Source organism: Aythya ferina (assembly GCF_964211825.1).
Source record: "Aythya ferina genome assembly, chromosome: 7".
Lineage (NCBI taxonomy): Eukaryota > Metazoa > Chordata > Aves > Anseriformes > Anatidae > Aythya > Aythya ferina.
Window position 1 is genome coordinate 18,122,228 of NC_140302.1, and position 129,385 is coordinate 18,251,612.

Consider the following 129,385-nt stretch of genomic DNA (forward strand, 5'->3'; position numbering starts at 1 on the left):
TTATTCTTTTGGATCCAGAACTGGGGAGGGAGTTCGGCAGGACCCACTGAGGAAAGAAGGGGGAAGGCAAACAGGTCCAAACGGGGACACACATGTTCAGACTGGGCCTGGAAGTTAATGTCTTCACACATGCTGACAGAGCTGGAAGGAGCCAGTCAGGGTATTTGCAAGCAAGGTGTAACTGGAGGCTTTGGATGGGCAGTGCCAGGGGAATAAACACCCCTCCTGTCTGGAAGTCCCTGTCTCTCAGGCCTCAGAGATGACCACCAGACATGTTGGCCAACCCAAGTGGAAGTCCTTGCTTCTCCATTTCTCTTCCAGCCACCAAAGATCCAAGACAAGTGGTGCCAGATGGATTAACCAGACAAAAAAGCACAGCGAGAAGAGTTGCGCTAAATTCAGGGGGTCTTGGGCCATGACTAACACCAGCAGTTTTTGATCTACTCTGGTGTTCATAACACACTTATTGCTGCACTATCTGAATGGCTCTGTTCTACCTGGTCTCTGTCAGACACAGTAATCGCCGGGAGCAGATTCTTTTCCACAGTGTGCCTCTTCCACAATAACGTAAATATGCTCCAACTGGGAGTGGTGTCGCTTGAGAAAATTCCTTGGAGCTTTGCTGAACCAGCAGGATGTTCTTGCAAGATCATTCAAATGTCCTGGTTTTATGGCTCTGCTCATAGTCCAGATGCCACTGAGAGATACAGCTAAACCCGCACTTTGTCAGTAGAATGAAATTGAAAACTTTTATCAATCTCCATAGACTAAAAGACATGCTGAATTCTCCTATCATTTGGACCATTAGTGAGTGAAGGTGCAGATGGCTTGCTATTCATCCCACTGGTTCTCTGCAGAGATGCTTTCACTCCGACACAGGTGTGGGAAGTTTGTCTATAGACTCCAGCCACAGAAAGCAGTTTGGATCCCCTCTATGTCTGGACTTCTCTTACTCAACTTGAATTACCAGCATTTGACCAACTGCACCAGAACACATTTTAAACTACCTTTAGAGCAATAAGGGTGATAGCAGGTCCAAAGCTTGCAAGGCATGAAGACACTCCAGCACACTGGGAGGACTAATCTGAAACTTGTCTCATTTGAAGATCACCACCCAATTACTGCAGAATATGAGCATCTCCCAGTCTCCAAAGGACTAACTCCCCATAGTTCCCTGTGAGATGCAGCGATGCTCTTATCTCCAGCATACAAACAAATAACTGAGTGATTTACCCATGGCCACCTGAAAGGTGATGGCAGAACAAAGAGCTGAACCAGAGGCTTTCTGATCTTCTAAAGCATCCTTCCTTCCTGTCAGCCCAGTCACACAAGGGAATATTTCTGTCAGATACATCTTCAGCCATTGCTCCACATGCATATCACACACTTACCCATCTACCTGACCACACAACTGTACTCTACTCAGGTCTGCCCACCCAATTCCCACAATGCTTTGAAAACCCAGCCCTCTGCCCTTCCACATGGCTCCTCTGTTCTGCACTTGATAGGATTTTCGGAAGAAAACCAATAATTTTATTTTAATTTTTATTGAGATCTTTCAAAAAAGTGGATTTTTCTCCTGTGAATTAGTAATTCCTCAAAATCTTATTTTTTTTTGCTTTGTGGGTGTGGATTTTTTTTATACAATAACAATAATTTTATACAGAAGACAATAAGTTTTATGGCATTGTCACAAGGAAGTATTGCTTCCGTCATATTTCTCACGGTTACGTCCACTGTTCCCTGGTCAAAATGGCTGGTTGGACTTAACTGGCTACAACCAACAGTGCCTACTTGATTCAACTGGTTAGATAGTGGGGAGATTTCTGGCTAGATAGTGTTCTGCAGGAAAAGACCATTTCTGCAAAATTTAGAGGCAGAAAAAGAAAAAAGAAAAAAAAAAAAAAGTCTTCTATCTTACCCAGTAGAAAATAGATATGTAAGGTTACCTCCTTCAAATTTCCACAGGTTTCTTCTCAGAACAGACCAAATTTTTCCATGTGAAACAGCTTTCAAAAAAGAAAGGCTCCTCTTCAATTTTCTCTTATTGTTTTATCAGTCTTTCTGATTTATTTATTTATTTATTTATTTACTTTAAATTGGTATTAGAAACATTGAAAAAATATTTAATTCCCAAACAGGTTTGTGAGAAGGCAGGAGATGCTATCCCTGACTCACTCTCAATGCTGACTGTGCTGCTAAAAACGCTGTCTTTCTTCAATTGTTGCTTACTTTTAAACTTTTCATATTTCTTTTAGTCATACTGCAAACAGTCAGAACGTGAGGGAGTTGGAACAAGCAGAGTAATAGGGACTTTTTCTTCCTCCTGTTATTCCCATACTTCTCTGAAGCCTTTCTTCCTTTCTCTGAAAAGGAAAAAAATTTAACTGCTGACTATACACGCTTTTCACCTAGCAGGTAAAAAAAAGAAAAAAAAAAAAAAAAAAAAAGGGAGAGAAAGAGAAAAAAATGGATGCAAAAGCTCATGGGTTTGTAAATATCTCAGCACAGAAAATGTGGACATGGATAAAAGAAAGATTGTGCCTAGAAATCAATGTACACTGCTAGCAATGGTTTAAATATCATCTTTTAACTTCTTTAATCTGCTTAAAAACCCCTGTGGCTAAATCAGTATAACCCCCTCAGACAGTTATACAGCTCCATGTGTACCTAATACCGGTGTAGCTTAATTTCATGCCTACAAGAGAACAAAGTTATGTTGGTATAAAGCCTATTTATATCAGTGTAAGTGCTGGAGGGAAATGTTCTGTGCCTATCCTGCTGTTACAGTTAAAACTTCTTGCATAGATAAAGCTGAAATGGGAATCCTGCCCACCCACTCTTTTGGGACAGGGACTGTGCAGCTCTGACAAAAATCCTGGAAGGTTTTCACTCAGCTCTTTACAGCTGTCCAAGGAAACTGCTTTAACAACACACAGCACAGGTCAGGGACATAGTAGCTGGGCTCAAAGAAAGAGGCTCTGCCAAAGTCATCCATGAAGATGCTGGCATAGTTGAGGCATCCCACCTGCCATGTCCTATGTCCTTCATGTGAAGGAAGGAAGTCATGGAGAGCCAAGAAATAACCTGCTAGAATGACAGAAGTAATGGAAGTTGTGTTGATGCAGAAGACTCTGAAGCCTTTAATGCCTTAAGTTGGATGTGAGAGGCATCCTTTATCAAACATAGATACAAATCCACCCAAGATGCTTCTCAGATCTGGGCATCTGACTAGACCAGAAGCTTTCAGGACAAATTCACCACTAGAGCAACTTTGTTGACTTCAGGGCTGCTAGACCACAGAGGGATCTGGCCTGATGCTTTTAATGATAGTCACAGACTCAGCTGCAGCCTGATGAGCAGAAAATAAGATGTTATCACATCCATGCAGTCCTCTATTCCACAGAAAGGAAAACATGCAGGAGCAAGAGCCTTAGTTAGACTGATCCCAAGGCCATATTGTTTGGGAGACAAAGAATCTGGAGCCTGTACTCTGTTTGCAGGAGCATCAGGTCTATAGTACTGTGACACCCAGGATTAGTTCAGCATCAGGTGATTTGCTCATTAATTCCATCTATAAATCATGTTCCTGGTTTCAAAATGGCAAGGACAATAAAAATCACAGTAAAAGGTATGAAAGACACACACACACATATGCTGAGGGAAAATGTTTGCAAAGACAATGTTATAGGAAGAAAATAAAGATAATCTCCGAAACTATATGGAAGACATGTAACAGCCTCCAGGGGAGGGTTGTCAAGAAGGTATCATTAGTACAGCCATGCAAACTTCATGAGCTCAGAGACTTTACTAGAGGATGGCAAAATGCAGTAAAGGACCACCCAATCCACCACCAAAACACAGTCATTCCTGGGAAGGATTTCAGCATCTTGCTAATGGTCCTCAGCAACTGAGGGTCCTCCTCAAGTTCCCAGCACCTGCACATGTGCTGAACTACTGGCACATGGTTAAAACTTTCTCTGTTCAAAAATGGTTGAGCCCATGACTGATGAAGCAAAAAGGATCATTTACAAATGTACTGTCATTCTATGGAAAGTTGGAGTTAAATATGCAGCTCTCCAAGTGGTGTCTTTCAATATTTAAATGCAAAAGAAACCAAAACATTATCACTGAAGAAATTTTGGCAGTGATAAGGATCTGTATAGCTCTTATTTCCATGTTAGGATTTGCAAAAGGTGAGAAAAGCTGAGCTGGATCTGATGAACAAAATAACAAAAATCTTATTACAATTTGCAGAACACAAACATAAACATGTACCTACTGGTATATCTGTAATACGCAGTACCTGGTTTATAAAACATTTATTGCCAAACTGAATGCTACCTAATAAGTTCAGTTGACAGAAACACAAAGAGCAGCCTTGCTGGCACCCAAAGGAAGGCAGCATTTCCAGCAGGACCCTTGCTCACCACCCACCAGATGTCTGGGGAAATCAGTCAGGTAGGATACATGGAAATCACTGGAACATTTTGAAAGTGTTGCTATTCATATCCTGGTGGGATCTGGTGAGGGATTTCTACTTTTTATTTTCAGGGAATACATCAGAGTTGAACTCAGTTGTGAGTGCTTAGCCCTTGGACATTTCTTTTGCTTTCTAAGAACTCAGCAGAGGAGAAAATGGGTTTCTAGGTGGTGTGTGGAGGGCGGGAGAGAGGAGAGAGGCAAACTGGCTGCTCTAGATGCATGCTGTGGTGCTGTGTTGTGGTGTGAGACCAGGGACCAGAGGAAAGGAGCACGTGGCGACAACCAATTGTGGGGAGCAGCAGGGTTGGAGAAGACCTCCTCTGGAATGGTCCAGTGTGGCCTCATTTCACAAAGCATCCTTCAGCCTCAGGGCCAGGGCATCAGGACATGGCACAAAGCCTGCCCTCAGTCAGCAGGACACAAGGAATTGCAGACGCTTAGCTGAGGATGCACATCTAGGGCCAGCAGGGGGGCTCGCTTCTCCCATCCTGTCACTCCCCTTTAGATTTTCCTGAGTATGCCTCCCTTGGGAGGACGCCTTCCTCCTCCTCCAGCCCTGGCAGTCCCTGCTAGCTGTGCTTCTTTGCCAGCTGGCAGGGGCAGCCGATGGGCAGAGGCAGCTGCCACGCTCCTGAGATGCAATGCTTACAGGTGTCACCACTGCAGGCACTGAAGGATGTCTTTCCAGGTGTTTTCCCTGGCCAGAAGAAGTGGGAAGATGCTGCCCTTTTGGTTATAGCTGCCCAACAGTGAGAGGAGACCCTGCAGATGGCAGAGCATAGAAGGATGCAGATGGACACAAGCTCTATTTTGTAGCTTTAGGATCTGGAATAAATCAGATTATGGATGATTTACCTATTGGTCCTACTTGAGAAGCTGGTTTGGGGCTCTTCACATGAGAGAAGGCTGTGTTTTAGAGTGCTGGGATGAATTTTGCACCTTTGTATGGCAACATTTCTTTAAGACAGGAACACAGATCTAATGCTTTGCAGGTGCTGCTTGCAAGGACTGAAATTACAGAAATTGGCCTAGGAAGATACATTCAGTTTGAGATTTGAAATTCCAGGGCTTCCTGGAGCCCTGCCTCCAAACCAGGATACCCTGGTTCTTCCATGGACAGAAATGCTCCATCACAAACTTTTCCCTAGGAAAGTCTTTTAAATGAAACTGTCAGCTTCTTGTTCAACATGGGTCCCACAAGCTGGGACTGTAACCTGATGGTTTCATTCAGTGGCCTTAACTGGTACTGCCCATTCCTGCAGGGTTACCTATGGACATCTGCCCTAAACATAGCTGCAGTGCAGCACTCCTGCATCTCCAAAGGCAAATACACACTTCTGTGTATAGAAAGGAACCCAGATGTGAAGCGTCTTTTATCCCAAAAGGGGAGGATAAACTCCCAGGTGCCTGATGTTGGTCTGTCCTGGTCAAGATGCCGAAATCAGCCAGAGAACTTGTATTGCCTCTCAGTATAAGTTCTGGACCCTCTTACATTGAGCTGAGATCACCCTTGGAAAAGGAACAGCACCTTATTCACAGGCATGGGGAGAGATGTTGGAGGGGCCCCCACATGTGTGGGGCAGGGATTTGCATCACAACTAATGAAAATCCCATGCCCTGGTCTTCTATGCCTTCAACATAAGCTGCTAAAAATCAGGCTTCTCTTTCAGCCCAGTGGACAGAAATTTAAAAAAACAGACAACAAAACCAACCATCTCCCTGTGCCTGTGCTGCCACCTCCCTCTTTCTCCTCTGCTTGCGACAGGCAGCTCGGGCTGCGAAGACCCGGCGCTGAGGTGAGTGTGTGTGTGTATTTGTGTGCATGCGGGTGTGTGCGAACGCGCACGCCTCTCGGTGCAATTCCTCCTTCCTTGCCAAAACATCTCCTGCTGTTTATTTATTTATTTCTCTCTGATAACGGAGGGGATCGTGTTTCCGGAAGAGTGCCAGCAGATGATACGAGCCCAGGACTGATACTGCCAGCAAACCCATGCCAGCCCTTTCTGCCGGAAAAATTTCATTTTTTCCAGAAGGAAGCCATGAGTGTGAAGCAGAATCCAAATCCGATTTCTCGGCATTTTTTGTTATCGCTCAGCAGCCCACCAGGTGGGGCAATGGAGGGAGCTCACTCAGCTGCAACTCAGTGCCTTAATCCAATTTACAGCTTCTCTTGGAGAGATAATTACAGCCCTGAAACCAGTTAGCACTGTACAAAGAGGCTCTCGAACCAAAGCCCCGATCCTGTCTTTCAAATATTCACCTAGAGTGTCAGGGATGCTTTGGAGAGGGAGGGGGGCACTCCAGCTAAGCTGCTGTGAAGGGAGAAGTGTGTACATACAGCCCCTCCTGGGGACACGTGTGCCTCCCTCGCACGCTCACACAAGTTTCCCAAAGGCCCACAGGGAGTGACGGTGTGAGATTTTCACCCCCCAGTTCTTCAGGCAGTGGGAGAACAGCACCAGTGGTGGGCTGAGGTATAGACACATTTAAGATGTCCTGTTGTACTACCATCTGCCTGGTGACACTTGACAATGGACATACTGGACTCAGTATGCAAATTATCAGAGATGAACCTTGAGGCTTCTGCAGGTTTCCTTAAACCACATCCAGCTAAGTTGTTAGCTGTAAATTAACCTCCTTGGGCTTAAAGATCCTGATCTTCCTCACTCTGATGTGACTCTGGGAGATCTTTCTTGCAGACAATCCTCACTCTGACTTAGTCCAGAGAAGAGCCCAGCACTTCATATTTAAGCATTGAAAAGGAACAGAAAATACATAAATGCATATTCTTGGTGGTAGGAATAACAGCTGGTGTAGGAGCAATTGGAGACCAAAACACGCAGAGTATACATAATCCACTGAGGAGTACATACCCATCTTTGTGACTGCATCTGCCATGGAGCACCAGCTCAAAGGCCAAGGGGAGCTTTCCTAGCCTGCCTCAGACAGAAGGGAAGGAGTCAGGCTGGCTCCCTGGCAGAATACCCTCTTCCAACAGGCCAGAAAGGCCATGGCAAGTCTGCAGTGACAGAGCTTTCCCTGGGAAAAAAATAAATGGTTGTGTTGTTGAAACACTCAGTCACAAGCGGATAGCGTACTTGGTTGGGATCCAGGTTCAAGCCCTTACTCTTCCACTCCTTTTCTCTGTGTCCTTGGCCAAGTCCCTGCACTCAGCAGCAACAACTGACAGCAGGCACTGTCTCTCCCGGGGTGTGCCCTTGCTGGCAGGTACAGTCAGAGCCGAGCTCTGAAGCATGGCGCTATGCAGGAGGGGTCAGCGTTGGCTAGATGCAAGAGGCACGGCTTATTTGTTCACATGCAGCCCTGGAGGAATGTGCCTAGACATAGGAAGCTGGCACAGGGTGATTTTCCCTCCTTGCAGGTTTATGGTTGGGCTGTTTTGCATGACAGACATGCCCCATATACCTGAATGGACTGCACAATGGATGTTACTTTGGTTGGAACCTTCCAGCTCTTGCCTGGACTTTGTGGGAGTTTGTGTTTGCTCTACAAGGAAAGGGAGTAGCAGAAATCAGATCTCAAGTCTAAAAACATTCCATTTTGAAAGTCCTTGGTATCTGAAGCACATGTAGGGACATCTCTTTCTTGTAACACAAGCCCATCTCTAGGCCTCAAAATGCATATCTGCTCTGTGTTGGATACTACACGCTGGGCAGGTTTATGGGCAGGTATCCTGGGAGGTCCTCACTCGGGCTGTAGTTGCAATGTGAAGGACATAAATATATTCCATGAGAGCAGCTGCTTATATTTCCTAGCAGTGTATTAGCATCTAATCCTCTTAGCTTCTTCATCCCTTTTGCATAATATTATTGTCCAGTAATATCAAACATAGAAGGTCTATTTCAAGCCACAGTGTTTCCCTCCTTTGATTCAGGTCCTCTGAATCGATGCTCTAGCCGTGGATCTTGGCTTTTCCATTGACTGCTTCTGTGGTATTTCTGACCTGCTAGGAATGTGGCTAAAGTGCAGCTGGAGCTTTCCTTCCTATGAGTCTAGGGCAAAGTGTGGTTCATCTGAAACCTTGCCTACTGCTCACGGGGATGTTACCCCTTGTGCACGTGATATCCATTTGGTATTCATGAGCACAACTCTGTCAGAATCTGCCATCCTCCAAGGGTGTAACAATCTTACACAGTTGATCTGTTTGTGTAGATGCTAGCGAGCACCTGGAATTTCTTGTATTTAGGATGTCATTTCATCTGCCTCTCTAATGCAGCCACCTCTAATGTGGGACACAACCATCCCATTAACAGGCTATTATAGGGTTCCTTGGGAGGTCTGGAGAGAAATTAAGTATATCAGTCTCAACAGTCAACTGAGTCAAAATCAGTGGATTCCTTCACTTGCATCTATTTGGCATCTGGGACATAATATTCAACTGTGAGCAGTGGAGACATCCAGGCACACAAAAAACACCACAGTGATTTTGCTAGGGCTAGAGACCCACCTACAGCAAATCAGAGCACTGGACCGATGCTGACCCAAAGGGGAGAGAGTGGCATTCGCACTCGATTTGTTACCCCTCTGCAAGCTCCACAAGGGATGCTGTACCCACTTTCCCTATCACAACACTAATTACACCCCAAGCTAGTCTGTACTGGGAAAGCCCAGGAGACACTGCAGTCCCACATTATACCATGCCTTGGGAACAGCTCTGACCAATGATACTTGCTGCTCTGGAAGACAGAATATGGGCTCTTCACCTCAAGCACAGACATTTTTCAATATATCGGCAAAATCCATAGCCATTAAAGGACTGCTGGCAAAGTCATTAGCATTAAAGTGAATGGCTGTGCTTGAGCTTGCGGGTGATTTGTTGTTGGTTTTGATTTTAGTTTTTAACACCTTTGATTTTAGTTTTTACACCCCTAAAGAAGCTGGGGCACAAGAGGGGCTGGATCCCTGCTAGGTGGAGGGACGTGTCCTGTGGCAGTATTTTGGGAAGCTGACCTTAACCAGGACCATTTACAAATAACTGCATCTTTTAAAGACTTTTGTACACAAAGCCTCAAACTGGGAACCTGATCCCTTTTGGAAATCTCACCTTTCACTTCTCTTCTATCTTTGCCTAGACTCAGGAAGCAACTGCATGTATAAATGGGAGAAAAGCTCACCTGGAGTAAACTGGTAAAGATCCCCTAATTCCCAGCAGCCAAGTAGCAGACTTTATCTCCCCTTGTAAAAATTACTACTTCTGACACCTAGAAGTGGGATGAAGTGGTGCTGTTGCACTTTTCTTGTCACCACATGACACCTTCAAAATGCATTTGTCAGAAGACGTGGGCTGCCCCAAGAGCATGCCACACAATGTTACCACAGTCTCCTGCTCTCTCCTGCACAGTGCATGCCAGGTAACTCCTTGCACAGGGGAAGATGATCAAGGGAGGGACAGCATGACCCTGTCTCACATCTCCTTCAGCTCGTGTAAATGACAGCATAAGGCAGATGGGGATTTTCCCCCTTTCTCTCATTGTAATCTAAATCAGGGATATTGCACCCAGGACGATGGAGCTGGGTAAAACAGAGCTCTGTAGCCAGAGCAGTGGCCATTGGTGAGACTTTGTCGAGAAGCAGGGATCTGGGCTAGGACCCAACAGGTCTCTGTGGGGTCTCGATCCCTTCCACCGGGTATGGGGTTCCTCTGGCAGCAGCACAGCCCCCCCCCCCTCCCCCCTTAGGCCTGCTGCTGCCACTGAACTGCACGGCTGGAGGGGATGGCACATTGAAGCAATTTGCCAGGCTGTGTGACAATTACTGACACAGATGCTCCTGTGTCAATATGGGCTCTTCTCTCTATGCTGGTTACAGCGATGGGTGTGCCTGGCGGGGACTCCTCTCGGCACAGGCCAGTAGGATTATGGGGTTGGGAAGGGGCCATGTCTGCCTGGGCTTGCAAGGCTAGAGGCAGCCTCAGAGGTTGTCCCTGCTTCTGCCACTCCTCTAGACTGCTTGTCAGGATCTCCAGATGACCACCACCCCTGTCCTCATGCATTTCCCTCCATCTCCCTGCCATGCAAAACTGTTGGTCTGTAGCTAGAGGAAAAGGGGCAGTGCTCAACTCACTTCTCATGCCAAAGGTTCTGTGTGCCTCATGCCCCCTCCTCCTTTCAGCTTCCTCTCCTCTGCCCCTGCCCCTTCCTCTTCTCTGCTCTGTTCCCCTTTTAACTGTGATACCAGTCATTGCCCAAGTGCCAATACATTAAAACTCTCCACAGGCACATCAGAGACGGGAGACAGGACAGTTTTTTAGGAAGGTCAGAGCAGGCTTAAGGAATTACAGACAAACCCCTTCACCTTTGGAGCAGTTTTGGGATCCATTTTTCCCTGCCAGTTTTTGACTGGCATCAAAGTTAATATGGTTTTGCCTGCCAAAGCCTGAAATGTAGGGAAACTGCTCAAATCCAGTATTCAAATGTCACCAAACCCCATCCAAACAAAGAAATGTCATCAAGTCAATGCAAGGACCTCAGCCAGATTCAGTTAATGGTACATATATAGTCATGATCCAGCATATCCCTTTGTCCTCCTGCAAGTCTGGGATGACTCCTGGATCCCCAGGGATGTGGAGCACCTGCTGAGAAGTCTGTATGAACACCAGGGTCCCTACCCTAGCTGCAGGTTTAGCACCAGATGGAAAGATGAGCAGTCTCAGGCCATTTGCTGTCCAGAGCTGCCTGACCCTGTCTGCAGAGGAGGCCCAGAGCGGCTGCGTTCAGGTGTGCTGAGCCTGTGCCCCATGGCTGCACCTTCACCAGTTGCTACTGCTGCTGCCAGGGCTTTACCCAACAGGATGCATATTCCTCAGCCCCAAAATAGCTTCTCTCCTATCTCTCCTCTTCTGAAAAAAAAAAAAAAAAAAAAAAAAAAGGCTGTACTGCTCCTTTAAATGTGGTGCATGTTTAAAAAAATAAAAAAATAAAAAAAATTGACAAGCTCCCTCACTCTCAAAAGAGTGAGAAATTTTCATTGATTGATTTCTTCATGGCTTCTTAAACAGATAATTAATTCACCGTGAACCTGCGGACACACCGTCGTGAGTCGTTAATATTGTAAATTCACATATACTTCAATAATCGCCTGACCCCCCCGTCACCCCGAAAAACAGATAGCTGTGCAGCGAGGAGGAGGGGAATAGGGGAGAATCGATTTTCGAAGACATGAAGGGATCACCCAGCAAAGGGAAGCTATTGATTCTCTTTTATAAGACACCGCTATAATATTTATTCTTTTGTAAACAGAATTAACCCAGCATCATGGGTCATTCCTATCGAACAACTTTCCTCTCATGTGCACAGCAATGCTGATTGTATCAGATGAGGTAGAAATATCCAAACTGCGCCACCCACCCTGGCCTGCACCTCCGCATCCACTCTGCTCCTGCTTTCTGGGTCTCACCACCATGGCACAAACCCAGCTGGCGCTGGGGCCGCTCGGTAGCTGGCCATGGCAGGGCTGGGGACACACAGGTATTAGCAGCCTGGGAAGCAGCCATGCTTTTGTGACCAAGAGCTGCTGGCACCGAGGTGGTCCCTGGGCTGCCTCAGGCTGGGAGTAATGCCTGCGGCTGGAGCTGCAGATACTCGCTCATGGAGGACAGCTAAACTGAGGCTCCGTGCTGCCAGCAGCTGCTGATAGAGGAAAGCAGAGCAAAGACTGCAATACAAAGAGGAACTTCTGTCCATCCTGTTACTGTCTCCCACCGCAGACCCCTCATGGTCACACAGAAACCCACCCAGCAGCATATGGGACAGTTGACACGAGTACTTCATGACACTCAATTGCCTCTCTGTCTACCTGTGGCATGATGCCCACTCTGTGGGGTGCAGACAGAAGGGTCCATGTGAGGCATCATGACCCAGAGCCCTGAGTGTCCCATCATCTTGGTGTCCCATCACACAGGGACAGTTTGGGAAGATGAGCAACAGGGCTGCCTGAGGCTGAGGCATGAGCTGTTGTTTCTGGAGGAAACAACACTGCATTTCACGCAAATGAAACATCACTCCAGAAGGAAATCAGAGCCTGGGTGACAAAAGCAACAAGCAAAAGCCAAGGGCAGGCTTCTAGGTCAGGTATCCCAAGGAGGAGCAAACAAAATTTAGTCAGGGAATGATGTACAAATCCTGGCTAAAGCTGCTTTCCTTCTGTGTGTTTATCTGCATGAACATAGCACCTCACGTCTCCATAAAAGATTAGTCATATGCAGTCACTCAAGCCTCTTTCACTTCAAGTTCTTGAAAACTTGAATTTGTGGGACACCTGTGTGCAACAGTAAACTGTGCTTTATCTAGAAAAAGATGCAAATATTTGCCTTAGGTACAGATATACCTGAGGTTCAGAGAAGTCTGGAGGAGGTGGCTGTGAAACTCCTGGTTGAACTGCCATCGACTACCAACATGTTAGTCCAAAGCAAAGACAGAAAATAGCAACGAGTGCTTCCTGTAATATGCCTCCCAAACGTGAAGCAGTTTTCCATCAACATTTTCCCAAGATCATCTAATTGCAGGAGCTGCTTTTCACAAATCACCAAAACATCACAAGAGGTATGATTTAGATTTAAGAAGAAAAAATAAAAGCACAAGATCATATCTGTGTTTCGTGGACCAAACCCAGATCTAACTGCCCCAGAGCCCCTTGGGTTGAGAGGAGGCTTGGGGAGTTTCCAGCTGTGAGCATCCTCCTGGGTTGAATCCTTACAGATGCTCCAAGGCCCCTGCCCCACAGTGCAGAGTACAGCCATGCGCCAGGCAGGATGTGTTCGCTTTGTGCCGTGCTGGCAGCAGCAGGACAGCCCCGTGCCTGCCCCTGCAGCACAGCCCCGGACGTGCCAGGCTTATGGTGCTCCGGCTGGCTTCCCCTTGCCTTTCACCCATCCCGGCTGGGAGCCAAGGCAATCGAGAGAGGCCCTAAATTGTGTCAAAGAATTTAAAAGCGGTGGGGGGAAGCTGAGGGGGGCCGGGCAGCAGTGGAGGGGCAGGCGCAGGCAGCGGAAGCCCTAATTAAAAGTGGGGCCGCGGGCGGGCAGGGCTGCCATTCAGCAGGCTGACAAAGGGAGGGTCTGTGGAGCAGAACTAGGAGGCAGTGAAAGGAGAAGGCCCCATGGTGCCCCTCGCCCGCCAGCACAGCGCCCTGGCCCACAGTGCCCGGCTGACCTGGGCCTCTCCTGCCGCCGTTCTCTGTCCCCTACGTCCCAGCCTCCTCTTGCCCCTGCACTGGGGCACAAGGGCTGGGAAGCCACAGCGTGATGTGGCTGCTGAGGGGAAGCCTGGACAGTGGTGGTGGGGAGGAGGAGAGCAGGGGCCAGCCCACCAGGTTGTCCCTCAGCTCCCCGCCACCAGACAAGCGCCTTTCCACTCCATCAGCGGCCCTGAATGCATTAATTAGCCCCTGATCTTGGTGCTGGGGAATGCCACATCAGTCATATGACAGCCATGAGTGAGTGGCCTGGCCCTACCCACAGCCCTGGGTGGGACATGGCAAAGGGAAAGCTGGGACCTACAGGTCCCAAGGGGTGACAGGAGCGGGGCGGAGGGGGTCTGCCCAGCCCTGCTCCTTCTGGGGTCAGTGCTATGAAAGGCTGGGGGGAAAAACAAGAGACCCTGCGCTTGTTGAAGGGCAGCCTGAACATCACAATTAATTTGGGGCTCTTTCCAAAACAAAGGCTCTTTACAGCTTTCAACATGTTTTCACAATAGCGCAGAGAAAGAGCAGGGAAGTGTCATCTGGAGGGCCCTCTCCTTATCTCCTGCCTCTTTGCTTTCTCTCTGCACCACTCAGCATGTCCGGTCACCTTTTGTTTCATCCTCAGCATTGTCTCCCTCTGTTCATACTCTTTCTTGCTCCAAATTCACATTTTTTTCCCCCCTGCCACATTAGCTTTGCTTTCTAGGAACTTCCCAAGTCTTTACTGTGAGGCATCCACAGCTGAGACAGCCCCATACATGTCCAGATGGAGCATTTACCGCGGGGAAGCTCAGGGCTACAGGAGACGCAGCACGGCAGCCACGGATTAAGAAGCTACTGCTGGTGAAGGGAAGAATCCTCTGTAGCTCTGGCCTCTTCTCTCTCATTTTGAGCAACATCAGACTCAAGCCTTAGCAGAGATCACCCTATTACAGGTCAGAAAGTGGTATTACAAAAAGGGGGCAAAAGGGGACCATATCCTTCAGGTCAAACAGGAATCCCCAGGTTAAATTAGTGGGCACACCAGGGCTGCATGGTCTTTTGCATACAAAGAGCATGGCAGATCAGAGACTTTGCTTGGCTAGCAAAGGCACAGAGAGAGATACCAACAAGCTATATGAGACCTCAGGGATAGTGATGGGATCAGCGAAAGAGCCAGGGGAGAGAACCATGGACAAGGAAGGTCACACATGAACACCAGGGCAGGCTGTTGGGTCAGGACTTCCTCCCTGATATTTTTTGCTTTGCAAACAGAAAGGCCAGAGACCTCATGTCCCTGTAGCAAGCACACACCAATCTCGTTCAGCTAGTGCATATCAGTTAAACCAGACCTTTTGTCCCTGGGGCAATATAGAAAAACCACATCACTTGATTTATCTGGCTATGTTATCAAGCTTAAGGATTTCTCAGCCCCCAGGCCCTCTGTAATGTTGCTTGCAGACCTCCCAGTAGCATAATGCCCCTTGCTGGCTCTTAGAGCACTCCAAAAACCTGGAAGGAAGTTCTGACATCCTGAAGGGGAAAGAGCAGCATGGTATGGAGAAGTAAACAGCAGGCAGCAAGCTAGTGCCATCAATTAACCATCTCCCCTTCGATTTTCCTCCTCCCCACCCCACTCCCCCATCTTCTCTACTCAGCTTCCAATGGCTTCCAGCTGGGGCCTCTTCCTCACCTGTACATCTCAGGACCCTGAACACTACTGCAAATAGCCAGGAGGCTTCCCAGGGAAACTCAACAGCCCTAGCAAGAATGTAATTGCCTTCAAAGCTAGTAGTGCCAGCATGAGAGACTGCTTTCAGTAAGAACAGCCTTTCCACCATCACACGCCTCACCCAGGTGCACAACATCTTTTTCAAAGGCCCAAGGGAGTGAAACAGCTCTGAAAGGCCTTAGGAGAAAGGAAATTGCTATCAGAGACTCCTGTTGACTCCATAGCCCACCAAGGAGGCTGCTGGCTTCTACAGGCCGTCCCCCATCTGTTGGAATAGCAGGAAGTTTTACGTTAGCAATAAAAAATAAAAAATGCTGGAGTCCAACTGGTGACTTAAGCCTGGTGCCAGGCTCCGCTGCAGAGACATCACAGCTGCTTACAGTGCCTGCTCTGAAAGAGGTACTCATTAAACACTTGCCTTGGGTTTATTTTCCCTATTTGCTAAACGCAAGCATCCACAAGAAAAATCTATAAGGGAAGGCTGCAAATCAAAAGTTTGATTTCATTAAAACAAATACAGACAGCCATCTGACTTTGAGCTTTTCTTCCTTTGTCCTCTGTTTTTATATTTAGTCTTCAGGGCTTACTTTGAAAAGCTCATGGCCACATGAGCTAGAAGTGACTTTTATTATCTAATTGATAAAGCTCAGATTCTCAGATAATCACATGACTAAGAGACCAGAATCTTTGGTAAGATCCCAAGTAGTCAATACTCTCCTCAGAGTTGGCAACACCCTTTTCAAGTCAATAAATTACCTCAAGATGTAGAAAGAATTTTTTTCTAAGTTGTATATTTTTGGTGGAGTTCTTCCCTTTCTGCCCAGCTATCAAGACACTTTCAATAACTGCAAACATCTTTCATGCATGAGCCCTGAACAGTGACAGATCGAAGCTGAGGAGTTGGTCTGAACTCTCAAAATCCTGAACACACTTTGCTGCCAGGCTGCTCAGAGGAAAGCTCTTGCCTGCAGGATGAAGACAGTAATGCTGTGAGCAGAATTCAGAAATACTAACATCTGGAGGTTAACAACACATCAGGTCTTCAAGAAGAGTGGGAGGCCTGTGGCCTGTAAGCTAGACAGTGCCCACAGCTTTGTGTCATAAGGCTCAACAGCACATGGGCTTTTTCCACACTAGGTGCCACTGAGCTGCACCTGAAGGTGTTTGAAAAGTTTATTTAGCAGGCTCCCCACCTTGCCCTGAAGTCTGGGAAGTCCTGTCTGGTTGCAAGCCCAACCATACCAAGGGCTGAGCATACCAGGGGCTGTCTCCCACTGCCACCTGCTTAGGACACCAGTGCTCCCCAGGCACTACTGATTTTCTTACACCCCACACCAGAGCACCACCATGCAGTAGCATCCCTGGGCACCCACCATCTCCCACCTGCAGCTGTCCCAGCGGTGACCCCGCACCCAGTGGTCCAGCTGTCCCCATATCCCCCCTTCTCGGCATGGTCAGAACCAAGTCTGTTTCCTCTGGCTCCCTGGGCACCTGGGGGAAAGCTGGCCTCGTTGTGGAGCCATGCTGTGAGGCACTGACACGAATCGATCCACAAGCCGCCCCGATGTTCTCCACTTCTGATTGCTACATTTTTTGTGACAAATTGATAAACTGCATCTCCACTCAGTTAAAGATTTGATCTCGCTCTCTTAATCCGCTATCAATAAGATATTAATCGTGCACCCGACCCGTTCTGTTCCTCGTCTGCCTGCAAATCCAATAATCATTTCAGAATTCACAGCCGAGTGGGGCACTCCCTTCAAACAATTAATTTCAGGGGAGTCTCATTTATTTTCCCTGTAACCCTCTCCCCTCAAACCCTCTGCTGCTTGCCTGGCTGTCCCCTTCTCTCTCTCTCCCTCCCCCCCCCCTCCTTCCCCAATTTACACACTTCCTAGCTGAAACTCCTGCTCAGCACAGACAGGAGGTGGGAGTGCAACTTACACTGGGAGCCTGAGAGATCCTGCTCAACTCCCTTCCATTTGCTGCTCCACAGAGCCGATTAAACACCCCCTTACCCATCCCCCAGACATCTCTAAAGGTGAGAGCCAAATTCACCCCTTAGCTAACATCCTGTGCTTGAAGACAGTGTGAGGAAGGGAGCCACAGCCCAGTCTGCATGGGAAGGTGGTGAATCGGTATACAACTACCTCGCTGGGGACTGGGGCTCCAGGCATGAGCAGTGTGCACTCATCAGCCACAGCCACAAGCAGGATGCAGGGGTAAGCCTCCAGCTGCACCCCAGGCTGTTTTCCTTCTCCCATTCCAACAGCTTCTGCACAAATATGCTGCCACAGTGAACAGAGCCCATGGCCACACTGACCCAGGCACAGGGTCAGTGGCAGTGCCCATGCATCATTGGTGCTCACCAACCCAACAGCAACTGGAGGGAAAAAGAGACCCTAAAATGGGATAATCGCCAGCACTGCATAGCTCCTCTACCACCTCCCTGGGCTTTGCTCTACCAGCGGCACCATATTTGATGCCCAGGCAGGCAGGGTTTGTCCATGCCCAGAATCAAGTTGTTTCAGGGCAGCCTAGGTAAAGGCCAGTTGGGTGAAAAGTCTCTGTGTGGGCCATGAGGACAGATGAACTGATGACAACCGAGTTTTATCCACGTCCTTAACATCTTCTCCTAATAGACCACACTCCTATCTGTGTGCTTCTTGATTTGACTTTAGAGCATTTATCTTCTCCCTGCTGTCTGCAGGAGAACCAGACTAGGAATCCAGGACACCAGCTGTGCTCTGAGGCAGGCTCTTATTGCACTGTCCCTTCCTCGTTCAGCCCCTGCTGGCATTGCATCTCAACAGCCAGCACATTTCAGGTGGTGCTGGTAGGTGAATGAATCTGTGCAATATTTATAGCCGTGACTTGTGTGAAGGCCAGATACGTAAATTAGCACAGTTTGTGCCCCAAACTTGCTACCATAAGTGCTTGAGACCAAACGGAGGTAAAAGGTTGTAGAGAGCATGACAGAACATGCAAAGTCTTTAATTATCCATGCAACAAATACTAGGGAAAAGCCCAAGTAAGTTTCTTTGACTGTCTAAGATGTGTATCTTTTGCTTCACTCTATTCCTCATCTCCCCCCTTTACCTCAAAACCCGCAGGAGGCAGAAGCACCGTGAGCAGAGACAGGAAGGACTGGGACAGCGGAGCAGTCGCTGGCAATATCCACTGTCAGCATCGGCAGGAAGGCCGGAGGAAAGAGCGTCTCTGCTCCTGTGCTGGGACAAGAGCAGGGCTCTGACAAGCTCTTTAAGCTCCCTAGGCTCCAGAAAATGCTGCGCAAAGTGTTTTAGCAACAAAAGTCTTGAGAAGAACAAACACTCTAATCCCTTAATGAGCCTGCTGATCCCCCATCTTGGCTCTGGCTTCTCTAAAGAGCCACACGCTCCCCCCCTCCTCGGCCCCAGCCCCTCCGGAGCAGCCCGCCGCGGCCGCCTCAGAACTGATTCAAGGTGCTCTTCGGGTCCAATCCAATTACCCTGCGTCCTGCTGGGCGGCCCCACAGGCCGACGGCTCTTTCAGGGCTGAGTCTTATGGCCTGTTAATCCTCCCCTCATTAAGAGACCTTGTTCCTCCCTCCTCAGAGATGGAAAAAAAATAAATCACTACAAAACCCACGCTGGGAAAAGTTTATATAACAGAGCCCCAAAGCAGAGCATGAAAGCTGGTCCACAAGCTCTGGGGGTGTCTCTGCCTTCTCCTGTCCCCAAATGCAGAGCCCCCCATGGGACCTGGCTCACGGGTGAGAAAGACAGGCAGGCAGCAAGCCCTCATGCTGTTGTTGCACCGTGGCTTTATTGGCTTCCCTTTAATGGGCCTGTCATTAAGCCAAGAGGAAGCTGGGTGGGAGGGTTCCCATAAAATGAAGGCCTCACATCTAATGAATGCAGCACCCAGGGGGAAAGGACACAGAAGCAGCAGTTGTAGTTGGTCACGCAGGACTGAGCTGGCCTTCCACAGCCTGGCAAGGACAGGGTCCCTCCTTGCTGGGAGAGGAAATGTCGGAGCAGCCCCCTCTGCCATCCACCACTCTGGTCCCACACATGCGGGAGTGATCGAGGTCCCCAACCCAGAGGGTGGCTGTTTGCACCACTGGCAAACCCTCCTCAACACTTAGCTGGAGGGATGAGCTGGAGCTCAGTCAGCTGCAACCACCTCACAACACACATGCTATGCTGCCTTCCTTGGGGTGATGCTGTTTCTGTCTCTTTTGCTTCCTCCTGTCCTGAGGGTGCAATCACAAAACACATTATTTTCCCTCCAGTTACTCATGCTATCTAAAGTCTGACCAGATCAGGTTTGAATCCACCAGTCCTACTGTAGCCACTGCTACAATTGCCACTGCTTATCAGCCCATCATTAGGGTGTAGTAGAAAACAGAACCACTCCTCTTCCACAGGAGGAGCCATGTATGTGCAAGCCAGTCACTCCCTGCAGCAGGTGTCTTCAACTCACCCTGTTCTGCAGAGCACTGAGGAAATATGGTAATGCCAAGAAAATACTTAACCACCAGCATTTTCCAAAATAAATTGTAATTCTGATCATCACTGTCTGGTAAGCTGGTTTACATCCCCAACAGCACATCAGAAAGCAGAATTTCAGTCCCAAGTCCAAGGGGATTAAAAACATTGGTGAGGACAGAGACAGTCCTGGGATGTTTATATATGTAGGTAGAAGACAATAAAAAAGAGTTAGGATACCAGCAGAGAGCTCTCTCTAAAGATAAGGAGATAGAAATCAAGTAGAATGAAATTAAGGGATAAACTTCCTGGCAGCAAGATCCACTAGGAATCTTCACTATTTAAAGCTTTTGAAGATTGCACTGAGGATAAAAAAGGCTATAGGGAATATTTTGGTGCCAGAAGAGCCTGAGCAGATGTTGTAGCACAATAGGTAGCACAGGGCTTGGGGAACCACAGTTTTGTTCTTAGTCCTGATGGCAGCTCACAGTACAGCCTCACTGCATCCCTCCTACTGTCTATACATGGAAGTCTTTCACTACATTTTGCCCAGCTAGCCAGGAACTCACTTAGAGGTAACCTAAGCATCATGACTTCTGTCCCCAGGTGAATGATAGTTCCTCGAATTCTTCTCAGAAGAAACCATGAGGTTTTCTCAAGGTTTTGTCATGGTGGGAAATTGGAGCATGGACTTACTGAGCATTTTCACAGTTGGTATCTCAATTTTTTTCTTGTAAGACAGTCAGCAGGGAGTGAACATATTTAGCTGGAAACTGCATTTTTCAGCAGAGTTTTGTTTTGATTTTGGGGGGCAGAAGGAAAGTTTTTAATTTTTTTTTCCCCTCCCTGGCAGAAAAATTCCTTACCAGTCTGTCACAGGCCCCAGGGAGGTGAACTGCATGATCTAATTGGGCATTATCTCAGTCTTCTCCAATTTCTCTCCTGTCACACAGTCTGCTTTTTGACCTATGCCAAGAGAAACAACGTTGGCATGCATCCTTTTTGGCTTTGACAGAGCCTGTTTCTGCTCAGCTCTCTTCCACAAATTCTTTCTAGTTATGCCATCTCATCCATTCACTTTGCACTTGCACATTTAACACCATAATTACAACAGACAAGATTAGAAATCAAACTCACCTTTTCCCATCTAGTGCTGTTTGTTTCTTGCTCATTGTACTTCCTTCAATAGGGCCAGTGAAACTCAGCCAGTCCAGGTCACTTTTTGTTAACAGTCAGGTTCATTTTTCATCCTTTCTTACTGAACCCGGCCATCTGCAGACAACTACTTTGCTCAGGAACTTGGTCTATCTCTGCCCAACGTTTGTCTGCCATCAGCTGATAATTCCCCTCCATCTATTGTTTGAAATTGTTTGCTAAATCAATTCTGTGAATTATTCAAACTATCCTGGTCAGCCTTGTCTAGATTTAAAGGTCACACACTCCATTTCTTTCCTTCTGGGTCTTCAGTCACTTTTAAAGTCAGGTATTGGGTGAGAATCCTGGAGTTATTGAAATAAAATTATTTTCAAATAGTTCCCACTAAATTTTACTTAAAAGTACCTTGGTCACAAATACACTGACTAGTAAACTCCTGTGCTAGAGCACTATTGGAAAACACACATCTAAGAGAGAAATACTGGGAAAATTTGTTAAAGTTTTTTTCTTGGATAGTTACATTCATGGGAAATGCTTTCTGTGTGATGATTGAAATCATTATAGGCTGAGTTCAGTAATGCTACTGCAAACGCAGACCTGGTCCTTTGACACCACGCAGAATGATGAGAGCTCTGGACTTGATCCAGCAACATATTTAAGCACATGAGCAGCTTAAGAAATGAAGTGCATGTTTAAATATCTAGCTAGATCAAGGCCAAAACATTTGGCATCTCACAGGAGTGCTCCATAAAAATGCTTTTCATTAAAAAAAAAAAAAAAAAAAAGTATATTTTTCATCAAAAAAAAAAAAAAGATTAGAAATTACCAACTTCCTTTTTATATGCCATTTAACATGGTTGTCTAACTTGTTATCAAGCCTTTAACTCTTCTCTCCACGGGCAGTTTTTTAGAGGAAGGCTTCTTCTCACACATCGTCACTCAGTTACACCACAAAGCTCATTTCTTGCTGAGGTCTTAGCCCAGGAGCCCCCATGGTTCTGACCAGTCTCATCAGGTTCCTAGAATGAAGGGAAGGTGATATGGAAGACACAAATAGGAAAATACTTGTAATTTACAAGAGGTATTCTCCCAAACATTGTCTGTAGCAGAACATCAAGGGCTGGAAAAGATTTGTTTTCTATTTTTGCTCATGTTTAAGCCAGACTTGCTCTCTCTCTTTGTCAAGCAATTACTTGCACTGTGGTTAGCACAGGAGACTGTGAGATAGAGATCAGAGCCCTCTGTGCTAGCTACCAGCATGAATGCAGAGTTACTGTCCCACAGGCCTTCTGTCTAAATAATGTCCCACAGCAAACATTGTAAGGGTAAAATGAGTCTCTCCATCGGGCAGAGTGAACAGTTCTCCTGTCTCTCTGTCTAGAAGCAGTTACTTAGTACAGGACTGGGAAGATCCCTTCCTTCTCCATTAAAACAACACCCACGGGTTTAATGGAGTTGACATGAGGGCTACCTTCACCAGCCTAGTCCAGTACCTAGCCACTGGGGACACTGGGAGTCCATGGGGGCAGGGAGGTACACCAGTATCTCCCAGAATGGATAGATCAAGAGGAAGTCAAGTCAAGCTCGATGGCCTTTTACTGAATCCTCCCTCTCGGGGCCATAAATAGCTCTTTCTGTGGCGACCCTTCGCCTCCCACAGCCCTTCCCCACCTCCACCCCCTCCCCAGCACAGGCTGCTCCTTGCCCTCTGCAGATCATTGTCTCCCAGCTAATTGCCCTGTCTAAGAGGAACAGGTCAGCAGCTTCAGGTGAGAGCCAAAGAGAGCTGTTAATAAGTAAATGATAAAAAAGAAAAAGGAAAAAAAAAAAAAAAAAAAAAAAAAAAAGGTTACAGAATGAGCTTGTTTCTTGCCAGGATTTGACTTGAAATTTGGCATCAGGAGAGTCCTGTTGCAAAAGGGCTAGAGCTCTTTGTCTCCCCTTGACCCAAAACTCTAACAGTAACATGGAACTCAAACCTGGGCCCCCAACTCCAAAAAGTGTGCGTGTGTGCATGCACGTGTGTGTTCTGTGTCTTGCCAGTTCGGAGTCAGCTTGGAGCCCTTGGAGCCACTCTGCGGGGCTGTGTCTATGTTACGAAATAAAACAAAACCTGGAAACAATGTGCCCCCAGATCATCCATGCTGTTTAATTAACTACAGGCTCCCTGGATTGGAAATACGTCAGTGTGAGGCAGTACCTGGTCCTGGCCTGAGGAACAGTGTGTGCCACGAGCCAGTCCCCCTAGATGGTATGGACAAAACCTCCGGCCCCACACCAGCATGCCCCACATCCCTGGGCATTGCCACGGGCCACATCACAGGGCGTGCAACACACGTACTATTTGTGCCACAAAACACCACTCTGGTGACTGCTGTACACTTTTCTTGCTATTTCAGTCTTTTCTGGACTGATATAAAAACTCCACATGAGAAGTAATAACTCTGCTGCAATACCAAAGAGGAGGCCTAGGGCTGGCTGGTGCGTGGTCTGTGTATGGCCAGACAGCGCTGTTTGGTCTGTGAGCTGGGGAACAACTGCCTGTTACATTTATCCATGGACTGTGATTACCAAACACTTTTCTGACAGCTGGGCCTGGTGTGGATCCCATCATACTCTGGAGAGGATGTTTCCCAGGACATGTTGGAGAAGTGCAGGAGGATACCTCTGACACAGGGAGACCCTTGAGCAGACTCATTCCCAGCCCCAGCAGCAGCCATCAGCCAGATGGCTCAAATTCTCCTTAGACCACCACCTTGGGCTCTCATCCTGCTCGTAGGAGATGCTGTGGCTCCTGTCCCTCTCTGGGGCATAGTCCCTCCTGGTCCTGCCCCATCCCAGGAGGAGGAGCTGCGGGGTGATGGCCAGACTCCTCCACTCCCACCTTTGTGAGCCTAACCCTGTGGGGTCTCGTATGCCTTTGAAACCCGAGTTGTGTTGATGGATATATTTGCTGGGTGCCTCCCGTCTCTCCCAGGCTCAGCCTGCCCTGTCTGGAGGTTCTGTGAGGGAGAGGGGTCTGGAGTTTAAGAGCGTTATTGTTACCGGAGGAAGGAATTTTCGGTCCTATAAATCAGAGGCAGGCAGCAGTAGGGCCAGCATACTTGGACTGTGTGAACAAACTTCATTTCCTGGGAGACTGGCCTTCAATCACCCTCTGTCATACTCCACTGATCAGAGGTGGACATGAGAGGAGTTCATTAAGGTGGAAGAAAAATAATATAATAGGTCCTCCCCATGCATGCACTATTCCCGACCCCTGGGGGTGGCAAGACACCCCTTTGCTGTGCTGAGATCCAAAACACACACGCACACAAGGAGCCACTCACCCTGAATCTGCTGGTATTCCTCTCCCTAAGCAAATTTCCTTCTAAAAATGGACACCTTGAGCATACCTCGAGGTTTTTTTTTCTGGCTACTTTTCAGATGAACTCAGTTCCACCGTCTGTTGACTCGCTTTGTAATTCTTGGCTGCACTCTGCCGGAGAAGGATCGGGCCCAGCGCTCGGTGCAAAAGGAATTGACAATTTGCCGAGCAAAACAGAAAGCTCAAAGCTCTCCTTGTTGATTTTGTTTCCTGGCTTTATAAGTGGATGGGTCAACACTTTATTTTTTAATTTTTGAAGGGGTATGTCCACTCCTGTTTCTCTTCACCTTCCTGCAGCCCTATTGATTTTGAAAATGACCATAATTAGGAATAGGGGAGAGAATGAGAATAAGTGAAAGTTTAAAAATCAAATACAATGAATGGAAACAGAAAATACTTTAAACAAAGGATATGGAAAACAATTTCCAAAGGAGACAATTGTTTAGGAAATATTTTTTATTTTCAGGAACAAATAGTGGGACAACATTCTGTATGCTCTTTCTTAAGAAAAGAGCTCTGCAGAGGCCCAACATGCTGAGCTGCTGCCTGCTATGCACTGGTGCAGAGGTGACAGCAAGCAGAACAAAAACTCTGCAGATTTCTGAGCTCAGGTGGGCTGGTGGCATCCCAGTTGTATGCTTTTTACAAAAAACACAAATGAAAAAAAAAAAAAAAAAAAAAAAAAAGAGAGAAAACTGGTTTTTTTTGATGACTTTGAAAAGCCTTTTCTTAGCAGTTCTTATGTTGTGGTTGCAGCCAGGCAGGTGAGGGAGCAGAAGCAGAAGTTTCAGCAACTGCCACTTTTATATCCAGTGCTCTGATTCCCGTGGACATCTAGAAGCACCAAATCTACCCAGAAGGAAACAAGAGAAGGGTTTGGCATGACCTTATCTTGAACAGACAATCCCAGAAAGCACAAGGCTGGGGAGCACACTGTGGAGCAGGAGCCTCTGCTCGTGTCTGACTTCACATGGCAGCACCTCACCTTCCTTGTGTTTGTGCACATCAGCAGTGGCGGCTATCCATGGCAGAAGGATTCCTTCAGCCTCTGGGGTCCAGGGAAAGCAGAAAGGTGGTAAGCCTGCAGTGCAACGATTCAGTGCATCCTCTCTGAAGATTGTACCAAGGAAACTCCTTTCCTTGTGATCTCTCTTGAGAGACGCGGTCACCAAGTAGTATTTAATCATCCCAGAAAATGTTGTAGGATATTCTCAGTGGGTTTTTGAGTAACTTCTGAGTTAGTAGGGACACTTACTGCATAGAAAACAGGACTGCCTTGTTACCAAAGTCTTCTCCAGAGAGCTTGATCAGACATTTCAGTGGCACTTAATGAATATTCAATGAAGGATTTTGCATGCCTCCCAGATGAAAGAGGTTGCTGGAAAACAGAACTATGGGAAGACTTTTCCACCCTCGCTGTTCATCACCAGACAGGCTCTTTGCAAACCTATCTTTTTATTTTGCAAAATCTTTCTGACCAAATTTTTACACTAATACCTAAAATGCCAGCTGTGCTGTTGTTAATGGATGTACATCTCTGTTGGCTTCAATGCTGTTTAGCATATTAAAATAAAATTAAAGAAAATTTCACTGAGTTATTGAGAAATCCCAGAGAACAAGGATGAAGGAAATCCAAGCTTCGCTGGACTGAAAAGCAAAAGAAATAGAAAACTGAGCTACAAAGCTAAGGCAATTGCTGCAGCAGAGGGGCAAGGAGCGTGCAATACTGGTGATGCATGGGGGTACACCAGCTGGGGTGAAGGGAATATGACTAGAGATGTCCAAGGATGCTGTCAGAAGAAAGACACTATACGAATGAGGTGTACCCTATACCCAAACATAGCTATATGCCCTAGCCCACTCCCACTACATCAGGGCTCTGTTTGGGTCATTAGTGCTTGTTTTAATTTATTTAGCCAATTTTATCGCTGGAAACACACGGTGATTTACAACCTTTCCTGAGTGCACAGATTAATAAGCCTTCTCCTCACTTCCCCTAGAGACAATTAGCACGTAGCCATGATGGGAAATGACTATGAGGAACATGCTGGCAATATGCTGAGAGAGCGAGACATCAGGCTGAATTCTGCCTACCGACAAGGTCACTTAATAGCCACCAACCGTGCTCAAACCCTCACCTGGAGAGAAGAGGCTTCCCCATCGTGGGGCTGGGCACAAAACACACAACAAAACAGACTGAAGATCTCTCTAGGCACATCTGGCTGCAGGACACAGAGCTTGGATGCATAGTCTAGCCAGGGAGCTGTCATCTACTGTCCAGAAAGAGCTGGAGGCCCCAGCCTCCTGCCTGTTATGTTATAGTTTTTGTGTGTGCCCACGAAACCCCTTCTGCCTGCATAGGCTGCTCCCGCTCTCTGAGAGATGAGTGGTTCTGTACCGTGTCCTGCCAGCATATGGGCTGTGTGGATGGACAAGGCAAGCACGCAGTGTGGGGCTTAAATCCCTGAACATCGAGGTAGGCAGGGGGAAGAGGAGGGTTGAAGGGCCCTTTCTGAAGGCCACCAAATCAAAATCAAAAATAAATTTGTCTGTGTGCCTATGACACCTGGTCCACCAGCTCCTCTTGCACTGCGAGGCAGCTCCCTCTTTGCAAGCACTCTTAAAGACCTGGATTTTAAAACTGGCACCAAGTATTCAAATTCACTCTTTCAAAATGTAAGGGAAGAGAGGTAGCAAGAATATGCTGGCAGCTTCCTCACATTTCCACCTGTGTATTTTTTTTTAGCTTTCTCAAACTTTTTTTTTCCCCAGTTCTGAGAAGTCAAAAATACTTTTGTTCTTTAAAACAGAATAAAATCCAGATTTTGAGGGAGAAAAATTTAGAAAATATTATTCAGAATTTTAGTAAACTCTCTGTCCTTTTTTTCCCCACACATATTTTTAAAATTGCCCTTGACAGATACTTTCCAAAAGAAGGTGAAAATGATAACTCCCACTTTACAAGCAGGGAAACCGAGTCACATACAGCCATGTGCCCTCTGCCTTCCTGCCAGCTGCAGCTCACAGGTCATTGTGCAATGGTATAGTCTCCTGAATAACACTACTGTGGTTCTCCTGTCCCATTCAGGTCCCAGGGACCTCCTGGCAGGTTGTCCATGGCTCTCCATGGAGCTTACTGCTATGGCAAGGCCCACGTGGACGCCTGCACGGACTGTTTCTGGGAGTTACTTCAAGACATCCTTAAGTAAACCAACTTCTCTTCACACAGGGAGTCTGTGCATTCCTGGCAGCATCTCGTCGTAGCCTACAGCTCTTCTTTCTCATTGCTCAGACCGCCCAGGCTGCTTCCATCCCTGTTCTCCATGGATTTCCCTCTCCCTTCCTGGAGAAGCATTGAGGTCTGAGGTGGCAGCAGGATTTCAGCCTGTTTCTTGAGCAGGTGATGGGTTGGAGAGGCCGAGAGGAGCGGCTTTTGTGGTATAACCATGCTGGCTGAGTTGTCTCTCCCTCCCCTCTGAACCCAGCCCCGCTGATAGACATTAGCGGGTGGGAGGCTGGCTCACTCCAGAGAGCCTTTGACATAAAGGGAGTTTTCACCCCACCTCTCCATCAATCAAAACTTAAACTTATTTGTGCTTATACACTACTTCTTAAGTAGAGAAAATAAAAACTGGGTTTAGGAGAGTGCAAATATTTAACAATAAAAAAAAAAAAAAAAAACACATTAATTTACCCTTTTTCATTTCTACAGAAGGAACCTTAATGGAGTCACATGACTCTTATTCTAAGTGATAAACCACAGGTCATAAAGCACCACTTTATCACTCTGCACAAGCAGTATAAATAACAGCTATTACCCAACCTCACTCCATCTGATAAGCTCAGAGATTTTCTAATATACATTTCTGATTTTTTAAATAATATTCATGATCATTTCCTCTTGAGCGTTATGAGTCTCTGGCTATGTGGCCCTTGAAACCAGGGCCTGCAAGCCCTTGTACCATCTCCCTGATTTATGGCCACGTTGGTTGGGACTGACGCCCTAATGAAATCTGTGACACTGCATTAATGGGGCTGTTTGTTACCACCGGAGTTCAGCGGCTGGCCGTGGTCTCAGAGCTGTGCTCAGGAAGGCACACGCAGAGTCTATAAAACCCACCCGGTGGGCAGCAAGCCTGCCCTACCTACACATGCTGGGGCACGGCTCCACGCAGAGGCTGTCCAGCGAGGGCTGAAAATAAACCACCGAGGGTGCTAATAGCAGGTCACAGCTCCACACCACAGCTGCGTGAACACTGGGAGCAGGCGACAAGCTCGGGGTCTTCCCCGGCACCGCAGCTACACACACAGACACACGTCTCTCAAGCGTGTAATTAATACCCAGCCCCCTGTGTGCAGTCATTCAGTTGCACAAGCCACAGCGAATGTGCACCATCAGATTATCCACTAACAAGCACGTGCGTACGCAGTGTAACCGACACACATCCCTTTCACAGGCTGGAGCTCTGCAGCCTAAACAGGACGTGCGGGAGAGCAGCGGTCACCCCGCACGTCTCCGCCATCCTGCTGGGGGCTGCTTGCTCTCTGCCTCTAGACCAGAGCAACAGGACAGTGTGCAAAATGTGCCTGCAGTGCTGCTCCTGTCGGCAGAGACATCGGCATCAAATAGGCACTCGGTTCCCAAGCAAAGAAATGGCAGCTAGGAGGGCAGCTCAAGTCCTCAGTTCAGAAAATCCCAGCCAGTACGCACGCAACAAAGATCTCATGCGCCCATCGCACAATAAAACATATCTGCAAGAGGGTTATTTTAATATCAATATGCCCTATTTAGACACATTATCACGAGCTCAGTCTCAAATCTACCATGGCAAACAGAGAGACCACCAGCTGTAAGAAGGGCAGGTCAGTACCGCTCCTTGGGCTAGGTAATGGCACAGAATATTTTAACGTATGTACATGCTTGAAGATCTGGACCTATCCTCAGCTGGCTGTGGCCATCCATTCTCTTTTTTGCTCTCAGCGCCCACCACCACACACCTCCTCTTGAGTATTAGTTGTTCCTGTCTGTCTTTGTTTCATTTTTCCTCTTTTAAAACAGCATAGGAAATCAAATGCAAAAATTCATGTTCATGAAATGAGGACTTCTATGCAAAAGGCAAAACAAAAAAAAAATAAAAATAAAAGAAAGCTAAAAGTCAGTATTTGACCTGAATTCAGCCCTAGGGTAAGGTACCCTAACACTGCAACCTGTCATAGCAATGTATTACCTATTAAATAGTGCAACACAGCATTTGGCTTATTCTACCTTAGGTATATACAGAGAGGAATCTTCATTTCTGTGCACTTCGTCTTACAACTTCTAAGGCAGGCCTAAAATTTATATTCAAAATGCATATTCATTAAACCAAATGCCTTATTCAGGAATGTTTTGGTGTGGAAAGTGGCAATATTACTGAGTATATTGTTGTGCATATAAAATTCTGTGCCTTTTCTCAGGATTGCTTTCCTAGCATTTTCAATAGCCAAAATGGCTTACCAAAAAAATCAGTGGCCGGACAAATTCACATCTGCTGGAATTATTAAATAATTAAAAATAATAAAGCATTCAGCTTAAAAAATGACAATTTAAAATCAGTAATATTGATATGGCTGAGTTTCATCTATCCTGAAAGGGAAACAGCTTTGACAAGACCATATTTTTAAATAAAATGAGTGTGGTATTATTCTATCAGGTCTCTTTAATTCCAGCATCATAAAAATGTGGTATATCTTTATTGATAGACTTTAGCTGGTGAATTCTCTTCTCTACGGCATATATATGTTAATGATTTTCTCAGCACTGACATACAATATGTTTAACCAGATGATTTTTCCTTTCATTCAAAGTTACTTCTCTGAGCAGTAATTTAGTGGGCACTTCTCAAATGACATCTCTGAGAAATACACACATGGTGCTTTGTTAAGAGTGTATTTTAATGATGTCTTGCTTGACCATGTTTCTTTTTTGTAGAATTGTAAATAATTCGTACTCTTCACATGATCTGCAGCTGGAGGGATACAAGACTGCAGAACACCGGCTATGCCATCAAACCCACTGTGTGTGCAATCACAGGTGCCTTTGCAACAGGTTTTGAGTCCAAGAGAAACCAGAAAATCCTTCCCTATGTGCCACACCACAAAATATTTTCCAGAATCCTGAACCAAACCAACTCGTCCTCAATAGAGCAAACAAAACCCAAAGAAATATAATAATAATAATTATTATTAATAATAATAATAATAATAATAATAATAAAAACACCTTAAAACAGTAATAGCATATCACAGGAAAAAGGCAGAAGGTACCTGGAGCCAGAGCATCACCCACCCCCTGCTGAGAACTGCACGGGCATGGAGGTGCAGTGAGCAAACAGTCACAGCTGATCTCAGCACACTGCAAATATAACTCCAGTCAGGCAGCGGATGTGCTCTCCTTAATGATATTACTGAACAGATTACATAAATGAGTGAGAATTTATGTACAGAATTTGCATGTGTTTGCAACTGATCTGAAACTTATAAATACATTTCTGTATTTATACGCACAAGTAAATTAATATTGATTTCCAACCAGCAGCACCACCAAAATGGCATTCAAGTGCATGTTTGCAGGTGCAAAGTATTTAGCCAGAGAGCAAAGCAAGTGAATTTGCAATGAGAACAGTAAAACTACGGATGCAGCTCTGGAAAGAATGATTTGCATTGTTTGTCTGGCAGCAGAGCTGGGAGGCTGCAGAGCCGTCGGTCTCTCCCTTGCAAGGCACTGCTGAAGAGTTTGTCCCAGCACCCGCCAGCGAAACAAGTGCCTCAGCAGAGCAGCACCGGTCTAACTCCCAAGTGGGTGCTCATTCCCTGCCCCAAAGAGCTTTATTATACTGGGTGCACAGCTCAACTAAATGGGTAGGCCATTAAAGATTTACAAGCCATTGACACTAGCTAGCTCAGGGACATTGCGGCTACTGCAAGTGCCTTGCCTGCTCCTGCACTGCTTCATTTTCAGCCCCTGCACCTCATTACCTCCCTGAATAGCTGCTATCTGCACACACTCAGCACCCCTGCGCCCCCCTCGTTGCACTCCCAGCCCCACCATACCCATGCATGTCCCGAGGAGGACCTTCTCTCCAGCTTCCCACCTGCCTCAGCCTGTATCTGCTCCTTCCCTCTTACCTGTCCCAGATCCAGCTGCTGCCTTGGGCAGAGATGCTGGGGTCCCAGCACCTTCACTCACTGTTCTCCTGCAGCATCCCCAGCCCAGCAGTGAGCATTTTGGGACTGGTGAGGGCAGGGGCAGAGGAACTGTTGGGGCTGGAGCTGTGTGACTCACATCTAAACCCCTCTCCTCATCACTGGGGAATGCAACTACTTTACCAGGGCTTTAGTTTTTAACCAAGGTTTTACAATCACATCTCTCTAGATTTGCCTTTTATTTTTTTTTTTTTTCTTTCTTTTATTTTTTTTCCCTCTCCTTGCAACTTGTCCTGATGTTTGGTGCATTTTTCTTGGGTATGCTTTGTTGTTTTAGGGTTGTTTTGTTGTTATTGTTGCTTGCAGCCACTGGAGAGTTCCCCTTCCTCTGGTTAATGGCCCATTACCCAGCTCTCACCATGCAGGGGTAGGGCCTGGGAATTGCTGAGTTCTGGAAAATCCTCATGAGCAGGGAGCGAACTGCCAACAACAAAATCCTCTCTTTTCAGAGAGGGCTCTACAAAACGGGGTGGCGAGGGGGGACAATCCCCTTGCAGGAGGGATGGCGACAGAGCCCAAATGACTGTGGGGAGAGGGTGGGAGGGAGCCTGAGCCACTGCTGCTTCTTGAAAACAGGCATTGGCTGTGGGGAATAGGGGGGTGAGGAGACAGAGCCGGATTGTTAAAGGATTCAATGAGCTGTGCCCAATGTATTCGAAAGGTGCTTAAGACAGGCAAAGCTCCTCACCAAACACACTCTGCTGCGAAACAGCACGGTGCACAACCCTGAGCGGAGGGCAGGCACCGAGCCCACTGGTTTGGGGACAGCCCCACAACCCCAAACACATCACCCCAGGAAACAGTCGATGTCCCTGTACCAGGTCAAGCACAGCATGGCCAAGGCAGCACTGCTCCAACCCACAGCACAGGCATGTAGACCCCTGACCACTAAGCTGGGCTTACTGAGCTTAAATTTATAAAAAGGGGGCAGTTTCAGTCTCAGCAGTGTCAAAATGTATCCTGATCTGCATCTGGGGACAGCTTGGGCTTGTGATCATCCACTCACCATGGCTCAGTCAGGTACCTCCCATCAGCTAGGCTGCAGAAATTACTCTTTTTGGGGGTCTTGTGGACCAGATCCACTGCAGAGACGGCTTGGTGGCAGAGACACCCAGGTCCCTTAAATTACAAACCCGTGTGCAGGGACTGGGTTATCACACAGACATTATTCACAGTGTGATGCCTGCACTGGTCTTGGTAGTAGCTTCTGTAAGGCCAGCTTTAGACCCCGGGGCAGTCCAGGATTCAAGTGTGGCAGGGCGAGAAGGAGACCTTCCCTGACAAGATTTCGACTCAGAGAAAGACCTGAAAAAAAGTTCAGCTGGAGGTCCTGGTGAAAAGGATGTCTGCAGGCCCACCCGCACAGTGCTCCAGTTGCTCCCAAACAATGAATTCATGTGGCAGAAGTTCTGGGGAAAGTGAAAAAAAAATACATACATGGAGACAGAAACTAGCCCCACCAACCGCTTGCACCGTTTGACATTAAAAAGTGCTGACAGCGGGGCGGGAGGAGAGGAATGGAAGAAGGGCCACTTTCATCTCATGACAGTCTCCTGCCAGCCCCAGCCACCGCGTCTCCCTCTTGGCCCCCCTCCTGGCCCCTTGCTTTCCTAGGCATTTTATTAAAAAGGGTCACAGCCCGCATTAGGGTCCCTCCCACAGCCCCGGCCAAAGGAAAACACCCGCCTGTCCCTGTGACCCCCACCTGCCCAGACCTCCGGCTCCATCACTGCTTCCTCCCCTCAAGAAGTGCCATCTCCACCCCACGGCAACCTCCACGTTTCACAGCGAAACATCAAGGCAAAGGGCTCCACGCAGGGGGAAGGTCTCCCCCCCATTTCTTTTTCTCTTACATTAATTATCTCATTTAGTTGAAAGAAAAGTTCAAAAATGAAGCTTTCCCTTGGCAATTTATGATGCTGGCGCAGTAATTTATGGCTCAATACAACTTTATTTTGCTCGTTCTTTACACACACACACACATACACACACACAGAGATACACTTAAGGAGACACTAACCTGAATTTATCACACTAAGTACCTGCCTGCTGAAAGTAAAGAGCTAAACATAATTTACAAGGCAGGACAGGGAGGGGCTCGCATGTGGGGGGAAACATTTAGAAGAGTTAATGTTTGAAAGTCAGTCTTTGAAGGTAGGAGGCTCCTCTGGATAGAAAGAGAAAACCTAACTAATTAAAACTGATGTATCAGTTTCAGAAGAAGAATGTGGTAATGAAACTGCCTGGGCAAAAACAACAGGCAGCGGGGTTAGCCACCACGGCTGAGACACCCTCCGGGGAGAAGGTCCCAATTCCAGCCTCAAACCAATGGGGTCTGCGATTTAACTTCCTGGGGCAGTAGCCAAAACCTCCGTCAAAGCGGCTGGTCCCATGTGGAACGCATGACTGGGGGCAGAAACAAATGTGGGTCATCTGTAGGACCTGAGTCATGGCCATGGCATGCTAGCAATGTGACCCACTGCAGTTCCCATCAGAGGAGGAGGGAGGGAACTAGCTGTGGATGTGTGCTGGTCATTTCAGGAGCAGCTAGGCACAGTGGATGGTCAAAGGAGAGAATATGCTTGCCCCAAAACGCTGACTGATGGGGCAGGCAACAGCAGGGAAAGAGCAGAGGCCACTTGCTTGGGTGATTCAGTGGCTCTGTACCATGGCTGGTACTGTGGAATTAAGGTGTTTGCTGGGCATCACAAATCAAGTGTAAGAGGTTTTCAAGCACACCTGTCTTGACAGTGTGTGCATATGTGAATTGGAGGGTGCCCAACTATAAATAAAAGCCCACCTTCCCCAGATCCTTGCTCTGGCTGAAGCTTTCCATGTTGCCACACTCACATCTTTCCAGGCTCTGCCACCTCCAGGAGATACAGGAAAGGGAAATCAAATGGAAACATCCTGGTTTCATCTCTGCATTTTCCCCTAGAGCCTCACCCAGCCAGCCCCCTTCTCCAAAGCTCCATGACTTTGATGTCCAGGTGAGAGGTCCTTCCACACACTGCATCCAGGAAGATGAAGGCAATAAATACTGAACAAGAAAGCATGCTGAGACAAGAAACATGTGCAAAACATCTCAACTGCTAGCTGCTTTTCTTTTGAGCACCTGAACTTCCCAACTTCACAAGGCATCTCTATCTTCCAGCTAGGAAACTGAGCCGTCCAGTGACTCAGACCTGGGTCAAGTAGCAAGCAAATGCCATTAAATTGATGTCAGCTGAGTGCTAGGTGAGCCCCCTGCAGCCAGACAATTCTTCCGCTCCGGGGGACCAGCAGTCTATTTGATGGGGCACTGACTTTAACCCCATCCCACTCTCTTTGTACAGGACCAAGTGCACAGATTCCTCTGTATCACAGACTTCTTTTGCCTTTATACACCCAAAGAACTGAAAACCACCAGGATAGGAGGTAAGCATGGGTTTGGAGGAAGGAAGCAAAAGATGACCTTTTGTTAAAAAAATAATAATAATAACAATAATAATAAAGAATTGTTTTTAAAGTGATAAGAGAAATGCTCATTACCCAAACGTAGATTCATTCAAAATGTGCCTTTCTGAAAAACAGTCAAGCTGACAGTGTCCCTTTAAAGCAATGTGGCTCTGCTTTGGGCAAAAGTACACAAGACAATAGCCCGCGCTTGTCAATCTACCCAGCAAATTTCTCGAGCTCAACAACAAAACCCCCAGAAGGTGATCTGTATGTAAACATAAAACACCCGCTCAGTTTGGTAGGAAAGGTGTTATTTTTCTTACTGCTTTCTCCGTAGACATCAGCTTGTTCACAAATCTTACAGCAACCCGCAGCTGTGGCATTAAACAGGTGAGGAGAATAAGGGTTTTTCTTATTGATTTAGGGATGGTTTCATTTGTAAGCAAAAGGGCAGCTGTCAATAGACAGCGTGATCTAGGGCACCAACCTAGAGAAATCGTAAGCACGTGAGCACTCCAGAGCAAGCTGGGGACTCAGGGCTGTTGAATTGGGGCCAGCAGCCTAAACCAGGCTTTATTTCACATTGCATCATAACTCTATTGTGTGAATGAGAGGGAACAACTATTAAATAGGAGGATGGAGGGGGGGGGGAGAAGAAAACATGTCTGTTTCTTGTCTGGTAATGTTAACAATGTATTTATTAAAACGAAACAAGACTAATCTTCATTCTTCTGTGCTTCTCAGGTAGCCCTGTCTACATTGTCTGTTTTGTTTAGGTTTCACAGTCTTCACCACAGAGGTTATCTGTATTTTGTGTCTTGCAGAAAACTGGATGCTTTTATGTCATAGCAATAATATATAAAGTACACAAATAAAAAGGTGCAAGCAGTGATGCTGCAGAATTGTTTTTGCCTGAAAATAACAGCAAAAATCCAGTTTAAAATAGCTGTGTTTATTTTGATAATAAAATGTCTGTGCGTCCACATGCAGGTGCATATGTATGTATTTATGTATATATGTGCATACAGTAGGGAAAGAGAGGCAAGGAGAGAATAAGCCCATCACATCGCTAAGTGTGCGGCACCTCCGCATCACACAGCACCCTGGCTGCAGCCAGAGCCCTCTGATGCTCCGAGGGAGGCAGTGGAAGCGTGCGAGATATGAGGAGTGACAGCCCATCAGGGCAGCAGGATCGGAAGGAAAACTGAAGCAGGGTGTCAGCTCCAATTGTCCTTATCCCGTTCAGGGAACAGGGCTGGGCAATGCAAAGCAGAGGCAGGAAGAAAGGAGGCCGGGACATCTGGGGACTAATCCCCCATCCCCCAGGGATGCTGCACCCATTCAGGATCCAGGGCTGACCCCTGCATCGCTCCTGGCCCTGCTTTTTTTTTTTTATCTTGCACCCAGGGGTGACAATTTGCCCTGGATTTCAGGGTGCTCGGAGGGGAGGGCCAGGGGGCAGGTGTGCCAGGGGAGGCTGTGGGGTGGCGGGAGGGTTGTGCTGCTTGCTGGGTCCAGGCAGCACCAGGGCGGAGGGGAGACTGGGAGGGCAAGGCCTATAATCCCCTTGGTAAATCCACGCCTGAACTATAAAAGGATAATCCATGTGCAACCCTGGCCCCACTTATAGGATTTAGCTCTTAGTGTGGAATACTAATATTTGGCTGTTTGTTTACCCCTGTGAACTAATTTGGCAGATTCTTATGATTCTCACAGGGAGAATTTATTTCGATTTTGATATTACTCAAAGCCTTGGGTCCTGGAGTCATAGGATTATATGCAAAGCTCTGAGCAGACTTTTTTAATCCTTTTTCTTAAGAAATAACTATTTGTTGTAGATGCGGCAAAAAGCTTGAAAGCTGGCCTGCTGTTCCACAGCACAATGGCATCAGAAAAGAAGCCACTTGCTAATTCCCTTTTTCTTTTTTTTTTTTTTTTTTTTTTTTTTTAACATGGTGATTTTTAAGCCAGTTTTGCAACTGTGAGAGGTGAATGGGGATCAAGCCCATGATTTTGAAGAGCCAGCACGGCCAAGCCAGGCTCTGTTTGTAGATTCCCACTGTTTGGTGGCTCCCGGTGCCTGGCTGCCAGCTCCTAACCCAGTGGCATTGCTTGGGACAGCAGTTTCACAGGCAGATGCAGTGTCCTTCCTGCTAAAACAGTGTGCAGACTTTGGAGAGAAAGAGGCTCGGGAAGAAAAAAGTCACTTGTCAGGACCAGGAATTCAGCTTTCAATTAAAAAGTAACTTTCTAACCTTGGACAAAGCAGAGGATGACTTGAAAATGCCACATATGCAGCCCCTTAAAACAGAAAGCCAGTACAAGAATCCTAACTATGTTATTTTTATAATCTTGCTGGTTTGAGGGCTTGCTCTTTGATTATTAAGTGTTAAAGTTGAAAATACCAGGAAAGATGTGTTGTTTTTGTAATGCATTCATTGCAAAGTGTGAAGAAATAGAATGGAAACCACAGTTCTCTATAAATGTATTTGTGAGTGTTCCTCTCCCAGCATCCTAAAATAAAGTTTGCAAAAATAATCACAATTAGAAACAGGGCAAGTTGAGATATTTTCTAAAGATTCAGCTCTCAATTTGGGAAAACATTAAATTTTAATTCTGAGCCTAAGACCGTTTCTTCTAAGAAGATTTAAGTGCATGCCTAAAGTTGAATAACTGCAGAAGGGCTCCACCAATTCAGGGCCTTGAAGACAAAGCTGGCAATAAAATAACAAAATTTATCACGATTAAAAAAAATTCTCCCTTAGTAAAAACTGAGGCAATTCCTAAAAAACAAACCTTCATAAATCAGGCAAACAAGACAGGCAGATGAGAATCATATCAGACAGTGGAAATGAGGCAAAAATAATTTAAATTATTTACACATTTTGAAACTTCACAGGGCTGATAACAGAGGGTAAAAATCTTGCTGAATAAATCAGGGACACAACCAAAATTTGTGAACAGCAGTTTAAACTGGAAGCACCAGGTACAAATCCTAAGAGTCCAGCCGCAGAAAGTTTTTAGAGGACACACGTGCAGCGCAGGTACCTGTTTTATTTTCCTCGTCTTCAGATCTTCCTGTGAGAGCTTCTCTCGGACGGTTTCAGCCCCTCAGACTGCTCCATTTCCAGAGCCGGCTGGACAGGGAGCTCCCATTAGGGCTCACTTGCTTTCCACACTAGCTGGGCGTCTGTGCCGGAGCAGCGCAGCAGAGCAGCGGGCGAGCATGCAAGGATGCTCGGGCACTCTGAAACGCTTCCTTTCATTCTCACCAATACCCTGCAAATGTGCGTGTGGCTAAATACATGCATCGGCTGTCATTTTTACCCCTCGCTCAAATGCTGACAGCCGGTTCTGTCTCTGCTAATAGCTGTTAATAATTAATCTGAAATGATACAAAGATTTGGAAAATATCTTTTACACCATGGATGTTTTCCCAAATTTGTTACAAAGACAATGGGAAGGGAGACAATGTATTCATACAGACAAAGGGGAGGGAGTGTGTGGCTGTCTGATTTTCCAGGGGTTTTAACTTGTTTCTGTTTCCTGCTCTTTTCTTCTAAGCTTGTTTTCCAGTGGCAGGGTTGAAGAGCCCTTAACATTAACCAAAACTGGGGGAAAAACATATTACACTGAAGATTTGAAGGGAATCTTTTGCTTAGTTTATTAAAAAGATCAAGAGGTGACTTGCTTCCTGCATATACTTTTCTTCCAGGGGAAGAAATATCTGGTACTAAAAAACTCCTTAATCTGCCAGAGAAAGCCATAACAAGAACCGATGGATAAATACTGAAGCCAGACAAGTACCAATTAAAAATGAAGTAGGAGACTATTCTTATTTTGTTTTATTTGTACGAGGAAGTCGGGGCGATGAACCATTCAAGCTGGCTATTATGGGAAGTGCCAGAGTCTCCCTTTCTCAACATCTCTGGATCAAGACATGTTCCTCCTGGAAGTGCAGCTTTACTCTCACAAGTTATTGTACACAACAGAGAGGTAGCGGGGTGACAATCTCTGGCCTGTGTTGCAGGCAGTCCAATAAATCATCTGGAAGTGTTTTGTGAGCTTAAACCATATAAACAACTTTTATCCTCTGCCTATTTTAAACAGGGAGCTTACTTAAAAAAAAATAAAATCAGGAAAGTGAGAATAAAAATCTCCAACAACTGAACAATTGTTCTTATTAAGGAAAAAGAAAAATAAAGGGGGGCAGGAGGGAAATGCACAGTGGCCACGATGGATGTGAAGCGACAAGGCTGCCAGGTGGCGGGACGGCGTGGTTGGGGTGGCGGGGCTGTCCCCCAGCGCCGCCGGCCTTCGGGGAAGGAGCTGCTCAGGCTCCATGGAGAATCCTGCCTCGCTGGTTTCCAGCTGAGCAGCTTTCCACACTCAATGGCCGTCCCTGCTGCTTTCATGCAGGGATGTACTCTAGCTCGGAAGAGAGCGGTTCTGTTTAGATAGCCCCCAATCCTAGCTTTACCTCATCCCTTCCAGCAGAGTCACTGTAATTAAGATTTGTTAAGGTTTGGAAGAAATCTCATTAATCAGATAAGATCTGAACTTTATTTTCTTTTTAAAGACCCAATTTGATCTCTCTTGCTTGTGATAATTGCTCTCCTCTTCTGACATGGAAATTCATTTTCCAGGCACATAAAACACAATAGATTTCCATTGTCAACAGCAGCAACCTCAGGAGAGTTAAAAATATTCCTCCAAAGGCTAAAAAGAGCATTGGGAGCAAATCCAAAAACAGACAGGGAGAGGGAGCACAAGAAGGGGTGCTGTTGAAGGGAAGTGGGCTGGGAGAAATGGGGTTTGTGTGGTTCCCAAAGGAGAAAAGGGAACCCCAGGGGAAGCGAGGGCAGCAGGACCCCACTGTGGCCCTGGGTGCAAGGGGCTGAGCTGCCTGATCCTGTCATGGGGATAAAAGTTGCTGCCACCCCTGGCCCTTAATGTGGGGGGAAAGGGCATCCTTCTCCTGACTTTATCAGGAACCAGTGCTTCAAAGAGCGATCAGAAAAGCTCCTGGACGGCTGATATTTCGCATGAGGCAGCACCAGGATAAATGACACAGTGTGAAATATACTCCACCGCATCAAATCCTATCAATCAGCAGGATTCCTGGTTTCTAAATGTCAGGTGTGGAATATGAACTCCTTGGGAACATCTGAATCAGAGGAGGCTCCCACTGCCTTCCCGTCTGCAGCACAGAGCCCAGCTGGCCCGGTGCAGGCCCTGGGGCTAGCAGTGGGCACGGGTCAGGCCAGCAGCCCCATGATGGGCCTGGGCTGGGGCTGGCTGCAGGCAGGGGGGCTCAATCAGCACAACAGGGCACCTCCAGCCCCAGGGCCTGCTGTCCCCAGGAGGGTCAGGGCAGTAGCACATGGCGTCCCCCTGCAAGCCCTCAGCTTCAGCCCAGCTGGCCTTCATCACATTGCGCCAGCCTGGCAGGTGGCACCATGGCAGGAGCTGGGCCCACCACCTTCCCACTGCTCCACACACCACCATGTCCGACTTGGAGTCCTCTGCACTGTGAGGCCCATGGCTACAAGCATCCTCAGCTGTCCTGAACTATCACGGGGATTATAAAGCCAAGTTGCAGTTTTCTAGCACTTCTGCAGGGCCACATGCTCCTGTGGTGGCACAAGTCTCCATCACAGCTCAGCCCAGCCACCTTCTGGAGATGCTGAAGCTTGGGAGAAGCAGGCAGAGACAGAAACCACTGCCAGGCATTTGCGGCCTCCCAGGGACATGCTCTCCCTGGGGTGGCCAGCATGGCTGGCTGTGGGCAAGCAGGGTGGCAAAGCTGGGTGAGCCCCCACTCCACTGGCTGTGGGCATGGCTGGTGCACAGAGGTGCTAATAAAGACCTAGGGCGAGTGTCCCAGCCCTGCCTGCCTCTCTCCCTCTCTTTGCAGAGAGAATCTGCAAACATATTAATCTCATCTCACACACAAACCCTCCGTCCTGATCCCAGAATCCATATATTAGGAGATTTACATAAATTACCAGCTATCAATAGGGCACATGAGGTGCAGGGGCTGAAAGCCAGCACCCTTGCCAAGAAAATGGTACAAGAGGATTGGAAAAGAGGGAGAGGGAGGGGGCTGCAAGCACAGCCCTGGAGAGCAGAGGTCTGTGATGGCAGTGGCTGGCTGCAGTTTCAGGGGTGCCATGTCACTCTCTGGGGCCACTGTACCCTGCTTTGTGGAGGCAAAAGCCTCCTCTTCCTCTTCTTACTCCTCCTCCTCAGCATGGCCTGTGCCATGGCACCTTCCCTCCACATCTCCTCCATGAAGGAAGGGCAAGCGCCATCCCTAACCTCTGCTGCTCACCCCCCCATGGGTGCCAGGATGACCCACTGGGCCCAAGCCCATGTTCTGGTTGTGGTAATGGGTGCACAACTAGCAGGGAGGATGGAATAAGCTCTTCACAACATTGCATTGCATTATCTGTGGCTTTGCATTTGCAGTCCAGGTCAGAGCTCACCTTCATCTCTGGCTTCTTCAAGCCACAGGGAACCTAGGGAACCAGAACTATGTGCTCCACCAGGGAGTTCAACATCTCCTCGCCTCCCAAGGGGTTTCACCTCTGCTGGGAAAGCATGGAAGAGCAAGCTCAGCCATAGTAGGCACCACCTGGCTGGAGGCAGGGTGCTTTCTGTCTTGAGTGCACTGAAAAGGGCATTCAATCCTCTGAGCCACAAGGAACACAGGTGATGCTTGACGAGGGTTGTGAGAACCAAGTACAGAGGCCTGTCATGCAAATGCTGAGAAAAATGCCAAAACAGATCCCCTTCCACTGTGTTTTCCCAGTCAGACCCGCTCTGTGAGGGGGCTGATGACCAAGCAGAAGGCAGTCCCAGAAATACTCCAGTGCAGGTCCAGCCAAGGACTCCCCATGAGGCTGTTTTGCCAGCTCCATCCCCTGGGCATCAGGGGCAGAGAGGGGATGGGGACAGGGCCTCCAGAGGTGACCGGTGTGCCCGACCTCTCCTGCAGTATCTTCTGGGCCTCCCAGGCAGCAGCTCCGCAGAACACCTCTGCTTGGGAAGAGCCCTGTTTGGGGTCCCTTTTGTCACCAGCCTGTGGCCACCCCAGCAGAGCCCGCTCCTCCCGCAGTGTGTTGCTGCCCTCTTGGGCCCAGCGCACGCATTGCAGTGTGGAGCTGGGAAAAGGGGTCATGAACAAGCCCCCTACAACAGAAAGTGCTTTGCAAGGTGCATCACAGGCCATCCCTCTGTCCTTCCTCCTTTCCTCTGGACAGACGGCCACCACAGCTGAGGCTGATGTATCTGTGGGCTGTGCTGGCTGCCTGATGCATGAACAGAGCAGAGCACACGATTACTTCAACTGGATTACGTGGGTATGGGACAATATATGTGACCCCTGAAAATATGATGTACAGCATATGCTTGGAGTAGAATAGCACCTAGCCCAAGGGCACCCATCTTGCAACGCCAGCCTGGAGGTGTAGGTCCCTGTTTTATTGTACGTCCCCAGCACACGTGTGTGTGCCAGGAGAAGCAAACCCAGCCTGGATTCCCAAAGCTGAGGCTGAAGCCGCGTTGGAGCCCATGCCCAGCACCTTCAGTACACCAAGACTCTGTGCCAGGGGAGCGGGGTGTGGAGGCGCCGGGAGCGCCCGTCCCCGTGGCAGCCCTGCCCGCTGCCCCCCGTGGGCACCCCGCGGAGCTGGGCACGGAGCGTGGGCTCCACGCCGTGGCCAGAGAGAAGCAGCACAGGCGGCTGCGGGACGGGACAGGCCCCTGCCAGCCCCTTCCACGCCGGGACCCCCCCCCCACGCACCTCCTTTTCTCGGTTGCTTTTTTATAAAGGAAGACGCTTCTGCCCCTACCTTCCTCTTCGGAGAGTTTTTTCATTGCTCTCCTCCTCCATTCGGGCACCTCCTCCTTTGTCAACTGTGGCATCCCCAAACAACATCACAACTCAGACACTTCAAAATTCACTCCCTTTGGCCTGAGCTCTCCTCTCCTGGGCCCACACAATAGCTCCCCTTTTGCTTACTGAAGCCCCAAATTTTAACCCAACTACCAGAATATCCTTAAGCATTTTAAATTGCTTTTAAAAATGCATTTAAAATCAAATTCCATGGCCAACACCTTTAATTGTAACCCTTATACAGGACCATAACCTTAGGCCAGGGATTACCACGTGAATTTGCTCACCCACCCCTGCTCTTTTGCTGCCCCAGCGTGTGTAGGTACTCGCGAACACATCCAGCATTATCCACCTCATGGATGCATTTGCCCCAGTGCCTCAAAACTGCCTGACACAGAGTCTCTCATTGTGCCCAGCATGCAAGACCACTGGGAGGTGGCAGCAAGGTGCTTTAGAAGGGCAGCATGTAATACACCAGTGACAACAGTCCAGCCTCATGAGTGCACAAGGCAATTCCAGCATCAGCAGCTGTGCTCCAGAAGGAATGAGGGTCTGACAACTGCACAGCAGCTGCCAGAGGTGACAGCAAGTTTTTGGCCAGCCACACTGTGGGGAACATCTCATCACAGCTGCTCCTGAGGGGCAGAGGGACTGTCACAGAAATGAAGAGCCACTTTGGGAAAGGTGGGTCATCACCCGCAGCTCCAGCCTGATGGCAAATCCTCACATGGGGCCATGCTGACCAGTAAGGTCTGGCTCTTCTTCAGCAGGTGCAGCTGCAGGCCAAGTGAATACAGAATTCAACATCAGCTTGATTGCTGGGGGGCAGGGTAGCACGCCCATTTCTAAACAGGTTCTTGATGCTAACAGAGAAGGGGAAGAACCTGCAGAAACAGTAAAAGCAGACCAGGCAAAAATGAGATCCCGTGATGGGCTTTACACAAAGCAATGGGGGCCTTTCACCTCTAGAGCAAACTCCTCAGAGCAGTGGTGGATTTTCTGTCCCAGTGCTTTCAAACTGTGACAGGAGGCCCTTTGGGAAGGAGGGTTTAGACAAAAGAAACCAGGAGAATTCCCCTAGTTACCCACGAGCTTACACCGAGTGACTGAACAGCTGCTTCTTGACTTAAAATCTCTCCCTGGCTGTGCTTGAGCTGTACAGCTCTTTCAGGTGTGACAGGCAGACCTGCCTCCAGTATCATAGCCTCCATGTGGGTGGGGACAGTGGGACAGGGACTCAGGTGGCTTCATATTCTTTTGCAGGAACAAGCAGCACATGCATTTCATCAGCCCCACCATTTCCAGTTTGCCTTAGGGTCAATCCACCTGCTATCATAAGCAAGAGGAATATATTTCTATTCTTAACCTGGTCATAAGCCAGAAGGAAAACACATCATCCTCCAGAGGCCCTTCCTGTCCATCCACTCATGCCGTAACTGAGAGCTCACACAGAATTATGCGAGGACCCCAGATACTCCAGACCTTTAGCTAGGCCAACACATGCCTCAGACAAACACACCTCCAAGACAATCCAGCCCTCACATGTTTACTTCCACCTGAAGCCCTTCAAAACCAAACCACAGCTCCGCTCTCTTGACACGGAGGCTTCTTGCCAAACAGTGAGCCACTCCAGCTATAGGGCAGAGTGAGGGGAGTCACTCTCCTCTGATGTATTCAAAATCCATGACACCTGGAGCAAATGTACATCACAGTGGAAAGTCTGAAGAAGGTCCTGAGTATGGATTTTTATGTAGGCTCACAAGAGGAGTTATAGAATGGACAGAGAAGAGTGCAGGTGGGATCGAGCAAGCAAAGAGCCCCATTCACCCCCTTTCTTAATGTAGGCAATTGAGACTCAAACCACCTGGATTTACTGCTGCAGTAGCATGCTAAATATTGAAAGAAAAGATGAAAACAAACAAACAAACAAACAAACAAACAAACAAACAAACAAACAAAAAAAAATCATGGAAAGTAAAGCAGAGAACGATGTAAGGAGGAATCTAGTTTAAGCAAATATGGGGCCCTTTGTAAGAGACAGGTCTTGAGAAGAACTTCAAATGTTAAGTTGACCATAGCAGAATGTTCTGGTTTTTGTTTGTTTGTTTAGGGGGGTGTCCTTTGAGGGCTGCCTTTGTTTGAAGGTTAAAGTGAGAGAGGAATTCTGTAGGAAAATGTGTCTGTACTCATTAGAGGTAGGAATACCTCAGCTTGATTTGCTTGTAGGACAATTTCTCCATGGTACTTGGCAGCAAGAGCTAGCATTCTTATAGACATAAGTACTATGAGTGCCTAAATCAGCAAGCAACACAAGGTATTAAATATATTCTTTCTTTCCACTATACCAAGTTTAAAGAGATAAGATTAAAAGCAGAAATTTCTTAAATGGCTAAAAAGATATAATGAAAATAAACATCATTTAACAGCAATTCATTAAAAGCTTCTCCCATCATTATTCTCACCAATTCTATCCAGAGTACTTTATTTCATTTAGGTTAATACAGGAAGGCTTCACACCAGACAGGGCTGGAATCAACCAGGCTGCTAATACCCTTGGGATTTCCATTTTTGGCACCCTCCCTCCTTCCAAAGCTGTTCCCTCATTAACTGCTGAGCAAGCCTGGCCACCAGATCCAGGATGGATCCCACGGTGTTATGTGCGAAAGACCCAAGTTCAGTTCCAGTAGATGACACGGCTCCTTGGCAGGGTGAAAAATGCTTGCTCCCAGGAAGGATATGAACTGCTGCAGGCTCTGCAGTGGCTGAGAACGTGATACCCCAGGCAGCACGAGCAGACAGAGCCTGGAAGCACAGAAAGCGAACGGGACCTGGTGCTCCCTTTCAGGGAGGCCAAGCCAGCCGTTAACCTGCAGCGACTCCGCAGCTCCCAACCTGAGCCAGGCCTGATCCACCTCGCCCATCAGTTCTGCCTCATCGACCGCACACAGCCTCTTCCAAGCGCTGCTGTAAACAGCAGGCTCTTGGAGGAGGCTGGAAGGTGGCACTGGTAAGGTTCACAGGCCACCTCCTGGCTCTCTCCTCTCCAAGCACAGCCACCTTGCCATGTGAAGGAAACCTTTGGCAGCTGTCTTGTGCTGACAGACAGGGCTTGTTGAGCTTGGCTGAGTAATCCCAGCCGCTCCCGTCACTGCAGCTGCATGCATCCTCGTTCTCCCAACCCAAGGATCGCTGCCTCGCTGAATCACCCCATTAAATTGCTAATATCTTATTGTTCTTTAAGATTTCGAAACTTGCTGCGAAACGTTTACAGATAATTTTTTTTGCCTGCAGTCACTGTGCCTAATGCCCAGTCATTGAGTGCCATATGTGTTTATATGCACTGCAATTTTCCACTTGATTACATTTTACCACAAACACTTTCATCCACTCCGCAAAGACAGCAGCAACACATCCATAACATTCAGAGCAGCCCAGATAGACAGAGCCCAAACATGAACGTCTCCACACTGGCTGTGGCACCTCAAAATTTTAGATTCCCAGGTGCAGCTGACCCAACATCCAGTTGCAAAGACCCCAAGGGCACAAGTACCTCTGCCACCTAAAAGGAGCACGCCAAGTTGGCCTCAAGCTCCAGCTTTCTCATCAAGCATCGGGTACTGCTCAGATGGCTGGAACAGCTGCACAACATGGAGATGGTTGCCAATAACTGAGGATATCTCAGATTTTCCAGGAGACATGGGATGACACAGGCCACTATAAGGATGTTTAGCATGTGAACCTGCAGAAATCCATAGAGATGGCAACAGTGCAGCATGCAAAGGGATTTTGATCATTCTCCCCTCCCTGCAGCATGGACATGTTCTGAAGTTGGATTCTTCACTTCTGAAGGCAGGGGCAATGTGTCCCTCAGCCTCCAGCTACCTAGGCACTGCCCAGCTTGTCCACAGTGTGGATCACAGCTTCCAGCTGCAACACCTTCCCATCTGCAGCTGGAAGGTCACTTTGCCACCCCACTGCAGCACACAGCACCCTGGCAGGAAGGTCAGCCCCTGCCTGAGGACAGGGTACAATTCACTCCAGTTGGCTTAGGGCCGTGGCAGTGCCAGGCCACAGCCTTCAAGGAGAGAACAAGCAATGGATTCATCTACACAGCAGCACTGATATCCCCATACAAGCTCATTTATTGAACTGGCTCAGCCCTTTATGGTACTGATTTAGACATCAGCATCGTGCTGATGTGGCAGTGCTGCTTCAGGTCTGCGAACAGCTCTGCCTTCACCCTACCTCATCCCATCCTCTCTGGTGCATGGTACGGACACTCAGTGGGGGAACTGACAAGAATCTACCATGTGATGATTAAAAGCTCTCAAGCAAGTATCACCCACCTGAGCCTGCCCTACTGGTGAACTCTGCCAAGAGACACAGTATTGTGTTTTGCTGCTCATGGCGTGAGAGGGCAAAGACACGAGTTTTGTCGCTGTAGTGCAATGTGATTCAAAATCTTGAGTGCATGCAACAGGCAGGAACCCCTGAAAGACCTAGATATTATCTGGGTTGTTCATGATTTTAAACAGTCTTTCTAGAATAACCAGCATTAGCTACATGGATTAGACTTCATTTCTGCTAATCTGCATTCACTCTGAAAACTCCAACTGAGATAACTCCAACTGAGATAAACTGTTTAAGACCTTCACCATGTTTCCTTCTTATGCTACATTCAATAAATAAACATTACTTCCTATTAACAGATATAAACAGTCCTGGCTATTTTCTGCTGGAAAAATAAAGCCCTCCTACAAAACAAAGGAACACACATAAATACCCTGCACCAGAGAAGAGGCACTGAAGCCATCAGTAGTAACTAGCCTGGGATCACAAAGCCAGTGTCCCTCACCATGGATACATGAGCACAAACCAGTGGAAAGAAAGCCAGATCAACTGGCCTGGCCACCACTGCTCTGCTAAGCATTTATAGCCTTTTGCTCAACAACACTGCTTAGCATCACCAGCACAAAATCAATATTTCCTTGAGAAGAATGCTGGTTTGGAGAAACTCAGCAGTGGCTTTGGCAGAGGTCACTCCCAAGACATGGGGCAGCACGTCTGTCAAGTGGAGTGCTCACTGCCTTTTCGTCTGCTGGAAAGCGCCTGTTAACTCCTCTCCTGCTCCAGTCTTCTTACCTTCCAGAGATCTGATGCAGTCAGCCCACAGTCAGTCACTTTGTCAGCAAAGACATTTTATTCCAGGTGAGTTCACTGCATTCCTTTCAGACTTGGGCTGTATCAGCTCTTAGGCCTGTACCCCTCAAGGGCAAGCTTTTTATAAGGAGGAACCAAATAACAGGGAGGTGTTGGAGTGAGGTTGTGGTTTTCCCTCAGCAACTTCTCTAAACCTATCCAACCTGATACTAGTGTGCCCTGCTGACATGCCTATCATGTATGACAAAGACCAAGCTCATGTGAACAGTGGGTATCAATGCTTCATAAGGGGGTGTGAGCTTCCATTTGACTCTGGGGAGCTATAATTTGCCTGACTACTCCTCCCAGAGGCATAGCTGCATCAAGCTAGGGGTGGTTTTGAGCAAGAGGTGGTAGCTTCTATCTGTCCTGCTCTTTACTTTTCTTGAAGAGTTGGTTAACCTTCTTGAAGAGTTGGGACAGTCTTAGTCTAGGACCTTTCATCCACTAGGAGTCTGTTCACAGTCTTCTGGGCTCTGCTCAGGCCTTATTACTTGTCTAACAGGATCATGAGACTAGAGAGGATCCCTTCGGTCACTATATCTAGTCTCCTGCCTTACGCAAGAACTTTACATCACATTTCATCTGATTACTAGTTTTTCTCCTTCACTACCTCCTGTGCTCCTGTAAAAGCTCATTTCAGTGCTTTGCACAAAGGGTCTTTAGGCCTCCCCAGAAATCCTGGGCAGAGTGGTCATTTGTGGGCTGCTCCTTCCTGCTGTGGAGTGTTTTTACTTTCATGCTAAGAGGAGAAAAAATAACTCTAGAAATATGGCATTCCTCGGTTCCATGCTGAGGGGATGGAGGATGCTGTAAAGCTTCATTATAGTAGATTAAAAAATCTGTTAGGGAGCCTCATCCACTCCTTCTTAATTCTAGGTAGGTGACAGAACATTTGCAATAGCATGTAGAGTGGCCTAAGACCTTCCCCTCATGACATGGGTCCAGGTGAACCAAGGCAGAGATACAGAAGCCACTTCCTGCACCAGACAGAGGCAAGTTCCCCGGGAAGGCCCTCTACAAAATCATTCCCATTTGTTTTCCCTTGATAATCCCAGCCTACTCATCTTTCTCCTCCAACAGCTTTTCCCTCCAGCCTCTCTGTTGGAGGGTGATATTTTTCTGAGCAGCCTGATTTCTTCCCAACTGCCTTTGCAATGAAACCAGGATTTGAAGGGGAGCCTGGGGAGAGGGAGGGAGCGAAGTATGAGACGTTCAAGCTATAGTGAAATGACATATCCATCACAGCTAACGGGAGCCCACATGGCACCCCAACTGGATCCTGCCCCACTGCCCACTTTCCCAGCTGGATCTGCTGGAGTTTGCTCCCTCCCCTGTCTCCTCCCCACATTTCTGGTGGTGTCACTCCAGGAGAAGTGGCTGATCTGATTGGCGAGAGAACACGAGTGGTGTCAGGGAAGGTGCTCACAGACATTTCTTGGCTGCCTCAAGGAAATAAAGGCCATCGCTGAGCCTGTCAAAATGATTAATCGCTTACAGGGAATGAGGGGGAGGAGGGAGAGGGAGGGAGAAGGAAGGGGAGGAAGGAGGAGAGAAAGACAGATGGGATGGGGAGAGCTATAAACAAACAGCAAAAGCAGGAGACACAGGATTGCCTCTGTGCTGGGAAAGAGGTAGAAAGAAGCAAGGGCTGTGCTTGGGGTAGCTTGGTAGCATAGTGGCCCTGCTCACCCTGCAGACTTGCATCACCCCATATATAGCCCCAATGGGTTGCCCTGCCAGAGCAATGTCAGACCCAACAGACCAAGTGACGCAGCTCTGCAACTCCCCAGCTCCACATCTAATAGTGGATGGCAGTTGACCTAACCACCCACCAGTGCCACTAGTTGTTTACTGCCAGAAGCATTTTACCCCAGTGGAAGAGATGGGTAAAAGTAACTTCTGAGAGACTGCCAAAGACATGGGTCCTTGAAGAGAATGTTCAACAATCTTGGGACAATCAGTGCAGTGCCCCTGGCACTAAGCCCTCCCACAGCATCCACCCCTTGGATGCTGCTACCCACCCCACGTGCCCTCCCTGTGGGCACCAGGACTGTCAATGCAAATCAACAATTTGACCTCACTCCTCCAGCTGCTTTCAGCTTAGCTAGAGCCCTCACACGGCTCCCTGCGTGAGGCCAGGGGTGCTTCAGCAGCCTAGAGTGTGCAGCAGATCTCACAACACAGCTTACCTCAGCACAGGAGAGCATTCCCTCTTTCCTGGCTCTCCAAAGGGTTACGAAGTCAAACCCAAAGGTCCTCTTTGTCAAGGCATTCAATGGCCAGTGCTGACTGTTCAGGAAAAAATACAGCCGAGACTCTGAGGTGAAAATCACACCTAAGGCTCTGGCCGCCCAGCTCAGTGACACCTCTTACAGCAAGGGCAATACCTTGTCATGTCAAAGCCTGGGCGTTCTCAGGGCTTACTGCATGTTTGTGAGGTATTCCGACAGCAGTCCCACATCACCACAAGCTGCCTTGTGCAAAAAACGTGAGGTTGAAAGGAAGAGGTTTAAAATCCAAGTGCTATCATTTGTCTGAACTTGGAGTCAGCTAGGAATGGGGTGAAATAGATTCAGCTCTCCCCTTTGGAAATATCTGCTTTGATTTCCAGTCACAGAAAGAATAATCACCCTGATGGAGACCTCTGCCTCAAGTGAATGACCCAGCCTTGCAAAGACAAAAGCTGTCACTGAAATCAATGAATCCAGTAAGCTCCAGTCTTGGTAAGATACACCAAGCAACCTTGTTTGCCCCACAAATGGTATGTCATCCTCCCTTGCAAGTTGTATTTGTTGATCTAATCAGAGGCAGCGCCTCTTCCTACAAACCACAATAAAATATCTGACAAGGCTTTGAAATACATATACAACATGTCAATTGTCAGAACTGAGAATGTGAACTGCAGCTTTGCAATAATACCCACTTCAGCTCACACAAACCCTACCCCTACCGCAATATGCCTAAAGCTCCCAACATCTGCTGTAACACCATGATATCCTCATGTCCTTTGATTTTAGCTAGCCAGACAGACACTCACTCCTAAATACCCTTTCTGTGCTTGACCTTCACCCTGCTGTTTGCCTGGGCAAACACTGTGTGCATGTAGGTATACAATCAGCTAGCCACTGCCTTTTCCAGCTGATGAGTGGTGATTTTTCCTTGCAGTCACACTCAGTAAACACACTTAGTCCCAGTGGAACCCAGTAAAGACACTTAGTTAGTCCCAGTTGAACAAGTATGTGTGTGTGTGTATATATATATATAAAAATAAAAATAATATTTATATATGTAAATGTATAACTATTTCTCTTTTGAGAACTCAAATACCTTACCCAGTTTTCCCTTTTCTCCATATATTTCCCAATAGATTGGAAGTTTCAAACAGGTGCAAGCTATTGTGACAGTTGATGGAACAGCATGGGCTATAATTCTGAAGGCAAACTAGCTTCTGGGTTGAACATCCCTCTGTGCCTTGCTGGCCACTGGCTTACTGACCAAGTTGTGCATTAAACTGATTGCATCCTGCTTGTAAAATCTAGCCTGCCAAAAATTAAATACATAGTGACTACTACGGAGACATAGCTTTATATTCAATAAAGAAAGAGCACTACATGCTGAGCATGTTTTGGGGTCTAAGTGCTGTTCTAGTGAAAGCACAGGGTTTTACAAAGGTGCTGTATCCCTTATAGATCTGTTCAGTGTGAGCACTGCACCTCACCTGTCCATTTAGTCACACCTTGCTTGGACAAGACTATAACCTTCATCTGAGGGGTAGGCATCTGCTCACTGAGGCATCTGCTCAGTGTGAGGTAGGTGGTGTTCTGTTCACTATACCTCTGCTTGTGCCTCCCTGCAGTAGCAGTCACACATGACGCCTTCAAATACAATAGCTGTAGGAGAACAGGCAACATATAGGCAAAAACCAAATACATACACTGGATTGTGCTGTCTGATGAGCTAAGCCAACAAATAAATAAAAGTACATGAGATGTCTCTTTGTCATCTGCCACACAGCCTATCAAGTTCCTCCTTGCTCCTGTGGGCAATGACATTATCAGAAGAGCCAGATAAAAAAAAGTTCTCTCATGTTGCTCATCCTACACTTTCCACATGCCAGTCAAGGCCCATTCCAGCTCTGCTCTACACCAGAAACTGCAAAGCTGATGTAAGACTGGGGGAAAAGAGTCTGAAAAGTTTAACAAGTTGATTCTGTGCCTCCTGCTGGCAGCGTGTGGCTGGGCACTGAGAAGGAATACAAGGTGTTGATCAGGCAAGGAGAGGGCTCCAAGGTACAACATCTCCCTTACTAAACAGACAGCTGACACTGAGCAGCATGGGGAAAATTTTGCCCAGCTGCCTTCCTCCACAAGCCTTTCAGCAGAGCTGAGACCCTTGCTGCTGCTCCACATCTAGGCGGAGGGGGCTCTGCAGAGCAACGGTAGCACTCAGTTATGCATCTCATGGACTTCACTGTGGCTCTTGTGGCTGCCTCCATTGTTTGAGGGATATTCTCCCCCCCTTCCCTCCTTCTAACAAAGATTCTGATTAATGATCGCTCATTCCTAATTGTCAAATTTCTTTTCCTTCATCCTGTGTCTAATCACCAGTGACAGAAGCCATTACGCAAATGAGAGCAGACGACTTCTCACAACTGTTCTCTTTGGTAAAAGCCTTGTAATTTAAAGCTCTGATTTGTAGAGGAAAGCTGCGTTTCCCCAAGGCGTCCGGGCATCTGTTCCACTTACACTCCACGAGCCTCTACTTCCGCTCCCTCCCCCCACAATTAGTCCTCTGCTTGCAACAAATATTTGACTTTGCAAGGCAGTAATTAGAACTTACTTTGCATGTGTTTGTCACAGTAATGGCGTCTTTTCCTTTCCTTAAACAGGAACTCCTTCACAGCACCAATATGGAAAATCCCCCAGGGAAGCTGGTGCCTTCAGAACTTCCTGGGACACTGACAGCAGAGGTGCTGTCTCCCAACCAGGATGGGAAGATGAGGACCATAAAATAAACATAGTGCAAGGAAACCCCTTGTGCACATGCGGCAGGAGAGAGTGCCAAGGCTGGAGTGCACTGTCCCCATTCTAGGGCTTTAGAGCTGAGCAGCTGGCTGTGTTCAAGGTCAGCTTGCTCCTTGCTAAGAACTGCCCTAAAGAAAAGCAGCAGTAGCTTTGCTCAAGGTCTGCCATTATTTATTTCCCTCAATAGCTGCTTTAAAGCTGAAGGTCTCACCCCTCACCCCCACCTGTGTTATGCTGCTCCAGCATCACAACTATTTCTGCACCTGGTCCCATTCCTTCTTATTTCCAACACTGATCCTGCTGAAATTTCACCTGGACCCACCAAGTGACACAGTCTGCATACCTGTTTCCTGGTTTCTCTGCACAACCTGAGACACTGCTGAGCTTTGTGGTACCAGCTGTGCATGTTACTCAAGACAGACATGCACAAAAAAAGACTACAGAATCTGACATATTCAGGCAACTAAACTCAGAATAACAGAAGCAATTGTGTGTCAAAGAGCTGATGATCCCAGCAGGCACAGCACGGAAGAGTGAGTGCCCGTGGCCACAGAAGACTTACCACTTGTCTTTCCTCCTCCCTCCACATTCAAACTATCCCTTGAGGATGTGAGGAGACTGCCAATCATGGTACCCCATGGTCAGACAGCTGTCTCTGTCTCACCACCACCCCCAACATCCCTATCCTCTGTTCAACTTCTCCCCATTTTACTGCACATTAGAAATGTGTGCTGATTTTGCCAACGATGTTTCACTGATGGTTAGATGCTAGAATTGCTGTAGTTATCACCAGCATAACATGATCTATGCCTTTGGTTGGTAGAGAGGACTCCACACCCAAGGCTGCTAACAGGGAGCAGAGGTACACAAACAGGAAGCCTCCCACCAAAATCACCTTGACTAAAGCATGAATTAGATAAAGGATCAAACAGAGGACAAGATGTTCCAGAGGAGTAAAAACTGATAGAACTCAATAGACCTGACGATGTAGATTGCTCCATTGGTTTCATCAGAGACCAGAGCACAGTGACAGCATTCAAATCAGCAGGGAGGGGAATTTGTTCCTTCCCCTAACATTTGTCATTTAAAGAGTTCAAAGATGTTCATTTTATTCCCAGCTTTCTTTTCAGGATGATGGGACTAGTACGGGGAAAAAAAATCTCAAGGACACAGTAAAGCAGTTGGTATTGCTGTTTTGAAGACAGCTTTGGAGACCAGCAGCCTTCAACAGCGAATAACAAAGTGAAGTTAGGCTGAGAAGTATCTCCATACACACATCTCCTTATACAGCTCTCCTATACAGCCACTCACAAAACAGAAGCCACACAGTTCTGTTGTTCAACATTGGTTGTATTTAAGAACTACACTTCAGAAGGTACCGTGTGTTTGTCACACCCCACCCCCTGCACACACACACCCCTAGCAGAGAACACACACAGCTTCCCAATACCATGGCAAGGGGCATTGAAAGCACAAGGTGAAAACGGAAGGGGAGAGTCAGTCCATCAGTGCATTGTAAATGAGCTTTCACGAAGTCAAGTGCAGCAAAAACTGTTCACTTAAAAAGTTAGACCTTTGGCAAATAAAGATAAAAAGGATCCTAAAGTTCTGTAAGTACCATTCTCTCTCCACATGGGACGTGAACTCCCACCCTGAGCTTCAAGAGTTGATGGTGCCTAACAAGTAGCACTGGAGACTACTGTGCTGAATAAATAGCACAGAGATGGGATTTCATTTGAGCTTCTTTCAACCAAGGCCAGAGACCGCACATATGCCCAGGATTCCTGGGAAGGTCTTGCTTTTGGCCAGTCAGCAGCCTAACTTTCTTCCCCATGCCCAAAGGCTGAGTGTTGATAAGCATCCAGCTGAGTGCCCTTCGTTTGGATCTAACCACAGCTCTGGATAGTCTGCAACAAATAACACGGCAGTCAGACTACTCGGTGACATGGACATATTTCTTAATCAAGGGCCCTGTAGCTGCCAATTACACTTAATTTGTTCTGACCTGTAAGCAGCCATAAAACTATCCCCCAGGACTTCCTGTTCAAGAAGTCCTTCACCTTTGCGCAAGAGAAGCTCACAGCAAGAGGCACATGAGCTGTCCCAGAAAAAGATGGAGCCTGAAGCCAAAGGCAAAGCACTTCTTGAGCACCATCTTCTCAACACTTATCAGAATACTATGTGAGAAAAAAAAGGAAAATAATGGGAAGTCTCAATAGAACATTTGCTATTCTCTGCAATAAAATACAACACCTTCTCCCACCTCTAGCTCTTGGGACCCATTACAACTGCATCCAATATACAAGTCCACTGCTCTGCCCCAAACCAGGAAAAGCAGTGCAGTGGACCATGGGAATAAAAAGCCAGCCTCCATATGAGCCTAAGGCTTTTAGTGGCAGAGGTGGAAGAAAGCAAAATAATTTTTTAGGATGATTGCCAAGGACTCAACCAGAAGCTCCTCTTGTTCCTGTGCCCTGGTCTTGCCACTTCCCAGCCTGCCACGTCAAGCCCCAGAACACAAGAAGGATCAAGATAAACTTAACCACATTAAAACAGAAAGCCCTGACCTCTTTCAAGTGACTGTACAAGGAAAGGAACCACACACTGTCATGGATTAAACTGATGGACAGGAGTCATACAACATCACACAAACATGCGCACGTGTGCGCAGCCACACACACTCGAGTTCTTGCAGTTTCAGTAAAAAGGGCACTTCCCACATTAGTCTGAGGAGCCAGCACCCCTGGTGGGAAAAAGGGAGGCTCTGTACCTGTCTGACGTTGTGTTGACAGTCTCTCTCTGTGCCCCTAGAGCTTTATTTAATTTTTTATTTTTTTTTAAAAGATGTGGCTTAATCATTGAAGACTTGAAATTTGGCCTGGCATTTATACATCTCCCTTCATAATGCTTCATCCCCTTTTAACCACACTACAGCTCCACAAGAATAGGAGAGAAGCCTTCACTCCCCAAAACTGCTGTCAGAATGAAGGAGGTTTATCTAGACTCCTACAACACAGACATTTGGAGAGCACGGGATCTGGTGCTCACATACTAGATGAATTCACTTCTCTCTCTCTACCCTGTGCAAAGTCCCAAGCGTGAAAGTCTTGCGTTGAAGAAATCAAATCATTTGTCCAGTTGCTCATCATGCACAGGCCAGCTCACAGTTTCATTTCCACTATAGAAAAAGGTGCCAGAGTTGAGCATGGCTAGGTCCTCTAATAACAGAGAACTGTGAAACCTATCACTTCCCATCTTATATCCACTGCAGGCACCAACACATAAACGCAGCCAGGAGGCCCAAACCTCATGAGGCTGAGGAAACAAGATCAATCCCAGTTCCCCTCCAAGCTCTTCTTCAAATGCCTGAAAATCCTGAAGCAACACACCCGAGTGCCAGAAGCCGTGCTCCTTGTTGTGGCAAACAGGGCAGAGGAAGGGGAAAAAAACAAGTTAGTGAGCATGAATCCAGCTTCCAATAAGTGCAGACTCGTTCTTGGGAGGTTGTTAGATGACAGTGAAGGATGAATGGGGTACTAATGGTTTTGCAGTTCCAGTAGCCCCCTTTGTTGTAGTGGGGCAGGGACAGGGATGGGCCAGGAAACCCATCAGTCTGTTAAGTGCTGCGTGCAATACTAGCGCTCAGAATCTTCCGTTGCTTGTGAACAAAGCAGCTCCAACATCAGTCACCCGGGGCAGCCAGGCATTAGTCATACCGTCCTTTAATCATCATATTCAACAAGGGACCCACCTGTTCAAAGCAAAAACATACAGTTAGCCAGAACAGTTACAAGTGGCAATTGCCACAGCCTGCTTCTCCCACATCAAGACAGCTTACGAGCTTAATGGCCCAGGGCAGAGGATGTCAGCATGCAAATTGATCCTAAGGTACACTGAATCGGTTTCTAGGTATCTTCTAGGTAACACCCTGGGGCACCCAGAGTTCTCAGTCAACACTCAATTTTAGTTGACAGCAAACATCGCACGTGTAGCATTGGTTTGAAGTGTTTTCACTTCCCACCGTAGATTTATTTCTCAGTAGATGCTATTAAAAGACATCAGTTGCTTTTTGCGGGTCAGAGAAGGAATACTCTTACCCACTGAACCCTCTCCGGTCTTTGAGGTCACCTGGAATGAAGGTTAGTACTGGCAGTTTTGTAAGGTTTTGTTTCTAGCCAAGACCACTCCTATTTCTCAGCATTGCCCGAAGGGAAAAACTTCAACATGCTATGGTGGTAAGATAACCGCAGAGGAAAGCCATGACCCTCATGCTATTGAACTAAAGAATAGTTCCTGCACAGTGGTAAGGGATACAAACCACAAAAGTATTTCCATTCACATCCAATATTTCCACTTTCAGCATAACACGAGAACTTCAAAAGCATGTATTAGTACTTTAATGTACTGTTTTTTGAAATACCAGTTGGTTAAAATTGCAAAAAATGCAGAGATGACTGGGATGTGTTACAAGGGAAGTATATGACTTTACTGAAAAGCTGTTTCCAGTTTAACTGATTTGGATTCAACAGGTAAAATGGTTTTAATTTTTGGCAAATACTGGGTACTGTTGCCGCATAGAAGACTTAAGACAGTTTGGGAGCAACGCTTCCCTGGCAATGCCCAAAGCCAAAATACACCTTCCCCCATATACGAGAACAGTTATTCCATCGCCTGTAGTTTTCCTCTCTGGAAGTGTAAGTTAAGGAGCTTGCTTTTTTTCTAGCCAAAGGACCTTCTGAATACAGCATGAAGAACCAGTCACAGCAAAAGATGAATGCTGCTTTCTCCTACCCATGCTGTGACAATGTCTGCAGAGCCAAATAAGCAGACGTCGAGTTTTGCATGAACCTACAACCATTTCAACAGCAACAACTATTTAGTTCTTTTGTACCTCTTGTGGATTTCCTAAGGCTTCTCCCAACATCTTCTCAATGTTCCTCATTATCGCCACTTTCTGATGAGCCTTTAATGGATATTCAATTCTCTTTGGGGTTGGGGCACCCTGAAATACCAAAAGCAACTCATTACATGCCTACTGAATTGACAGGCTATTCTACCTTCTCCCAGACACCCAGCTCTTTGCACACCACAGGAAATACAGAAAGTAGTTTTAAACTTTCAAAAGCACAGGATTTGGCACAGTTAAGTTACTGCAATGACAACACACGCCAATGCAGCTCTATTTTAAGAAGTCCACTGGAACAGATCTACCCAAGCTTGCACTCACCTTGTACCAGAAGTTCACAGTGATGGTAATCCCGCCATTCAGGAGAGACTCAATGTGGTGCCACCTGCACAGGGACAGCAGGAAAAAGCATCAGAAACTATTGCTACAGATTATAGGCAAGTATTTGGCAAACATTGTGTGTTCAAACTGCATTGGACAACCCTGGCCCTATACATCCACCACAAAGACCACAGATGATGAAGTCTCCTTATTTAAATACAGACCTTTTTCTTGCATATGTTAGTAGAGAACACACACAACAATGTATCAGGGAGAGTTACCATTCCCATCCTAAAGTTTGAAGCACATTGGCCCAAGTTATCACAGAAAACATCATACTTGCTGGAACAGCAAAACAAAATTTTCTTAAGAGACATAGCAAGAGTTTAAAGAGAAGAACCTCTGTTAAACCTCTGTTTGCTGGTCACAGCACAGTTCCCGTCATCATTCTTACCAGTACATAGGTATGTATAGCACATCCCCCGGACCCACCACTGTCTCATAGCCAACCACGCTCCGGAAATTTGGAAACTTCTCATAGTCGGGATTGTCAAAGTCCACCTAACACGAGAGAATAGTAAGAAACTCAGGAAAAACTTCCTGCAATTAAAGTTCTCCTTATTAGGTCTCAGTATGAAATCCTCCTGATCTTTCCTTTATGGTTTTTACATCCCCATTTGTCTTAATTCCATAGCAAGCTCCTGCAGTATTCTAGAAATGCCACCACCTCAAAAGGAGTCCTGAAATTTGTCTACAAGCAAATCTGTCTGACCAAACGATAAATGAACCAGAACAAAGGAAGCAGCAGCTGCAGACCAGTTTTGTTATCAGTGGGAGACGTTTATAATCCTAATGCTCGCAAGTTAGGAACTGACACAAACAGGAACTCCTCCAGTTCTTCCATCTATTCTCAATGTTAACAGATTTGAACTCAGGTGTTGCCAAAGTTCAGAAGTGGTATGCAGCTTTAATTCTAGTATAGCTTCTTCCCCACCTAGCATCTTCATAAATGCCCTTGTTTCCCCGATGAAGCAGAGAATAAATCTGCTACTCTCACCTGGCTCTGTCTGTCACATGGATGGTGCACAGGATAAGGGTAGAGGCATTCAAACTGATCAGGAGGGAAAAGGATACACCTCTTGTAACCCTTAATCTGAGCGAAGAAGTTCTGCTGCTCATCATAATGAGCTGGCGTCACGTTCCCTATACGGAAAGGGCAGAGGATAATCAAAACAAGATGCTCAAGCAGTTATAAGAGACTGAAGCAAGTTATATTCCTTGCTAGAGTGAAGACAGTAAATACACTTCCATATATCAAGAAAACTAAGCAATGAAAATGACCCCAGAAATGTCACAAACTGAACATGGCATCAGTCAGCCTTTATTGAGCATTTGCTACCCCACTTAACGATTGCCATTCTAAATCCATATTCAGCAACTTGTGCTCTGCAGGACTAGGATTTCCAGCTTGTCTCCACGAACAGCAGATGGCAAATGTTGACGGGAAGTTTTTTCATAAAACAATGTTTAGCTGACAAGCTGTGGAATGGACTTTATAAAATTATTATTAGTCTAGAGGAGTCTAATAGTCTGATTTTGAAAAATGTCCTAGTAGCTTTGCAAAAAAAATGAGTAAACAAATCTCCTAGTCATTGCAGCTTCATAACACAACTGCCCCTGCTCAGCCTAAGGCACTGATTATGAAGCTTGACTATCACCACTAGACGTTAAGTTTAATCAAATCTTAAAATACAGCGAGTCATTTCACACCCCTCTCTTGTTTTCAGGCTGTTTGCCAATTCAGATACTGCTCTTTTGACTTTTTTTTTTTTAGTGTTTTCAAATTAAGATATGTTTTAGAATTAAGATAACAGTTAACCCCATAGGGTCATTAAGTAGATCACACAATCACATGCTCCCATGAAGACATTCCTTTTTACTAGTACACACTGGTTCACATCAATCCCTTGTTTTGTGCAGAACCTGCTGATAATAGGATTTTTGTTGATCATATTATGACCTACATGGAAGTGTTGATGCAGTTCTTTCATATGACACTCTCTCTTCTCAGCTAGAAAAGCACATAGCAAAGACAAACTGCTGTAAGCTGAATATGACTGAATGCAGAGGGGAAAAAATACCTGCAGTAAGAACTGAACGGCCATGAATTGCAGAGTAATTATAATTGGACGTATGAATGTGATAACCACATTGATTCCAGGCCAGTCCACTCCACTCCACAGAACTGTGTGCATTCCTGGCCCAATGGTTGAGATGACTTCCTACTGGAATGCTCTACTGCACTTGACAAGGAGTACCTCCATCTCCCAATGCACCTGCCTATGAGTGAGTCTCCACGCGGATTTGGAACTTTATCTAGTTATATTAGGGTTTATCCATCTTCAAGTTCTCCAGTGCCCTCTATTCGGTTCTTAATTGAAATAGAATTCCTTTTTACCATGGTGTGTCAACTCAAATTAGAACAAATACCTCGTAGAAGAATCAATGTTTCTTCATGTGGAGAAAATCTCTTTGGGGTGGACTGGTCACTCCTAAGAAAGGCCCAGAAGGCTAACTTTGCTCAACTTGTAAACTCTGATTCCAGGCATTTCAAATCTACCTCATCTGAAGTGTCCAACCAACAAAGAGGTCTCAAAGTGTGATCAGCAATCATTGAAAACCCAGACCTGAGAGCATCACACAGAGCCTTTCCAGGAGTAGATGACCTCCAGGCATTCTCAGCAAGCACACTATTCCTTTGGGGTTTTTCTTCTCTATAACACGCGTTGAGTCATGACAACAGTCCCCTTCCAGCCAAAAGCTTTAAACTGCTTGGTTCGAAGGAACATTTAGAAACTAGTGCAAAATCAACTTGAAAGACAAACATTCTCCCCTTCTCCAGTCACAGGAAGCCACTTACCTTCCATGCCAATCAAAAGCAAGTTAGAAGTCAGTTGACCCCAGCCACGTTTCCCTTGCTGTTTGTTAATCCAGTTCCAGTTGAAGCCAAGGAAGTCCACTACAATCTTCCTTCCAACTGTGTCATTCAGGGTTTGCTGCAGATATAGCCTGTATTTCCCCAGGGGAAGGCAAGAATCAAATGTTAAGCATTGTAATGAACATAAAGATGCATCTCTGCATCTCTTCAGGAAGACTTTAAAAACAGAGAGAGAGAACTTCCAGAGATTCTGTTCTATCAGCACCATAAACAGTTGTGGAAGGGAAGAGCTTCCAGAAGTCCACACTCTTTGCCAAGTGATTCTCTGGTACAAAATGGAATAGAACACAACTCTGCATGAACAATCACTGGGGAAAAAAATATAATTTTAGATCAAGAACAACACCTCACCATGCAAGAGGAGGAAGTCCTTACCAGACTGGCCACTATCAAGTATCAAAAACACTCACAAATGATCTCCATATAAATGTCACCACTTCTAGTCACCTGCAATGAGTTACCTCATCTACTACAAGCTTGTGAGGGCCAAGAGGAAAAAGAGCATGTTTCCATCCAGCCTTCCTATCTGCAACTAAGCTCCTCTACCAATAGCACAGTCTGCCCAAACCAAGTGAGGTGTAGTGCCTTCTCTATCCAAACCCTGCCATGAACAGAGAAGAAAGAATCTCTGTAGACATACAGTTTGAACAGTTTGACGGTTTAAGTGCATGGCTTTCTTTAATCAGGTAACACAGCTGTAGCAGCTATGCAGGAAAAGCCTATAGAAAAGTTTGAGAGGTTTTAATCATCAACACTCACTGAAGAGAAACATACCCAGTACATAGACCTGCAGAAACGGAGAGACTTCCACATACCACTTACCTCTCAGCGCTCCCTTTTTGTTGTATTTCCTGGAGTCTGTCCACAAACTCTGCAAATTTCATCTCTTCCCTGCTCGACTTGGGTTTGAAATTCTTAAAATTGGCCATCTTCTTCTCATCATAGTACAAAAACTTGTGTGTGCTGGCACTGTACACTGAGAAGTCCCCATTGCCAATGTTTTCCTGGAGGTAGTCCAGGTCCCATTTGAGAGCAGGATAAACCAGATTTGTATCTGTCAGCACCACTGGCTCCTGGAGAAAAACAGGAAGTTTATTGATTCAAGGACCTTTTGAACTCAAGAATGATCGCATTTGTTACGGCAACCCCACAAATTCCCTTTGTACATGGGCAACTGGAAGAGGTGTTTATTGTGATAAGATCCTTGATCCATACAGACAAATGCAAAATATGATACGAAGTTTTAAGAGTGTGGTGGCCTGCTCCTGCAGCAGGCTCCTAGTAGCAATGGGACAGGTTCCGCTACCTACTTGGCTGATCTCTGACACACAAGGTTAGGTAAACACCAGCTGGGAACCGTTTTAGGGCTGCTTGGTCCTGCCATGTAGCGAGGAGACATAGTAAATTCTCCTCGGTCGCTTCCAGCTACTAAGTGGTAAATGTTGGCAAAAAGATGTTTTTGAGGATGGAAAAGGAGACGGCACCCATCTGTGTTCCTACAGAATCACAGATAACCCACAGCCATCCAAAAGCTAAAATTATCTCATCCCTCTTACGCTAAAAAGGAACCACTTTTTTTTATACAAAGGTAGCCACCTGCCTCCTCGTGTGTAAACACAGAGACGTAAATAAGAACAACAGCTGCTCTGCTCCCAGGCTACGCACACGCAACCTCCCTTCTTGCAGGTTTGTCTCCCCAAAACCTGGTAATTTTACCAAAACCAGTGTGCGCTCGTCCTCCAGAACCCCACCAGAAGCGCAGCAACACAAACTCCACATCTGTGGCCGCTCTCATTTCAAAAAGCGCAGACGTCTCCGCGACTCCCACCCGGAGAGAAAAGAACGCGACGCGCACGCTTCCCGCAGCTCTCACGACCCGAAGCGGCGGCGAACGCTCGCTACAGCTGGGGGGGGACGGGACGGGAAAGGGACGGGCCCCGCCGCACCTCGTTCTCGATGAGCTCCTCGGCGCGGGGGTCGCTGTGGCTGAGGCGCGGGATGGGCCGCGTCTCGAAGGAGTAGCGGCGGAGCTGGGCCTCGCTCCAGCCGGGCCCCGCGGCCGGGCCCTCCCGGCACCCCGCCGCCGCCGACGACGAGGAGGAGGAGGAGGAGGAGGAGGCCGCCGCCATCGCCGCCTCCCACCGGGAAACCCGGAAGTGGACGGCCGCCGGAAGCGGAAGTCGCCCGCCCCTAGCAACGCCGGAAGCGAGAGCAGGGGCACCATGGAGACGGGCGGAGGGAGCGGCGGCGGCGGCGGGCAGCGACCCCAGGCGGGCAGGGCCGGGCCGGGCCGGCGCTAACGCTGCCCCGAGCCTTTCTGGCCCCGCCGGCCGCCGTCGTTGGCGCCTGCGCGCTGGGAGGAGGGGCGATGGCGGCGGCCGGGCTCGGCGGTGTCCTCTGGCAGCGGGCGGCCGCTCGGCTGCGGGCGCTGCGGGTGGCAGCGCCGCTGGGAGCCCGGGCGGGTATGGGGGAGCTCGGGGGGGAGCCGCGGTGAGGCGGGAGGGGTCCCTGAGGGCTGCGGGGTGGGGGCGTGGGGCTGGGAGGGCAGCGCGGCCCCACAGCTCGGCTTGCACCCACCCTGCCTCGGTGCTGTCCCGCAGCCTCGGGTCTGTCCTCGGAGATGCTGCCTGGGCCCTACCCGCGGACGCCGGAGGAGCGGACAGCCGCTGCCAAGAAGTACAACATGAGGGTGGAGGACTACCAGCCCTACCCCGACGACGGCTTAGGGTGAGCTTGGGGGGTTTTGTGCCCCTGGGGCTGCAGCAGCCTCAAAGTCTGCGCTGTTGTGTACTGCTGGATGGCGTGCTGTGAGCTTATGGCTCAGAAGGAACACGTAAATGCTCCAAACAGAAGCAAACAGAATGAATGGGAGGTCTGTGTAAATGTGATACCCCCTGAGAGACTTTATATGCTGTTGTAATCAGAGGGATAAACTCTGTAAATTCAGTTTATGGAATAAATATTTCAGAAGCTTAAATTCTGGGAAGTATTCAGACTAGCAAAATAGTAAGCAAGAAGGATTCTGTATTTCAGTGAAGTTTATAGTTTTTTCCCCTGTATCATTACCTGACAAGCACACCTTGAGGTATGCTATTTGTTACAGTAACTCCTATCAAGGTGATGATTGTGCAAGTTGCATGTGAGTACTTAAAAAAAAAAAAAAAAGTTTATGCATAGTTCAGGATCCGTATAAAGTGTTCTTATCTATTTTATAGCATCTTATACAATGTATATCAAAACTTAATGTAGTTCTCTTAGCTGATTGTTTCCTGTGTACCTGTTTGTCACAGGTATGGTGACTATCCCATGCTCCCTAAACGCTCTGCTCATGAGAGAGACCCCTGGTACCAGTGGGACCAGCCAGATATGAGGCATAACTGGGGAGAGCCGGTAAGAATGCCAGCAGCAGTTTTCATTCCGTTAATGCTACTATCACTAAATACTGACACACGTCTCCTTAGTGCTTTATTTGTAATTTTTTGTCCAGTTGCATCCTCGATTGCAGGGGTGTGTTGCCTATGCACAACACAGGGACAGTCAATTAGAAGTAAATTTAGGCTGTGGTCATCAGACTAAACAATTGCTGTGGAAGTGCTGAGGAATGTTAACATCTCATTACCTGTAAGAATAACTTTACAAATTAAACTTTCATTGCAGCAATGGGAAAGGCTTCTCCATTTTCTTTGCCTGATCTGTCTCGGTATCAGAACTTAGTTCAGGTTCATCTAGCTAGGAAGCCCTCATTTGTGTAGAGGTCCTTCTAGTCCAGTGGAAGCAGGTATTGCTGTTTTATTACTCTGGAATTCTTTTGGGATAGAATAGAGATAAGGAGGCTTTCTCTGAAGAAAGTGTGCAAGACAGCTTTAAAAGAAATGGACAGACAGAGCATCTACATCAACTTGCAAAATCTAAATTCTTCAAGATCCGTGTCAGGAGTAACTTTCAGTTAATACATGGTCTTTCTGTGAAGGAATGAGATCTAGCAGTGATTACTGAACTTGGTAATTAACTTGAATGCTTTTCGTTAAAATTAGAGATTATGTAAGCACGTGTATGTCATGTGTCACAGTATAAGCATGCAAGAGCACCCTTTCGTGTGCACCACAGTAAAATTTAAAGTCTGTGTTGCAGTGACTGCAGAAGCAATTACATGAAAGACCTTGCAGTGATTCTGTGTTGCTTGGTACAGGAATGCTTGTATAGTTACTAGGGCCCTTGAGGTGGGATAAGATCTTTACTTGTAAGAACTGACTCTTGCTTATAATTCATAGCTGTAATTTAGGTTTGAACAAGTGCTTGAAAACATGGCCTCCTGCCCATACATCGTCCTTAATACCTCATTGCATTTTAGGGATGGCACCATAATGCTCAGATTCAGTTGCGTAATCTCAGGTTTTAGTGCCTTTTGCATATCTGAGGGGGTCTGAAATTTCCATGTGGGGTCAGCAGCTGGGGGCGTAGTGGAATATACTGGTGCATTGTAGGTGTTGGCAGATGCTTCTGTTTAGGCAGCTGAACTCTGTTCGGTCTGGCTCTCTGGGGTTGATACACAGCAAAATGGCTGTGTATGAAAATTCAAAAGTGGGGAATTTAGAGGTACCTGAGCTGCAAATTAATGAATTCTCTGCTTCCAAAAATAAATAAATTCCCATAATAAGGAGACAAGGCAGAACGTGCTTAGGACTTCCCTATGTATGTTTTGAGGCAGAAGCTTGAATGCCCTTCTGTTTCAGTCAAGAAGGGCATCAGCTTGCTACTGCCCCTGCTCTTGTCATGGAGCAGCAGCAGCAGGTGCTCTGCCTGTTTTGAGAAGCCAGCTTCCAAATGGCAGGTAGTTGCTTCTTTGTTTGAAATAAGTGCTACTTCTGCTGAGGTGTGTGACTGATCTTCCATAAACAGATGGACATGGCCAATTTCTGCCATGCCTTCTCAGAAGCACTGGGGAGCAAATCTAAGGTGGAACGATTATGCAGATAAATAAAAGCTGCTGGTATGTTATAATTAAGCATGCTTGCCTGGTATAAACATATAGGTATAAACAAGGTATTTGAAGTCTTGACTTTTACTGTAATCAACAACTTGCCGTGACTATAGGTGACTTATTGCCTCTGTGAAACATGAAGCATAGCTTCTGGCAGTTTTGTGCATGAGAATGCTGTAAATGCTTCTCTCCTAGGTAAGAGCAGTTTGAGTACTGCGGGTAAATGTGTAGTCTTTTTTCCTTTGTTCTTTAGATGCACTGGGACTTTGACATGTATATTCGGAACCGTTTTGATACATCCCCCACTCAAATTCCATGGCATACTATGCGCAAACACTTCCTCATGTTTTTGAGTACCATGCTGATCATGTTTGGCATTGGACAGTTCTACCCATCTTACAGGCCTGTGGTGAGTTACACCCTTGGGTAAAGGGCGGAACAGTAGCTCTTGCTTGTCGGTGTTGATGGCAGAAAGGTGTTTTTGCTGAAGCTGAGTGAGTGTGAGTGTGAAACCCTGCTGTCAGCCAGGGAGGCCTCTTTCAATCTGAATTATTCTGTTAGCTGGCTTGGCTCAGCTCACAGATTGTCTCAGTGAGCAGTTCCCATTCTTGGGGAACTATTTCTTAATTTTCTTACAGGATCCTTCCTTTGGTCTGGGCATTCTGCTCTGTGTGTGTGTGTGTGCTCGTGCACACGCATGGAATGTTTTTTCCTCTTCTTTTGCTCTATGTTTCAAGTTATATCATGATCTGCATCACTCGGAATACTTTCGATAAATAAGTCTGAACATATGGAGATGAGCTGTTGGTTGATCAAATGTTTGGTGTTTCTGATAAAGGACATGGATTTATACAGAAAAAAAGTCTGAATATTAGAGTACAAGGAAAGTCTGGAATGTTCCTACCGAAGCACTTAAATATGAATTTTAAGTTGTAACTGACAAGCCTTTTTGGGGGGAGGTAAGGGAGGAAGTAGGGGAGAGTGGTGGGAACTGGATGAGATGTTTTCTCCTTACCCCTTTAGTTGCTTGTTTGAATGTCATATATTTGCTGCTATGTTTCTGCTTTTATAGGGACCGAAGCAGTATCCCTTCAATGACCTGTATCTGGAGAGAGGAGGAGACCCCAATAAAGAGGCACCGGTGGTGACGCACTATGAAATCTGAAAGCTGCTGGAAGTGTTTCTCCTGTATCAGCTCTGCAGGGCGTGGCATCTTTAGTGTTCACTGTAACATACAGTAATGGTTGTTCAACGTTTGACCACTAACTGCAGTGAAATATATCAATAATACCTGTTGTGCTAGTTGTCTTTTATTAATTTGAGTAGGTTGAGCGATGACCGATAAAATTAAATGATGCCTGTCATTTTTCTAGACAGGCTGTTACATGGGGCTAAGTTCTGGGAGCAGTCCTAGGACTGCTGCCACATTTACTTACCTCATGCAAAAATCACCCTTTGCTAAGCCTGTTTATGCAGGAGGCGTTGCCTGTTACGAAGTGGGTTACTGCAGGTGCAGCTCGGAATTGAACTACAGCGCAATCACGTCACGTGAAGTGACAGAGGTCCACGAGCACCGATGCCGCAGTTGGCTGCTACGTGACCTGAGCTCTGCCACCAGGTTTAGGGTTAGCCTGACCCACGGAGCGCGCCTCTCTGGCTGCAGACCACAGCCTCCCCACGGCTTTATCTGCAGCTTGGTTGTGAAAGCTATGCATAGTTACGTTTGATCAAGCTCCTAGATTGTTTTGTGCCACCCTTCCTTTTCCATAAGCTTTCCCCTTCTGTTGCAGAAGGGGGCGATACCTTCAGAACCGATTTATGGTGAAAACTCAGTTCCCCTGTTGCTGTGCCTCTTTGGCTACAGGAGCAGCTGATCACAGCAGGCTAAGGGCTTGGAGTGCTTCTTATAAACCCCACGCCGTGCTTTGCTACCACCACCCTGCCGTGACTCAGTTCGGTGCTTTAAGGGAATTACATTATTTAAAGGGAATTACATTATTTAAAGCACAAAAAAAAAGTAAAAGGGGGCGGGCCGGGGCCGCGCAGGCGCGGCGGGGCGGGCGGGGCGCGCTCCGGCAGGCGGCGGGGCGGGGGGGGGCGGTGCCTGTCGGGCTCCCGGCGGCCACCGGAGCGAGGGCTCAGCTCGGCGGGGACGGCCGGGAGCCGGGGAGGGCCCGGAGCCGGTAAGGGCCGCGGCCGCCCCTCCCTGACCCCCCCCGCTCCGCCCCGCTTGGGCCGGGACCGAGACCGAGACCGAGACCGAGCGGCTGCCCCCGGTCCCGCTGCCTTGCCCTGCCCTGCCCCGGTCCCGGCTCCGTCCCGGTCCCGTGTCCCCGTCCCCGTGTCCCCGCCCCGGTTTCTGGGCTCGGTGCGGAGCCGTCTGTCCCACACACATCGTGCTCGAGGGGTTGGGGTGCGAGGAGCTTGGTGCCGTGCCCCGGCGGCTGTCAGGGAGGAATGTGCTGAGCTCTGCCCCGCGCAGCCCCGCCTCGTGTCGCCAGCTGGGATTAGCGCTGTGCCTCCTGCCACCGGTCTCCTAGCGGGTGCTCAGGGGGCCGGCCGGGGTGCTGGGGAGCTGGAGGGTTGGGGCAGGAGGGTGCCAGGGCGTTGCGAAAGGAAGGGGCAGCGCAAAGGTTTTGATCGATGCTGGGGTGTGGGGAGCATGGGGCAGTCTGCACCTTAACCCTGGTGTCGTGGCTGAACAGCCCTTCTCAGCCCTTCTCAGCCCTTCTCAGCCCTTAGGGTGGCTGCTCGCCTCCTGGGTGACCTTGGACAAGTGCCTTCTGTTCCGCTGCCCACGCTTCACCCTTAGCCGAGGGGATCAGATCAGGTCCTTGGCTGGGGCAGCAGGAACCCTGCAGGGGTTGGCTGCCCGGCTGGGGGAGGACTGGAAAACTTAGGGCTGTATCGACAACATTTGGATGGTGGTAAGAGAGAGAAGGCCTTACTAGAGTGACACCAGAGTTGATTGTCACAGCAGGTCTTTTACAATGTACTCCAAGCCACAAGTGCTTGAAGGTGGTGTAGGTGAGGAGCCCTGCCTCTGTCAGCCTACCCCGTGGTGGTTGCAGAGCCGGTGCCCGCACTTGTCGCTGCTTGCTGCGAGCTGCCCGGCGCGGGGAGCGCTGGCACGGCCGGGTGCTGCTGAGCACTGCTGCCTTGTAAGGGCACTGTGCAGGAAAACACGGCTGGGGGAGGCTTTGGGGGATCGCTGCTCCCCGCCTGGGGCTCCCACCGCGGCTGCGAGTCGCTAAGACGTTAGATCCGCGATCGGATGTTTGGGGGAGGAGGAGGAGGAGGAGTTGTCATGATTAATTAATTAGAGCTCCTGAGAAAAGCATGAGCTTTCTCGGAAGGCTTAGGTGCTATTTTGGAGAGGTGACAGCAGGTGGCGATCGCTCCCTAAACATCTTATGGGAGAATCCCACATCGTGCATTTCTCTCAGGCAGCCACAAGAGGTTGCCATATCGACATATTCACTATATAGGAGTAAGGCTCTTCTCTATTCTTAAGGCTCAGGCGTTTTTTCCTTCCAAACTCAGCCTAGTGATTTAAAGAGGTGCTGCTGCACTGATGCAGAGCCTCAGCTGCGATGGATCTGGGCTGTTAGCAGCAGGGAGGGTAAGAGCTGGGAGCTTGTACCTTCCACCAGCTAGTGGTGGCTGCAGGCTTCATCCCTCCCGTACCAGAGGGAGGAGGTCTCTTGGCCATTCTCTAATAATGCTGATGGGCTAATAGCGGAGCTCTCCTCTCAAAAGTCAAGCGGCAGTGAGGCCTGAATGTACAGCCAGCTCCTACAGCTGATGGATTGAAAGTGGAGGAGGAAAAAGCAGGAAAGGGAAGGTAGGGAACGTACCAGCTGTCCTGCTCCCCCACATGAGCGGAGTCAGGCAGCGCTTTGTGCAGTAGGCCTGTGACTTCTTCTGGGGATATTTTCATTCCCCACTGCTGATAAAGGTTGCTGACCGGGACAATGTTTCTGTGCTAGTGTGGGACACAGACAAGTGGGAGCTGGAACTTGGCAGAAGGGGTGTGATGGAGCCCAAAGGAGTACTAGGTAAAGTGTGTGCTGGAAGATAGGAAAATAAGCTTTAGTGGTCTATTATCATGATGAGGAGGATGTGGCTTTCCACCTTTGTTCCTGGGCTGCAAGAGGAAATAGTTGCACTTGTTTTGTTGTGCAAGAGTTCTGTTCAGCTTCATCTGGGCCTCAGCTAAGTTGGGGTAAGTTTAATGTGAGAACAGCAGGTACGTTGAGCTTTGGGAGATACTGCTGCAGGCTAATGCTAGAAAATATCAAATTCTAATTAAACAGCATGTCCTAACAGTACATGGGAGAGAGAGAGTGTGCCCTTATCTTCTGATCGGTAGTAGAGAAGAAACCCTAAATAGGGTGTGGAGTTACTAGGCAGGAGGTCCAAGTCCAAGAAGCAATGCTGACTGGATTTCCCCGTGTGTGGGCCGCTGGCAATTGGAGACTGCAGCTTCATACAAGCCACAGGATGATGGAAGACTTTTTCAAAACTGTTTTTTAATATGGTTTGGCCAGGCAGCATGCTGGCTGCAGCAAGCTACTTCTGTGAACTTGGCTAGGAAAAAACAGCCGTGTTTTGGTCTAAGTAAGGCCAAACTCTCGATCACTGACGGTTGTAGCCTGCATCTGGACAGAGGGAGCTTGTGAACACAGGTTGTGGCTTAACTGCCAGCCTGGCTAACGCAAACAGCATCAAGTAGCCAGGAGAGGTTAATCCCAGCAAGCTGGTGAGATGCGGAGTGTTTCGCTGTGCTGCCTGCTTCCAGTCGTACATTATTCAGCATGATATTATCTGAGGGCATAGTTAGCAGCTTTGCTTAGGTAGAATTAAAACTTGCACTGCAGCTAAGCTCAGAAGGTTTAGGAACTGCTCACGAGAGTGATGCTGCTAGCTTGTGAATATCTCCACTCATTATTTATGTCACTGACATGCTTAAAAGGCCTGGGACAGACATAGCCTGGGACTGAGAGGTGCTGGGGGCTTTCTTTTCATGTAAAACGGGATTCTACATGGAACAACAATTTGTTTGTATTTATATTCAGAGTGTTGCAGCCTCCTGGCTGTGTACTGTTTATGTTTGGCTTTCAGTTATCCTGCCAAATTATTGCCCAACCAGTCTCTCTTTGGTGATGTGGGGAAGTTGTGTTGCCATTTTACAGGTGTTAGTTGATCTATCCAGAGTCGATAAAAAGAATTATTGTCAGAGCTGGGCTTGAAACCCAATGGTTAACTTATGGATCGCTTCCTCTCACCTTCACCTGCCATTTACAAAGTGAAGCAGAAAGGCAAATGATTTTATCCTTTGGCATCTCAGAGGAGCGAGAACAAAGTACGTTAACTGAACTGGCACATGATAGCGTTGCACTTTGTTTTCTGTTGCCACATCACTCTGCTGCTTGGAATTTAGCCTGTCCTGAGATTCCTTTGGCTCTGTTTGGCTTCCATATGCGTACACTGACATCGGCTTGTTCAGAGGGAGCAACTAGTGCTTTGCAAATACATTTAAGTGAATTTCCACAGCTGACTTAAACCAGCCTGGACTGAAGACTTGAGTATGTTGTTTAATTTAGATCACCTTCCTTTAACTGAAACTTGTACATAACTGGGGTACATGGAAAAAGAGCTATGTAGGAAAGAAAATCAAGAATCAGACAGCTGGGATTATTGTGTGTTTTTTGTGTTTGTTTTTTTTTTTAATTATTATTATTTATTTTTTTTTCATGATTTCTGAAATACCCACATTCATCCCTGTAAAACTGTATTCACCAACTCAGGATGTAGTAAGTAACGTCTCTGAGAACAATTTGTTCTCTTAGTACTATAGTAAAGGGGCTGTTTTGTTACTGGTATGATTATTTTCATGTTGGCTTTGTCTGGCTACTCTAACTGCTATGTGAAATTACTTCTAGAGCCTAGAAAATGAAGCTAAAGGAGATTGAGCGAACAGCTGTCCAGGCATGGAGTCCAGCAAACAACCACCCCATTTATCTAGCAACAGGTAAAGTTTTTCACAATTCAATAAAATTGAAGTACGAGTCACAGAGAGACTGTTATGTACAGCTGTATTGGCTTTAACTTTCAACAATTCCCACTTTAAAAACCTCTGGAAAGCTTAGAAGCAGCATGCTGAAAACATTACAGTGTTTTCTGTTTTTTTGTTTGTTTGTTTGTTTGTTTGTTTTGTGACCTCCAGAGGATTACATTCATGGCTTAATTTGACCACTTAAAGGGCTGTGATTTTTCAAAGGGTGAAAATGCTTTTTTTTTTTTTTTTTTTTTAAATTTAATTTCTATTTAAGCTTGTATGACCTCCAGTACCTGCTTGCTATAAAAAAAATAAAACAAAATAAGGTTATTTACTTGGGATGTCACAAAGTTCACTCTTATCATGTTCATTTCAGCTTACTTTCACTTTGATGGTTTTCATTAATTATCATGTAGCTTGGCAGCCAAAGAATAAAATTTTCTTCTTTGTAATATTGCCTGTTTTCATTTACATTCAATTTTCAACATTTTCAAAACCTTGAATTTCCATTTCTTATATTAATCATTATTCGCTGCTTTTATAATCAGATTATTTCCTGAAACATGAAGTCAGCCTGTTCACTGAGGTGGCAGTAGGCAGTTGGCTGCTGCAGGGAAAGTTAACATCCCAGCCAGACCCAGTACATAGGTGAATATAGTGTTCATGTGGAACTGTCAGCTTGGGTTGTCCACCCAGCACAAGAGGTAATTAGGCCTGTCTCTTGTCTGGGTTGTGCAGGGCTGCCATATTGTTCTGGTTTTTTTTTGGGGGGAGTGACTGTCAAAAAAGTGACTAAAGTTCAGCCGTGGCCTTAAAAACATTACCACTTTTGGGGTAGATAGGCTATTTTGTGTTTCTCTAATAAGGCCACAGTTTTGGTTGGACCAAATGACTTGGCTTCGATCTGATTTTGATCAGAGGTTGCATTGTTTCATTATTTGTACTGCTTTTTTATAGTCTCTTGGGCACTTCCCACGCCATAGCCAGTTGCAAAGCATCCCTCTGGCAGATGGGTGACTGTTTGCGTGGCAGTGTCCCATTAGGCAATGTTAAGCCTATTTTTAGCTTTTATTCTGTAAGCTAGGGAGAAGGAAGGAAGCCATCACTATTTGGCTGCCAGATCTATGTGGGTCATCAAGGAATGTTTGGTTGGCTAATGTTGAAGAACTTCTGGCGTAGACTAAGTTTAGAAGTTATGATCGTGACCTCGGGTCAAGGTTGAGGAACAGTGTAGAGGGGTATTTGGGATCATAATTGTATCTGGGTTTCATGATGCAACTCTATTTGTAATTTAGGTAAAGCCTTAATATCAGAAGATTGGGCTGTTTGGATATAGGAATTATATCTATCCCAAGAGGGGAAGGTGTTTGCACAGCAGTCACCCGGGTGCCCAGAATTTCTTGAAGTTCTAATTTCTTTCAAAGCCTTTGTAATAGTAGTTGATTCTGAGATATTCATCCATGTACTGTCTCTGAATGGGCACAGTATCAATGTTGTGTTGACTCTCAAGGGTAGATTGGTTACCAGTTCCTTGCTTTATTTATATCTTGTGCTCTTGAAAACCGTATCCAGTTCTAAGTATTACTCTTGTACTTTTGCTAGGAACATCTGCCCAGCAACTGGATGCATCCTTCAGTACAAATGCCACCTTGGAAATATTTGAGGTGGACTTCAGGGATCCCTCCCTGGACATGAAGCAGAAAGGAACACTTCCTGCCTCAAACAGGTATTAGTGTCTCATACTAACATACCGATTAGTGGAACTGAAAAGGGCTTTCCTTGTGCAAGAAAAGAGAGGGAGAGAGAGTGTTTCCAGGGTATAAAGTGATCTTTTGAATCAGTTTATCTCTGTCTGTGAGGACTGAATATATTTGGCTTTACATAAATCATGCTTGGTGTTTGGTAATGCAAAATGTCTAGTCTTCCACCAAATATTGTGGCCTGTGTCAGCTTTATTTTCTTCTTCTTCAGGTTCCATAAGCTGATCTGGGGTAACTTTGGAAATGGGTCCCCGGAGTCCTCTGGAGTGATCATTGGCGGAGGTGATAATGGGGTACTGACAATGTACAGTGCGCATCGGATCTTGGCTTCGAAGAGCGAGCCTGTAATTGGGCAGACAGAGAAGCATTCAGGGCCTGTTCGAGCTCTTGACTTTAACCCTTTCCAGGTATGTAACATAAAGATACTTATAAACAAATGAAAGTTAACCCCATGAGCTATTCCCCTTGTGTATAGAGATTTATTAACTGAAGAAGCAGCTTTTAACCTGAAAGAGGCATGGTGGCTGTGACACAAGAGTGATTTAGAACTCTGATTCAGGCTCTGTTGACAACTTTGCCACTGAATTCCTCAGTGACCTGGATCAAGTCATCTTATTTCACCATAAAACATGACTTGTACTGCTGTTATACATTAGACCGTTAACTGTTTGAAGTCAGAACATCTTTGTTTATTTTTTTAGTTGGTGTCCAGTTCAGTGGGTTCTGATCACACTTGAAGGGACTACAAAATAACCAAGAAATGAACAGAACACAATTTCCTATGGTAACACAAAGGCAAATTGGAATTTGTCCACGGACCCTTTTGGGAAGCCTGTACCTTCTCAAAAGGAATGTTTTTGATGCCAGGTTGCAGGTGAAAGGCTCAAATACCCAGAGGCTGGCTTTCAGACCTGTGGTAGAGTTCCATGATGAGCAACACTAGCTGACAACAAATCTAGCTTGCTAGACAAATTTTAAACAGGTTTCTACCATGGCATGGCTGACGACATGGGAGGCCAGAAACGTACTTGGTTTATAATCCTGTTAGTATCTTCTTAGCATTGACTGTGAAATGCAGGTCTTATCTGACTTTGGAAGCTTAGGGGTTTTTTTACTTAAATTTATTTTTAAGAAATCTGTCCTCTTTCCCAGTAAGTAGGAGTTTCAGCTGAGCTTCTGTTTTTTTTTCTGCAGTGTAACCTCTTGGCTTCTGGAGCCAATGATTCTGAAATTTTCATCTGGGACTTGAATAACTTCAGCGTGCCTATGACTCCAGGGGCTAAATCACAGGTAAACTGAGTTTTCCTCTGGGCAATACCCATGCAGTTTTATATATCAGTAGGCAAGGTAAAAGGTATGAGTGTGTGGAGTCATCCTGGTCTAAACTCTCTGAAGAGAGAATGATCTTGACTTTTGTCAGGAGAAAGATGAATCATAACTGAATTAAGGGTTTCATTCTGGGATATGGAAAGAGAGTTGTAAGGGGAGGGAAGATAGGCTGGCAAGTTGCGATAGAATGCACTTTGTGTGGATGGGTAAGATCTTTGTGGGTTTGAATCATACACCTGACCAGTTTGTCTCATGATCCAGCTGTGGCATGTGTGATGGATTAAGAATGCTTATTGGACCTTTATTGGACCCATGATTTATGATACACTTGGTCAATGCAGAATCCAGTACCTGCTCCCAAAATGCAAAGGTGCTTTTCCGAGTGTCATTCCCCCACAGAGTTTGGTTGTCCACTGTACTCTCTGTGGAAAGAACTTTGCCTGCTCCCTAGTGATTCTGGACAGTGCTGCTATTATTTGCAGTTGCTTGATGTCAAGCTAATGTCAGAATCCCGTGATCGGTGTTTCCTCAATGCAGGGATAATGGAACTATGGCCTTTCCTATCTTGGCAGCCTCATGAAGACATCAGTGTCGTGTCCTGGAATCGGCAAGTACAGCATATCCTGTCCTCTGCTCACCCCAGTGGCAAGGCCGTGGTTTGGGACCTCAGGAAGAATGAGCCTATCATCAAAGTCAGTGACCACAGCAACAGAGTGAGTGAAGACTGTCATTCTGACATGCTTACAACATGCCACCACCATAACTGCAAAGCAGTGGCACAGGCTCTTGGGATCAAGTGCTCGTAGTGTGGGAGCTGTTGTGACTGGTTTTCTTGGAACTACAGCATCAAAGCATCTCTCTCTTTTTTTTTTTTTTTTTTTTTTTTTTTTTTTTTTTCCTTAATGAACTGCAAAAACAGTACCCTAACCATAAGTACAGCGCATCCTTGTTTTACATTTCTGTCTTCGCAGCTCATTTATGAGAGGCCTCCTCTGTTTTAACCCTAACTGTCTTCCTAGATCAACTTTGAACGACTCCTTCAACTTCTGTATGGTTAGAGTTTTTTGGCTATGTAGAGAAGGTAGAAATACTTGCTTTCCACAGCAAGACATTGCTATGCTTGCTTTATGTCAAGTATTCTAAGCAAGTTAATTACAGAACAATGTGGCTCTGTGCCATTTGCATCATTGCAAGGTTGCATTGCTGAATTTTCATTCTGTGCTATTTTTGTCTCTAGATGCATTGCTCAGGAATGGCCTGGCACCCAGAAGTCGCAACCCAGCTAGTCCTTTCCTCTGAGGATGACCGCTTGCCAGTGATCCAAATATGGGACTTACGTTTTGCTACCTCACCTCTGAGCCAGCTGGAAGGGCATGCTAGGTGAGGACCCACATGTCATGTTGCCTTTTCAAGGATCTCCATTTTTAAAAGGCCAACATCTGGGAGACTGGACTTTGGAGAACTACAATTATTTATTTGTTTTAGGCTGTTTTGTTTCACGGTTGACTCTGGTTTTAGCTGGGATGAAAACCAGTGTTCTGAACTTAAAAGGACGTGTACCAGCACTTCTTGTTGATAGGATAGGAGAGAGGGCTGGGTATGAAGTCTGTTTTCTTTCCTATCTGTTTTAGGGGAGTTCTGTCCGTCTCTTGGTGCCAGGCTGACCCTGAATTGCTGTTGAGCAGTGCCAAAGACAACCGGATCTTGTGCTGGAACCCCAGTACAGGGGAGGTACATAACAGCAGCTATAAGTACACATTATCTGCTTTATACAGAGCTGTGTGCTATGCTACATGTGTGTCCCTTTTTTTATCCATGTGGAGTGTCAATATCATTTCTGTAGTATGTCTTCTGCATTCTTTCTTTCTGGAGCAAATGAGAATGTTGTGAGAGACTAAATAAGACTAAAAACAACAGGTATGAGCAGAGGTTTCCTCCGACATACCTGTGTGCAGAAGTTGTACAAGGAAGAAAGCTTTAACTATAAACTTAGTTTCAACTAATTATAATTACTCCCTCTGTGTTCACCCATATAGTGTTCTCTATGTTTTTGCTGCTGCTTCTTCCTTTTCTTAGAGTACTTAAAAAATAAATAAAAAAAAAAGCAAAAAAAGAGGGGGAAAGCTTTAAGGAGAACGAGGATCATTTGTTAGAGTTATTGAGAGGGGAACAATATAATATGCCTGCAAACTTCATTTGTAGTACAGCATTTTCACATATAGTTGCTTACTTAGTCATGTATCTCAAAGTTATTATCTCTGAATACTTAAATATCACAATTGTTTTAAACATTTTAAATTGGACTATGTAAAAATTTCTCTGCACACCTACTCATTCAATTACGAGTTTCTGCATAAAACTGAATTTTGAACTTTGAACAAAATTCACTGTGTTGATCTTGATGATAGCACAGGGAAAGTACTCTTACCATAATGAGCAAAGTCCAGCTGTGAGTCCCAGGCTGGATTCATTTTACTGGGGCAATTTTCTTAGCTGACCACCTTTGCCTTGGAGACAAAAAAAAGAAAATAAATTAAACTATTTTTATAAAAGACATGAAATGCTGTTGTTATGGTTTCAGGGGATATGAAGCTCACTGTGTACAGATGTGTAGTGGTTAGAAGAGAATCAGACTCTGAAATGTTCCTGATGTCTTGATTTTTACTAAAGCCTTTTCACTATATTTTAAAGGAAGAAATTAAAAGCCAAATTTACTGCAGCTAGTTTATCTTTATTCATGCTGATGTAGATTTGTAGAGTTCAAATTCAAGTTGGGCATCTATGTACATAGTATTTTTAGGAGGTTTTCTTGACTTAGTGCCAATTATTAGAAAATTTTCAAGTGATATAAGACGTAGGAGAGTTTTCAATAGTAACAAAAGGGCATTTACAATGCTGATCTGGTAATTTGGGAGGAATGGTTGGTTTGGTTTGGAGGAGATTTTCTTTTGGGGAAGGATTATTTGTTAAACTGCTTAAAAATAAATACATATATTTTATTAGAAGTGAATGCAAAGTTTTATACCTAGGAACAGAGAGCAAAGATCATGTTTTCGCATAGAATGAAGCAGTGATTTGGTATGCTGGAAAGCATTGTGCCTGTGAGGCATAAAGCAAATCTCTTTGTTTTACAAACTGGAGGCTCAAAGTCAAGTTGTGTTAGTACGTTGCCCCAAATCAGACAAAAAGTCTGTGACTGGTCGTGAATTGAACTTCAGATTTTTGAGTGCTTGACTTGTTGTCTACAATATCCTTCATAGTTTCTCTACAGCTATTACAGCCCTCTTTTCTTGTTCTACTTGTTTTTTGTAGGCTTTTATTTTCCCTGTCAAATGTTTTCTTCTAGACTATCCTTTCTGTTTACACATTCTTGATCATGACACCTTGCCTATTGGCTTCTGGTTTTCTTGGGTTGTTTTCTGGTGTGTCTCCTGTGGTTAACAGCAGGTGCGACAATGCTATTGTACTCGGGTACAGTAGTACTTAGAAAGCAGAAAGAAATCCCAAAGTAACAATTGAGTTTTGCTCTACCGTTAGAATCCTATTGTTTAGCAGCTTTTTGTGGCTTTCTGTTGTTTGGGCTCAGTGTGTTACAACTCTGTTGTAAATGCATCCTTCAAGCTAAAATATAAGACTTGTTTACAATGGTGGTATGTAAATAAGTCTAACACACTCATTGTGGGCAAGTAATTTGGGGAAAGCAGAGGGCTATTCTTATACTGTGTGCTTCTGTCTTCTCTTTTTGTGATAGATGGTTTACGAGTTACCTATTCAGAGTCAGTGGTGCTTTGATGTTCAGTGGTGTCCTAGGAATCCTTCAATCTTCTCTGCTGCCACTTTTGATGGATGGATCAACATTTATTCTGTTATGGGTGGGAGCCTGGAAGCTCAGCAGAAGACACAGGCTGACAAGGTAAAGTCCTGTGAATGTATTTTGTTTTGAGGGATTGGCAGTTACTCTCCTGACTTCTGAGAGCATTAGAAGCATGCATTTCACGTTTTGACTTAAAAGACAAAACATGTAGGTCTTGCCTGGGATCCTTTGGCAACCTTAGCTAGCCCAGCCTGGTGTTGCTTCCTTTCAGGTATGCCAGTCAGAGGTCTTTTGGAGCTACACCATGTGATCCTGTCAAGCTTGAACAGGGTTATCCTTGGCTAACACCAAATCTATGCCAATAATGTTAAAAATAAAGAATGCTTGTGAACAGCGTTGTGTATATATACTCACCAACTCCCTAAACATCAGAAATCTAGATCAGAGGCTACTTCTGACATACTCTTGTCTAGGCAATAAAGTCTGGAGACGTTATTTCACCAGCCTCACTGAAGTCCTATAAAAGCTTGAGACAGTCTTTAACTAATTTGAAAGATTCAAGCAGCAGATAGGGAGTCAGCATTCCTTTATGAGCAATACAAGAAATAAATTGACAACTTTTGACCATATTTTGTCACTGTCTTGCATAAAACAAGTAATTTTGTAATTCCTGTGTTTATGAGCTGAGTGCTAAGCCAAGCAGTATGTGTTAGGGAATTTTTGTCGTGCTAAGGAAACTTGCTCGAAAGTCTCTCAAGGTGAAGTTTTGTTGAGAAATCATTTCTAAGACTGTTTGGAAATTCCGTTTGTCTTACATTGGGCTTGGTAATATTTCAGGAAGAGATGCTGTAATAGTCTCTTTCTTCATCAGCAAGGAGCATAACTATTAGTAGTATTTTTTTTGTGCTTGTTCCATACAGACAAGAATTGAATTGTATCTTATCCCTTTCTCCATCTGATTCTAGATCTCTTCCTCCTTCAACAATCTGGATCCCTTTGGCACAGGACAGATCCTTCCTCCTTTGCAGGTGCCTGAGCAAGTAGCTCAGACCACTTTGATTCCACCACTAAAAAAGCCACCAAAGTGGATTCGCAGACCTGTGGGCGTTTCATTTGCAGTAAGTGAATACAGCATCCTTAGCTGAAAATGCAATAGATTGTGTCTTCTAGTAATGCAATCCCTTTCTTTCTCTGTGAAAATATCTTCCTGCTGCTAGTTGTTTTAATGCCTGTTTAAGGCACTGTGTGGTTTCCTATATAGGGAAGCTTTTTTGCTCAGTGTTCAGGTATGTTTCCAACATGAAAGAGTCCTGTTGCAGAGAATGCGAGGTTATAAGGAGGAGTTAACAGAGCTAGGAAAGACTCATAAATCCTGTCCTTGTAGGCTGTGGTATGCATTTCCATTCTCCTGTCTTTCTGCTCTCTATCCAAGTATTTAATTTTCTTCCCCTCCTTCCTCCTTAAATCAAAACTCTGGATTTTTCTTTTAGCCTGTCTTTACTTGTTTTCTGTCTGTCTAGTACCTGCTATTTGCATGATGGCTTTTTTTGCAATGATGGCACCATTGCAGCCTGCCTATCTGTGTCAGAAAAGAACAAACAGTTCCAAATGGTATTTCTTCCTCTCTGCCTTTCTGGCATTTGCAATTGGCTGTGCCTGACAGCACATACGTGTCTTCGTTATCAGTGGGAACTGCAGCTTCTTCAGCTGGAAGAGCTTGTGATGGGAACTCTCTCGGTGTTCCTACTATCCATACATGTGAAACTTTGGGTTCCTTGTGATCACAGCTGGAGCTTGAGTCTGCCTTGCTAAGTGAGAGCTAAGAGAGGTGTTTTTACTTTTGTTTATTAAGAAAATGTTTACTTTGTCTCCCTCTCTTGCTCAGTTTGGAGGAAAACTGATTACCTTTGGTCTTACCAAAGCTCCTGGACAGCAAATGCAGCAGACTTACCCACACCAGGTTTTCATCAGTCAAGTCACTACTGAAACTGAATTCCTGCTCCGATCCAGAGAACTGCAGATGGCTCTGCAGTCAGGAAACCTCCTTGATTACTGCAAGGGCAAGATCCAGACAGCCAAGTTGCAGTTTGATGAGAACCTATGGAACTTCTTGAAGGTAGGATGGCAATGGTGAAGCACAGAGGTCATTTCTTTCACATTGCTGGGGTGAAATGTGCTGGTTATGCTCCTCTCTAGTCTTTTATATTTCTGTTCTTTAAGATATAAAATCAAACTGAATTGGCTAGTTAATTAATGGTCTAAAAGAAATCTTGACAGTTGAGGTCTTGAAGGTTGCATTGTTTTTCCATAGGAATGGTCTTTTCAGTGTCTTTGTTTGGTCTTTCTGTCAAGGTGCTAAACAGAATTTTCTCATCTTGACTGAAGTCCAAGTTAAATCTACTACCCATGGGGTTTCACCATTACAATTTCTCAAAACTAAGTCCAAGTGGCTAATGATATTCCCCAATAATGAGGCAAGATCTGTGGCAGCATGAGAACTGCCTGTAGCACTGCATAAGATGATGGTTTCATTGGCAATTTCTTACTTATGAAAGAGTTTGGTAGTGAGGAATGACCATCTTTCTAGAGAGGCTGGACTTATTCTTGATAGTTTTTTATAGACACTCACAGGCAGCCTGCTTGCCTTTGTGGAAATATTGGGATCTCTTCCATAGCATAACATTTGAATGGAGAATCTGGTCTCTTGAATGGGGGGCCAGTTGCTGTCTAGGTGGTGACAAGAGTCTTTGTCACAAGGGTCATTCCAACAATGTCTTCAGCAGCATTGGATGAGATACCTCAAAATGTCATTCTACTGAATTCTTGTAATTCAGAATGCCTGTAGTCCTACAAAAAAAATCCAGGACAGGCAAGACCCACTGCTATTGATTTTCTTAAACTAAAAACCAAGCATCTTAATTCTGTACAGAATACTGTCCTGCATGACCATTTCCGCATCTGCAGGAACAGTTTCTACCAACCATTTACAAATATCTTATCTATGTACAGATTGTTCAGTTCTATAGTAGGAACAGCCTGGAAGACTTAATAAAACAGCCAGGTTCTTCTTGCAAGACATTAATCACTCATTAAAGCATACGAGTAGCGTGTATGAAGTGGGCTGTGTACAGCTTGTGGGCAATTCTGGGACTGTCTGAAATCCCCACCTAGAGAGCTTCTGTAACAATTAGTTAACTTTTTTTTTTTTTGTGAAGCCAGCTAGGAGTTCAGGCAACCACCTTGTTTCATCCAGATTCAGATCAGTCCATTGTCACTGCACAGAGATCAGCCTAGCACATCCTGGACCATCCAGAGAATTAATGACCAAGTGCACTAAATATGCACAAAGGCATAGCTCTGACTCTAGGTTGCACCTAGTTGTAGCTATATGACAGAACTTGAATTTCACCCTTTTCGTTACCTTACGTTCTATAGATTTACTCACGGTATTCACTGGGTGTACTTGTAATAGTTCTTTATCTATAAGATGAGCTGTAGACTTTGCTGCTGCTAGAAGTAGCCAGCCACTGGCAGTGTGTAGATGTCTTGGATTTTACACATTTTTCTTGTCTTTTTCTTTGTCCTTTGTGACTCAGGTGAACCTGGAGCAGGAATCCAGGGCTAAACTCCTCAAGCTGCTGGGCTACAATAAAGAGGATCTGCAAAAAAAGGTAAGGGTGTCTTTCAATACAGAGGAACCTTTACAGGACTAAAGCTGCTGCAGGAAGGTTATGGGGTCACTGCTGGAAATGAGTGAGTGCCCTTGCAGCACACACAGAACCAAAATGTATGAAATTTCTGCTGAGGGACACCTGAAATCCTCATTAAAAAGTGGATGTGGGAACTTGTAAGAGTATAACAGTAGCTTTACTGGATCAGACCAGAGGGATCTTGAGCCCTGTTATCTTACTACCAGTCATTGCTACTCAAAAGAGCGTATAACAGCAGCACAGTTGTGAGAGCTGCTTCTAGCATCCAGCTCTCTGTGTCTCAGAGTTCCTCAGCCAGAAAGAAGATGACAAATGAAGATAGTCTGGCACAGCACTGTTGGAACTTCAGGAGTGCAGCATGCACCTTTCAGCACCATGGGCAATGCTCTAAAAAGGATAAATGACCTCTGCTGGGTGGCCAGCCAGGAATAGGGAAAGGTGGAACTTTTCAAACAGGTGAAAGAGCCAGGGGAGTCATCTGGGACTTGTCAGTCATTTGGTGGCTTTGCTGCTCATGTGTTTGACTTTAACAGGGGCTTCACCCAGGGAATGTCTCTTACTTTTTTTTAGATCGCCTCATGTTTGAGTAATGGGATCCCAGATAAACAGCCCCTTCCTGAGGCCAATGAGGCAAACACTGCACAGTCAGATCAGGTATGTCCTGTACATCTTGCCAGTCTGGGAGAGCAGCGGAGGGCAGAATGAACAGGAAGGTTTAATTCCAACCACAAGTTGTTGGGCTCGATGCAGGAATCGCAGAGGGCAGTTCACAGGCCTGTCTGACCCTCACAGGGTCAGACTAAGCGATCATAGTGGTCCCTTCTGGCTTTAAAACAAATCAGCGAATGATGAAGACGGACTCCCGGCTGTTAACCCTGCAAGAAGGCTTGCTTCACCAGTGCTGATATCTTCAGCGATAGACTTAGCCTCAGCCCAGCTTAACTTCATGCTACAGTTCTGGATTTCCTCTGTGAAGCTTCTGCTGTGGTATTTCTTTTGCGTTTCTTTCCTTTTCACCTCTATCCTTTGAAATGTATTTTCATATGATTTCGGGATGTCCAACTTCACATGCCTTCCAAGGCCTGGTTCAGCATCTTCTGTAATTTTGTTCTTCTAAGGAATCTAAACCTGCTATCCTCAAATTAGTGATCTTCACAAGCCTTAAACACTTGTTGAGGTATTCTAGTGGTAACATTTGTATCCTGCATTCCCATCAAGCACCAAGCATGTCTGTGATCCTGCTTATTAATTACAGGTATTCCTTGTTGGGCTTGTCCCTGCTCCATGCGAAATTGTACAGCTTGCTGGCAGTTGAGTAAATGAATGCTGTCCAGCAAAATGTCATTGCATGTCTTACACTGTCAAGTCTCCTAAGCTTTGTCAATAGTCACACTTTTCTTGTTGCTACCTCGGTGAAACTGTGCACGTTGGTAGTGCATTGACAGGAGGCATGAAGGATTTCCAAGTTGAAATCAGATTTATATGAGCATTCTCAACCAAATGAAGAGTAGCCCCACCACACCCTGTAAACCATTAAACTGTTTTGGGCAGAATCTGTGTGTTCAACGAATAAAGTAACCTCTTGCACTCTTTGCACAGCTTTTGATAAATACCAGTGATGATGTAGCTGCTGTTTCCTCCTCTTCAGCCTTTTTTGACAACCTCATCCCACAGAATATGAATGCATTGGAGATTCCTGTCACAGAAGGTATAGTATATGAAGGTTTTTTCTTCTGTCTTTAGATAATGGGAGGAGGGTAAACCATAAAATTCTCTAGGGACCAGGAAGAATTTGGTCCACTCCAGCAGATGAATACCTTTAGAATACATGATGTACCCTACTGTCATGCATCATGCCTCAGCATTGTGCAAAAAAAATACTCTTCACATATAAGACACCTGTTAAAAGTGGAGGAGAAATGTCTAGATGATGGAAGAGTTACTGTCAAATCAATGGGTCTGTTTGTTTAACTGCAAAACCTGATTTGTGTTTCCAGATCTTCCTTTAGCTGGACTTCCATATGTTTTATTTGTCTTTTATTGTTTGCTTTTTAAAATGCTTGATCAGTACATCTGTATGGTGCCCCTGTGGGTTGACTCTGCTTTCTCACCTCTGTAGATACAGATGGACTCATCAGCCAAGCTCTTTTGTTGGGGAACTTTGAGGGTGCAGTGGAGCTGTGCATGCGGGCAGAGCGCTTTGCTGATGCCATCATCTTAGCTATAGCTGGTGGGGAGAACCTCCTAAAGGAGACACAGAAGCGCTACTTTGCCAAGCGGAAGACAAAACTCTCCCTGGTTAGTGACTGTTTTGTTTACCCACAGAACAGGGGAAGGTGTGTGATACTATGGCAGATGTTTGTCTGAATATATGGAAATGCTTTGGCAGGAAGTAGAATGTCAGCAGAATCCATTCACCTCCTCTTGGCTAGACATTTATTCTTATAGTTTTATGACGTTGTCTTGTTACCCACCTAGAGTGTCTGTTCTTTGTTCCTTTCTTTTCATTTAACAGTTTCTGCCTCAGCTCCCCATGCCTGTAACCTGTTGAGCATACTATAGTGCCCCTTTACAGCTCAGCTAGGAGAGTCCTGGCTTATTTATAGCCTAATGAGGTTGGAAAAGGGGTAACAAGGGTTGCCAAAGCCCAGCACTGTATTCCCAATCATTAATACTATCTGCTCTGAAACAGGGCATGCTGATCTTTAGTCTTGCCTAGTGTGACTGCTTTCATCTTCAGTGCTTTTTGGGGATTTTCTCTTTCTTTGGAGGCATTAGGCACCAGTTACTGCTAACACTGGAGTGCTGAGATTGGTGGACTTTAATGTGCAGTGAGGTAGTAGAATCATACTGGGAAGTGTGTCTGAGAGTCAGCTATCCCTGCAAATGCACTTGTCTGAGCAGTCAGTATATCTTAGTCTTCAGTCACTGACAGGCCCTTTTTTTTTCCTCACAGCTGCTGTCCTCCATTGTGCAGCAGAAGTGGCAAGATATCGTTTGCACGTGTGATCTACAGAGCTGGAAGGAGGCACTGGCCATCTTGTTAACATACGCAAAGCATGAGGACTATACCCAGCTCTGTGGTATGCAGTGTTGCTATCTTTTGATAAGACATTCCCTGGGGAAGGCATTTCTGGACTGCTTACCCTAAGAAGCAGACACAGTTGAGGAAGGAAAGCACTTCTTATTACAGCTAGCTGGAAATCTCAAGTGTGGACTGTTAAATTAGTAGAATGAGTTATGTACACTTTAGTTGACAGTCATGACTTAAAATATGTGCTGGTATTTCCTGTCACCTCAGTCAATAACTTGGAAAAAAAATTAGAATGGGCAACAGACTGAGGTACTAAGTGTTATATTTATTATTTTATTCTGTGGAGACAGGGATTTCCTTGACAGTAGAAGGTCAAGTGGCTTCACTCCATCTGGAAGGGGTTTTTCTGTCCAGCAGGTTCCCTTCTCTTTTAAGCTCAGAGGTGGGTTAATGACTGATGTCTTCAGTAGTTTTCTCAAGCTTGTTAAAAGCCAAACGCGCTCAGCAGTGGGTTGTTCTGATAAGGTAAAGTTAAGGGGCTGAATCTGAAGAAATGTTATCTGAATCTGAAGAAATGTTACTTAGCTGGCAGCTAGCACCTGGCTGACAGGAATGGCTAAGCTCTGTTGGAGAAGTGCCAGCACTTCATACGAGTAAGATGACGTAACTTGAAATGCAAGAAAACGGGGCATCTAGTACAGACCAAAGTGTAGGGCAGGAAAGTTGCCCTGGCAGTGGCAATAGTGAGATATCTCCAGGTCACCCTTATCTCCTAGCTTTTGCTGAACATTGATAACTACCAGATTACTTATGGTCTCTGTTACTGGACACAACTGTTGCTGGGAGATATCCACACCTTACTGGAAAAAGAGCATTGGAGATTTTGCCAATTTAATCTGTTATTTTTAAGGCTTTTTCCTTCTTTTATAGCTTAGACAAATAAGAATTGATAGATGTATAAAGAAATGACTTCTCTTTCCAAACAAACTGACTTTGGTATTCCTTAATGATGCCAATTTTTCTGTGTTAACCCAGAATTAGGTTCAGATCAAAAGTTGGCAACATCTTTTCATGCCAAGCCAGAGTAAGATTGCTAAGAGAGGAGCCTTGGTGATTATGAGCTCTTCAAATACTAAGTGTTAAATGTTGGCTGTGTTTCTTCCTTTGTAGACATGCTGGGTGCCCGCCTAGAGTCGGAGGGAGATGCGGCCCTGTCCAACGATGCCTGCCTCTGCTATATCTCGTCAGGAAATGTGGAGAGGTTGGTGGAATGCTGGGTAAAAAACCATGAGACTTCGTCACCCCTTGCCCTGCAGGTACAGGTGCTATGATGTTGGTTTGACTTCTCTCTAGGCCAGTCTGGTAACCCTAATCTGTTTGCATCATCACATCTAGCACAGAATAGCTGGCTTCCAAAAGAAGTAGCTGGCTTCTCCTAGTCATCAGCCAGCAACGCATATATCATTGTACAGATACAACCATTACTTTGATTTCTAGGAGTTGGAGCAGCTTTGAATAACTGAAAAAATTCTGGTCTGTTTGTCAGCAATAGTAATTTTTTCTAGTGAATTTCTTCTGGTATGGTTTTAATCCTTTCTCTTCCAAGATGATATCTTGTAACTCCTTGAGTTACAGAAATAATTTCTTTGTAAAAAGATCACAGCTGATTGGAACTTCCTTGTGGTTTCTGATTTTCTTTTTTCCCTTACTGTAAAAGTAGCTGTGTCAGGATTTGTTTTCTGGATCCTGTTTTTCTCCATAAAGCGCACCTGAAGAAATGGTCATCAGTGGTAGTGTCTGGTGCCAAACGGAGTAACTTTTCTTGATGTTGGACCCGATTTTAGTTGAAAGGGAAGAGCCATCTGGCATTGTCTCAGTGTGAAATGCGCCAGTAAAGCAAACCAGATTCTGAACGGTACATTTCTCCCCCTCCCCCTGCCTGTTCAGGATCTCGTGGAGAAGGTGATGGTGCTGAGCAGGTCCATTGAGATGCTCCGAGGCACAGCAGGACCAGCGCCAGGCCCTGTCTTGGCAGAGCGAATCACGCAGTATGCCAGTCTCCTGGCATCACAGGGATGCTTGGCAGCTGCAATGGATTACCTGCCCAACAGCTCCAAAGAGGTGAGTGAGAAACAAGTTGTTGTGGGAAAGGTTACTAAAAGGGGAAAAATGATAATTTCCACAAGAGAACTTTGGGGTTTGACTTGCATCAGGACTTAAGGTTTCACCTTAATTATTGTAACTTGAGAGTAGAGCTTTTTTTTTTTTTTTTTTTTTTTTTTTTTTTTTTTTTGTCTACGACCATGGCATTTGTTGTTTTTTGTTTGTTTATTTGTAGTGCCTTTGATTTGGGGAAAAGAAGGAAATTAAAAAACGTGTAATAGGGTTCCTGGAGAGCACTGTTCGGAAGTAGCTTTCCAGGGAAGCCATGTCTAGTTCTGATACCTAGCTGGTAGAAGGGAATGGGGAGGCCAGCTTGTAGTTCAAAGCAAATCTGACCAGTGCTCAAATGTGAATGGAGGTTGGAGAGGGAATACCATAAAGATTGTGAGAAGGATCAGGAAGGCTTCATCTGTGAGGGAATACATCCTAAAATTTGTCACTTACAGGTTTGTTTTTCCTGGTGACTACTGTAGAAATGGAGCATAAGGCTGCAAAGCTAGCTGTGCTTTGGATCAGAGTCTGCTTTGAATACCACCTCCATTTGAGGCTCTAAGGATGCTTCTCCTAACACATAGTTTGTTTCAGCTCCTGATCGAACAGCTCCGAGACCGTCTCTTCCATGCTCAAGGAGGGAATGTGGGTGATCAGCAGCCACCCCCTTTCCCCTATGCTCGTGTCAATGTAGGTGTCATTAAACAGACATCTCCAGCAGCCAGGAGGGGTTCCACCCCTGAAGGAGCAGCCCGCAAAACAGGTCCCAAACATCCAGAGAAGGTAGGCCTTAAATTCAAGTGCTCGTGGCTTGGGGAGAGGGAAGAAGGCTGCTGGGTTGGGGAAGGCATGTGAAGTAATGTGAGATGGTGCAGACTGCAGGTGCTGAGGATCTCATCAGTGATATTCTTCGCTGGAGCAAACACGAGCTCTTTAAAAATGCAAAAATGGGCTGTACGGCTTCTTTTCACAAAGTCCTGACCCACATCTAGTCACTGAGGAAGACCACTACAAGTGCAGTGATCCACTGCCACTTCTAATAGAGTCTGAGATCTCACATACTGAGCAAAAAGGGGGCTGTGGTTCACTCTCCTATGCCATCTCACCCTCAGATCTCAGTAAAATTAGTGCAGTATGGCTTCGTCTCAGTTCCTGGCTCAAGAAAACTGTGTTCAAGAAGTTTTGCGTCCAGTTTCCTTTACTTCTTTATTTCTTTATTATTTTCCTCTGGTTTTGCTTCCAGGAAGTGACTATGTGGAAATTGGTTCCTGAGGGCAAATCTTTGTGAAAGGCTGGGAATACGCTGAAGAGTGTGTTTCCCAGCCACTAGAGCAAGCTATGTGATGGGAAAGAAAGGGCCATCAAGTCTTGTGCCAGCAGAGAAGGAAGCACCCAGGCTTGTTCTCTTTGTCTTCTCCCGCCAAACACAGTGATGGTTTGAGGGAGGTCCTTTGTGCTCCAGGTAGCAATCAGGCCTTTGATCCAATCCATCCAGAGCACTGACAGAAGCAGCAGCATCTCTTGCCTGAGAAGTGACAGGGACAGAAAGTACATCTGTTTTATGTATGTGTCTTATATGACTCCTTTAGCCATTTCAAAGTCCTTCGTTTTGTAATTGCAGCCCAGCTATCAGTCACTTACCCCTTCGGCACCCCCTCAGCCTTCAGTGCCTTCCCTCTTCACACCTCAGCCAGTGCCAGCGTTGTCCATGACACCTCATCATGCTGCTGCTGCCCCCCAGGCCAGCGCTGGTCTGCAAACAGGAGTCTATTCCAGAGGGCCCCCGTACCCACAGTACAACTTGGGCATGGTTCCAGCAACAGCTTCAGGGCCAGGTAAGCACTGCCTGATAGTTGCGTCTGTTCTCCAGGTCTTCTGTAGACTTCCACAGACCAAAACCTTCAGCAGAGATGGCTGCTTTACCTCTTTCTCACAGGTCTGTTGTACTTAAAAAGAACAAGTCAGCTGTCAGAGAAGCTTCTCAGCGCTTCTGACATTTCTAGTTCTAGTAACTGTTGCTGCACTACTACTGTTGTTAAGCATATATAGGGATGGAGGAGCCACTACTAACTTTGTGGGGGATACACTTCACATGGACACACTAGGGCATGGCTTGGAGAAGGAAAGAGTTACTGGGATGAAGGAGAGCACCAGGAGTAGATTGAACACGCAACAAGTGATGCTGATGCACTCTTTCTCATTTGTAGCTCTGTCACAGTCTCAGCCATTCAGCCCAGCGGCAGCCAGACCTGGTGGTCCTGCTTCCTTCCCCAGCCAGCCTCCTCTGTCAGGACAGTCCATGCCCATGACATCTCCTGGTGTTCTACCACCTGGACCTGCCCTCTTCACTCCAGCCTCGCTCCCATCATCTCAGCTTCCTGCAGCTTCTCCTTTCCCTGTGGCCAGCCAGTCTCCTCTAGGTTTCTCTTCAGCACCGTTCAGCTGCCCTATGAACATGGGTTACCCTCAGGGTGGTCCTGGAGCTCCATCTACTAAGCCCCTGCCAGCAGCCAGCCTTCCTCCTCCTCCCACAGGTAAGTACTGCTTGGGTGACTTGGGTGCCTGGGCACTCCTGGAGGCAGTTTGCAGTACATAAGGGACACAGGCCTTCTGAGCTCTGGTCTGTTTCCTTAAAGGCTAGATGTGGGATTCTTGGAGGCTAACCTTACAGGTTCGTTGTGCTGAGGCTTGCTGTGGTGGTGGAATACAGCAGTGATGACAGTTTCAGTCAGGCTGTTCAGCTTCTCTGTCCCCTGGGTTGTGGTTACAAGATGCTGTCTATTCAGGTTCTTAGCGCACCCTTGAGTAATCACTCACTCCAGAGGCATCTGGTCTGACTGAAAGGATGCTAGTTCCTGGGGGATTATTGGTGGAAGGCTTTCCGATCTTATCCCTGCTTATGTAACTTAAATGAAAAGTACGTTTGAAATGCTGGGGTAGCAAGGTGGTTCTTCCTTGTCTGTGGGATGCCCCTTGCCTAGCTTCAAGATAAAATTCCTGTGTGCTGTGCTCTAATTCTCCTCATCATTTCCTGTTGCCATAAAATGTTTGCCATGGAGTCTCCTCTGGTTTCCTCTCTGCAGTGTACTAAGGCTATGCAAGTTCCTTCTGAAAAGCTTTTAGGAATAGTATCCAGGGATATTACTTGCTGAGTAAAAGCTGTTGGTGATGATGACTCCCACCCTACCTTGATTTTCAGGTTTCTTCCCTTGGCTAGATCCCCACATGGATCATGCAGGTAGTACACCAAGAAGCCTCCAGAGCTGTGGGGGAGGCAATGTTGCTGCTTCCAGTGAAATGTGGGGGGTGTGTGCATGTTTAGTATGCATGCATGCATGCCTGCTCATTGCTGTTTGTTGTTTCCTTGCATGTCTGGAGAGCTGTGCAACCAGGGTTGCTGTTGCCCAGGTTTTGATGTGTACTGTTTTTAGCCTGGAAAGAGACTGTAGGATCCCTAAATCTAGCCAGACTTACTTCCTTTGTAAACTCCTGAACATGAGCTCGTCGAGAAATTCTCACTAGCATAGTGAAGAGAGATCTTTGCTTGTAGAAATCCCATGCTCTCGGTGGGCATCAAGGACAGGGTGAAGGACAGTAACGTGTTGGCTGATCTCCCGTCTGGCTAGGTTAATCCCTGACTTCATCTTGTGACAGTTGTATTTTTTCTAGGACAGGCATTGCTGGAGACTGCTGCTATGGAGTGTTCTTTTCAGGGTTGTTGAGAAATTGTCTTTCACAAGTAGTAGAGGCAAGATAGCCAGGGTTTTATCCCAGCAAAATGCAGCAGGTTCCTGTTGTCTCGTGTCTGATGATTAAGTGCCTGGCTTAAAGACTACAATTTAAATAGCTGTTTCCTGTGAGGATTCAAAGTGCCACTGGGCTGGAATAGTGCCAGGGACTGCTAGGCCACAAGCTCGGTGGGGGCCAGCAGAGTTCTAGGGCACAGAATCCCCAAGCTAGAAATAAGTGCCAACTTAATTAAACTACTGATCCAAACTCATCAGAGAGTGAGTCTTGAAATCATGGGAAAAGGGAGGGCAAAAAGAGGCTGCCAGAGTTTTAATAATAAAGGTAATTAAAGTAATGAAGCACCTTTTGCATCTTTCCCCTGTGATTTTTAAAGCTCAGTTGAGGATCAGTGGCTCATTAAGTGTGGCACTGAGCTCCAGCAATTTTGATATTGCCCCATAGAATTATGCCACTTTCTCACAGATCCTGCTCGTCTCGTGGGCCTGAGGTTATTAATACTGTCATGACAAAAGAAGCACTGAGGTTCTGTCTAGAGATCCAGGTACCCTTACAAGACAGCCATGGACAAGGTAGTTGGAATTTGGCTGTAGCAAAATGAAGTGTGGTTGAAGGTCTTTTGATGTCATGTGGTCTAATGGATTTTTAATTACCTAGTGAGAGGTTCAGGGCTAGGTACCACTGACTCTCTGCTGAGACACCCTTCTGCTCCCAAGAACTTTGCTGGCCAAGTCTGTTCCTTTCTAGCTGAGAAGGCAGCAAATTTTAGTAAGCTTTGTTCCTGAGTATCCTTTTGGAAAGGGAAAATTTCAGCCCACCTCTGAAGTCTTCCCCTATCACAGTAACCTGCACCGCTGTGAACTTCCACAGTGAGGCACTCCTGTAAGTGTTCCTGAGAAACCCTTTCACCCATAGAGTAGCCTTTGCTGCATAACCACAGCACTAGATTCTCTGTCTGGGGAACCCCAGGCAATCCCTGATTCTACATGCAGGTCCTGACTAACATCTAGACCTGACTCTTGAGGCTGACTTCTGCAGCCTGTGCAGAATGTGGAAGGCTTCAGGTAGTTAAGAAAAGGCTTTCTGTGTGGGATTAGGGGGGTACCAGGACAGTCTGATCAGATGTCACCTCTTGAAGCCTGTGCACATATTCAGATGCTGAGAAGGTAATTAGGAGAAAGGAAATCAAGAGCAGTTCTTGGGTCTGTGAACTGAACCTCAAATTCCTCAGCTGAAATGGTCTGAAGGTGCAGTGATGGGGGAATTAGAGACATGGGCCTTTTGCTGATAGGAGTTCCAAACCATAAATTTCAGCTGTGGCCATCTTCTCCTAGTCTGACATCTGTGTATTGTTCTGTCTCTTGACAGCTCAGGAATCTTGGACCGATCCATCTGTAAGAGGAGGCCTTCAGAAAAAAAAGGTAAGCTTTCGACTAGAATATGTGTTGGTTGCCTTTTACCCAGGGAGCTGCATGCAAAAGATGCATTCCTCTAACTGCTCCTCGTCACGCTCAGCACCTCTCATTCCATGTTGATCCTGCATGATATACAATACTAGGATTGCAGTCTAAATCATCCTGACTCTTTGCCATCCAAACTCACATACCGTTATCCAGGGTGGCTGTTTTGTACCGCGATTATGTTGGTGGTGGTGCTGCATCTTCTCTCAGTACTTCCCAGACTGACTACAGTCACCTGTTGCTAGAAATACAGATTTAAACTTATCCCCTTGCCCGTGTGCCTTTTTTGATGCAGCTTGAAAGATCATGCTAAATTAGCACCTGACTGTTGGGGGCAGCATTTCCCCTAAGCACGGTGAGACCCACAGTGATTTTCCTTAGGCGCTGAGATGGCACCTTCTGAAAGAAATTGGGACAGGTGTAGCTTTGAGCTGTGTGCTATATTTGCCTTGCTGCTCTCCACCTTGTAGTGATTGCACTGGAGGACCTGTAAGCTGAGCTATTTTGCAACAAATGCTCTCAATACCCCATTTCTATTACTGCTGCCTGCTGGCAGGTGCAATGAGAAGCTTCTTTGGCACCATTCCCGCCCCCCACTCCTCTTCTTTAGCTTGGAAGAGACTTCTCGCCCTTTTTCTGGCAGCATAGCTGGGAACCTGCTTCAGGCTGTGCTCACTACAACAGGATTAGCCTCTTGTTAAAGCCATCTCCTTTTGATCTAGCCCTGTCAGAGTGAATCTATCCTGACTCTCTGGCTTAGCAGGGGCACGATGAAGTGTTTGCAAGAGGATTCTCCCCCCATGTCGTGGGATTTTCTTCAACACTTGCTCTGTTGGACACTTTACTGCTGCTAATCTCTACATTCAGGACTCGTGCCGTCGCAGAGCCAAGGCGGCTTTCTGAGGACCAGTGCTTTCAGGGGCAACGGATCTCTTTGATTGAACAATTCCAGAGGGGTTTTCGTGCTGTTGCTTTGACTGTTCATCTCGGATGCAAGAGGAAGGGCCCCATGCTCTTGAGTCAGGGGGCTTCAAAGAACGGGGATGTGTTACACATCTTGAGAACTGGGCTCTCTGCAAGTTAGAAAGGATGTTGAATTTGACTGTGGGGAGTGTAACCAACCCTTCTTCCTTGGACTTGTTTTTTTGTGTGTGGTTTTTTTTTTTTTCTTTTTTAATCTTTCTTTTTTTTTTTTGCTGACAGCTGCCTGAGAAATTTACTCCTCCAGCTCCCATCACAGCTCCAGTAATGAGCCTTCCCACTGAGCCCCAAGGGATCCATCCTTCGTTCTCCAGGTTGCAGGAATCTGGCCAGTCACCCCCAGGAGCACCCAAGGAAGGCAGCCTGCAGGTATCCAGGGAAAGTGTGGTGTTCCCCAGCCACCAGCTCCTTGTCAAGTAGAAAAACAACTTGGCTTTTGAGATTCTTATTGCTTGGCAGCTGCAGGGCTTGTGCCTGCTCCTTTGTCCTTGTAACATATCTCTGCCTGAGTGTTAGAGGAATAGTTAGAATTGCTGCCAGGGTGGAAAATGACACCTGGGTATGTCTGGGAGGGAGGGAGAGCAGACAGGCTGTCGGCCTGCTGAGAGTTGGGAATCCACAGCGGCCTGAAACTATACTGCAGTCTGAGGATGATAATATAACTCAGTGCTTCCAGGTATTCTCTGGATTTTCCAAGGGGTGACGTTCTTTCTGCTCATAGTTGCAGAAGGGGGATTTGTCTGCTCCAGCCTTACATGTTCCTGTTGTATTCATTCAGCTGCTTCTGTCTCTGGCAGTATCACCAGCTACCTGCAGAGAGAGTTGAGAGGAAAGAGTTGCCGCCTGAGCACCAGGGGCTGAAGACTACCTTTGAAGGGCTGGTGCAGCGCTGCTCTGCTATTGCCACTGATCCCGTAAGTCCTCCTTTCTCTGGCCTTTGGCTTTTTTGTCCTCACTGATGCTTGACTTCTATGTACTATCTTCTTTGGTCAGGGTAAGAGAGGGAGAGTCGTCTCCATATAGCGAGGTTAATCTCCATCTCCCTCCTTCATTTAGGCTATAGGCTTGTTCGTCTCATGGGATCTGAGGTGCATTCTCTAGGATTTACCCAGTACTTCTCATTGCCTATTTGGATCAATGGTTCTGTCCTACTGGCTCTTTTCTGAGGAAAGCAGAAGGAATGACCCAGCTGATTTAGCTTCGTTTTTCACTGGCTTGATCTGCAGATAGTTCCTGCAGAGCTGGTATTGCCAGCCATCCTCAGAGCTTAAAGGGAAAGGCTGAGATATCCTGGCTGAGAGAGAAAGCCAGACGATCTTTGTGTCTGAGTCACTGAAATTTCTCCACCTCAGCTCCTGGAAGGCTGTTGGCACGTGTGCTGCATCGCGTGAATGTATCAGGCCAGGCTGTGTTCAGAAGCAAAACAGTGTTTGACACATCATGTTATATTAGGCTGTAAGGTCTTCCCAGACCTTGGGGTTACCATGAAGCCTTCCAGGTGACTTCTACTTAGTAGGTGTTGGGAAAAACACTGAGCCCTGCCTGTCAAACTGTCCTGGGGTCAGACAGCTTATGTGTAACAGTAGTTTCAGCATGTTTGCTGTGTGCATTCCGGGAGTGCAGTATAGCAATTTCTGGGAGATAACCTAAAGGTTCCCTCTAGGGATGGAAAGACCTGTGGCTTGGGCTTAATGTTCTCGAGCTCTAAGCTGACATGGAAGTTGTGGGGCTGGATTTGTACAGCAATACAATGCACCTGAGCTCCTGAGCGTGCCAGGCCTGTCCCAGCATTGCCCAGAGACAGGTATTTCTATCCACAGTATAATGATAATGTACCTGTGAGTGGATTATCCAAGGTGGGACCCCAATAGGGTCAGTCCCACCAGTTCATCAGTACTCAGATCCTCTTGTTGGTGGCTGCCTGGACTAAAAAGTATATTCCCTCCTTTCTAGTAGTTGCTCTGTTGTGTAGTCTGCAAACACTGTTACAAGGGAGGAATGTCTAGGCTGGGAGATGGGAACAAATTCCTGTCTTGGGAAGAGAACATGTGCATAAATACGTGCACAGTGAGGTCATGGCTGGTTGTATCACAGTCTCTGTTTGTAATCTGTCTGGCAGAGGTTGTGATGCCGCTGAAATGCAAGATGCTGTGGGAAGAATAGAGGGGAGGGCTGAACAAGAGCAAACTGATACTGGAAGCAGTGGGCTTTAATCCCTGGCAGAGCTAGCAATGCCTATTTTACTTTAGAAAACTCGAAGAAAGCTGGAGGATGCATTGCAGCGGCTGGAGACCTTGTACGAGAAGCTCCGCGAGCAGGCGGTAAGTAGGTGCCACCATTCCCTGTGATTGAGTTGGTTTCCTGGTCCCACCTCTGTCCTGGGCTGTGGGCCTTGGTGTCTGCCTCAGTATTTCCAGCACATATCCTCTTAAGAAAGCTAGGGATTGCCAAACCTTATCATGTTCCTTGAATCCAGCCTGCCTTATACATTTTTTTCCCTTAACCTTGGCCCAGATATAATGTAAGGAAAAGCTGGGGAGGTATTTGCAGGACACTTTTCCCCCAGGAAGGATACTGATATATTGACAGGTTCCAGATGGGAATGGGAAGTTGTAAAGGAATGTTTTCGGGGTGGTTATTAAGTGTGAATCTAGTGTAAGCTCTAGCTTGGAAAACTGAAACAGCTGATGCCAATTGCTGGAGGGTTATCAATCAAGGGAAGAATCCTTGTAACATACATTCTTTCCCTGAGTGTCCAAATTATGCTTGGACAGAGACAGGATTCTGTGCTAGATGGACCTTTGACCTCCACAAATACATCAGATATTCACTTAGTGCTGAAATGGCGTTACCTAGGACCTGCATTCACTGTAACCCAGCCTGGGTATTGGTTTAATATTTGTCATGGGCTGGGAAACTGAGGGAGAGAGCAGGCTATTCCTCCTGCCAGTGCTTGGCTGTGTAGGTGTTGCGTTTCGTGAGGATTAGGTAGAGATCAGGAGGGAAGGGTATGGAGGGAGTCGGGGGCCTGTGTAACAGTGCTGGGCATTCTGACTTATTTCTACTCCCTTCCTACAGCTCTCTCCAACCATCCTTATGGGTCTCCATGAGATTGCCCACTGCATTGAAGCTAGGAACTACCAACAGGGTCTCCTGGTTCACACCCAGGTGGTGAGCAGCAGCAGTTTCAGTGAGGTGTCTGGTTTCATGCCCATCCTGAAAGTCCTCATGACCATTGCTGGCAAGCTGAACGTATAAGGTGCGGAGCAGCTGGTGCAGTGCACGCTGAGAGCTGGTGGACTTCCTCACCTGTCGATGTGCTGCAGGTTGTGGACTCTCCTTCTGACTCTGGAGAAATAAGTCTGTGCCAGCGCCTGGAACTGTGCTGAGCCAGCGTTCCTGGCCCCATCTGCTCTCCAGAAAGCCCACTGGACTGTGGGTCTCCTGGAGGCTGTTCTCTCCCTGCTATCCCCCCAAAGCTACTTCCCAACCCAGGGCTCTCAATTTCAGGTTGTCCAGGTTACGCAGAGATTCCCCCCAGAACTGCTCTGTGTAGCCACCTCTTCCCTGCTCCCCCAGCACAAAGGGGGAACTTCCTCCTTCCCAGGCTGACACTGCTTTTCAATAAGAGACAAACAGGGCTGGCACCTCGGGCTCTATTCCCTGCTGCCTCATGACAGCATGGGACCCTGGGACCTGTGGTGTCCCTGCTCCATTGGGCTGCAGCCAGGATCTCTCCTCTGGTTCCTTCTTTAACTTCATTCTAATCTTTGACTCACTTCTTGCCCTTCTGTTCTCATACCTGCTACAACTAGGGCTAACTGCAAGCCTGCTCTGGGCTAGCTTTCACCTTCACCCAGCCCTCTCTATTCCTAGAAGGGTAATCAGGAGACCCAACTATCCCCCACACCCTCCAGTATCCCTTTTTCCCCCATAAGCTGTAGGCTTGAGCCTTTGTTTCAGACCCAGGGCTGGTTTCACCCTTCCAGCTCCTGGGACTCTCCCATTCAGGAATGCTGACAAGTTGGGCTGCTCTGTGTGCTCCTCCCCAGAGCCAGTAGCATTGTGTGTCTGGGCTAAAAGCTGCGCTGGCTGGCTGGCCTTTTTCACTTCCTTTATGCTAGCACGGTTGGCTTGTTGCCAGCTGGTGGTATCTAAAGGGATTTCCGGGCAGTCTAAGGGCTTTAGAAGCAGCAGGAGTCGTACAGGTCCCTTTAAGTATCCCCTTGAGCTACTCAGACTGACCCAAACTCAAGCAGGAGGAGAGAACTTGTTGCTCCAAGTGTGGTGTGTTCATTCTGCCTATGGCAATGTGTATGTGCAAAGGTGGTTCTCAAAGCCCCTTGGCACCATGGTGGTAGAAATGTGCTGCAGGAGGTGGCATTGTCAAGTCCCAAGGACTTGGCTGTACTGAAGCTTCTAATTACTGTGGCATTTCCTCTGGGCTAAAATAAATGAATGAAGCAAATGCATGAAGTCCTGTGGAAGAAATCTGGGAAGGTAGATGGGATTTTAGGGCACATTTGTGTCTTTCCTTCTGTTCCTCCTCCCTTGTCTTCCTCTCTCACCATCTTTCATGCTAGCTGGGCAGAGCAATTGGACCCTAGCTGGGAGCGAGGCTTCTTCCCAGTGTTTGGCTGCAGCCAGCCCCTGCTTTCCTCTGCTTGCTGCTTGAGTGGTAATGCCATCATGGGTCTGTGGTTCAGTGACTTACATGGATCAGCCTGCTCTACCATGGGACTTCGGAGGGAGGGGAATCAGAGAAGGGAGGGAGAGGGTATGTCTCACCCTCTCCTTTCCAGGTCAAAGTGCCTCCTTGTTGCTGCTGTGTTATATTTCTATTGCTGCACTTTGATGCACTGAGAGATTACAGAACAGTGAAATAAAAGCTGTGTTTTGTGACGCTTCTAGCTTATTTCTTAGACTTGGGCCTAAAGGCAGTTGCCTGTCATGTCTGGGGGGACTTCTCTCAGTCTTCAGGGCCTCCTACTGAGTTCTCAGCTCAAAAAATGATGTGGGGCAAACCAGATCATGGGCTCTGTGGGTGTGGGCAGCAAACATCCTGGTTTGAGACCTCAGGTGTTACCTGCTCCACAGGGCTGCAGGGTCAGAGAACTGTTCTACAAGATACCTTCCTCAGTTGTTACTGTCCTTCTGCATCAGATACAAGAAGATCCCTGTGATGCTGGGGTTCCACTGGGGAATCCCAGTGGCGTTGAGGAGTTTACACTTGGAATCAGGAGTTGGAATGATATCAGTAAGTAAAGAGAGCCCTTGATTAGATCCTCTCCTGTTAGAAGCCACTGTTACGCCACTGAAGCCATGATACTTAAACAAGCAGTAGGATCTGACCTTCTTTGTGGAAATTGAGTTGGCAGTTCTTGCCACCAATTAATAACTTCTGAATCTTGGCTGATTTCACCTAAGATTTTAAGAAGGTATGAAGGCTGAGGTGGGACAGTAGTGAGATAAAGAAGGAAGAATCAAAAAATAAATTGTTGCCAGCTGGCTTGCTATTATATTTGTACAGGCCAGCCAGTCAGAAGACATGAAACTGAAGTATGAGGGACTATATTACCCATCTTCTGGTTGGGATGATTTGGGAGGAAATAAAGGTTGAGAAACACTGTTTGCATGGGGGAAGATTTGGCCACTGTTAGGAAGGGACCAGGGTTCTGGGCTATTAGGGACACAACACACACATTCAAGGAAAAACAGCCTTTTTTAAATTCTGCTTGCAGGGGCAAATGCCAGGTGTAAGGGAGCCTGGCAGTGCTGTGGGAGCAGTTAGCAACCAGTCAGGCCTCCCAGCTCTCCTTCATTGGGAGAGATGCAAGATGATTTTCAAGGGCTGCACTTGTGTTGTGACCCTTGGATTCTGCTGTTCTGGATCTGGTTGTGGTACCCTGTGCAGTCCAGCCTATTTGCTTTAACTCAGGCCACTTGTACCACTGAGAAATAAGATCTTTTTCCATCTGTTTCTCAGATGCATTTGACTTCAGTTTCCTCCAGCACGTACTGCACCTGCTGTCCTTGGGTTTGTGCAGAGACTGCCTACTTACCTTGCTTTTGCTCTTAGTCCTTCCTTTGTCTCCCCATTGCTCAGTTCTGTTTCAGGTTTACTGCAGTGAGCACTGTCCCTAAAACTCTTGGTAGGGAAACCAAGCAGGTGCGTGGTAGTGAGGGGACCCACTCGAGGGGCTCGGAGAGGCTGGTAGCCAGGCCTCAGTCTGCGTCCCTACTGCTGTTTGCTGCCTCGGAGGTGCAGTTGGAAAGCACTGCTCCAGGTACAGCACTGTCTGGCTGCCAGCAGCTTCTGGTTTACAGACAGCAGCCTGTCCATGCCTCCCATGTGGGCACATGCTGCCGCAGCGTCCCTGCACTGCTGTTTCTGTTGGGTGAGAAGGCCTCCGGTTTGACAAAGAATTGGAGGGGCAGGAGGAAGGGATCCCTGGGCATGGAGAACAGAGCTCTAATCCCGTTGCAGATAACATCATGTCTGTAGGCTAGGCTTGTGTGTGTTTGGGGGAACTGGAGGGGCAGAGATTGTTAGGCAGTATTTGTTTGTAAAGCCACTTGCTCTGAAGATAATGCTTGCACTAACTTCTATTGAGGGAGCAGTGTGAGTCCCCACAAAGTCCTTTCCCAAAGTGTCTTTGAAGCCAAGAACCCATTGAAAGGAAGAAAGGCCAAGAGAGGGGATTAGTTTGTTCAGCAGCTGTGAATTTCAGTGGGAGGCTGATGAACTCCAAAGTCTTTGTTGAGATTTTTTTTTGTAAGGAGCCCTGCTGGAGGGAGAGACCCACACGGGGGCCGCGGCCTTAGACAAGAAGGAATCCGAAGCGGCAGGGAGCTGTAAACGGGCCACAAGGACTTTTCCCAAACACTTTTCGGAAAAGGTGTTGTGAAGAGAGCGGAGGGGGATTAGCATGTGAAATGACACTTTCCATTGACTCCACAGAGGGGAGGGGAAAAGGGCTGGCTGGCTGATTTATTAGCATTTTGTTCCCTTCTCTTTTCTGCGCCCCCAGCAGCCCCCCTCCCCTTGCTCCCCTCCTCCTTGAGCCCTCTAAAGAGGTTTGGATTGGAAAAGGGAGCGGGGGGCTGCCTGTTTGTGTGTCATCTGGGCGAAGGTGACCACCTGGGAAGCTGAATGTAAATATTTCTCCTCTGAGGAATGCGCCTTCATTAAAGCGAAATGAATACATGGAAGCATCCAATCCTGCCACACAATGGCAGCAGTGCCTTTACTGCCTAGGGCTGCTTTTGCTGGGGAGGGGGACCCCTCCGGGCCCCGACCCGCTGCTGAGGTCAGCACATTTTGCAGCTGCGGTGTCGCCATTTTGTCCCAGAGAAAGAAGCATGCGGCGGTGGGGCCCCTGCTCCCAGTGCTCCCAACGCGCCCTGTGTGCCCCCTCGCCCCAGCAGGCCTGGGGAGGGATGGGGACGCTGTTCCCCTTCGCCAACTGGCGTCACCCTGCCCGATGGGCGCATCCTGGCCTGCACCACAGTCTTCACAGGGCACTTGTGTGGGGCAGTGGCACAGGCAGGGGGGGAAGGAAACAGCTTCCACGGCTTCCCCTTTTCTTCTTTTTTGAAGCTGGCTGTGGAATGGGGGAGCACAGAGGGACAAGGGGTGGAAGCTGTCCTCTCTGCCTTGCGGTTGCCCCTAAGCTAGCCTGTTCTGAAGCTTTTCTCTGCTAGGTGACAGGCTCTCTACAGCTCTCTACTTTCCTGCCTAAGGATGCATCCCCACCCTGGGGAGCAGAGCGAGGTGGTGCCAGAGATGCAAGGGAGACCTGGGGCAAGGTCCTTGTGTTAATAGGAACTTTGTGCACACAGCTGGTGGCTTGTGTCTGGAGCAGAAGTGTTTCAGCTTTCCCTGAGAATAGGCCAAGATTTTTTTTTTCTTCAGTTTTTGAACTGCCAGATTCTTGCTTCATGTGAATACTCTGGCTCTGGTGGGACCTCAGCTTGCCCTAGGTCTGAATTCCCAGCCCCATCAAAATAGCCCTGAGATGAAGGGGATATTTTATAACTGAGACACACATACAGACTGTGGAGTGTCTTCAGTGTGTCACCTCTGAAATGGGCACTTGGGCCTCTATCTGCCCCCTCTCACCTCCTTTTCTTCTCACAGCTGCACTGCAGTTTGAGCTCGCCTGAGGCTGCATCCAAGAGAGCAAACCCTTTCCTATCATGGTAGGGGTGGAGGTGGAGGGAACTGGTGAGCTGTCCTTGTGCTAAACAGATGAGTAAGTGGCTGTGTTGTAGTCTCCAGAACTTTAACTACATACATCTGCACATGCAATTGGACAAACAAAACACCCAACACAACAGCATTTTGCAAGCACTTAGCTACTGATTTATTGCATTGGCTATTGGTTTACAAATATTGACTACAAGACAGATCTGATGGCCAGTAACTTAGCTCTGCTGGCTTCTCATCTGTCTGAAGGACACTTCAAACAGCAAAGTCAAGTATAAATTCATAGCCTGAGGAAGATCAGTGTGATGATGCAGTAAGTCTCCTCAGGTCCTGCTTCTTCTAGCCTCTTCCCTGCCTACCTCAGCCATGGCAAGGGAACAGAGATGAATCAAGCAAATCTTCCTGCTGCTTGCTTAGCCTATAGAGTATATACAATATGCCGTGGAGGAAAAAATGTTATGTATACATCACAGTAACTGTGCAATAAATTAAACTTCAAAGTGCTTCACTTTCCTATTTACAACACCATTAAATAGAAACTGACATTTTCTCAGACTAGGAGGAAGTATTTAGTTAGTTAGCTGGCAGGGTAAGAGTGCTCAGCAAGTACACCAGGAACTGGGGAAGGGGCTCAGCTGGCAGCTCCTCTCTGGGAGAGATTTGGGAGGGAAAAGGGACTGGAGAAGTATGAGGGCATCATTATGGCACCAGTCAAGGGCTGGGGTGAAAAGGGAGGCCAGACCTGGAGGCTTTGAAGATACAGAGGAAGCACATAAAAAAGCAAGTGATGTGACCCCTTCTTAGGACAAATGTTTAATGGGCAGGTCAAGCAGCAGCTTGAATTTTGCTGCTGCTGTCTCAGTTGCAAAGTGAAGCATTGGAGAGTTTAGCAGAGCTGTGAAGGGATGGGAGGTAATGCTGTGGGCCTCACAGAGGCTGGCTCACTACAGGAAAGAGTTGCACACCTTTTCTCTTTCCTCACAGTGCAGGGCTTAATAAAAAGCAGTAACGATTTTATTTTAAGGCTTTTTTTTGTTTTGTTACTATAAGCCTCTTCTGTTTTAGGGTATACCACTCTGAGTGGCCCACGTTTAGTGGTGCCATCTTAGCTTCTTCGTGTTTTCATGAGTATTGATCTTGTTTGCTTAAAAGCCCAGAGCAGCGTGAGCAGTACTTGCTTGGGGAACAGAAAAGCTGAAAGGAGCAGGAGCCACAGAGACCAGCTGCGTTTTCAGCAATAAAAAGAGTCACTGGATAGAGTAAACTTGTGTTGAAGGGCCCAAATCTCACCTGGTTTTGTCAACACGAGTGTCCCAGAGGTCATCAGCCCCTGCACTAGCAGGAAATGCCCTGTATGGCCAAGGCCCAGGGGAGCTCTTCTGCTTTGTCCAAGCCCCAGTAAGGTGATGCTGGGTGAACAGGCCTTACTTGAGAATGAGACAAAGCTAACCCCAAAGGAAATGGTGCCAGGGGCTGCTGGGGAGGTGGGGAGGGAAGGAGAGGAGGGGCAGAGAGGACCGTGGAGGAGCAGGGGGCAGTTAGAGCTTTCTCTTGAGCTTGCGGCTGGCCCCACCACCCCCGCTCCGCTCCCGCTTCTCCTTGCGGACGCAGAAGTACTTGGTGACCCTTTTGCGGCACTGCTCGCATCTCACAGCACAGCACCAGTGGAACTTGCAGTTACAGCTGGACACCATCTCAGCCCGCCTCTCCTCCACTGCTAGCCCACAGTCCCCACACAGCCGCCGGCAGCTCCGCTTCTCCCACTTGCTGAGCGCCTTGCCTCTCTTCAGGCACTCCCTCCCCTCTGTGCCCAGCAGCCCCAGCGTCTTGTTCTCCAGGCAGTAGTCAGGGGAGTCTTCCAAGTGGACCAGCTCCTTCTTGGAGATGGAGCTGAAGGTCTCGGCAATGGCACCCCGGCTGGCAGCGCTGTTCCCTGCACCCTGCAGCAAGTCCACCTTCAGGGCCTTGTGGTACCTCTCCTTGAGGTAAGTGCCCACCTCCCGAAACTCAGGCAGCTGCAGCCAGCAGGTCTGGGTGGTGCAGCTCCCCGACACACCGTGGCATTTGCAAGTCCGCTTCATGGTCCCTTTGACGGCCTGCAAGATAAGGAGAGAAAGAAGATGCAGGAAAATGCCCAGAGGGCTCACGGGGGTCATTTCTGTGCTGCAGCTCATGGACAGGTCTGGCTCCAAGCTTGTGGAGAGGTCTGCCATGGCCCCTCCTTGTACAATAGCCCTGCCCAGGGATGGTTGGTTAAAAGTTCAGGTTTGCTTCTCCACAGTACTTTACCACTTGAAGAGTGAGAAAGGACAGCAAGAAGGAGTTAGCAGGGTAATCACGGAAGGTTTGCTATGTTAGAACAAACACTCATGTCAGTACTGCTACCCCGCCTTCCCCTCTCCTCAGCAAGGTAATTATTTCTCCTGGGCTTTTAGCCACAACAAACAGTGAGTCTCCATAGCGAAAGACCATAGCAAATCAAGGATGTGCTTCCAGGTCTGGAGGGAGGGAGGGGGCTCACCTTTCTACCCGCCTCATTGTTATGCAGGTTCATAGCAGCTCTGGCATCTTGTCCAGTCTCCAGGGCATCCACAAACTGCTTGGAGATGGCTTCCCCGAAGCCCACGTTATCACTGCAGCCTCCCCACAGCCAGCCTTGCCCACCTAGGAAAGGAGATGAGATGTGCACTGCCAGGGAACCAGCCCCTCACCGTGCTGTGGCCCCAGGGATGAGAAAGGGCGATCACCAGAAGCAATGGGATGGGGAATGGAGGCTGGGGGACAAAGCCAGCCATTTGCCCAGTGGTATTTCCAGTTTCCCTCCCCCTGTGTTTCTGCCATTTCTGCTGAGACCTGGGCAGTATGTGGCTTATGCAGGAAGTGAAGGCACATGTGAGAAACCCAAGGATTTCCAGGCTTTCTATAGAACAGGATTCAGAAGCTGTTAATTATCGTATATTAGAAATCTTAAATAGATGAGGCTTTGGGTCTTTAATCACCTTCCCTCTAAACATGACTTTAACCAGACCAGTCTGAAACCATACAGCAAGACGCGGCGGGTACTTTTGCTAACCTAGTGTGGGCTTGATAATTTAGCTCAGCTGCCTGGAAACACATTGTGCGGTTTCTTCTTTTCCTCCTAGAGAAAAATACCAGATTCTCTGGGAAGGTTTGAAATCTGGAATATTCTGACCCTTGTGTGCCTCAGTGGTACATTGTGGGCGTTGTGGTTTAATGGCCTTGTGCCTCTTGTCCCTGAAAGGCCTGGCCCTTGCCTGGGTGCCCTCTCGCAGGGAAAGGCGGTGGTGTCTCATGGGAGGTGGATGATTGCAGTGGATGATGAAGTCCAAATCAAGAGCTGGGGCCGAAGGGAGAATGGAAACATTTAACCAGCGCAGAAACAGCAACCCAGAGTCAGTGTGGCAGCACGTGGAATTGAACCGTAATGTTTCGGACAAACCCAAAAATTTCCTTTGCCTGCCAAGTTTTTAAGTTCGCAATGGAAAAATTTCATGAAAAACAGACGTGTTTTGGGGAAAGGAAGTGTAGCGTGACTAGCTCAATTTTCCAGAGAAGATAAAATTTGTTGTGTCGTTGCCCAAAAGTCTTGCTCTGCTAGAGATGGGCCATCCCAGGCCTCTGACACCTATGAAATGGTGACTGTTTTAAAAAGTATTAGCCAATAAAGCAAATTACTCAATACTGGGCACTCCAGTGGAGTTTGTCACAAACTGACACGCACCAACTGCCCAGTACAGTTAAGAAAAAAAAAGGCTTTTAAAAGATCTTGATAATTTAAAAATCTCACTTTTTTCTTTTCAAAACAAAATGCCCAAATTTCACTGTTTTGTGTGAGAGCTGAGGGGAGAGACAAAGTGGTGAAGCCCTGGGGTTCCACACCAAGGGCTGTGCAGCAGCTAGAGGCTGGGGACAGCAGGGATGGGGATGAGATGAAGGCTGGGCACTGCCAGTGTTTCTCCTGACTGTGATCTCATGTATCTGCTGCACTGATGAAAGCTCCTGAGGCCTATAAATGCCATCCTGCATTCCCCAACAGTAATTCTGGTGGAACTGTGGAGGAGAGGAGAGCTTCCTCCTGCAGTCTGGGGCATGACAGGGGGACCCCAGCTTGTCTGTCCTTACCGAGCTGCCCATTGCGGGAGTCATCACAGCCGCAGTTGTCAAAATCCCCCAGGCTGCAGTTCCGGGTCAGTGTGTACATGACGCCTGCAGAGCTGATGGCATGGACAAAGGCGGTTTCTCGGTTTGCTGTCAAGTGGGAAGACAAGGAGAGCAAATGTGCTAAAGATTTCATGGCAAGACCAGTGTTAGAAATGACTCTTGCCATGCAGGAGACTGGGTTGGGTGAGATTTGCAATGAACAGGGAAGAAAGGATACCCTATATGTTAGATTAGCTTTGTCTTGGCTTGAACCACATGAAGATGAAAGCTGCCAGTCTAAATCCAAAATGACTTGTGCTATTTCCAAGGCTGTGGATGAGTTCATCACTTGGCTGTCGTGGGAGCTCACCAGAGGGTATACAGCACAGACAACCAAATGTCCCCTTCATCTCACTGATACACCCCAGGGAGGAAGGGGCCTTCTCCCTCAAGCCTTTTCTTCTGCTAGACACCAGCCCAGACTGACAGGGGCTCAGTGGGGAGCCCATACCTGCCCAGCAACATCTGTGTGGTGTTCATCAGCTAATGTCACTGGGCCTTTGGCTTTCATTTAACATCAGCATGGGCTGTGTCTGAGCAGATAACCTAGACAGGAATGGTTCTGGGACCCTCTCCCCATCCCAGCTAACACTGGATTTCTGCACCAGGTATCTCTGACGTCACAGCCTCCTGGAAGCTGTGGGGAGATTTTCCTCCTTCTACTCCTTGGCCAGAACACAGCCGCCACAGAGCTCTGTCTGCTCACTTCACTCCCATCCCTCTGTTCATTGCCCCATGCTGATTCCCAGCCCTGAAGGCAAGAGGCCCCCCTTGGGCATGGTGTGTCCAGCAGCCCACACAGGGCTTGGTAGGGCACTCCTGCACCATCTGGGTCTTGGCTGGTCCAGAGGCAGCACTGGAGTTGCAAGGCTGCCTTGCCTTGAAGCTAAGTCCCAGCACATGCCTGATGGGTGAAGGGGCCTCCTGGAAGATCCCTCCTGAGCTTTCCCAGAAGAGGGACAGCCCAGATGGGAATGGAGCAGGAAAGGAGGCACATGGGAAGAGAGGAGGGGCTGCAGGGCTCTAACCTGTGGCAAGGGGGTCCCGGTAGTGGTGTCCAATGCTTTCCTTACCGCTGCGCAGCCCGCCGTGGCTGGAGAGCTGCAGTGCCCTCTCGGGGCAGTTCCAGCGGTCCCAGGCGAACTGGAACTTGCACTCCTCGATGCCGCTCTGCGCCCCGGCCGCCACGCTGCTGGAGTAGATGAGATAGGCCTAGGGGCAGAGCAGCAGGTCAGGAGGGGGATGGCATCACCCTGGCACTGCATATTGTGGGTCCTGCTGCTGTGGGGTCTCGATGGATGGAGATGTATGGTGCAGAGCACCAAACTCCCTAGGAGGCTGGCATTCAACTGCAAAAGACCTGTGTGCCATCTTATTGAGACAAGATGTACTGAGCTGAAGGGCTGTCCTGGGTTTGGTTCCCCTGGGGTCTGGCAGTTGCCAGCAGCCGCAGGAAATGCATTTTCTGCTGTGCTGGGTCAGAGGCTGAGCCTCCTGGCAGGGAGAAGGCCAAATGGAGCTGTTGGCTAGTAGCCATGTTAGGAGCAATGTGCTGGCCAGCCCTGGCAATGGGGAAACCCTTCCCTCTCCAGTGTGAAAGGAGATGGCTTCTAAAGATGGGTTTATCAGGAGGAACAAAAATCTGGGGGTGAATTTTACAGCTGGTCCTGGTTAGGGAAAAATAAGACTCTAAAAGAGGGATCCAAGGAGGAGGGGAGTCAAAAACACCAAACAAGTTCCTGGCAATTCCAGCAGTGCTCATTGGGGAAGCGTGTTTTGTAGGGCCACAGAAAGTGTCCTTCCAGCCAGATAACCATGGGTCTTGATGCTGACTTGATCAGCGGGAAGCAATAGATGGCAGGTGAAATCCTCACCTGATGTCAATAGATCTATGTCCAAATTCTGACCCCAAGCAGCTTAGGATCCCAGGCTCCTTTGCTGAGAGCTGCAGCTCTTAGGAGGGTATCCCTGGCCCTCCCATGCCTTGTTGCTGGAGTCCTGGGGTGAGGGGAGCTCTGGCTGAGGCTGGATGGAGAGGAGTGGGAAGGAGGAGCCACCCCCCACCCCCTCCCCTGGGTTTAGTGGAATCAGGGACAGAGATCAAAGGGATTTCTCTTACCTTGGGGCCCGTCATCAGGAAATTATTCACTGACCTGGAAGACAGAGACAGTGTCAGCAGGGAGGGGGTGACGGCGGAGGGGCCTGGGGAATGCCTGGCATCCCAGGGCTCTCCTCTCAGCCCCGCAGCCTGCATGGCTCCTGGCCGCAGGCACCTCTGGTCTCTTGGTGCCTCCTCCTTCCCCCTGCCTGCTCCCCCCTCCGGGTTGGACCCTCTCTGCCTGCACAGCCCCAGGGACCCCCTCTTCCCCTGGTCCCCATGGCTGCACTCTCCTCTGTCCTCCTCTCCAGAGCAACTCTTCAGCCCTGCTGTCTGCACCCCTTTCCTTCCCCACTGCTGCAGTCCCCTGTCCTCTATCACCACTCCTTCCTTTCGCTCTCCTTCTCACAGCTGCCCTTCATACCAATTCCCCCATCTTTTTAGCGCTTCCCTGCTCCCCTGCCCTTGCTTTTTGCCATAACCAAACGCTGCTCAGCTTAACTCAGGGTAGTGTGCGCCCAGCCCCAGGAGATGGGCCGTGCCCCACGGCCTCCTGCATTCCTGTGAAGCCAGCTTTGGCAGCCCATGCTCTCCTCTTGCTTAGCCCAAATTAAACTTTGATGTTTTCCAAGTGAAATGTGAAAAAATGAGATGAACAGTTTCCAGAGCTGCCCTCTTGTAAGTATTCCTGTGAAAATTTTATTTCTGCTACTGTTCATGGAAAACTGCCACTATTCATATAAATTAATTTTTCTACTGAAAATATGTGAGGTCTGCTTCAGTAATCTTAAATTTGGGGCTCCGAAAATCTTCAGTTCTGTGAGCCTCATGATCCCCCTGCTTTGCTCTGTAGATCAGCAAATTCTACTCCTTTTACAGAGGGGAAAAAAAATTAAAATGTGGGCTCTCTTCCTAAGGATATTGCAAAATAAAGGAAAGCATCTCTCATATTTATTTTTTGAATCACAAGTTTTTTGTAACCAATTTCACGCTCTTCTGGCATGTGGTTTTTGCTTGCCGTGACACAACATTTTTAACCGGTTCCTCCTGCCTCCAGGTGGGAGGGGAGGAAAAAGCAAAACAGCAATCTCTTCTCATTGCTCCCACCTGAGACTGCCCTGCCCAAAAGGCCACACCGTGCCCCATGAGATCTGCTGCCTGCCAGGGTGACTGCAGAGCCTGAGCTGAGAGCAGCTTCCCCCTTTCCTCAGGCAGTGGTGGGATGTGACACTGTCCTCAGCAGGGACTGAGAGTGTCCTGAGCTTCTGGTGTTGCTGGGTGGCAGCTGGGGGCTGCTGAAGCTGAATGAAAGCTTTCAGCAGGTTGGTGTAGGATCACCAGCTCCTCAGCCAGGTCGCTGCCTGGCTGCAGGCTTGTTAAGCCAAGCTTGCTCACAGGCCAGCATTCATTGAGTATTTCTCCACTGGAAAAAAATCCCCGCTGGCCTCCCCTGTTCCCTGCAGCCTTGAGCTCCTTTCCCTGCACCAGCACAACGATTTGTAGGATTGTGCTGGAAATCATGGTCACTGAAACCATCATAGTCTCTTTCTCTAGCAAGAAAGGCTGTTTGGATGCAAGTGGTCTGTCAGTATCAAGAGCATGTGTGGTGCTGTGACCACCACGAGAGATCTGGAGGATGCAGCTCAGCTATGCCTGGCAGAAAGGACCAACAGCCAACCCCAACAATCCCTAGCCAGAAATGAAGCAAGAGGAGGGAGGCTTATCCTACGATCAACTCATTCCAAATCTTCAGGTTTGCAAAATAATCCTCATGACTATTTCTGGTGACTGCAGAGAGCCTGTCCTGCAGGCACGCTATGGCTCTGAGGAGATGGGTGCATGCTGTACCCCAGGGGAGGACACTGAGGCTGGAGAGGTGATGTGAGCTGATTGAGACCTTGCATTGAGTAACAGAGCAAAAAGCTGGAGCATAAATTGAGAGAAATTGGGCTCTTACAGAGCCTTAGCACTGAGAACCCCAGGGCTGGCTTGGGCATCCCAGCAGTGCAGGCGAAAACAGACACTACCACCTCAAGCTGGGGGAAGAAGTGCAGCCATGTGGCAGTCCCCTCAGCTGGAGCTGCCCTGACGGAGATCTCAGAGGTACACCACAAAAAGGAGGGCTAAGGAGGGCTAGCTGCTTTAGCTCAGTCAAAACCACAAGAAACCCGATCATTGCTATTACTCACAGTTCAGGGGTTTAAAGAGCTAGCTTGCAAAGTTTCGTTTGGCAAGTCTACTTTTCTATTTTCCTTTTTTTTTTTTTTTTTTTGGAAATGTATCCATATGGATGAAGATATGGGAAAGGCTCCCCCGGGTCAAGGTGGGAGGGGGCCGCGGCCAAGGCACAGTGTGAGAGCAGCAGGCCCTTTCCTTTGTTTCAGGCCCAGGATTCAGCCCCAGCTGTTCTTCAGGCCCGGTGGGTGCTTCGGCATGAAGCTGATGGCTATTTTGCAGAGGAATTTTCCTCTGGGAGCCGCTTCTGCATTGTACAGCTAATTAAATATTTCCTGGGACTTGGAGAGACGGCATCTGTAGCCGGGTGATTAGAGCATCGGGTGACCTGAATCACACAGGGGCATGAACCTGGGGCTTTTCAGGCTGTGTAAGCTCTGTGGGTCCCCATCCTCGCGCAACTGGGTAGCAGCATGAACAAGTTATTTTCCGTCTGTTTTCCCTCCTGTCCTTTGCCTTTTCCTTAAGAGCTTTGCCGTGGGGACCACACTAGCTTGCTTATGATGGTGTTGGTATGAATCTGAGCCCCTGGTAGCAGCTGTGAGAAAATTCTGCTAAAATGCCCTCGTGTAGGCAAGATCTAGGGAATTACAATTCCTCTCTTATCTGGCCTTTGTGAAACGAGAGACATCCCATCTGCACGGCTTCCTACTTCTTTGGTAGGGAAAGGCAAATTCACAGTGTGCAAGAAGCATTTGTCTCAAACCTTTGTGGGCCTCATCTTGGACTAGGAACATCTGAGAAGTTGTAAGGGTGGCTTTAGGAGGAGGACAGTAATCCACGGGTTCAGGGTTTACAGAAAACCAGTCTGCTAGCAGGCATCAGTTGACATAGCTGCATTGAAGCAGTGGGTCTGTTCCTCCCAGGATAAACCTCAAGGTTCACAAAAAGGCCAAGTTCAGGATATGCCAATTCACCATCTGCAGCTGAGCAAATGGAACGGTAGCAATTTCCCAGTAGGATATTCTGAACGTTTTTATTAAGTCGGGGAGACAGAAGGCATTTTCCCTGAGCTCTCCGATCAACAGGCAGGCACGCTGCTGCGTGGGTTTGCAGCACTTAGAGGAGTAAAGGATTTCTTCAGATCAGTATGCTTCCCCCCCCCACACACACACATATAATTCTTGCAGCTGCAAGTGCATTCAGGACAAGGGGAGATGGGACAGTTTGAATATTGGGGTACTATCTGCTGAAAAGTGGGCCATTGTATGGCTGGAAGTTTTCTTACTTATGCTGAGAGGGAACAAAAGGTAGCAATGGAGACAAACTGTTCACTTTGTCCTCGACCATATGATATAGCTAAGAAAAATGCATATGTTTTTCTGGATATATTCTCTAGCAAGGACAGAAAGCCATTAAGCCACTCATGCCCCAGAAGTAGTGGAGTGTTGGCAATGCCACTGGAGCCATCTCTAAAAGGCAAGTAGCATAGAAATGCATCTCTCTTTGATTTTGTCTCTGTAACATGATTTGTTTATTATTTTTTTTATATTTTCTAGCTATCTAATACTCTTTCCCTCCACCTCCAAACTCCAGGATAGCATTGCACGGATGGGAGCAGAGCACAGACAGACCTCAGTAGGCAGGGAGTGGGGTCCCGCTGAGTGCTGCAGCCACCTCCACAGCCCACACAGGGCACTGGGCAGGGTGTGCTAACTCTGCTCATCCTGAGAAAAAGCAAACCTAGGACAAGTGGTGTTTCATTGCATCTGGTATTAGAAAATTATCTCAAAGCTAACCTATAGCAGAGGTTGTCTGTCACATGGTGTTGGGTTCAATAGGAAATGATGCCACCAAGCATCTGTCCCATTATATTTTACACATATCAAATACTAATAAGCCTCTGATAATTTCTACTCAGTTACAGTGTTACCCAGTAACACGCACCCTGCTCCTCAGTTTAATATGCCCTGAGAGCCTTATCAAATCTCTCATTAAAGAACTTGTTTGATACCTGATCACCCACTGACACTACTCTGCTGCTGATTCAGATTTCTCTCTTTAGAAAATGATACAGCTGTATTTAGATCTTTACTGTCATTGTTTTAAATGCAGAAAATGGATACAATTTCACTTTCAACCTGAATTTCATCCTCAAGCTATTAGAAAACCAGCAACACCAGAAACTAGAGGCAAACCCATATCTGAAGTATAAAAAGCATTTGGAAACAAGTTGTGGCATTAGAGGTTGTTACATTATTCCTACAGGATAAGAAACTGGGAGGTAACTCATTAACATTTGAGGTTTTACATTTGTTATTTCATTTCTCTCGATTTTCTTATATTTATTAACCTTTTAGTTGCTAAATACAACCCTGACACTTTGGTGGTCTAGAAACATGTTGACCGTTCCACCTAGCTTATATGGCAGAATCTAATTCACTATCAGAGAAGGAAAGTGGCCACATATACAAAAAGCATTTATTGTTGATCTAAATACCTCCCCCTGCCCTGCTCCCAATTATAGTGATCAAATCCCAGAAGGAAAAAAAATAAAAAATATCTTGTTGCGTTTTAAGCACTTAGATCAGATAAACAGCAGAAATTGCAAGCAGGATTATTACAATTCCCATTAACCTTTTTTTTTTTCTTTTTTTTTTTTTTTTCCTCCTCTGTGAGAGTTAAAGGACAGGATCTGTAATATGATAATTTCAAATAAAGTTTACAATTTTCCTTTCTCTCAGGAAACTATGACCTATGAGCAAGATGCTGAGAGAAGAAGAGCTATCTTGAGCTATAAACTTTTCTTTTAGATAAAACCTTCTGAAAGCCAAGCAGGACATTTAGACATCCCACTTCCATTGAAAATGTCTGGGATTTCTGTATTTCACTCCACTGCATGCACTGAAAATTCTGCCCTTTGAACTTTTTCTAACCGATGTTGATTTATTTTTTTCCTTTTAATGTATTTTAAAACTATTTATATCGGGGAAAGTAAGAGACATATAAAGGGAGAAGGAAAAGAACAAAATAAATTCAGTATGAGTTTTTGCCTAGCTTTGCCTTTCTGCATAACATACATATTCCCCTTGCTCAAGAAGTAAAATTTAGCCTGAGTTTGCTACTGTATCATAATTAGAGGTATAAAAGGGAGAAGAAAACCTCTGAGAGAACACAGATTTCACCCCCACCCTAGCAAGAATGAGTTCCCACTTAGTCTTGAGTTTCCCTTTCTGTAATTTTGTTTTTTCCATCCACAGTAACAACTCCAGAGATCTGCTATGGGGGAGGCAGGGGATTTAAGTAATTGAATGGGAAAAGACTTTCCTTGCTGTTAGAGATAAGTCTGCGATCCACTGAGCAGATTCCCCGGGGCATCACAGAAAGGGAGAATAAAGTTTGGGTACTCAGTAGAAATCACTTATGAAAAAAATACCTAGAGCTCGGTCATTTGAGTCCATCTCTGCCTGAGCATGGGATAGATATACTCCACAAGGGATGATACAAGGACTGATGCAAATGTAATCTCTTTCTGTTCACCGTTATAAAACATTTCTAGAAATAATATAAAGCAACTCTGAGGATGAGCAATAGGTCGTCAGGAGATAGCCACAGGTTTATACCCAGGGGATGCTTCTGATGGGTCCCAGGTGGTTGGGAACCAAACCATAGCAATTTCTACACCAAAAGCTTCTCCCCAGGAAACCCTAATACACGAATTTCAGACATGTAATCCCAACCCTGTGCCTGCATCAGACTGATGCTCCTGTGCATCGAGCTTATCCCTGCTGTCTCTGAGCTCTTAATCAGGGACTGTCTTCTCTGGGGAGAATAAGAGAAGCCCCATTTGATTTGGTTAAGATAAGAGGCAAGCAGACAGTGAGCCTTTGGAAAACCAGAAATCCCTGACTGTCCCAATGGGATATCTCCCCAGTTGGAAGTGAGGGGCTAGATCTTCCATATCTGCTCTTGGGACATCCACTCCAATTTACCCCAGCTCAGGATCTGTCCCATAGAGTAACTGCTGGGAGGTGAGGGGGGAAAAGGGAATTCTCTGCTTAGATCAAATGTCTCTGCCAGTGGTTGTCTTGGGACTTAGTTAAATATCTGGTCTCACTAAAGAGCGGAAGAGAGCTATGTGGAAAAGAGGGGAAGTTTAGGAAGGTGAAGAGGAATATCCTTAGGGTCTCTGGGAAGGACACCTGCCTGCGACACAGGCTGAGGTGCTCTCAATACTCACCAGGCACAGCAGGGTTGGAAGAAGGGAGTGAGGAGGAAGATGCCCAGATAAGGGTCCATGTGAAACATAAAATCCAAGTAAAGAGGGAGAAAGGACATCCTAAAAAATAAAAATAAAAAATTGGGTACCACCACCAGGGAAAAGAAAAAGAAAAAAAAATGCAACAAAATTAGGGAAGGGATGGAGTTATTTTCCACCCAGCGCTCCTGGTGTGATGAAGAGGCGCATGCCCCCTGAATCCCAACTTCTGTGAAGGGTAACCAATCCTAAAGTAAGAGCTAAAGGGGGTTGGTGAAATGGAGCCGCAGAACTTCCTAAGAAGAGATTATCTACTTAATTAAAGATTTTTTTTTCCCTAAGTCCTTCAGCCAATCAGGACTCAAGTGCCAGAGAGAGATTGAACTGATGAAAAGAACACCCCAGGTTCCTCGAAGACAAATGCACCACGAAAGGGATAAGAGGGAGGGAAAAGGGGGGGAAAAGGAGAGAGAGAGAAAGAAAAAGAGAGAGAGAGAGGGAGAAAGAAAGAGACAGCAAATCCCTTAAAGCAATCACTAGACTCAATCTCCACGGCTGCTGCCTTGCCTCTCTGTCCCCCGCTAAGGCAGCGGGAAGGGCTGCTCGCCGTGCCCTCACCTCCTTCTGCCACGGAGGCACCGCCAGCCGCTGGGTGCTCTGGCCTGGGGGCTTGGGGATGGCCCACCTGTGCCTCATCTTTGGAGGTGTCAAGGAGAAGGATGGGGACAGCAATATGCAAGTATTCTCCCTGCCTCAGTCTCCCCCAGAAACGTAAGGGGGATCAGGGCCAGTTTAGGACTCCATCTACTCCTCCCTCATCATGGACACCTGCCCTTTCTTCCCACCTCCTGTTTGCAGTATGCCATCTCCGCCCTGGAAGAAGGCCTCTGGCTAAACCTTCCCTCTCGCCCTCAATTTCTGCATTCAGGGTGTTCTGTGAAGTGCATGCAAAGGGATCTTGGGTTTGGGAGAGTTGGTAGTCACTCAGTGAGCTGTTATCTCAAGCCAAGGGCACCCAGCCCATCCCTCCTGGCCACAGGGGACACGTTGGTGTCACACCACAGCCACTCCAACCAGCCCCAAGCCAACAGGATGGGCCTCAAAGCCCTAGGAACATCCTCTGCACCAGCTCACGGTCACATCTCCCTGCCCTATGGGGTCCATAGGGAAGGTCATTTTCTATCCAGGACACCAGCCAGCCAGCCAGCCCAGCATCTCACTGCCTTCCCTTCTCTGTGCCTGTGATAAAACTACCAAAGCTGCCATGCAGCCACCCCAGATATCTTTCAGACATTCTCCATGCTGCACAGCTGATTTTTGTGCTGTGATCAGCCAAACAATGAGACCCATCAAACTCATTTCACTCAAGGACCAGCCCAGGGCAAGGATGTGGCTAGGCTCCCAAAATGGAGGAATACCCACGGCTGGTGGCTCCATCCACACAGCCAGCAGGGACTTGCTCTCAGATGCCCTTTGGCAGGTCCAGCTGGGCACAGGGCATCATGTGCAGGCAAAACACTACCTTTGCCCTCAGTGCTTTCGTGGAGGGGGCAGGAGGGGGCTGGCTGTTTGCAAGCACCCAGGTGAAAGGAAAATGCAGCCATCCTCAGCTTACCCCAGGGCCAGCTGTGCCTCCCAGGTGCATCCTAGTACAGCCAGGCTGGTGGTATTTGCACAAATTAAAGCCCAACTCCTAGAGCCACAAGAATTTTAAAAAATAAGGTGTTATATATGCTAAGAGCTTGAAAAGATATATAGTAGAGGCTAAACCTCCAGAAACTGAAAGGTAAGGGGAATAAGCCCAATTATTTTTTCCATGTTGAACAAAATTTAATGGTTTTAGTGACATAATCATGATTCTGAATGGGTCTGCTCCTTCAGGGTAAGCCAGTGGAGAAAGAAATAGCACAGCCACTAGGAGCTTTCAAAATATGCTCTGCATTTGGCAAGTGTTTGCAATAGCAGGAAGAATTTTCAGCTGCTTCTTGCAAGTGTCCAAAGGCTTGTTTCTGTACACTTGAACCACGGTTTTCTCATTCCATGGGTCCAGCAGCAACAGCATTTTGAAACTGGGCAAAACTTCAGTCACATCTTGACCAACTGGAAAGGAAGGATGTACACCAGCTCTGCTGGGGTGAGTTATTTTTATTTACTCCATGACAAATTAAGTAAGGGGATTGCAGAAAGGAGGAAAAAATAATTGTAGGCAGATACAAAATAAAAATGGGGAATTTATGTTTTTAATATCTGATTTCACAAGAGGCAGGCAGGCTTTCCCCCAAGCTCACACAAACACTGAGAGCACCAGGGTGCTTTGGAGCCAGCAGCCTTCCCAGTCAATTTCTATTTTCCATCAGATGCAATAGTAACTTTCCCGTAAACAAGCATGTTCTTCAATCCAAATAGGCTGGAGGCAATGCCTGAGGAAAAAAAAAAAAAAGTCCCAAACATTTTTAAAGCACTTAATTACTGTTCTCAAAGGCTGTATAATAGAATTTTTGAGGTAGTCTCTAAAGAAATGGGATGCAAAATTGTTTTATAATGTTCACCAAATTTTGTTATTGTTACTAACCAAGCCTCTGTAATTTTTCTAAAATGGGTCCACAAAGCATTAAGATACATTTTATAGCCAGAGAGACTGGTATATTATCCCATCTGACCCATTGTCTAACTCAAATCCCATCTGACCTTTGCATGGAGTTCTGTAATGTGTGTTTGAGTATTTGCTCATCTTTCAGAAAGGCAGGCAGGCTTTGAGGACAACAGGAGATAAAGGAGCTACCACCACCTGTGGTTTGCTTACAGTTTTGTTTAAAAACAAACAAAAACATAAACAAAACACAAATATAAGATGTTTTATTTTCCAGAGTACAGAGAAAATCTCAACTGTCTTTAAAGAGCTTGTAAAAGTAATCACAGAAAACCTAAAAAATAAAGACACTAACACTCTTGCTGCTTTTCACCCTGATAACAACACAACTGATAGAAGTGAAAATGAGGTTAAGAAGTGGGGATAAAAATTCCAAGACTGGCTCACAGATATCTCAAAATTTTCTTGGCATCAATGCAAAGTTCCCAAAAGGACAGGTTTTTTTTTGTTGTTTGTTTGTTTTTAATAAAATAACCATTAAAAAGATCAGGAATAAAAAATATCTATTATAAAAGATACATGAAAGATATCAAAATAAATAAATTGATCATGCCTAGGGAGTGAAGAGAATTCACTCCTGAAAGAGCTAGAAGTCCCAGGAAGGTCTGCTTTCCCAGAGCAGTAAGCAGACTTTGACTGAACTGAGTGCAACTTTGTCTTTTGCACCAGCTTAAATCCGTCTTCAGCAGTATCTTGTGCTTGTCAAAGCATCCACAAAGGCCCCCAAAAGTGTACATATTACTTGCAATCCACTGCTGAACTTGCCCTGTGCTATTCTGCTCCTGTGGTCAAGTGATTCCAGAAACAAAGCTGGGGAAATTTAATACCTTTTATTAGAAGGGTTGGATGCACAATGCAAGAAGCTAATACATATTTTTTGTTTGTTTGTTCTTACCATTTTGGCTTTGGAAAGGCAGAAAAGGTGCTGGTGTGCCCAGAAGCCTGTTATTTTTATTTTTTATTTTTTTTTTTAGCCATATCAACCTAAGATTGTGCCACTACAGATGGTATTGACACACCTGAACACGCAAATGGCTGCATGACCTCTTCACTGTAAGCTTGACTTTGTAACCTTCATGCTCTCTATCGCTGTTCCCTGCATGGTTGACGCACACTGAGGAGGCTCCCATGAGGTCTGCTTGTGCTTTACCAATATTAAATCTGGCCTCATTTTTGCAGGTTCTCCCTTTGGTTCATGCAGGGACAGTTCAAGGGGCACTATTGCAGTGACTAGGCTGGGGACTGGGAGGAGACCCAAAGCCACATCTGAAGCTGATCAGTAAGACTCAACAGTGTCCCAGAGAAAAGGGGCAATTTCTAGGCTAACAGCTTTTCCCCCCTCATTTTTGTTTCAGAAAAACCTTTTCCTTCTGACATCACAAAGCATTTTCCATCTGCATCTCTTGAAGAGCCTCAGCAAGACAACTAGCATGCTTTTGCCTTGTGCAGAATGCAAAGCTGATGTTGTGGCCAGGAAGAACTTTAGGAACAGATCTGGTCTCCTGGGCCTCAGGCTTGGCTCCAGACTTCATCTACCTGGTCTGGTGTTCAAGTCAGCCTGGCTCAGGGGAACTGCAAAGGTTTCCAGGGAGAAGTCCTCCTTAGCCATCACACTTAGAAGGTGGCTGTGCCCAGGAGCAAGGGAGCTCAGAGCCCTTCAAAAGCTCCAGTTCATCAGCCTGTGCTACCATGATTCCACTATCCCATACTATAACAGTAGAGGGTATTTCCTGTGAATGGTCTTCACTTGCTGTGGCAGTAACTTGCATGGGCTCACACTTTTACCCCACTCTTTTGAGAGTCCAGAAAGCGAGTGCAGGTGCAGAGCATCTGTTGCCAGCATGCTCTGAGTGGGCACCAAAAGGGACAGAAGTGCTGAGGGGTGTGTACGTGTGGATGAACCACCTCTTGAGAATCACAGGAAACTCTGTGTGTGCATTTGAGGGGGGAAGAGAGGATGCTGTCCCATCGAAGGACCAGCAGCATCAGCTTGGAGAAGCAGGACAGTCAGGGTGGGAGGGGAATTATGTGCAGCACTCCATGAAGGTGTAATTAGGAAGAGCAGGACTGAGTGAGTAAAAGCACATTCCTTACTAGCTGGCAGGAGACAAGATCACCCTGGACATGAGAGGGACCATGCCAGCTCCCAGCTCGAGCACCATGCCCCAGCTGCCTGCCAGCCGCACCTTGCTCCTGTCCCCATACACCTCAAAAGAAATTTGGGCTCTCCCTGTGGGACCAGGAGCACACGTGCTGCTGCTTGCCTGGACACAGCCACCATCTTTCAGAGGCTTGTGTGGGCCACCACAGACTGAGTCACGGGGAGTCAAAGATACCCTGCTGTAGTGGCCTTAGGGCTAGTAGCTGGAGGGGAAAGGTCTTTGGATTCAAGAGGTCCGGAGTGGACAAGAGGATGAAGCAGGCAAAGCAGGAAGGTGGCCCAGCAGAGCAGTGTAAATAATGGCTAATGGGTGTCTTTGACAGGCCTGAGGAACCCGAGAAAACTCTGCATGGGAGCTGCTGAAATAGGTTCCTCTTGCACCACAGGCATGCGTTTTGTTTCCTCTCCAGACTCCCTGTGCTCCCCTCAATATTATTACTATAAGCAATATTTGGAAACAAAACCCCATTTCTAACTGAGCAAAATCAAGCCCTTTCATTAAGAAATCTGCCCCGTGGCATGCTTTGATCTTTTTTAGCTGAACCCATCAGCGAGCTCGGCAGGAGCTGCAAATAGCCCCGGCCGGCTTACAGCTGGCCAGCCTGTGCTGGAGCGATTTTGCTTGTCTCTGGTGCCGAGACTGATTGGCTTGGAGTCCCTTTTGTAACACGGGCAGGAGGAGCTTTATCTGCGGGTTTTACATGATCCTGTGATCTTTTCCTTCACTAATTTGCCATGCGGCCTAATGAGCATGCAGAGGCATGTGTCGCCCCGGATGGCTGCAGGCCTCTGCTCGGCAGCCGGCAGATGGTGCTCCCACCTCACTGCACTGCACCGTGTCCAGGCTTTGCAGGGGATCCTGGCATAAAAAACCTCCCCTCTCCTCCAGGCCACAGCACCTGGAGCCCCCAGCAGGGGTAAAACCCATGAAAAACTGAGAGACCTCACAGCAGAGGAGCAGAGACACGTGCGGAGGGCTAGCAGCAGCCTGACACGTGCTCTCTGTGGCCACCACACGTGTCTCATGGCACTCATCCCTGGGCAGCGCAGTGGCTGCTGCCGAGTCCTCTATGGACACCTCGGGAAGAGCCGGGTGCTCACTGACCCTCAAGAGGGAGATGGATGCTCTGTACATGAGATCAGGAACCACATTTTCACACTCGTGCCCCCTGATAGACCCTAGGAAGACCCCCTAGGTCAGGGGCCCGCAGTCCTGGCTCAGCTATTTGCCCTAAAACAGTAGTAAATACTGTGCTGGCACAAGCCCAGTGAGGTCTTTTTCTCTTTGCCTACAGATGACTAACATGACTAACCCTCAGCATTTACCCGCGATGAGTCAGGCCTGCAAAATCATGAGACTGGCTTGAGAATAATACACAGTGAGAGCTATTTGTGTCCAAGCCTTTAAGGTACTCTTGGGGCTTGTTTCCTCTGGAATCGGCAGGGCTGGGAACATGCTGTTCTTGCAAATGAAAGGCAAGCTGAGAGTCCTGAGCTGCAGGCAATGAGGCTTTCTGATGAGCATCAAATGTCAAAAAGCTCACGATAGATTATAGGAGGCGGGAAGGCTGAGAAGGCATACAGACCTCTCTGAGTTGCCCCAAACTTGTTGAGTAGGGGTCCTGGCTGTTTGCACGAGAGATCTCATGCATTCTGTGTTCATGCATTAAAATAATGGATCTTTCTTGCTCTGTCTTTGGCCAAAATCTTCTCTTGGCTTTCATTGTGTTGCTCATTTCCACCTTGGGAGTGGCTGCACTTCAGCAATGAGCATCAGACCAGCCTATGGGGTGTTGTGACTCTCTGAGCTGTAAGGAAAGCTGAATCCTTTCCTAATAAAATCTAGGGCTCAGGTTCTAGCTCTAGCGTCAGTGTCCATTTGTACCGACCAGGATCATCTCTTCTGCCAAAATAGTCAGTCAGCCCCAATAAAAGGTGATGATCAGGAGTTTGGAGGCTGAATCAGACAGCTGGGATGAAGAAACAGCTTCAAGACATGCAGGGTAAACTGGCACCATGTATTACAAATCCTTTGCAAATACCATTGCTGACAAAGACAGAATCCAGATCCTGTCAAAATCCTAAGTACGAGGCACTTTTTTTGATGGTTGTTAGAAAAATGTTGTGGACACTGTTGTTGGACAACCTTGACCTCTGTTCTAAATGTCCCAAAAAACAGGCTGCTACATAAATAGCAAAGCAGCACTTTTGTTTGCCTGTTGAGAATAAGACCCTTGGCTTTCATACTGTCAACCTGTTTTCCCCACTGATGAAGGCTGCCAGAGAGAGGAGTGTTGTTGAAGCATAATGCTTTCTGAAGGAGGTATTTCTCTTCCTGTCTAAAGGGATGCGGCTAAGAGCATGGGCTAAGGCCTGATGAAGATGAACAGATTTTCCTTGAAGCCCTAAAAAGAAGATGTCCAGAGACTGAAGGAAAGAGAAATGTGGCAAGAAACAATAACCCTTTGCTGAGTGTGAATGTTGAAGCCCACTTAGGAAAGAGGGATTCATTCCGGTCAGGTGCTGCTGAGGGGTGTCAGTACGTGACAACAAACTGTTCTGGCCATGCTACATTCATTTGTCACAACTGATAGCAGTCAAGCTTGCTTGTACCCCTGTTTTACAAAGTCATTCGTGTCTGACCTCCATCACAGCAGCATCCAAAGACATGGTCCAATACAGCCTCCCAGTACACTTATGAAACATCAGCTGTTGAGTGGAGGCTGGCAAGTGCAGCATGGCACAGGTAACAACTTGCCCAGAGTCGGGCAGTGAGGTGATGTATCGTATGATGCATCTGAGCTCAAAACAGCAGAGCGGAGCCTGCTACCTGGGAGAGGAAGGGGAGTGAGGTTGCTCCCTACACCATGTCAGTGCTGAGACAGGGAACCCTACTGAGGTGGATGCAAGGCCATCCTGTGAAATGGGAGACTTCTGGTCAGGGGCTGCCTGGGGCTGAGACCTTGGTGAACTGGGATGGCACCCTACTGGGCGCAAAAGAGGACCCTATATGAAGTGAGCTTTTCCCAAGCACCAGAGTTTATTTGGTGACCTGAATCTGGTCTCAGAGCGCAAATCAACAGTGATGTCGCACCGGTTTTACAGTAATACATGCAAAGTAGGAATGAGCCCTGTGTTTACAGGACAGAGCACTCATTACACCATCCATGTCACACCAATAGAGAGAAGGCAAAAAAACAAACAAACAAACAAAAAACAACTGCTACCACATTAATCCATCACCAGGTGGTATTTTCTGGAATTAGGTATTTTATGTAACTTTGTCATTACCTGTTACCACCACAAAAGCCGTGCTAACTCCCAGTTTCTGCCAGCCTTCATAGCAGTTGTTCAGAAGAAGAATCCCACCCTTCCTCTGCTCAGCTTTCAGAAATATGGCAAAATGATTCAGATCTCGTGTCATCAGGGTGAGCGAAGAGTAAAAAATACATAACCCTTGGTGGCAGTGAAAGCACGAGCTCGGGGCGTGCGGTCCCTGCAGTTCCCTCTGCTACACGGGGATGGCGATGCTGTCTCAGCTCTTATTTCAGCCGACAGTGCACACTGTGCGCTCTGTGAAGGGCTCTTTTTTTAGCACCACAGGGCGTGCTGATAGATGATTGCACATGACAGGAGTCATTCTTACAGCCAGAGTCTGTCTGCTCTTGCTACGTCCGAAGCCTTGCATGCAGCTGCTGGAACAGCCCTACCCGCCTGGGTTCTGTAAGCAGAGAAAGAACAAAATGTCTTCAGGAATTAAGTGTGGCTGGTTTCTGTGAGGCTTTTTTTTTTTTTTTTTTTTTTTTTTTTTTAATGCCTATTTACAGACTGCATCAGTGATTGGTAGGTGGTGATGCTCAGGGGAGAGAGCACATCCTGCTCAGGAAACAGGGTCTTCTAATTCCAGCTCAGACTTTGACCATGGATAAATTATTCCCTTTCACATGCCCCAGTCTTCCTCCACAGCCAAAGTGTCTACTTAAACTATAAGCTTTTGGAGACAGTGAGTATCTTCCAGTGAGGGTTTGTAGAGCACCTGGCAAAATAGGGACCTTTATCTTGATTGCAGCTTTCACTCATTATCTTAATAATAAGCATCAAAGTCTTCATATAAATTAATTTACCTGAACACTCCCTTGGCATTATTGCCTCTAGATCATGTGTGATAAGAAATGATGGAGGAAACTGTGTGTGTGCGTGTGCACGTGTGCATGTCAGTGTGTGTAAAACCCCTTTCTGAGTTTGGTGTGACTGGAGGTGTGACACCTGGGCTGTAGGCGGAGGTGACTGCCCTCCGAGTGGCAGCACTGTACCTCAGACGTGATGTGTGTGCCATCTCCGCTGCCTGCTGCAAGATTTCTTCTGTGTGGGAAGAAGGAGTCAGCTCCCGGGCTTGGATCCCAAAGGATGATTTTTTAGCAGTTGTGGTGGTTCTCTGCAGAGAGCACCTCCTCAGAGAGTGGGGCACACTGGCACCGGAGGGTGAGCTAGTACCTCCATTACACATGGCTACAAGGGATACTGGTTGATCCATCTGATAAAATACAATTAAAAAAAAAAAAAAAAAAAAAGGAAAGAAAAAAGGTTTGTGCAGATAGGGAACTCCAGTCCCTTCCCTATTTTTCATTGTTCATTAGAAACATCACTGGAAGTAGGAGGCGTCAGTTCATAAGAGAAACTCCCTTTTGAGTAAAAGAAGCCTGGCAAAGGACTTTTTAAACAGGGACATTTGTCATTTTTCTATGAGTAATGTGAGGAGCATTAGTGCTGCTCTCCTGTTATTAAGAGAGCAAGCTTCCCCTCTAGCACTGCAGAAGAGTGAACCCCACTGTGCACCTCACCTCCAATGGGATGTTGTCCAGCTTTGCTGGGCTGCCTGGAGTGTAGAGTCTCTACCAGAGAAAACCAATTTAATTTGTGTATTCCTTTTCTTGATGAAGACACCAGCCAGTCATCTAGAAGACCTGGTGTTTCTCACTGTGCTTCTTCAGGCCACTTTGTGTCTTCTGTGTCTCTCTGCCCCAGTTTAGCAAACCCACATCAACACTGCACAGAATCTTTCTGGCAACAGCAGGCATCCTGAAGCAACAGTGAAGCTCTGTTCCTCATCTGCCAGTTAGTTTCTAATCCAGGCCCTGCTATTTTTATCCAGTTAGGATTTCTCCACTCCCTTAATAAATATATATTGTGGCACTCTATCAAATGTCTGGCCAAAGGAAGAGCAGTTTGCAATCATTTCTGGACATACTGACCCTGAGCAGTTGCACTGATGATGTAGAAGGGGAGAGCTCTGAGGAGTCCTACCAAGCCCACTGTCTTCCCCATGCACTGAAGGAGTAAGCACCCTACATGTCGCAAGAAAGCTCCCTCAATGTCCCAACAAAACAGGAACCGTCCCCACTGCCATGTCCCCTCGTGACATCAGCCCCAGAGTGTCCTCCGTGTGCTGCTTCTGGTCTAGACCACCACCAGACGTTGCTGAGGCTTCATCCAAGCTGAGTCAAGGCACACACTAAAAATGTGGTAAACCCTGTAATAATGGGGAGAAGGTAGCCTCAAATATGCCATTTGTAATAACAGCTAAATAGTGAACTGTTTGAAGTGGAGTGGAGCTTGGAGCTGTTCCCCCTTCCCCTCTGCTGGGTTATCTTTAGGGGAAAAAAGCCAAAATTTTCAAGGTATTAGTGACCGCAAGTGAGCTTCCAAGAGCAGAACTCCTAAGGAAAAAACAATAATCAAAAAACCTCTCTAATCCTGATTTCCAGGAGGAATAATAATAATAATAATAATAATAATAATAATAATAATAATAACAACAATAACAATAACAACAGTGTCCCTGCTCTATAAAAACTGATCCCTTCACGGTGTTTTTGGCAGGACTTCTAAAATCACCTTCAGCATATGTAAACCTAGGGCTGGATGTCTTCTATTCAGGGCTAAAATGATGATTCATTCTCTTATGTTCACCCAGATATGTTAATAATTGGGGGGGGGGGGGGGGGAAGGGGGCATTGTTAGGTCTCATCTATGCCTTTTGGATAGCTCATACTGAAATGAGCACCAGTTTGTAACTTCTCTGCTGAGGAAAGGCAGACTGAGCCCTTACGTGGAGGCAAGCAGACCCTCAGCTGTGCCTCCTTCCCCCTTCCAGGTGTGGGGATCGAGGTGCTGGGGGATGGAGGACAGCTGAACAGCGGGGCTCTGCTATAAAAGGAGCCTGCTGGGACAGGAACCTTCAAAAGGCTGGAGGGGGGAGGAAGAGGGTTGAGAATAAGACCATATAGGCTGTTGCTGATGTGACATGCTAGGGAGATGATAGGCTACAGCAAAACTCTTAGTGTACAACTAGAGACTGAACGTCAGAAGTTGTGTCTGTGGGTTAGGCAGCTGTTTAAGTCCTGTAAGACAGCTGCTAGATAAAAGGGGAAGAAGATGTATTTGGAAACTACCTATTTTGACTGGTACCATGTAGGGGAAGGGGAGCATAACAAAGCACAGTCTGCTCTCAGGACAGAAAATATAATTTCTCTGAGGAGAGAGTTATCTTTCGCAATTCTCCCTAGCTGCCAGCTGTTTTCTGGGATTAGGTATGCTCTGGTGAGAGAGGAAAAGATTTTAGGGTATGGGATTAGGAATCAGAAGCAATCCTGAGGGTCTACAGCTTGTGTTTCTGAAAGTCGGTAATATCCTGTCCCTGGGGAAAAGAGTGGCTTTGTTTCTCTGGCCCTATATGCAATGAAGGCTTCAGAAATCTCTCCTGATGATGTGGTAATCTGATCTCCTACATGTCATGTCTCTGCCTATTGCTGGGATGCCATTAGGGTTTCAAAGCTTGTGAATTGGTTCTGTGGACATAGCCCCTGCCTGAAGTGCTTCTGTGTCCCCTCCCCTGTCTGGGGAAGCTTTGTTTCTTAGGTCTCTGTGCATTCTAATGGTGGATCTGTAGGCTCTTCCTACACCAGAGCAGCTCAGCTGCAAGGTCCTGTTGCCCAGGCTAGGACACTTCTCAGCTGGTGACCTTGCAGACACTGTGTTGGAGGGCAGAGCTTAGGCAGTGTCATCTGAGGAGCTGGAGGCTAGGGCCACTCTGTGATGAGATCTGTCCCTGAGCTCCTATCGTGGTTGGGTGATTTCAGACTTAGGAGTGTTTGTGTGCTGGCAGTGCCTGGCCAGTTCATTTCACTTAGGTAACCCCTGCGCTCCTCCCGTGTCAGAGCGTGTGATGTGCATCCATCAGCTGGCTTCCTTGTTGCCTGGTATCAGTCTTATCGCCCGTGAAGTTTACTGTTCTTTGGTTTCTGTGGTCAGCCAAGGATTCAGCAACTCTCTGGCCCTGCTGTTTGCAGACAAACAGAAAATCTGGCACTTTTGTTAGTGTGACCATGTCCCTGTGGTAGCTGACAGACTGTCCTGTCTGAGGTAAACTTACAGATGTTTGATCTTCAAACAGTGTCCATAGGGAATCTTACAAGCTCTGAACAGCTACTGTCTCCTTTGATATCTGAAGAGTAGATATCCTAGCTGAAAGGTTTCCAATAGCTATATTTTCCTTGCTGTTTCCTCACTAAGCAAATAAAGCAATAGCAAACCTTTGTATTGCTTAATTATCTATATTTTTTAAAGCATTTTGATCCGGAGTTGACTTCCCATCTCCACCTGCAAAACGTTCTTAGGCAAAAGTGCATAACCAAATAGGCCTTGGGATGTTTCAAAAAAACCGATCCCCAAAGCCTCTGGTGAGGGAGGGCAGTTCCAGTTATTCCTTTAACACGTGCAGCAATGTCACATAAACTACAGCAGGGTGTGTTGCACAAGGCTCTGTGAGGTGGGGACTAATCCCTCCTGTGACGAAGGAACGAGAGGACACGGCTAAGGTTCCTCGGTAGGTCACTGGCAGAGTGCAAAGGAGCATCCAAGCTTCCTGCGCCCTGGACTAGTTCATGTTTCATGCATCAGGTGGGGGGAAAAAAAACACTTTGATCTTCATGAGAACGAATGAGGCAAGGGGGAAGTGGGAACTTGTGCGCTGCTGGTGGAGGAGCTGGTATGTTCACCTTGTTGCATGTAGGGCCGGACCACAGACACTTCTCTGGGGCGAGGGAGTGGATGTCCCTGGAGTCTAACTTGAGTGGGTGTGTTGTTTGGTACAGGCTCCCTCGTCCACTCTATCTGCACTGTAACTAATTTAGCTCCTAAACTGATGGCATTTAATTGCGAGGCTTCTCTCTAGTAACTCTGGTGGCATGGCCTTGGAGAACTCCCACGTGATACTTGGGGCTTTCTCAATGCCTCCCTGCCAAAGTGCCCTCTGCTTGGGTGCCCAGCTGCTGGCAGCAGGAGTTTGGCAGCATTAGAGGCATGGCAGCCAGGCCATCAAATACCCACTTGCTGATGTATAGGGGGAGGCTTTCCTACCCTCAAGCGTGTGTCGATCTGCTTGAGGGTAGGAAAGCTCTGCAGGAGGATCTGGATAGGCTGCACCGATGGGCTGAGGTCAACTGCATGAAGTTCAACAAGGCCAAGTGCCGGGTCCTGCACCTGGGGCGCAATAACCCCAAGCAGAGCTACAGGCTGGGAGAGGAATGGTTGGAGAGCTGCCAGGCAGAGAAGGACCTGGGAGTGATGGTGGATAGTCGGCTGAATATGAGCCAGCAGTGTGCTCAGGTGGCCAAGAAGGCCAACAGCATCCTGGCTTGTATCAGGAACGGTGTGACCAGCAGGGCTAGGGAGGTGATCGTCCCCCTGTACTCAGCTCTGGTGAGGCTGCACCTCGAGTACTGTGTTCAGTTTTGGGCCCCTCGCTACAAGAAGGACATTGAGGTGCTTGAGCGGGTGCAGAGAAGGGCGACAAAGCTGGTGAGGGGTCTGGAGAACAAGTCCTACGAGGAGCGGCTGAGGGAGCTGGGCTTGTTCAGCCTGGAGAAAAGGAGGCTCAGGGGCGACCTTATCGCTCTCTATAGGTACCTCAAGGGAGGCTGTAGCGAGGTGGGGGTTGGCCTGTTCTCCCACGTGCCTGGTGACAGGACAAGGGGGAATGGGCTTAAGTTGAGCCAGGGGAGTTTTAGGTTAGATGTTAGGAAGAACTTCTTCACTGAAAGGGTTGTGAGGCACTGGAACAGGCTGCCCAGGGAAGTGGTGGAGTCACCATCCCTGG

At 47.0% G+C, this 129,385-nt stretch overlaps 4 protein-coding genes and 1 long non-coding RNA gene across 14 annotated transcripts; 3 read left to right on the forward strand and 2 right to left on the reverse strand.

Moving 5' to 3' along the window:
- Nucleotides 1-54,532: 54,532 nt before the first annotated feature.
- On the reverse strand, nucleotides 54,533-63,582 carry HIF1AN (hypoxia inducible factor 1 subunit alpha inhibitor). 2 transcript variants are annotated; one of them, XM_084525789.1, is made up of 8 exons: nucleotides 63,372-63,582; nucleotides 62,248-62,498; nucleotides 61,348-61,496; nucleotides 59,485-59,630; nucleotides 58,882-58,988; nucleotides 58,428-58,491; nucleotides 58,092-58,202; nucleotides 54,533-56,951 (listed from the first exon to the last, which is right to left on the reverse strand). In XM_084525789.1, exons 1-8 carry the CDS (start codon nucleotides 63,552-63,554, stop codon nucleotides 56,907-56,909), a joined length of 1,056 nt encoding a protein of 351 aa, XP_084381915.1. In that variant the 5' UTR covers nucleotides 63,555-63,582; the 3' UTR covers nucleotides 54,533-56,906. The 2 variants fall into 2 exon arrangements, with proteins under 2 accessions (XP_084381915.1, XP_084381916.1); XM_084525790.1 differs by lacking the exon at nucleotides 63,372-63,582 and adding an exon at nucleotides 63,142-63,281.
- Nucleotides 63,583-63,718: 136 nt separating this feature from the next.
- NDUFB8 (NADH:ubiquinone oxidoreductase subunit B8) lies at nucleotides 63,719-67,701 on the forward strand. The gene is made up of 5 exons (XM_084525794.1): nucleotides 63,719-63,887; nucleotides 64,026-64,152; nucleotides 64,716-64,815; nucleotides 66,660-66,815; nucleotides 67,479-67,701. Exons 1-5 carry the CDS (start codon nucleotides 63,794-63,796, stop codon nucleotides 67,569-67,571), a joined length of 570 nt encoding a protein of 189 aa, XP_084381920.1. The 5' UTR covers nucleotides 63,719-63,793; the 3' UTR covers nucleotides 67,572-67,701.
- A 798-nt stretch (nucleotides 67,702-68,499) lies between these two features.
- SEC31B (SEC31 homolog B, COPII coat complex component) lies at nucleotides 68,500-99,358 on the forward strand. 7 transcript variants are annotated; one of them, XM_084526426.1, is made up of 27 exons: nucleotides 68,500-68,589; nucleotides 72,352-72,440; nucleotides 74,070-74,193; nucleotides 74,439-74,634; nucleotides 75,422-75,517; nucleotides 76,129-76,269; nucleotides 76,794-76,936; nucleotides 77,188-77,287; nucleotides 79,308-79,469; nucleotides 80,336-80,488; nucleotides 81,256-81,486; nucleotides 82,967-83,041; nucleotides 83,651-83,734; nucleotides 84,680-84,788; nucleotides 85,200-85,378; nucleotides 86,037-86,163; nucleotides 87,285-87,430; nucleotides 88,062-88,235; nucleotides 88,863-89,051; nucleotides 89,890-90,103; nucleotides 90,476-90,802; nucleotides 91,468-91,506; nucleotides 93,384-93,436; nucleotides 94,679-94,825; nucleotides 95,254-95,370; nucleotides 96,706-96,777; nucleotides 97,535-99,358. In XM_084526426.1, the coding sequence occupies exons 2-27, from the start codon at nucleotides 72,362-72,364 to the stop codon at nucleotides 97,712-97,714; spliced, it is 3,657 nt and encodes a 1,218-aa protein (XP_084382552.1). In that variant the 5' UTR covers nucleotides 68,500-68,589; nucleotides 72,352-72,361; the 3' UTR covers nucleotides 97,715-99,358. The 7 variants fall into 7 exon arrangements, with proteins under 7 accessions (XP_084382552.1, XP_084382555.1, XP_084382557.1 ...); XM_084526428.1 differs by lacking the exon at nucleotides 68,500-68,589 and adding an exon at nucleotides 70,342-70,631; XM_084526427.1 differs by lacking the exon at nucleotides 68,500-68,589 and adding an exon at nucleotides 71,949-71,994.
- WNT8B (Wnt family member 8B) lies at nucleotides 98,149-115,585 on the reverse strand. The gene is made up of 6 exons (XM_084526433.1): nucleotides 115,400-115,585; nucleotides 109,006-109,039; nucleotides 107,960-108,098; nucleotides 106,809-106,934; nucleotides 105,187-105,329; nucleotides 98,149-104,761 (listed from the first exon to the last, which is right to left on the reverse strand). The coding sequence occupies exons 1-6, from the start codon at nucleotides 115,495-115,497 to the stop codon at nucleotides 104,204-104,206; spliced, it is 1,098 nt and encodes a 365-aa protein (XP_084382559.1). The 5' UTR covers nucleotides 115,498-115,585; the 3' UTR covers nucleotides 98,149-104,203.
- A 1,510-nt stretch (nucleotides 115,586-117,095) lies between these two features.
- Nucleotides 117,096-121,162, forward strand: LOC311439367. Of its 3 annotated transcripts, XR_014694683.1 has the most exons (4): nucleotides 117,096-117,203; nucleotides 117,468-117,551; nucleotides 119,042-119,120; nucleotides 119,423-121,162. It is a non-coding gene; the product is annotated as an uncharacterized lncRNA (long non-coding RNA). The 3 variants fall into 3 exon arrangements; XR_014694684.1 differs by lacking the exon at nucleotides 119,423-121,162 and having other exon boundaries at nucleotides 119,042-119,245; XR_014694685.1 differs by lacking the exon at nucleotides 119,423-121,162 and having other exon boundaries at nucleotides 117,111-117,203; nucleotides 117,471-117,551; nucleotides 119,042-119,245.
- Nucleotides 121,163-129,385: the final 8,223 nt, after the last annotated feature.

Bases quoted from the DNA above. Each gene is read 5' to 3' on its own strand.
- HIF1AN (XM_084525789.1), bottom strand. From the start codon at position 63,554: ATGGCGGCGGCCTCCTCCTCCTCCTCCTCCTCCTCGTCGTCGGCGGCG. The intron at 61,497-62,247 runs GTAAGTGGTATG...GGGGAAATACAG, and splicing joins CAAAAAGGGAGCGCTGAGAG to GCTATATCTGCAGCAAACCC. The intron at 59,631-61,347 runs GTAAGTGGCTTC...CTTTCCGTATAG, and splicing joins GCTTTTGATTGGCATGGAAG to GGAACGTGACGCCAGCTCAT.
- NDUFB8 (XM_084525794.1), top strand. From the start codon at position 63,794: ATGGCGGCGGCCGGGCTCGGCGGTGTCCTCTGGCAGCGGGCGGCCGCT. The intron at 63,888-64,025 runs GTATGGGGGAGC...GCTGTCCCGCAG, and splicing joins GCCGCTGGGAGCCCGGGCGG to CCTCGGGTCTGTCCTCGGAG. The intron at 66,816-67,478 runs GTGAGTTACACC...CTGCTTTTATAG, and splicing joins ACCCATCTTACAGGCCTGTG to GGACCGAAGCAGTATCCCTT.
- SEC31B (XM_084526426.1), top strand. From the start codon at position 72,362: ATGAAGCTAAAGGAGATTGAGCGAACAGCTGTCCAGGCATGGAGTCCA. The intron at 86,164-87,284 runs GTATGCAGTGTT...CTTCCTTTGTAG, and splicing joins GGACTATACCCAGCTCTGTG to ACATGCTGGGTGCCCGCCTA. The intron at 93,437-94,678 runs GTAAGCTTTCGA...TTTTGCTGACAG, and splicing joins GAGGCCTTCAGAAAAAAAAG to CTGCCTGAGAAATTTACTCC.
- WNT8B (XM_084526433.1), bottom strand. From the start codon at position 115,497: ATGTCCTTTCTCCCTCTTTACTTGGATTTTATGTTTCACATGGACCCT. The intron at 109,040-115,399 runs GTGAGTATTGAG...TCTGTCTTCCAG, and splicing joins TTCCAACCCTGCTGTGCCTG to GTCAGTGAATAATTTCCTGA. The intron at 106,935-107,959 runs GTAAGGAAAGCA...CCCACTTGACAG, and splicing joins CCACGGCGGGCTGCGCAGCG to CAAACCGAGAAACCGCCTTT.